Genomic DNA, 143169 nt, shown 5'->3' on the forward strand with positions numbered 1-143169 from the left:
TTTCTGAGCTTGCCACTAACTCCCAAGTTTAACGAACTCGTTAGTTTTAGGATGCCACATGACTTTGTATTACCTATTTGGTTTCGGGCTAAATTTTGGATTCCACTTAAAATAGAAACTGGCTATCTGTAAAGGAAATGGCCCTAGTTTACTCATAACCCGATGAGCAAAACAAACCCAACACCACAAACCTTCGCGGGCAAAACAAAACAATGGAAAGCACGTGGGGCAGTTCCTAGGCGTGAATTGAGGCGGGGCGGGTCGGCGCCCAACGTGGGCTGGCTACGCAGTGGAGGAGGATCCGGCGCGAGCGCACGCTCGCCCCTCCTCCATGACGCCACAGGCAGGCCCCGCCCCCCAGCTGCCCTGGTCTCCTGTTATCTCTGCGGCTAGCAAGCGCCCCGGAAGCTGCCCCATCTCGGGGTCATGATGGGCAGCAAGATGGCGTCTGCCAGCAGGGTCGTTCAGGTAAGGAAATTTGGTCACTTTTCCGCACCGTGGGCGGTAGGGATGGTGCTGATTATAGCAAAGGCGCTGGGAAGAAAAGGCGGTGGCGGAGGCTGCGCGGTGACCGCGGCCCTGGGTAGGGCCAGCGGCACCGCCCGAGGATATGTGTGAAAATTGGACCTAGAACCCAATGAGTCGGGCAATGAGCCGGAGACCAAAGCCGAGGGTTCGAGTCAGGCCGCGGGAGTGCTGTGTATGAGCACGTAGGCAAAGAGCTGCTGCGCGGTCCCCAGACTGTATCCTGCCAGGACCTCAGTAGCCCTCTTAGAGGAGTCTGTGGGCTAGGCTGCCCTGGCAATAGTCTCGGCCAATCGGCGTCTAGTATTGTCTGCGGTGTCCCGCATCAACCAATTGGAAGGAAGGCGGTAACGGCGCGTGGAAGGAAGCGAACCGTGCATCTGACCCGGTGTCCCTTCAAGGTCTTGGGAATGGCCAGAGAACTGGCCCCGCGGGCGGAGTCCTCACCCCAGGCGTATACTCCCTCACCAATCCGAGCGTCTGGTTACAGGCTGGATGGGGACAATTGGAGGGGGGGAAATATATATTATTTGTTTGTAATACATGTTTTGTTGTTACCCAAGTTTTTTGTTTTTATTTTTGTTTTGCCCTGAGTTTGTATTGGTAGCTAGAGGAACTTTGTTAATCCACACATCAATAATTAACTCCTGGTAGCTTTTGTATTTGCTTCTTCAGTTGTGATCGCTAACTTAAATAGGACAGGTAAAGTTGGTATATAAAGGGACACAACCTCCACTTTTGTGGCTGTTTTACACAATCTCTTTTAAATTCTGGAAGTGTACTGTATGGTTTTTAACTTCGATATAAGAAATGCATTTCCCTTTGTACAAATACATGTCTTAAAAAGACCTTTTCTTAAAGTTGTTTCAGTCAGAAAGATAATCTTAGATTCTAGCCTTTGGTCCCATTGCATAATGATTCTATTACTCATTCAGTAGGTAGATATTAAGAATTAACTAATTAAAGATAATATGAGGATTAGGAGAACATTGGGCAAAGAACTGGTTGGTATCCGTAATGTATAACCATACATGTTCATAATACATAGCTCAATTTTAAAATGGGTTAAAAAGTTGAAATGGCACAAAAGAAGATACACGAGTCTGTGAAAAGATGTGGAACTTCATTGCTTACCAGGAAAATACCAATTAAAACCAGGAAGTACTACTACATCTACCAAAATTATTCAGAGTTTAAAAACTGTCAGTACCAAAAGTACTGATGACAGTGTGAAGCATCTGAAACCCTCATCCATTGTTGTTAGGGGTATAAATGGAATAGCCACTCTGGAAAACTTCTGTTAGTCTCCAGTAATTAAATATAGCTTCCCTATGATGCAGTTTTACTTATAGGTTTAACCCAAGAGAAATGAGTGCGTATACCTACAAAGAGACTTAGATAAAAATGTCTGTAGCCACTTTATGCCATAATGACCCCCAAACCAGAAAAAATCCAAATGTCCATTAGGAGGATAAACAGATTGCGGTAGATTTATTAAAATGGAATAGTACACAGTAATGAGCTACTAACTACTGATAAGGAAGAAAAAAAGATACTGTGAGATGCGCAGTAAGGAATGGTCTGTTTTCCTCTGACAGAGCTGCAAAGACTTGTACTCATATTCATAATACAAAGTGGTTTTTGCTAACATTATGCAATCATTACATATAACCTTAGCAAAATTTATTGAGTACTTCTGTGTCACGTCTGTACTCAGTGCTGAGACTATAGCACCAACAAGCCAGACATGGTGCCTCCATAGAACTTAGAATTTGGCTCTTAATTCATACCTTAAAGAAAGAGTAGTATTTCAGCAAACTGGCACAAACTGATGGGAATTCATAAGGCATGGTGTCAATATTAAGTAGAGAAATTTGGCTTGACTATAAGGTATTCAGAAATAATTTTAGTAGAATAAGTTATAGGGGCGCCTGGGTGGCTCAAACTTTCTCTCACAGGCAAATCCCTGGTTCCTCCAAACATCGCTGTAACTATATGTACTCATTTGCTGAGTCCTACAATGGATTCAAAATGGTTTCAAAATTGCTATATTTATACAGCTACCAACACCAACATATTAAGTAAAAAGTTCAAGTTTTCTTAGTACTGTATTTATTATTATCATTGCCTTTAGATGACAGTACAGAGTATAAGTACTATGAAAGTTATTTGGATTAGTTCCTTTTTCCCCCCTTAGTTATGTTACCCAACTGATACACTGGTAGAATTGCTTCTTTGGGGGTGCCTGGATGGTCCAGTTGGTTAAGTGCCGACTTTGGCTCAGGTCGTGGTCTCAAGGTTCGTGAGTCTGAGCCTCATTTCAGACTCACTGACAGTGTAGAACCTGCTTTGGATCCTTTATCTCCCTCTCTCTCCGCCTGTCTTCTGCACGCACACCTGTGCAAGCACCTGCACACACACTGTCTCTCTCCCTCAAACATTTAAAAAAAAGGAATTGCTTCTTTGTGTTTACATTTAGAGTCTAAAAATTTTTTAATGTTTGTTTATTTTTGAGAGAGAGAGGAAAAGTGAGTGGGGCAGGGGCAGAGAGAGGGAGACAGGATCTTAAGTGGTTCTGTGCTGACAGCAGAGAGCCTGATGTGGGGCTCGAACTCTCAAAGCATGAGATCATGACTGGAGCCAAAGTCAGACACTTAACCAATTGAGCCATCCACATAACCCTACGTTTAGAATTCAAAAGCATATTTTGGGGCGCCTCCATGGCTCAGTCATTTGAACGTCCAGCTTTGGCTCAGGTCATGATCTCATGGTTCATGAGTTTGAACCCCACGTCTCTGTGCTGACAGCTGAGCCTGGAGCCTGCTTCAGATTCTGTGTCTCCCTTTCTCCCTCTCCAATTCATGCTCTGTCTCTGTCTCTCTCTCTTTCACAAATGAATAAACATTTAAAAAAAAATTTTTTTTAAGTAAATATTGAGGTGTCTGGGTGGCTCAGTCAGTTAAACGTCCAGTTCTTTATCTCAGCTCAAGTGTTGATCTCAGGGTCGTGGGTTCAGGCTCTGCACTGAGCCTGAAGCCTACTTTAAAAAAAAATTTTTTTTTAATTTAAAATAAATAAAAAGCAGATTCTGAGAGAGGAAAATTTGAGCATAAGTTAAGTATTAGATGATATTAAAGAATTATTTTTAATTTATTGTGGTAAAATGTGTAGAGATTATGGTTTGACAAAAATCTTTTTATGTTAGTGATACATATGGAAGGTATTAACAGGTTAGAGGAGAGGGTTGGGATTTGTTTAATGGAGGAAGGGGTGATGAATTAAGATTGTCTCTATTGCTGTTGAAATTGTGTAATGTGTTTATCAGGGTTTATTTCATTTTTTGTTTATTAGGGTTTATTACAGTATATTACAGTTTATTACTGGCTCTACTCATATATTTAGGAAGATGCCTTTTAAAAAAGGGGACACCAGGGGCACCTAGCAGCTCAGTCAGTTAAGCATCCAGTTCTTGACTTCAGTTTAGGTTGTGATCTTGCAGTTCATGGGTTTGAGCCCCAAGTCTGGCTCTGTGTCCACATTGAGTAGATTGCTTGGGATTCTCTCTCTCCCTCCCTCTCCTGCTCCCCTGCTTTCTCATATGCATGTGCTCTGTCTCAAAATTAATAAATAAACTTAAAAAAAAAAAAACCAAAGAGGACACCAGTCTGGAAATTTAATCTATAAGGGCATATTATGTCATATTTTTAAGTGTGCGTAAGCATTGTTGAAATGGATTTTTCTCTCGTGTACGTATCATTGTTTAAGTGTGTGTATACATACTCACATACCTATACAGTTAGTCCTGTCTTACAAATGGTCTCTGTTCACACTTGGCAAATGTTTCCTCAACATTTACTGCATACCTGGCAGTACTGCAGAAGTGCTAGTTCTCTGACTCTGCCTTTTGCAGGAGATTAGCTGTCCTCTAATCATTGGCTTATTGATCTAGGAACAGAAAAGTACTTCAGAATACCTGGAGTAAAAGATGCAGAAGACAGAGGTGAGAAGTGAGGCTGGAGAGGGAGGGAGAGGCAGATCAGGATGGGCCTAGTGAATGCCAAATATGAGCTTGAAGTTTATCCTGAAAGCTGTTGAACATTTTTAAAGCTTTTAAATGGGGTGTTGATAGCGTATGGATAGAACATTCTTTGAAGAAGATTGGCTGTGAAAAGGAAGAAATAGTTACTAGAGGGAGAATTGGGTTTCATTTTTGTTTTGTTTTGAGAGAGAGAATGTGTATGAGCAGAGAAGAGAGAGAGGGAGAATCCTAAGCAGTCTTCTTGCCCAGCATGGAGCCGGACATGGGGCTCAGTTTCACAGATTGACACACAGTGTGACATTAGAGTTTTGTTTTTTACCATTAGACTGGACCGTGAACTTATGCTGAGGGAGACAACTCTATTCCAGCATTTTCTCACAGGAGCACAATTATAGTGGGGTTTTCAGGCCAGTCCCAACAAGCCTATTTATTTCCGTATTCATATGAAATGTATATTATGTAGTGGGGTGCCTGGGTGGCTCAGTTGGTTGGGTGTCCTACTTTGGCTCAGGTCATGATCTCACAGTTCGTGAGTTCAACCCCCGCGTCAGGCTCTGTGCTGACAGCTCAGAGCCTGGAGCCTGCTTCAGCTTCTTTGTCTCCCTCTCTCTCTGCCCCTCCCCTGCTCTCACTCTGTCTCTCTCTAAAAAATAAACAAACATTAAAAAAAAATTTTAATGTATTATATAGTACATATATACAAATATTTTGGAGATAAACATACAGCTCAATATCACTAGTTACAGAGCAACTTCTAGATTACTTTAGTTGAAAATAGTACTGTTCATTAGAGTCTTAGCATTGTATATTCAGAAAATTTCATGCTGAAAGGTCCATTTAAGTTTCTCTCTAGCAGGGGTGCCTAGGTGGCTCAGTTAAGCATCTGACTTTGATTTCAGCTCAGATCATGATCTCTTGGTTTGTGAGATTGAGCCCCACGTCGGGCTGTGCACTGATAGCACAGGAGGGCCTGCTTGGGATTCTCTCTGTCCCTCCCATGCTCGTGCACTCTCTCTTTCTCAAAATAAACAAACTTAAAACAGGAAGTTCCTCTACAGCATTATCTAGAATTCTAGGGGTAAAACAGCAATACCCTGCAAGTATCTGGGTTTTTTTATTAATTTAATTTAATTTAATTTTTTAAATTTACACCCAAGTTAGTTAGCATATAGTGCAACAATGATCTCAGGGGTAGATTCTTTAATGCTCCTTACCCATTTAGCCCATCCCCCCTCCCACAACCCTTCCAGTAACCCTCTGTTTGTTCTCCATATTTAAGAGTATCTTATGTTTCGTTCCCCTCCCTGTTTTTATATTATTTTTGCTTCCCTTCCCTTGTGTTCATCTGTTTTGTATCATAAATTCCTCATGTTAATGAAGTCATATGGTACTTGTCTTTCTCTGACTAATTTCGCTTAGCATAATGCCCTCTAGTTTCATCCGTGTAGTTGCAAATGGCAAGATCTCATTCTTTTTGATTGCCGAGTAATAGTCTGTTGTATATATATGTACCACATCTTCTTTACCCATTCATCGATGGACATTTGGGCTCTTTCCATACTTTGGCTATTGTTGATAGTGCCGCTACAAACATTGGGATACATGTGCCCCTTTGAAACAGCATACCTGTATCCCTTGGATAAATGCTTACTAGTGCAGTTGCTGGATCATAGGGTAGTTCTATTTTTAATTTTTTGAGGAACTTCCATACTGTTTTTTCTTTTTTTTAGATGGGATTTTCTTTAAAAAATTTTTTTTAATGTTTATTTATTTTTGACACACAGAGAGAGACAGCATGAGTGGGGAAGGGGCAGAGAGGGAGGGAGACACAGAATCCGAAGCAGACTCCAGGCTCTGAGCTGTAAGCACAGAGCCCGACACGGGGCTCAAACTCACACACCGAGAGATCATGACCTGAGTCGAAGTCAGACGCTCAACTGACTGAGCCACCCAGGAGCCCCAAGGAATCTCCAAACTGTTTTCCAGAGTGGCTGCACCAGTTTGCATTCCCACCAGCAGTGCAAAAGAGATCCTCTCTCCACATCCTCGCCAACATCTGTTGTTGCCTGAGTTGTTAACGTTAGCCCTTCTGACGGGTGTGAGGTGGTATCTCATTGTTGTTTTGATTTATATTTCCCTGATGATGAGTGATGTTGAGCATTTTTTCATGTGTCAGTTGGCCATCTGGGTGTCTTCTCTGGTGAAGTGTCTGTTCATGTCTTTTGCGCATTTCTTCACTGGATGATTTGTTTTTTGGGTGTTGAGTTTGATAAGTTCTTTATAGATTTTGGATACTAACCCTTTATCTGATATATCATTTGCAAATATCTTCTTCCATTCTGTCATTTGCCTTTTAGTTTTGCTGATTGTTTCCTTCTCTGTGCAGAAGCTTTTTATTTTGATGAGGTCCCAGAAGTTCATTTTTGCTTTTGTTTCCCTTGCCTCCGGTGACATGGTGAGTAAGAAGTTGCTGAGGCCAACATCAAAGAGGTTTTTGCCTGCTTTCTCCTTGAGGATTTTGATGGCTTCCTGTCTTACATTGAGGTCTTTCATCCATTTTGAATTTATTTTTGTGTGTGGTGTAAGAAAGTGGTCCAGGTTCATTCTTCTGCATGTCGCTGTCCAGCTTTCCCAGCACCACTTGCTGAAGAGACTGTTTTTATTCCATTGGATATTCTTTCCTGCTTTGTCAAAGATTAGCTGCCCATACGTTTGTGGGTCTATTTCTGGGTTCTTTATTCTGTTCCAGTGATCTGAGTGTCTGTTCTTGTGCCAGTACCATACTGTCTTGATGATTACAGCTTTGTAATACAGCTTGAAGTCCGTGCAAATATCTGTTTTAAAATCAAGGGGTGCCTTGGTGGCTCAGTGTGACTTTGTCTCGGGTCATGATCTCGTAGTTTGTGAGTTCTAGCCCCACGTAGAGCTCTGTGCTGACAGCTCAGTGGGTGGACCCTGCTTCATATTCTGTCTCCCTCTCTCTCTGCCCCTCCCCCACTCACACTCTATGTGTCTCTCTCTCTCAAAAAATAAACATTCATTTCAATAAATGAATGAATAAATAAAAATATTCGCAAATACGTGTTTCCATGGGTTTAGAAAAAAGACTAAAAGGGCCAACAAATGTTTAATCTGGTGAGCATGTGTTACTTTATAGTTGGAAAAAGCTTTTTTTTAATTACCTAATTTTCTTTCTTTTTCTTTCTTTCTTCCTTCCTTCCTTTCTTCCTTTCTTCCTTTCTTCCTTTCTTTTTTTTAAGTTTATTTATTTACTTAGCTCATGAGCAGGGGAGGGGTAGAGAGAGAGGGAGAGAGGGAATCCCAAGCAAGCTCTAGGCTGTCTGCACACGATCCCGCACACGATCCCATGAACTGTGAGATCATGACCTGAGCCAAAATCAAGAGTCGGACACTCAACTGACTGAGCCACCTAGTCACCCTAAATTAGCTAATTTTCAATATGCTTTTTATCCTGTTCTGCACTGCTAGATAATTGGCCGTGGTAGGAAAACAACATTCAATATAAGTCAGGACACTTCTAATTCTTACCCAGCAGCATATAACATAAATTATATGTCATACAACATAAAATCTGTGTCATCTTTTTTCATAGGGTTGTTTTGAGGTCAGTTGGTAGTATAGTAAAATGTCTTCTAATGTGTAAAGTCCAAAGGTATTATGAAGAGTAGATAAGATAAATTAAAAGTTCATAGACCAGCTTTCCTAGTTGGGGAAGAGTAAAATAGTAATATTCAAGTTGCTGTCAAATATTAAGTTATTTTGTTTTAACAAAGGTATCTATGAAGTTCAGTACATTGTTTTTTTATAGAGTTAATGAGTTTAGTGCTTCATCTTTTTTTTTTTTTTTCCATATATTTTATTTTTCCTTTAGGTAGTCAAGCCACATACTCCATTAATAAGGTTCCCTGACAGAAGAGACAATCCTAAACCCAATGGTAAGTTGTGTTTTAGACTTTTTAAAAATTAGGTACAGATATATTTATACGTGAATATTCTATTATAGGCATTATTTCACATTTTAAAATCAGGGAGACCATTATAGCTTAGATCAAAACAGTTTATTAAGTTGCACATGCAGAAATTAACTTCTTATTTTTTTTTTTTTTTAATTTTTTTTTTCAACGTTTATTTATTTTTGGGACAGAGAGAGACAGAGCATGAACGGGGGAGGGGCAGAGAGAGAGGGAGACATAGAATCGGAAACAGGCTCCAGGCTCTGAGCCATCAGCCCAGAGCCTGACGCGGGGCTCGAACCCACGGACCGCGAGATCGTGACCTGGCTGAAGTCGGAGGCTTAACCGACTGCGCCACCCAGGCGCCCCAGAAATTAACTTCTTATTACCTCCATTTAAAAAGGTAGTGACTCAATAGAACATGTCTTTGAACTTTTTTTAAGAGTTTATTTTGAAGTAATCTCTACACCCACTGTGGGGCTTGAACTCACAACCCTGAGATCAAGAGTCGCGTGCTACACCAACTGAACCAGCCAGGCACCCCTGTCTCTGAATTTTTTTGTTTTTAATGTTTTTTTATTTTTGAGACAGAGAGAGACAGAGCATGAACAGGGGAGGGGCAGAAAGAGAGGGAGACACAGAATCCAAAGCGGGCTCCAAGCTCTGAGCTGTCAGCACAGATCCCGACGCGGGGCTCGAACTCACAGACCGTGAGATCATGACCTGAGCCAAAGTCGGACACTTAACCGATGGAGCCACCCAGGCACCCCGTCTCTGAATTTTGAATGATATTGTGATTATACAGGGAAATTTTTGTTCTTTGTTTTCTTCTGTCCTTTATTTAAAAGATTCTCTCATGCTTACATTGGAGAGGTTGTGAGGCACAGTAGCCATTCTTATATTTTTCTCCCAGCTAACCTTTTCTTTCATTGACTGATATATTCATTCAGTCAGTAGATACAGACTGCCTTAGACCTGAGTAATCATTGATTATAAAGTAATTGAAGATTCTGAACAAGTCCTGTTTTCCCCTTATCCCTCACTTTTAGCAAATCCTTTGTCTCTGTTGTTTTTAATTAATTCCAGTATAGTTAACTTACAATGTACAATATATTCAACAATTCTATACATTACTCATTGATCATTATGATTGTCCCTGTTTTTATTATAAGATATTTAATCTTTAATTCAGGGAGGAGTGGAAGAAGTTTTATAGGGATATTTTTAATTTAACTTATTGTAACTTTTTTTTTTAATGTTTATTCATTTTTGAGAGAGAGAGAGACAGTGTGAGTGGGGGAGGGGCAGAGTGAGAAGGAGACAAAGAATCAAAGTAGGCTCCAGGCTCCTAGCTGTCAGCACAGAGCTCAACGCAGGGCTCGAACCCATGAACCGTAGGATCATGACCTGAGCCGATTTTGTAGGTTTAACCGACTGAGCCACCCAGATGCCCCTAACTTATTGTAACTCTTAAAGAATTAAGATATAGGTGATAAAGGGGGCACCTGAGTGGCTCAGGCAGTTACATATCTGACTTCAGCTCAGGTCATGATCTCATAGTTCATGATCTCAAGCCCCACATCGGGCTCTCTGCTATCAGCTCAGACCCCACTTCAGATCCTCTGTCCCCTCTCTCTCTGCCCCTCCCCTGCTCATGCACACCCCCCCCAAAATATATAAACATTAAAAAATACATAGGTGAATAAAGAAGTATAAAGGTATTGAGAAAAATTCTCTTCATATACCAACTTTCTTATTCCCTATTATATTACCTGTAAACACCACCATATGACAAAACTTAAGTGTGTAGATTATTCATATGGGTTATACTCTACTCCCTAGAAATTTAATATTTTATAAACTTGTTCAGTTTAGTAATTCATTAACTTAAAGCTTCTTCCTTATTTGTTTTAAAAAGAACTTTTTGAAATTATTTATAGCTACCCAATTTATAGCTACTCAATAATACATTTTAGAATTATACCCAGCATTTGAAGAATGACTTGATTACTCAATAATAGATCATTCAAAATAGTATTTTAAGACACCTGAGCAATTTATTTCTCTAATTACATTTTTTTTCAGTATCAGAAGTTTTGAGATCAGCAGGACTACCATCTCACTCTTCTTCAATTTCACAGCATTCTAAGGGAAGTAAATCACCAGATTTGCTGATGCATCAGGGTCCTCCAGACACTGCAGAAATAATAAAAACATTACCTCAGAAATACAGAAGGAAGCTTGTGTCTCAAGAAGAAATGGAATTTATCCAAGTATGTCACCGCTCTTTATCATAGTACTGTGCAAAACACCTGAACATTTTTGGCTTTTGGAATTTCATATGCTTGTTCTTTCCATTCCTTGTCACAGTGGGTCCATAGCTAAGACCAAGATAGTCAGGTAGGACAGGGTTATGAGAAATAAACCATGTACAAGCGCTCAGTAAAAGTACCTGAAGGAATATATATGTAGAAGTATAATATGTTAAGTAGCAATAGCTATAACCACATGAAAAAAAAGCTCAGTAGAGTCCTTGGTAATTTTTCAATGTGAAAGGCTTATGAGGCCAAGAAATTTGAGCATCACCAATCAAGGTCAACCTTGAGTTCCTTCCTGATCAGAAATTGTTTACAACATTGATACAAGTGCCTAAGAGCAATGAAAAACCGAAATTGTTATTGAACACCTGATGATCATTTGCTTAAAATGGTGTCAATTTATATAATGTCCATGAAAAGATTTCTTCTGTAAATTTAAACCTAATCTTTTTGCTTTATTTTTTCCTTTTCAGCGTGGAGGTCCGGAATAATCACTGACAGTGTGGCTGCTGTTTGCCTGTTTGCCATCAAAGGAATAGTCTTTACAATAAAGGACTTCCAAAGTGGCACATGAGAAGCTACATTAAACAACTTGAATAAATATTCTGTTAAAAAAATGAAATAGAAAATTTAGATGGACACTTGTATCTCCTAATATATGTATGTTGGTCAGCTTCTCCACAAGCTTACCTAACTGTTTATATACTTATTAAAGTATACATTTTTAAATGTAGCCTATTAATTTACTCTTGATTATCAAGTATTATCAGTGTTGAGCTATTAAAAGCACACAAAATATAGTAAACTGTCATAGGTTTCCCATAATTTCACTTTTGTTTCAGTTTCCTTCCTTCCTTCCTTCCTCCCTCCCTCCCTCCCTCCCCTCCCCTCCCCTCCCTCCCCTCCCCTCCCCTCCCCAGCACATACGTAACTGGGGGAGTGGCAGAGGGAGAGAATCTTCAGCAGGCTCCAAGCTCTGTGGAGCCTGATGTGGGGCTCAGTCTCATGACCATGAAATCATGACCTGAGCCGAAATCAAGAGTCAGAAGTTTAACCTACTGAGCCACCCAGGCGCCCCTCAGTTTCTTTTTAAGACATGGAAAGATTTATCAGATAGAATTGCTGCTTTGGGGAAGTGATTTTCCTGAAGTTGGATGAGGATCAGTGAAAGAATGACTCCATTATTTGTTGTTAATTTTCTTTATATTTTTCCATTCACAAAATTACTGGAGTATAACTAGTTTAAAAAACCATACCCTACACTAAATAATAAAAATACAGCCAAGGTAAAACAGGTGACTTTGTGGTAGTAAAACTGGGAGTTAATACAAAAGATTATTTGTAACCTACATTCAGAAGAAAATGAATATAACATAGAAACATATAACATTGAGTAGAAACTGCAACTTACTATGTTATTAGGGCTGTTAAGAAAGTCTTATTCTTTGATTTATTTTACTGTTTTGTCATCATGTGTGCAAATTCTGATAACCACTAACTTTCTCAAACTTAATGTCTGAAAGCCTCTTAAAATCGACCTAGATATTTACCTTATTAAGGCAATTTATGAAACTTTAATAAGGTCTTAAAATGCCAAGGGTATGTATTATTGTGAAACTAAAGCCTCACAAAGCTAAATAAATTTTCTTCCATACCTTGAATGATTTCTAGAATATGCTTTAAAGAAGTCATCCTTAATAGTAAGGGTAGCTAGTGGGCAATAGACCGAGTCAAATTGTTGAGTATCGCTCAGTTGCCTGCCAATTAAGCTTTACTTTTTCTTTCTTTCTTCTTTTTTTTTTTTTTCTTTTTATATTCCAGGGTTGTGGCCTAATATAAATATTGCCCATCTCAATTATCAAATATGAGACTGGTATTTGGTGGTAGCAATAAGCTATTCTGGTGATTCATAACATGATTCATGATTTTTTTTTTAATTTTTTTTTTTTTAACATTTTTATTTATTTTTGAGACAGAGAGAGACAGAGCATGAACGGGGGGAGGGCCAGAGAGAGAGGGAGACACAGAATCTGAAGCAGGCTCCAGGCTCTGAGCTGTCAGCACAGAGCCTGATGCGGGGCTCGAACTCACGGACCGTGAGATCGTGACCTGAGCGAAGTCGGACGCTCAATCGACTGAGCCACCCAGGCGCCCCCATGATTTTTTTTTTTTTAAACCTGTTTGGAAAGTTTTGTTAAAAAATATCACCATTCTCTTTTTTCTCTCTGTAATTTTTTCATTTCAGTAAAAGGAAGCCAAGGACAATTTTTTTTTTTTTGCTTTCAGAAACAGAGTGGGTTCAAGTAATGAAGAGTGATTTGTGTACTACTGTGGGCTAGCAGTCAGGAACCCCATACTAGAACTGTCTGAAGTTCACCTTACTACAGATCCTACCATGAAAGTTGCAGTGAAAAAATAGATCACTTTTATAGAATCTGTGAACACAAGTATGGCAAAAAGGCATATTCAGTGGGAGTTGGTGTCACAGGATGAGTTCCCAACAAGGATAGTACAGAAAGAATTCTGGCTTAGCTTTAAATAGCCTGTATTTTCATTTCAGAGTGAAGCACTTAAAATGTGTAACCATCAGCAAATTGCTGAATTTGTTCAAGTTTTTCAGTTTTCCTCTCCAATACTATACAGTGGGATAATACACAGTGTATTATGTATTACTTTGTAGCAACTGAAAACTTAATGACTAAAAAAAAGAAGAAACAAAAACAAAAAAATAAAAAAATAAAAAAAAAAAACAAAAAAAAAACTTAATGACTAAACACCCAAAATGTAGTGGCTAAAAACAACAATAATCACTTAATAGCTCATGGTTCCTCTGGGTCTGGAATTCTGGACTGTTTGGTTTGGCAGTTGTGCTCGGTGTCTCTCATGAGGCTGCAATCAGATGCCAGCGAGGACTGCGGTTATCTGGAAGCTTGACTGGAGCTAGATTATCTACCTCCAGTGGCTCATTCACGTGGCTGGCAAGTTGATGCTGGCTGTTGGTGGGAGGCCCCAGTTCTTCCCCACATAGGCCTCTTCACAGGGCTACCTGATTGAATTCATGATATGGTGGCTGACTTACCCCAGAGCAAATGATCTATGCTTACAAGGCAGGCAGAGCAATGCCTTTTATGATCCAGACTGAAAAGTTACAACACTCACTTCTGTCATATTCTACAGGTCACACAGAACAGCCTGTTTCACTGTCAGAGGAGACTGCACAAGCACATTCATACAGAATGGAAGATTCATTGGGGCCATCATGAAAGCTGGCTATTGCTAATGGGTGCAAGTGCTTTCTAAACTGTATAATGCTATACAGATGACAAAAGGTATTTTATGCATACAGTGACCTAATGAACCCAGAATATGACCTAAACAACTGCCTTTTTACCCTACTTAAAATGTCCCCAGATAGGAATTAACTTGTCAACAGCATAGTATAATGTGATCATCAATTCATATGCCATGATATACTTCGGAGCCTCTAGCCTCACAGGTGTATCATCACATTTAGCTCACTACTTAGCTTATTGCTACTACAAGTGAGGTTAAATTACTATTAAAGTGAGGGAACTTTGAGGGAACTTTAAATTCTGTGATTCCCATATATTATTAGGTATGACTTGACACAATTAAGAGACAATGGTAAAGATGGTGTGTTTGTGTAATGTATGAGAAGTTTGCCTATGAACATATCAGAGCTCAATAAAAACCCAAGTGACAAAGAGCTGGAAGGAGACCAGTAATAGTTACGCAATGACAAACAGCACTGTCAGACCCTATTCTAAGGGTTTTGGAAATGTGAAGTCATTTAAGACTTGCAGCAACCCAATGAATAGTTGGAAACTAGGAACCAAAAGGTAAATACTTTGCCCAAGTAATAAATCTAGTGATTGAATATTTGTGGGGCCAGTACTCAAATGCGGGCCGTCTAGATTCAGAGCAAGAACTCAACCTTTACATTACCTTGACTAAATTATGAGTGTTGGTATTCTGCTGCCTTTTTCAACTCTGAATATTCGCAACTCTTGGAAACAACAAATGCTCCAGCTCAAAACCTTGGAATTACTGTTTTGTTTTTCCTCCCCCCACAACCCATATCCAGTCTGTCAGTAAATCTTATTGGGTAGAAGCCAAAATGATACCACCTTACATAGCTTACTGCAATAATTCTTTCACAGGCCTTGATTTTTTTCTTGCCCCCTTAAGTCTATACTGCTGTCAATGTAAAGGACCATAGTGAACTTTAAAACAATCAGATCACATTACTTTGCTGAAAACTCTACAGTGGCTTTTTTTTTTTTTTTTTGGCTGTGTCTTTTCAGTGATGTCTTTTATTTTTTATTTTTTATTTTTTTTAAATTTATTTTTGAGACAGAGAGAGACAGAGCATGAATGGGGGAGGGGCAGAGAGAGCGGGAGACACAGAATTGGAAGCAGGCTCCAGGCTCTGAGCCATCAGCCCAGAGCCCGACGTGGAGCTCAAACTCACGGACTGAGAGATCACGACCTGAGCCAAAGTCGGACGCTTAACCCACTGAGCCACCCAGGCGCCCCTTTTAACACCTATTTAAAACTGCAAGCCCTACTATATCCCTTTTCCTGCTTTATTATCTCTATAGCACTGAATTCTGTGTACCGTATTTTATCCCCTTCCATTGGAAAGCATGGTTCCTTGTCTTTTTCCCTCCTGATTTCTCAGAGCCTGGCACATAGTCAGCACTCAATATACATTCGCTGAATAGTGAATTAATGTGTTGAAAACTTATGTGAATCAAGGTTGAGTACTGCTCACAGTTAACAAGCACCTACTATGTCTAAACTTTCTGGATATCTGATTTACTCTTCAAAAACACTTATGATGTAGCCTATTTCCATTCTACAAAGTAGAAAACCGATGATCAGATGTCTGTTCCACAGTACAAAATTCTTCAGCTGACTTGGAATTTTTTCTCCCGGTAGTGCTTCTTTACAAAGGACTGAACTAAGAACGCCACTTGGCCAGCCCTAAGGAACTGGGTTCTCTTCTAAGTAACCTGAGATTGCGACGCTAGGCGTCCATAGCAACCGTGGCGCCCTGACGCCCTTGCGCAATTACCAGAAAGCGAGATTCGGGATAAAGAGGTCAAGCCTTCCACACTCATACATTAAGCCCATCGTAGCAGATTAAGAAACATCGTAGCAGAACGCTGACCTGTCTCCGGTAGTGAAGGAAATATCTAACTGAAAACCGTACAGGGTTACAGGGTTACAGTCACCACCTAAAACATTCCGCTTCTGGGACCAGCAGGCTATAGCGAGACGCGGCGCGGACCAAGCAGAAACGCCAACAGGCCTGACTCGCGCCGCTTCCGTCGGGGAAGCTCTGGCCGGACTTAGCATCCCCCTCAAACCGGAAGTAGGGGCGGAGCTAGTAAAGCGTCGGCTCTCCGTCAACGGAAGTGGTTGTTGGAGGCTCTAAGGTAGCTTTAAATTCCTGCTGTCTCGGGAGCTCGCCCTTTACAGTTGGAGTCGCGTTTCGTGCGACGGATGGCGGTGGACGTGAAGTCGCGAGCAAAGCGTTATGAAAAACTGGACTTCCTCGGGAGGGACAGGTGAGGTTCCCGGGCGGGATTCGGGGGGGCCTGAGCCGAGAGCGCGGAGGCGCCTGACACACTCGCACGTTTTCTGGTGAAAGTCAGAGGACTGGCCTGGCTTCTCCTTCTTTTTGGGCGAGTCTGCCCGTGTGTGTACCCTAGAGGAGAGCTCCCGAGTGGTTCTCCCGTTCTGAAGAATAGACTGGAACGGGCAGTTTATCGCCTCACCACGTTTCAAGCAGCCGCGCATCTTCAACAGCCGTGGGGTGTTTGCTTCTCCGGATCTGAAATAGTGAAAAGGCAAACACAAAAGAGCTCCCACGAACTTAGATTGTTTCTGCTTTTCTCTCTAGTTTGCCACGGTTTACAAGGCCAGAGACAAGAACACCAACCAAATTGTCGCCATTAAGAAAGTGAGTTACCGTCTGTTATTTTTCCTGGAGTCTCCGAGCATATCTGTGTGTGTGAACTCTTGCATGGGCTTTTTACTACTCTTGACCGTACTCTGCTCATGAGGAGTTATTTATGTCATTTTTGGGGAAGGTAGAATTTATTAGTATTTTGTGTTCCAAGATGGAACTCGGGTGAACTAGTTTTTTTGTTGTTGTTCCATTAGTTGAAATAAAGAGAAAGCTGTATGTTACGTTTGCTTTTTAAACTCAGACGTGGGCAAGGGGGACAAGGACTCATCTGTTGGGTCCTTAGAACTATTTTAATATCCTTATCTTCCCAGGTCACCGTTTCTGCCACACCTGCATCCATTTTGTGCATCGTCTGTATTTTCTTTTTTTTTTTTTATTAAGTTTATTTTGAGAGGGGGAGGAGGGGCAGAGAGAGGGAGAAAAAGAATCTCAAGTAGACTCTGTACTGTCAGCAGATTCGAACTCACAAAGCGTGTGATCATGACCTGAGCCACAATCAAGTCCTGCAGCTTAATGGTCTGAACCGCACCCCACCGCCCCCCCTCCGCCGCCAGGCGCCCCTCATCTGTATTTTCTGTGTACAGATTTTCCATGTAAGGCTTTTACGAGCATTATCATTATCATTTTAAAAAATTATTTTTGTAGCTTTTTGACTTGGATTGATTCAAGAAACTTCAGTCATATTTAGCTTATTTTCTACATGTCAGGCACTTTCACTTACATTTTTTCTTTTAGTCTTCAAAATAGCCATGTGAAATAAAGTATCCCTATATAATACTTGAGATACCTGAGCTAAGAAAGATTAAGTAACTCGTCAAGCTGACACAGATCCTAACTGATAAAACTAGAATTTCAGTCCAGGTGTTTTGATGCCAGGTTGCATGTTCTTTCCTGTGCTACTGAAATCAGTAACCCTCTGAAAGAGAGGCTGTTGTCACATTTCAGGGCCTGTTGGGGGAGGTGATCTCCACCTTCTTATTGTTCCTGTTGCTGTTTGAATCTGTTTCTCCTTCAAAATTCCTAACTCCTTTGAGGCATATCCCCCTGATTGATTTAATACCTGACTTCCTATCTCCCTTTGCACAGTTATTTTTGCTATTTTTGTCTTTTCACTTTTTCTGGGTTCTCTCCGCTTCATTTCCCAATTTATGTTCTGTAATCCAGCACTGTAGCTACTCCTGTGTAAAAGCCTAATCTATTCTGACCCTTTCTAAAGTTATGTTTTTATTTCTACCTGTGGTTCGCTATATTCTAGCCCCACTGACCTTTCTGTCCCTTGAACACATTAAATTCAGTTCGTTCCCAGGATCATTGCAGCATCATATGCTGCCTTCTGGTTAGCATATTTTTCCTCTAAAACTTGGCATGACTGATTCCTAATCTTGAAAACTCACTCACATATCTGTTCCACATAGAGGCCTTCACTGGTCACCCTTGTCGTCTTTGCCATATTTCTCCGTTATCTTCATAACATTTATCAAAATCTGAAGTCCTCTTATCTATCAACTTATTGTGTGTCTACTTCCACTCAAATAATACTTTGGTCTGTGGCCAGTAGTTTTGTAGACATTTATTAAAAATGTATTAACCTGGGGTGCCTGGGTGGCTCAGTCAGTTAAGCGTCCAACTTCAGCTCAGGTCATGATCTTGCAGTTTGTGAGTTTGAGCCTGGCATTGGGCTCTGTGCTGTCAGTGCAGAGCCTGCTTTGGATCGTCTCTCTCTCTCTCTCTCTCTCTGTCTCTCTCTCTCTCTGATGCTCCCGTGCTCACGCATACATGCTCTCTCTCAAAAATAAGACATTAAAAACTATAAATAAAAAATAAAAATGATTAACCAGACTGATATAATTCCTTCAGTGTTAGTATATTGAGTTCTGTAGTTGTCTGAAAATCCTAGTGGGGTTTGTTTCGTTTGGGGTTTTTTTTGCTTGTTTTTAACATAAGTTAGGATTTAAAATCCATCCTGTTTCTCTTCGATAGACTTTTACCCCTTGACGGTGACTCACAGTGGAATCTTCTTTTATTTATTTATTATTATTTCTTTAATTTTGAGAGAGAGAGAGCAAGGGAGAGGGGCAGTGGGAGAGAGAGAGAGAAAATGTCTTATGCAGGCTCCACTCTCAGTGTGGAGCCTGATGCAGGACTCGATTCCACTACATCGGGATAAAGACCTGAGCCAAAATCAAGAGTCAGATGCTCAACCGACTGGGCCACCCAGGTGCCCCGTACATTTATTTTTTTAATATTATGTTTAAGTAATTTCTGCCACCCAGTAAGTATAAGGCTTGACTCACCATCCCAGGATCAGGAGTTACATGCGTTTCCTACTGAACCAGCCAGGTGCTCCTTTACATTTAATTTTTATTTCCAATAATACATCTTTGTGGTTTTAAAATAAAAGGCCAAGGCTTTTTTAAGGTGCTTGACTCTTCTAGCCCTGTTTTTCACTCCTTGGAGCAATCACTTTCAACTCCTATAATTTGCCTCTGGTATTTACTTTTTTTTTTTTTTTTAATGTTTATTTATTTTTGATAAAAGAGAGTGAGAGAGACAGAGTGCAAGTAGGGGAGGGGCAGAGAGACAGTGAGACACAGAATCCGAATCAGGCTCCAGGCTCTGAGCTGTCAGCCCAGAGTCTGACGCGGGGCTCAAACCCACAAACCACGAGATCATGACCTGAGCCAAAGTTGGATGCTTAACCAACTGAGCCACCCCGGGGGCCCCAAAATTTGCTTCTTTTTAAGCAATCTCTACACCCAACTTGGGGCTTGAACTCACAACCCTGAGATCAAGAGTCACATGTTCCACCTATTGAGCCAGCCAGGCACCCCTTTCTGGTATTTACTTATTTCTGTTTCATTAAATAATTTGCTTACATTGTTATTTCTTGAGACCCCCCCCCCCCCCCCCCCCGCCCCAAACCTCGTTTTAGGCATTCTTTCTGCTATAGATTTGATGTTTTGGACCTTCCCCTCCCAACACTCAAAATTTTTACTCGTTCATTTACTAACATTTGTGCTTAATTTTACAAAAAATGAATATTCTGTATTCTTTCACCTATTGTATCTTGGACTTTTAAGATGTCATAGAGGTAAGTGAAATATTTAATTTCTACTGAAATTTGTAAAATAGCATTGGTCTCTACCTCATCTTTTTAAACAGATCATACTGAATTTATATTTCCCAATTTATTTAACCAATCCTGTATTAGTGGCCTTTTGGAGTATTTTGTTTACTTGCTGGCTGGCTGCCTGCCTGCCTAAACCCCCATATATAAATTTTCTTTTGCAGTTTGTTTTTCTGATTCAGCATTATTTCTGAAATCTTCTACATGGATACTGTAGATCTGGTTTATTTATGATCATTAGTGATTAGATTTCATCATATGACTACAGTAAAATTTGCCCATCCAAATTCTTGTTGATAAACATTTAGGCTGTTTTGTTGTCTTTATGTTTTCCCTTAAAATAGCCCTATAGACATTCCTATTCATGTGAGTTTCTTTAGAGAATATATCCTTATTTGAAGCCACTATGAATTATTATTATTTTAGGGAATATATAGCATCAGCCTCACCACATATTGTTAGATTGCTTTTCAAAGTGGTTGGACTAGTTTGACTTCCTCCCCACATTCTTATCATATTTGTATTGTCAGATTTTACATTTGTCAATTACCTGCATCAGAAATAGTATATTATTATTTAAATTAATTGTTTAAAATAATTGTTTCAATTTCTCTGATTACCAGTTAGATTGATCATCCTTTCTTAGATTTATTAACTTTTTAGACTTTCTCCTATGAGTTTTTCTGTTAGCTTGCTTGCATTTTTTCCTTCCTGTTGATTTGGTGGAATTCTTTATGTATTCTGGGCATTGACCCTTTGTCAAAAATACAAACTACAGATATCATCTCCCAGTCTTTGACTAGACTTTTAGTTTATATATGGTATCTTCTGAAGTACAGAAATTTAGAATTCTGTTCTGGTTGAATTTGTCCATTTTTTTCCTTCATGGGTTTCCATCTTGTATGCTTTCCAACCTCCAGTTTGTAAAGGATTCTATTTACTAAATATTTTAAAATACTGCTTTTCACACTTAGGTCTTTGTTCCATCTGGAGTTAATTTTTCTATTTTGTGTAATATGAGGATCCAGTATTTTTTTCCTTGCTGACCCAGCATAATTGATAGTCTGTCCTTTTCCTGGTGAGTTGTAACACGAAGTTCTGCATTTAGTTGTAATGCCATGTTCCATTATATACTTGGATCTGTTTCCAGGCACCGTACTTTTTTTCCATTGATTGATTTTTTTCCATCCTTGCTCAAGTACTATAGTGTCTTTAATTATTACTGCCTTATAAAAAGGCTTGAAATCTGGTAAGTTGCACATACCTGTTTTTCTTCAAAATTACCTTGTCTACTTTATCTGCCATTTGGGAAATTTCTGACAATCAGAATTTGATATGAATTAGATATTACATGGTGCTGAGGCATTATTAATAATTTTGTAGGTATGAAATAGCATTTTGCATATGTAAGAAAATGTCCGTATTTTAGAGGTGCCTACTTAAGTACATGGGGATGAAATGACATGAAATGTGTGAGGTTTGTTATAAAACATTTTAGCCAACAGAAAGGGGGCAGAGATTAATGATGTAGTAAGTGAGGGTCACCTGAGTGGCTCAGTAGGTTAAGCATCCAACTTGGTTGAGATCATGATCTCATGGTTGGCGAGTTCGAGCCTCATGGTGGGCTCCCTGCTGTCAGCATGGAGCCTGCTTGGAATCCGCTGTTTCCCTCTCTCTGCCCTTCTGCCACCTGCATGCGCTAGCATACTCTCTCTCTCTTTCTCACAAATAAACATTGAGGCACCTGGGTGGCTCAGTTGGTTAAGTCCCTGACTTTGGCTTCAAGTCGTGATGTTGAGGTTCTTGAGTTTGAGCCTGGCATTGGGCTCTGTGCTGAATGCTCGGAGCCTGGAGCCTGCTTCGGATTCTTTCTCCCTCTATCTGTGCCCTTCTACCACTCGTGCTTTGTCTCTCTCTCAAACATTAAAAAAAGTAAGTAAACATTTTAAAAATAAAAATAATGAAATAAGTGTGGCAAAATACTGATAATTGTTTAATCTGGGTGATGAAGTAGATGACTACATGAAACTAATATATTTTTACTGTGGTTGGAAAATGTAATAATTTTGGGGGCACCTTCCTGGCTCAGTCGGTTAAATGTCAGACTTTGGCTCAGGTTGTGATCTCGTGGTTCATGAGTTCAAGCCCCATGTCCACCTCTGTGCTGACACCTCAGAGCCTGGAGCCTGTTTCAGATTCTGTGTCTCCCTCTCTCTCTGTCCCTCCCTTGCTTGCTCTGTCTCTTTCTCCCAAAAATAAATTAAAGAAATTTTTTTTTAATTCAGAAAATTAATAATTTTTAAAATTGTTCTTAGCTCCTTAATATTCCATGTAGAATTTAGAATCAATTTGTCACCTTCCTTTCTTTCTTTCTTTCTTTCTTTCTTTCTTTCTTTCTTTCTTTCTTTCTTTCTTTCTTAAATATTTGTAATCTTTATTTATTTTGGGGAGAGAGAGAGAGAGAAGCAGAGCTCCAGCGGAGGTGGAACAGAGAGAGAGGGAGACAGAATCCGAAGCAGGCTCCAGGCTCTGAGGTGTCAGCACAGAGCCCGATGTGGGGCTTGAACTCATGAGCTGTGAGTTCATGACCTGAGCTGAAGTCAGACACTTAAACGACTGAGACACCCAGGTGCCCCTGTCACTGTTCTTTAAAAAATGCTGTTGAGATTTGCATTTGGTTGCATTGAACTTAAAGAAAATTTATGTATTTGGTATATTTATGATAGTACTGAGTTTTGCTGTCCATGAATGTGGCATTTGTTTATTTTGGTCTCATTTTTAAGCATGTTTTAATATTCTTTTATAATTTAGTTTTGGAAGGCTTAGCACATCTGTTGTTAGATTTATTCCTAAAGTGCCTTATATATATATATATATTTTTTTTTTTTTATTTTATTTTTGGGACAGAGAGAGACAGAGCATGAATGGGGGAGGGGCAGAGAGAGGGAGACACAGAATCGGAAACAGGCTCCAGGCGCTGAGCCATCAGCCCAGAGCCCGATGCGGGGCTCGAACCCACGGACCGCGAGATCGTGACCTGGCTGAAGTCGGCCGCTTAACCGACTGTGCCACCCAGGCGCCCCAAGTGCCTTATATTTTTTGATGCTATACTAGTCTATCTTTACGTAAAAAGTTGTGTCTGTAGTATTATAGGGAGATGTCTTTTTATGTCTTTTAATCTATATTTTTTATCGTTATCAAGAATCTTATTTTTTTAATTCCAGTATAGCTAACATACAGTGTTGCATTAGTTTCTGATGTACAATATAGAGAGTCAACAATTCTATACGTAACTCAGGGTTTATCATAAGTGTACTCTTAATCCCCTTAACCTATTTCACCCATTCTCCCTACCTTCCCTCTTTGTTCTCTGTAGTTAAGAGTCTCTTTCTTGGTTTGTCTCCTTTTTTATTTGAGTTTGTTTTGCTTCTTAAATTCCACGTATGAGAGGGGCGCCTGGGTGGCGCAGTCGGTTAAGCGTCCGACTTCAGCCAGGTCACGATCTCGCGGTCCGTGAGTTCGAGCCCCGCGTCAGGCTCTGGGCTGATGGCTCAGAGCCTGGAGCCTGTTTCCGATTCTGTGTGTCCCTCTCTCTCTGCCCCTCCCCCGTTCATGCTCTGTCTCTCTCTGTCCCAAAAATAAATAAACGTTGAAAAAAAAAATATTTTTTTTTAAATTCCACGTATGAGAGAAATCATACGGTATTTGTCTTTCTGTTACTTATTTCACTTAGTGTTATAGCCTCTAGATCCATCCATGTTGTTGTAAATGGCAAGATTTCATTCTTTTCTTTTTTGTGGCTAAGTAATAGTCTATTGTGAATATATGTACCACATCTCTATCTATTATTCATCTATAGATGGACACTTGGGCACTTGAGTTGCTTCTGTAGTTGGGCTTTTGTAAATAATGTTGCAGTTAACACAGGAGTGCATATATCTTTTTGAATTAGTGTTTTCGTATTCTTTAGATAGGTAAATACCCAGTAGTGAAATTACTGGATCCTGTGGTCACTGTATTTTTAATTTTTTGAGGAACTTCTGTACTGTTTTCCACAGTGGCCGCAATCAGTTTGTATTTAGTTTTTTAGGTACAATAGCTTTTTCAGAAGTAGTTGTTCTTTTTTATTTTGTTTCGTTTTTTTTAGTATTCTTGATTGCATTTAGTCATTGTATAAAGCAGTGAGTAAGAGACTGGTGTAAGCCTGAACCTATTAATGCAATTTGTCATACTTATTTCTTTATTGTTACACTTACTAATGGTAACAACAGTTAAACCATTTTTTGTATTCCTAATTTGTAATTTTGCTTTTTAGAAACTGTGTTCCCTAAGAGCATATTATTGGGCATATTAATAAACATGTTATTTTAGAGGCGCCAGGGTTGCTTATTTGGTTGGTTGAGCATCCGACTTTGGCGCAGGTCATGGTCTCGTGCATCTTGAGTTTGCGCCCTATATTGGGCTCACTGCTGTCAGCACGTAGCAGCCTTTGAATCCTTTGTCTTCCTCTCTCTGCCCCTCTCCCACTTGCGTGCGCCCTCTGTCTCAAAAAAATACATAAACATTTTTTTAAAACATGTTATTTTATGTTTATATGTTATGTATTTCCTCCCAAATAGGCTACCTTGAAGTGCTATTTTTGTTTGTTAATCAGAATGCCCTCAGTTACTTTTCCACATTTAATCTTGCAAAGATACAGGAGACATTTATTTTCTTAAGTCCATTATTTGAATGTATAACTTAAAAACTTAAAGAGTGAGGAATGGTAGGTACTTGATCGTTTCTTTTTAAAAATTTTTTTTTTCAACGTTTTTTATCTATTTTGGGGACAGAGAGAGACAGAGCATGAACGGGGGAGGGGCAGAGAGAGAGGGAGACGCAGAATCGGAAACAGGCTCCAGGCTCCGAGCCATCAGCCCAGAGCCTGACACGGGGCTCGAACTCACGGACCGCGAGATCGTGACCTGGCTGAAGTTGGACGCTTAACCGACTGCGCCACCCAGGCGCCCCCTTGATCCTTTCTTATATTGTTAATTTTGCTTTTCAAATTCGTGATTTCGACTCTGTTCTTGCTTACTAGCTACATGTAAGTTGCTACATGTTTTTACTGTGGCTATGTATTTGAAGTGTTTGTATTTTATGCATGAAGTCTAAAATAATTTAACACATTTTTAGTGTTTGTTTTTTTTTCCCCCTCTACCAGATTAAACTTGGACATAGATCAGAAGCTAAAGATGGTGAGTATTTAATGTAATCTGACCAAACAGGATAAGTTTTTCTTCTCACTGAGGAAGTTCAAGTATTAGCATTCTAAGTGGCTCTGGGTAGAGTTTTTGCAGGGTGCTAGAAGAGTAGACTCAGCATAGAGACAGGATATCGGTGATATCCACCATTTGGTTGTTAAGAGTCAGGTAAGTCACTCAAGTCATCTGAGTAAATGGGACATAGCAAAGTTATTTATCAGTGGCTTGTCTTGCAGTCTTCATTACTGTTTAACGTGTTGTTGTAAGCAGTTTATTCTTTATCTTAGCTTTTAATTACTTTAAAAATTCAGGATATAGCGTCATAGAAGTACAGAAAACTCACTCTGGAATAAATGTATGGAGAAAAATATCTTTATCCCTTCCACACCCTTGTGTGCTATAGTGTTAAGTCTTATTTAGTCATCAAGAACTAGTTTTTATAAAACGGATCCATCATCTATTTAACATCTAGTACCAGATCTTATTTTAAATTGGGAATTCTATCTTTTGTTTTGGGAAAGATACTGTCTTACCACTGTTTTGCTGTTACCATCAAGAATCTGTTGCTAATATTCGTAATGTAAAAAGGAGGAAGCTCTTGACATATTGCCTTCATGTTACAAGCCGACACCTGTTATTCCAGCAGTCTTCTAAAGTGATATGCTGCAAAGTGAATACTTTTTGTCATCATTTATCATAGTCTGTGTGAAGCTAGTTTCAAAATAAAGCAGTATAAAAGAAAACCAGATGTCATAAAAATTGGCAAAGTAGCCCTTATTTTTCTGTAGAATATGCATATCTATTCCCTGAAAGACTAACTTTTCCCCAAAAAATATGTTTGGAAGAAGATATGAGGCTTCAGAATTGCTTTTCACATTTTGCTCTGCTTTTTTATATAGGTATAAATAGAACAGCCTTAAGAGAGATAAAATTATTACAGGAGCTAAGTCATCCAAATATAATTGGTGTGAGTATGATCTACATTGTTTCTGGGATATGGGACCCTGCCATTTCTGAATGTGGTAGTTGTTGATTGAAGGCTCAGCAAGGTGAGTTGTTTTAGGTGAGCCTTGTAAAAAAAGCTTAAAAGTTTATCATGCCGAAATGTATTTTTTGTTCTAATTGAACTGGAGGCAGTGTCTTTAAAACCGTACAACTGATGAAATAAATTTAATTTTGTCAAAAATTATTTTGAAGCCTAGAGAGCTCTAACATGCATAAGCTTGAGTAAGCTCCCTACGACTCTGTGCCATAATTTCTACCTCATAGGGTTGTTGCGAGACTAGTTAATTTATTGAATGTGTGCAGAGTACCTGGAAAATAGCGCCTGGCATAGAGATGGCATATAATGAATGATAACTGCCACTGCTATTTATAGGATTTTCTTAAATGCTGAGCATGGTAATTTTTCTGAATTAGAGACTGAGGTGAGATTTTCATTAATGATTTCTTAATTATAACTGAAAATTTTGGAGGAGAATTTAAGTAGTTAGTGACTTTTTAAAAAATGTCTGTTTATTTGAGAGAGAGAGAGAGCACGTGAGCAGGAGAGGGGTAGATAGACATTCTCAAGCTCCATGCTCAGCACAGAACCTGATGCGAGGCTGGATCTCATGACCCTGAAATCATGATCTGAGCTGAAATCAAGAATCAGACTCTTAACCAACTGAGCCACGCAGGGACTCCTAGTGACTTTTTAAAAATATTAAAGTTTAGTATTTTTGTGCTTCAAAGTACTAATTCCTAGGGGGGAAAAAAGGATAAATGTCAAATTTAATAAAATAATTCAAATTTAACAGGGAAATATCAGCAGTCCAGTGCTAGTTTAAATTTTTTGAAATTACTTTGGTTGGTATAATTTTCAAGTATTTAATAGAGAATCAGATTTTGATCTTTTTTTTTTTAATACTGCTTTGCAGCTCCTTGATGCGTTTGGACATAAATCTAATATTAGCCTTGTCTTTGATTTTATGGAAACTGATCTGGAGGTAAGATTAAGAATCGTAGAGAAATTTTTTTCTCTCTAAATCAAAAGAGAACCTAAATGTTTATTTCCTATGTTTAAAGATACTGTTAGTCAAAGGAATGCTTAATTTTGTTGAAATGTGAATGTACTCCCCCGCCCCCACCAGAATGACAGAGAGAAAGAGAGCTTTTGTGTTTGAGCACAAAGGGTAGAGTCAGATGGAGAAGGAGATAGAGAATCTCAAGTGGGCTCCAGAGCCAGCTGAAAGCTCTACTCGGGGCTCAGTCTCACAACTGTGAGATCATGACCTAAGTCACAGTCAGAAATCAGACGCTTAATTGACTAAGCCACCCAGGCACCCCTAAATGTGAATGTACTCTTTTTTTTTTTTCTTTTAATGTTTATTTATTTTTGAGACACAGAGAGACAGAGACAGAGCATGAGTGGGGGAGGGGCAGAGAGAAGGATACACAGAATCCAAAGCAGGCTCCAGGCTCTACACTATCAGTGCAGAATCCGACACAGGGCTCAAACTTACAGACCTCGAGATCATGACCTGAGCCGAAGTTGGATGCTTAATTGGCCACGCCACCCGGGTGCCCCAGTATTCTTAAGTGAAAGATCTTTGGAGTCATTTAGCCATATTCCCAGTGTTAGATACAGAGATTTGGATTTCAAAGCATTTTTGTTGACCAAAGTTCCCTATACTTTATTGACATTATTTTTAGATAAATGAGTATCAGGTCTTTCAGAATTTCCATATTATTACAGAATATCATCTTTTTGAAAGCCAAATTTTTGTTTTTGAGAAATTAAAATGTTACGGTTTTTCTTAATATTAATTGAATCTCAGAAATTGACAATCCAGGGATGTTGAACAACTGAAAGTCTCATATGCTGCTGATGAGAATGCAAAATGGTACAGCCAGTTTGGAAAATAGTTGGCAGTTTCTTAAACAGTTAAATACACACATAAAGTACGATCTCGCAATACCACTGCTAGGCATTCAAGAGAAACAAAAACTTGTCTACACAGAAATCAGTTGGTACACAGATGTTTAGCTTTATTCATTATTGCCCAAATTGGAAACAATCCAGTACTCACTTTTGTCTAGTGAATATATAAACAAACTGTGGTATATCTATATAATGGAATACTGTTCGGGAATAAAAAGAAATTAACTACTCAATTAAGCAACAGTATAGAGAAATCTCAAATGCATTGTACTAAATGAAAGGACCCAGGTTCAAAAGGCTATGTATTATATGATTCTATTTATGTGATATTATGGCAAAGGCAAAACTAAAGGAATAGAAATTGGATCAGTTGTGGCCAGGATTGGAGTGGAGGGAAGTACTGGGTACAGTGGGGCCTGAGGCAGTTGGGGGTGGGAGTGAGGGTTATAGAACTCTTATCTTGATCATGGTAGTGATTACACAACTGGATATGTTTGTTAAAACTCATGGAACTATGCACCAAAAAGGGCATATTTTACCTGAATCTGATTTCTTTTTTTGTTTTTGCAAATGGGATTTTTCTCTTAATTTTTCTTTCTGCTACTTCCATATTAGTGTTTAGATATGCAACAGATTTCTCTATATTGATTTTGTATCCTGCCACTTTCCCAAATTCACTTATCAGTTCTAGTAGTTCTTTATTTTTATTTTTTTCAATATATGAAATTTATTGTCAAATTGGTTTCCGTACAACACCCATCCCAAAAGGTGCCCTCCTCAATACCCATCACCCACCCGCCTCTCCCTCCCACCCCCCATCAACCCTCAGTTTGTTCTCAGTTTTTAAGAGTCTCTCATGCTTTGGCTCTCTCCCACTCTAACCTCTTTTTTTTTTTTTTCCTTCCCCTCCCCCATGGGTTTCTGTTAAGTTTCTCAGGATCCACATAAGAGTGAAAACATATGGTATCTGTCTTTCTCTGTATGGCTTATTTCACTTAGCATCACACTCTCCAGTTCCATCCACGTTGCTACAAAGGGCCATATTTCGTTCTTTCTCATTGCCATGTATATAAACCACAATTTCTTTATCCATTCATCAGTTGATGGACATTTAGGCTCTCTAGTAGTTCTTTAAAGACTATGTGAATCTTTAGGGTTTTCTATATATAGTATTATGTCATCTGCAAACAATGAAAGTTATTTCTTCTTGCCAGTTTGGATACCTTTTATCCAAATCTGATTTCTCAAAAAATAAAATGGGAATTTTTAGCTAGTATAACTTAAAAATCTAGGAATAAACTGTCTTTAAGTACAGTTCACAAATAATGCCATCAGAACTCAGTCTTGGGCTTTAACTTAGCTCTATTTTCTACTTTGTTGCCTTCCTTCTCAATATAGTGCCTAATTTCTCAATATAGTGGCTCAGGCACTTCAGGCTCAGATCCTTAGAGTTTATTAATCTCTAAAGAAAGAGAAGGTACTTTGTCCTTTTTCATTCTAGCAGAAGTACTTGGCCTCTTTAATTAGCTTGGCTAGGATCACGTGTCCATCCCTAAACCAGTGTCCTGGATAACAGGCTTCAGTTTGGTGGTTGCCTGTGCCTGGGTCTTGTATCTAACTCTAGAGGCCACAGGTAGTGGTCAGTCCTGTTTTACATTCAAACAAATGATGAATGCTGTTATCAGAAGGGGCTGTACATCCTGGGGCAAGCAAAACAACAGATGTTCACTATTAGTGCCTTTTAAACAGAACAGGGAGAGAGAAAGCACCAGAAGAGATATTTTTCCTAACCATGTAACTTGAAATTCTGACAGTGCTTCCTAAGGAGAGTTAGGCAGTCTTTCTTGAGATTGTTCTGTAGAATGGATAAATTGATTTTATGTCTGTAAATGATTTTATGTGATACAATTTATTTGGAATAATTGTGTATTATATACCGGCTTTGCAGGTGATAATAAAGGATAATAGTCTAGTGCTGACACCATCACACATCAAAGCCTACATGTTAATGACTCTTCAAGGGTTAGAATATTTACATCAACATTGGATTCTACATAGGGTAAGGTTTTTAACCAAGTATGATTGATTCTTTATATTTTAGTCAAGGTTTATGTAGCCAATTATTACATAAATGGTCTGAATATGTAAATTGTTAAAAATATAGCTGGACCCCATTTTATCCCACCTTCTTCCTCTGTGTTCCCTTCAGTTGTTCCAGGAGGTGGTGCTATGAGGATTCTAAAATACTATGTGAAATTTAAAAATGGAAGAGGCCCAGTTCATTTTTTTCATAGATGAAGAGCTAAGTTGCTAAGTCACCTGACCAAGGTTATATGTATTTTTTTCAAGGTCAGTAGCTGGTAACTGACAGAGTATAAGAATCTAGATATTTGGGTTAACTCCAGTGTTCTTTGTGCTGTATTGTTGTGACAGAAAAAAAAAATACAGTGAGAATCTGGATTAAATTATACAATCCTAAAATTTTTTTAGAAAAACAAAATTTCTAAGAACTCTAAAAATCTATGAAGTAATAAAATTTCTGAAATAGTTGAGTCATTGTTAGAAACATCCAACTATTGAAACAAGACTGATAATCTAATAGGTAGATGTTCTTAGATAGTCTGTTTAGATAAATAGCTGAGAATATATAATTTGTAGTCAGTAATCCTCATATCCTAAACTTGGGATCCCTTTGAGGTTATTGCTAATATCCTTATAGTATAGATTTTGAAGGATATATTCCCCATCCTCTCTAAATGCATAATGTTTTTATTTACCAAAGTTCAGATGGCGGCGACTCTTTGTTGAGTTCATCGTCATTACACTAGGCTGTTCACAGCAACCTTGTAGGTAAATTGAAGCTCAGTGATCCAAGGTCTCACCAAAGTAATATAACCAATCTTAATTTTTCTTTGGTAGGATTTTATATCAGTGAGAAAAGTATTGATTATTATTTAAATTTGGGGTTTACCCTGTTATTGCAAAGTTTAAAGTTAAGCCAACTAAGTGTATTGTTATAATATTCTCTTGTGCCCTGCTTATGTATTTATTTAAAACCTCCATGTACAGGATCTAAAACCAAATAACTTGTTGCTGGATGAAAATGGAGTTCTAAAACTGGCAGATTTTGGCCTGGCCAAATCATTTGGGAGCCCCAATAGAGCATATACACATCAGGTTGTAACCAGGTAAGAATTTTTTAAAACACTGAAAACTTACGTTGTGTGGGATTTTTTTTTTTTTTTTTTTAAACAAGTTCTCCATGGGCCCAACGTGGGCTTGAACTCATGACCCTGAGATTGAGAACCCTATCTCTACCGACTGAGCCAGCCAGGTGCCCCTTGTTGTGTAGGATATTAATCACAAATGAGCATCATTTGGCTTCTTTGAAATATCTCGGCAGAGTTCAGGAATTATTGTTGGTGTTTTGCTAAAAACATGGACCTCTTTACGTTTAACCACAATGAAAAAAATACAGCCATTTTTTCAAATGGAGTTCGATTAAGTCCATTTTCAGACATTTACCTAACAAGTTTTGGGACTAATTTATACCACTTCTACATTTTAGTTAGGTTGGCTGGAACTGTAGTGGCTATTTGTTTACATATTTACCTGATTTGGGGGGGGGGGTTGTGTTTATTTTATAGGTCATTAAGTGATTTCATGTTTTAAATCGTTCAGTATGAATAAAAATTCTCTAAAGCAGTACATTGATAACTGCAGTTTTCATGTTTTTAGTAGTCATGTTTTATACTTTTTATGTATAAAAACTAAAAAAAATCAAATGAAATAGATAGGGACAGATTTTATAATTCTAGTCAGGATGTCATTTGTTAATTTCCAAGTCTATTTTAAGGATCTGAAATTTCCTCCGTGAAAGGGTTTAAAAGGATAAGAAAATATGGGGCAGCCTGGGTGTGAGTGGCTCAGTTGGTTAAGTGTCCGGCTTCGGCTCAGGTCATGATCTCATTGTTTGTGGATTTGAGCCCCACGTTGGGCTCTGTGCTGACAGCTTGGAGCCTGGAGCCTGCTTTGTGGATTCTGTGTGTCTCTCTCTCTCTGCCTCTCCCCCTCTTGTACTCTCTCTTTTAAAAATAAATAAAACATTAAAAAAAAAAAAAGAAAGGATAAGAGAGTAGGAATTGGAGACCATAAGAACAGACAGCTTTTCAGAATAACTAGAGAATGTGGAGACAGCTATTGGAGGAGGTAGGGCCCAGAGAATTTTTTGTTGTTACTTTGTTTTTTAGTTTATTTCTTCAGGCTGAAGAAATAATGTTGTTTGTACATTATTGGTAAAAGTCTAGTGAAGAAGAAAACGTTGATGTGGGAGAAAATGGAGAGAATTTCAGTATTCTTTAAAATAAGCAAGAGAGGGGCGCCTGGGTGGCTCAGTCAGCTGAGCGGCTGACTTCGGCTCAGGTCATGATCTCACGGTTTGTGAGTTCGAGCCCTGCATCGGGCTCTGTGCTGACAGCTTGGAGCCTGGAGCCTGCTTCAGATTCTGCGTCTCCCTCTCTCTCTGCCCCTCCGCACTCATGTTCTCTCTCTCTCAAAAATAAATAAATGTTAAAAAAAAGAAGAAAAAAAAATAAGCAAGAGAGCAAGGTCTCTAGTACCCACAGTTGAGATACTGGTTTTAAAATAGTCCAGAATAGGGGCATCTGGGTGGCTCATTCGGTTGAGCATCCAGTTTTGGCTCAGGTCATGATCTCACAGCTCTTGAGTTCAAGCCTCTCGTCGGGGGCTCTGTGCTGACAGCTCAGATCCTGGAGCCTGCTTCAGATTCTGTGTCTCCCTCCCTCTCTCTGCCCCTCCCCTGATCATGCTCTGCCTCTCTCTCTCTCTCTCTCTCTCTCTCTTCTCTCTCTTCTCTCTCTCAAAAATGAACATTAAAAAAAAAGAATAAATAAACATTTCAAAACAAAACAAAAAAAAACAGTCCGGGATGATTTAGCTGTAGTTACAGATGGAAAGGCAGGTTGTGTGAATACAAATGACTATAGGTGAATCTGTAGAAAATTATTTTTTCTTTTGAAAAAATAATTCTTTTTTTTCCCATTACTTGAATTTTTTTCAGTGACGTTGGAAGTAGGATTATAGGCTTAGGGGAAAGATGGTATTGAAAGTTTCAGGAGAGGGGCGCCTGGGTGGTGCAGTCGGTTGAGCGTCCGACTTTAGCCAGGTCACGATCCCACAGTCCGTGAGTTCGAGCCCCGCGTCGGGCTCTGGGCTGATGGCTCAGAGCCTGGAGCCTGTTTCCGATTCTGTGTCTCCCTCTCTCTCTGCCCCTCCCCCGTTCATGCTCTGTCTCTCTCTGTCCCAAAAATAAATAAACGTTGAAAAAAAAAAATTAAAAAAAAAAAAAAAGTTTCAGGAGAAAGAAGGTGTCAGTCATCTAAGAGTGGAAGAGTGAATGGACCAAGGATGTGTTTAATCTCCAGTATGGAACTGATTGGTTTTACAGCCAGTTTTTCTTGAGTTATATCTGTGAACATGAATTTCATCAGTGGGATGATGTTTCGCTGAGGAGTTTTCTCCAAGAAATACTTTAATAATTTCATTTTAAATTATTTTAAAATTCATTTTAAAATTAAAATATTTCTGGGGTACCTGGGCGGTTCAGTTGGTTAAACGTCTGACTTGGCTCAGGTCATGATCTCGTGCTCTGTGGGTTCAAGCCCTGTGTCAGGCTCTGTGCTGACAGCTCAGGGCCTAGAGCCTGCTTTAGATTCTGTGTCTTCCTCTGTCTCTGTCCCTCCCCTGTTCATGCTCTCTCTTTGTCTCATTCATAAATAAATAAACAAACAAACAAAACTTACAATATTTCTTTCTGTTCTTCAGGTGGTATCGGGCCCCCGAGTTACTATTTGGAGCTAGAATGTATGGTGTAGGTGTGGACATGTGGGCTGTCGGCTGTATATTGGCAGAGTTGCTTCTAAGGGTAAGTCTAGGATTGATGTATACACTACAGTAATTCAGTATTGTAATCAGTATTCTTATAACTTGGGTAAGATTATCTTCCCATCGATAATTCTCAAAGAGGAGCACCATTCTTATAATAAAAAGCCTACAAGCCGACCAGTTAAAAAAAAAAGCCATCTTCCCCAGTGTACCTTTTGTTAATGTTGATGTGAGATGAGAGGATCTCTCATTTAAGACAATGAAGGTTTTATTATAGGTCATTTCTATGTTCTGAAATACAACTATAATAAAATCTTCGTTAGGCCATAATATGGTAATATCTCTGCAGTAACTAAATGTGTTAGGATGAACTTTTGTAGTCCTGGGACATTTTTAGTTTGGGGCTGTTTAAAATTACACTTTAAGAGATGTGTAAAACCAGCCACTGCAGCTGCACTATATAACTAAACCTTGTGTGAGAAGATTATTTTAGTTCTCTTCAAACAAAGCAGACATGTTGGTCCTATAGCATTCCTCTCAACTGAGACCATCTTAAAACAAGACATCATCTCCTACCCTGGTGGCGACAAAGATGGTGCATGAGAAACTTTTCTTTAGCTATAAAGTTGGGTTTAGCCTTTCTGAATGATGACGGCAAAGGAATATTGGGGAGTCCTTCTGAAGCTGAGAGTTTTTTCCTCCTTATATTCCAGATATTCCAACCCCAGCTGTTTTCAAGTGATACATATTTAAAGAAATGTAAACCCAAGGCACAAAAATATAGCTTTTTAGTTTCTTGAACACAGAAAATAGCTTTTATACACCAGTTACTGTTTTGTTGTTTATTTGTTTTTGAGAGAGAGGGGGCGCAAGAGAGCAAGGGACAGAGAGAGGAGAGAAAGAGACATTCCTACGAGGGGCAGAGAAAGAGAGAGAAAGGGGGTCACCTGAAGCGGGGTGAGAGAGAGAGAAATAGAAGCAGAGCTCACCTGAAGCAGAGCTCGTGTTTTTACCTGAAGCTGGACTCGAGCTCACCCGATGCAAAACTTGAATTCACGAACCATGAGATCATGACCTGAGATGAAGTCAGACATTTAACCAACTAATCCACCCAAATGCCCTGCAAAGTTGCCTTCTTAAATATCTTTCTTAGTTTAGTGTGAGTTATATGCATCATTTTGAGAAGCTCATTCCTCTGGGTGCTTGCAGAAGAAACCCTCACACATTTAGATTTAAAGATGAATAGTAATCCGTGTGCTAGTAATGGGTCTTGTGGATCAGCTCTGCTACCCACAAAAACAAAGAATTTACCAGAAATTTACATTTGAGGATCATTTAGTTCCCCCAAACAGTTCATTCATTACCAAGATAAAGCCAGAATTCTTTGGCCCCTAATATTATGATTTATCATTCCATTGAGAAAGTAAGTAGAGAGAGAGAGCAGTTAAGAGTGAACAGGTTAACAAGAGACTCTTAATGATAGAGAACAAACTGAGGATTGATGGAGGAAGATGGGTGGGGAATGGGCTAGATAGGAGATAGGTATTAAGGAGGGCACTTGTGATGTGCACTGGGTGTTGTAAGTGATGAATTCTACTCCTGAAACCAGTATTACACTGTCTGTTAACTAATTGAAATTAAAATAAATAGGTGCGCATGGGTAACTCAGTTGATTAAGCATCCGACTTTTGGTTTTGGCTTAGCTCATGATCTCACGGTTTAGGGATTGAGCCTTGCATTGGGCTCTGCACTGACAGTGCTGAGCCTGCTTGGGGTTCTCTAGCTCCCTCTCTCTCTCTCTCTCTCTCTACCCCTCCTGTGCTCTCTCTCTGTCTCTGTCTCTTTCTCTCTCTCTCAAAATAAATAAATACTAAAAAAATAAATACAAAAATAGTTTAAATAAATAAATAGATTAGAAATTGTGGACCTGGTTGGAATCACAGTTGGAGTCTTATTAGCCATTGGCCTTGTTGCTTGAAGGTTATGAAGAAATTAATGGTTCCATTTGGTGAAGAACTGTACCATTTTGCCATACTTTAGTCCTGCACAATTGAAGAAAAATGTTTCCTATTTTGCTATTTTTGAAATGTTTTCTATTTTAAGTTCTTCTGTGCTCATTTAAAAATATTCATGGAATTGGGGCGCGTGAGTGGCTCAGTCGGTTAAGCATTCTACTTTGGCTCAGGTCATGATCTCACAGTTTGTGAGTTTGAGCCCCGCGTCGGGCTCTGTGCTGACAGCTCAGAGCCTGGAGCCTACTTCGGATTCTGTGTCTCCCTCTCTCTTTGCCCCTCCCCCGCTTACACTCTTTCTGTCTCAAAAATAAGTAAACATTAAAAAAATTAAAAAAATATATTCATGGAATTGCTGTCCACACAGTTCTGAATCTGTGGTGAGATCCTGCCATCCAAACAATTGAATGCAGTTTAGTTCAAAAGATTTGCTGTTATCAGCATTCAGCCTTTTTTAAAGTGTTGTTTTCTTTATATTATATTTTATAAACAATAAATAAGCTTATGTCCAACCAAAGTAGTCAATATTGTTTAAATCATTTTATTTATTGTTTTTAACTGTATTTTTGAGAGAGAGAGAAAGAGTGCATGTGGGGGAAGGGCAGAGAGAGAGAGGGCGACATAGAATCCAAAGCAGGCTCCAAGCTCTGAGCTGTCAACACAGGGCCCAGTGTGGGGTTCAAACTCAAAAACCATGAGATCATGACCTGAGCCCAAGTCAGAGACTTAACCGGCTGAGGCACCCAGGCACTCCTGTTTAAATCATTTTAGAAGCAAATTGATCTGCGGTCTTAACATCCTCTGTGATTATTAAATGAAAAAGAACACATTTAATTTATGATCTTATGTTCTTTTTCATAATCATATTTTGAGACAATGATTAATAGAAAATCTAAGCTGGGATATTAACTAGTGAGCAACTGTCTTATTATCTGATCTAGATAGTTTCAAGGATATCATTTTAGTTTATAAAGAAGTCTAGTTTGGGAAGAACATTTTATGCCTTACATAAGGACACTGAGCATCTTTCAGGCCTGTATTAAAGCCTTCTCTAGGGATAATATGGTGATACAAAGGTTGATCAACCAATTACTGCCTGCTCTTCTTTCGTTTCATTTAAATGATCAGGATCCAGACCTGTTGGCTTCACTCTGTCATTCTAATACTTCATTTGAGCTGTATTAGCTCAGACCACAGTTTTCATTAGTTGGTTTTGCATAGACTCATTGGTATACAAGGTGCTAGAGGCTAAAGTGTGCTAGTTATTCAAGAACTATATTGTTGATTATGCCTATTGCATTAAAACATTGCCAGTCTTCTAATATTTGGTTTATGAACCCTGCCTCCCTATAAAGACATGAGAAAGAAAAAATAAATTTCTCTATTATAATTTTTTTTTTTTTTAATGAATATGAACTCCGTTTAAGAAGAGATTTCATGGGGCACCTGGGTGGCTCAGTTGGTTAAGCATCCAACTTTGGCTCAGGTCATGATCTCATGGTTTGTGGGTTAGAGCCCCACATCAGGCTCTGGGCTGACAGCTCAGAGCCTGGACCCTACTTCAGATTCTGTGTCTCCCACACTCTCTCTGTTGCTCTCCCACTCACGCTCTGTCTCTCTCTGTCTCTCTCTCTGTCTCTCTCTCACAAATAAACATTTAAAAAAATAAAATGAATAAAAGATTTCATGAATGGCATCAAATTGAAAAGAACCAGAGGGATGTCCCTCTTGGTTTCCTTAATCTTAGTACTCTTGGAGTCAGCATCTCTCTTCTTTTTAGGATTAATTTGATTCTTTTTCCTAAAACTAAAAAGATTTCATTCACATGCTTAGTCACAATTGTGTGTTGGTGAAATTTTGGTATCCTCTAAGGTGTTTTAGAACAGGAAAAAACAATAAGAAGCACAGGCTTAATGTTTGTGTTTGTAATATGTAGATGTATTATCTGAACATTATACAGTTGTGTTAACTAAATATGGATGACTCACTAGCCCAAATTCCATATTGAGCAAATGAAAATTGGTTAAGACTATTAGCTATTAAGAATGAGATTGGAAAAGAGCCCTGATATGGACTTATATGTATTATGCATAGTATTAAATATAGCCATTGAAATTACTAAATGAAAACCAGAAGTAGTTATTCATGACTAGAAAAAAAAACACATTGATTTGTTGTGGGTTACATACTGGACCCACTACCTGCTCAGACATGACAGTGCATTTCTTTTTTTTTTTTTAACATGTTTATTTTTTTAATGTTTTCTTTTTTTATTTTTATTTTTGAGAGAGAGCAAGCCAAAGTGTAAGCGGGAAAGAGGCAGAGAGAGAGGAAGACAGAATCAGAAGCAGGTTCCAGGCTTTGAGCCATAAGCACAGAGCACGACTCGGGGCTTGAACTCACAAACTGTGAGATCATGACCCAAGTTGCAGTAAGGCACTCATCTGACTGAGCCACCCAGGCACCCCTGTTTATCTTTGAGAGAGACAGAGTGCAAGTGGGGGAGGTAGAGAGAGGGAAACACAGAATCCGAAGCAGATTCCAGGTTCTAATCTGTCAGCACAGAGCGCAACATGGGACTTGAACCCACAACCGTGAAATCATGACCTGAGCCGAAGTTGGACGCTTAACCAACTGAGCCACCCAGGTGCTCCATGACGGTGCATTTCTTAGTCAAATTGCTTTGATGTTTAATATAGGGAAGACATTTTCAAAATAAAGTGGTAATTATATCTTAAAGATTTTTGAGAGGGCAGGGCAACACCCCCGCTTATAAATTATCTCTAAAAATATATTTAAATGCCATGTTTGAAACTAGATGCCCATAACACTATGGCAGAAGATGTGAAAACAGAAATGAAGAAAGGCTAGAAATTATCAGAAAAAGATGCCAGCTGGAGGCAGTATGCGCTTAACACACAGAATCCTGAAGTGGCTTAGTTAGTGAGAAGCACTTGTGATCATTGATGGCACTAATGAAGTGTCAGACTAAAAACTGAGGTTGGTTGAGAAACTTACATATGGAACAATTAATACCAAGGTCTCCAACACAGCCAGGTCACTTCCCTTCCTCCATCCAGACTTACACCTAACTCATCCCTCCACTAGAGATAGGTTTGTCTAAAGAAATTTAAACACAAGTCTCCACACGTAGCTGTCCTTAGACATAGTGGAGGATGTGGGTGAGTTGCTAGGGTGAAAACATACAAATTACATGAAAGTCATATACTGAACAGTTAAACCTTCAATTTAGTCCCCTGCTTAGCTCCCAGAACCCTCATAGCTTTTGTAATAACCTGTAGTAACTCTTTAACCCAGGCAAAAGATCAGAAGATCCTTTATTGGAAGAACCGAATGGTCCCAGAAGATAGACCCACAGATAACTGGCATTAAACATCCCCCCGATTCTTTTTAGAGAAAGCCCAGGAGTTTTTATTACCTTACCTTTAAATATGAATGATTAGCCAATGACTACCACATAGTTACCAAGGATTTCCAGATATTTGATGAAAACATCCAGCTAGAAAGACAGACTAACCAAAAAGAAACTTGGGAAAAAGGTACCAGAAGAAAATTAACCCTCCACCCCCACATCATCAGAGAACTAAGAGAATAGTACTATATCTGTAAAACAAGAACATGATACTCTTCCTAAGGGAACAATGTTAGAATAGGGATACTTGAACCTTTTCAAATAAGGTAAAAGCAAACAATAACAGTGGAAAGACTGGAAAAGTAAGCTCAAGAATTCTTTCCTCATGTAAAACCAAAAGAGAAAATTAGCAGAGTGATCCAGGATTGATCCTAGAATATAGCAAAAAAGAACAAAGTAAATGTAGGATAGGAAATTCACAAGAAAACAATCCAGCATTGATAGGTGTGAATTGACTCAAAGTGCCAAAAAGACCCTGCACAGTGAATGAAAAAAGACCCGGTTGCCTGGCTGGCTCAGTCGGTTAAGCATCTGACTTTGGCTCAGGTCATGATCTCGAAGTTCCTGAATTCAGGTCACACTTTGGGGGAGCTCGATCCCACTTGTCTCTCTCTCTGTCTCTCTCTCTCTCTGCCCCTCGTAGGATTCTCTTTCTCTCCCTCTTTTTGTACCCTCACTCACTTGTTACCTCTCTCAGAAAACAAAACAAAAAACAGTATTTAAGACCCATGCCAAGGCACATTATGAAATTTATGAGTGCCAGAGTAGAAGACAAAGATTTTATTTCCATAGAGAGGGAAAACAAAGGTTACACAGAAACCATAATGAAGGATTAGGGAAGAGAGTGACAGAAAAGAGTGTCTGATTTCTCAACAGCAACGTTGAAATCTGGAAGACTATAGAACACATTGTGAAAGAAAATGATTTTCTTTTTTTGTGTGTGTTTATTTTGAGAGGGAGTGCGAGCAGGGTGGAGGGTGTGGGTGGGGCGGGAGAGAGAGAGAATGCTAAGCAGGCTCAGCACAGAACCTAACAAGGGGCTCGACACTAAGTGTGAGATCATGACCTGAACTGAAATCAAAAGTTGGACACTTAACTGACTGAACCACTAATGCATTCTGGAAAATGATTTTCAGCATAGAATTCTGTTACCGTTTGTATTTTGAGTTTGCTCTGAGAATAAATACAATTTATTACACTAAAAATTTTATATCTACTTCCTTTCTTGGGAATTTATTGGTAGATATGCTCTACTGTTACATGAGTAAATCAAGAAAAAGAAGTGGGATCCGGGGAGCATGAGGTTGAACAGAAAAGGGATGAATTGAATTCCCCATTTAATAGTGAAAAGAAGTTCTGAGGAAACAGATGTGTATCAGGCCCAGTGAGCAACTAGTCCAGATTGTAGCAGGTGGGATGAGAGATTCAGCAGGGCAGTCCCTGGGGAAAAAAATGGAACTAATGGATTTTGATAGATTTGATCATATAGAAATTTTATTGAATAACTGGAATCTTATCCTTCGGTACAAACTAAGTTGCCATAGGAAAACTGGGAAAAGTTGAAGTGAGGGGGGATAAGAAATCCTTACTTCTAGAAAAATTAAGTTACTATTTTTTTCAACCTTAGTTATTTTCAGAGAGAGCATGTGTGCGCACGAGCAGGGAATGGTCAGAGATAGAGGGGGAGAGAGAGAATCCCAAGCAGGCTCCATGCTCAGCGAGAAGCTTGACTCGGGGCTTGATCCTATGACTGTGAAATTATGAACTGAGCTAAAAAATCCAGAGTCGGTTGCCTAACCCACTGAGCCAGCCAGGCGCCCCTAGGGAAACCAAATTATTGTACAAGAAGGGAAATTTAATACAAAGTTGGCACTGAACAAGTTATATAGTAATAAGTTGGGGTGATGGGTCAAAGACTCATAATTTTTATTCTGAGTCTATTAATAATATTTGAACACAGTGTATGTATTAATAATACAAAAGAAAATGTTTCCAGTTCTAGTTCCAAAGCAACTCTTCCCTTTAGGAGAAAAATGCCTTTTTAGTATTTGTATTGTTAAACATGCAAAATCAGAGAACATAGTAAAATGAGCGTCAGTGTACCCACCAGCCAGCTTAACCAGCTTTGAACACATGACCAGCTTTATTTTATTATTCTCTGACACCATACTTTTTATGCCACAAATCCCAGAAATCTGGGAGAAAAAAGGATAAATTAGTACCCTGTGTTCAGATTTCCCACTTTTTATCATAAATGTCTTTTATGGTTTATTCAAATTGACATCCAAAGTTCACACATCAGGTAGCCCATTATGATTTAAAATTTTCACATCATGGGGTATCTGGCTGGACCTATTTGAGGAGCTTGCGATGACTCTTGATCTCAAGGTCATGAGTTTGAGCCCCACATTGGGTGTAGAGATTACATTTAAAAAAAATTTGGGGGGCGCCTGGGTGGCGCAGTCGGTTAAGCGTCCGACTTCAGCCAGGTCACAATCTCGCGGTCCGTGAGTTCGAGCCCCGCGTCGGGCTCTGGGCTGATGGCTCAGAGCCTGGAGCCTGTTTGCGATTCTGTCTCCCTCTCTCTCTGCCCTTCCCCCGTTCATGCTCTGTCTCTCTCTGTCCCAAAAATAAATAAACGTTGAAAAAAAAAAATTTTTTTTTTAAGTTTATTTTTGAAGGAAAAGGAGAGCATGAGTGGGGGAGGGGCAGAGAGAGAGAGGGAGACACAGAATCAGAAATGGGCTCCAGGCTCTGAGCTGTCAGCGCAGAGCCTGACTCAGGGCTCCAACTCACAAACTGCGAGATCATGACCTGAGCTGAAGTTGGTTGCTTAACCAACTGAGCCCCCCAGGCGCCCTGAGATTACCTTAAATAAATACTTAAAAAAATTTAAGGGCACCTAGGTGGCTCATTCAGTTAAGCCCTCTCTCCCTCTCTCCCTCACTTCCTCTCTCCCTCTCTCCCTCACTTCCTCTCTCCCTCTCTCCCTGCCCTTCCCCTGCTGTCTTTTGCACATGCACATACATGCCCATGCACTCTATATCTCTCAAAAATAAACTTGAAAAAAATACTTTACATCATACCTAAACACTCATTCTTAAAAAATATAATTAAAGTGCCAGCTTGCCCATGAAACTAAGGCTATCATGACGAGTGTCCCTTGAGTACAGTTTTTACATCATTAGTCTGCAAAGTAGGAGATAGTATTTTGAGGTATGAGAAGAAAATGTTAGCATGCCTAAAAATACTTGCAAAATGTTATTTAATATAAGTTCAAGTTTCTTTTTCTGGGTACACATTTCATATATATAATAGTGCAGTCAGTGTTATACATAGGAGTTATATTAAATCTGGATCCAGTCAGAAAAAAGAAACCACCCATTAATTTAAAGAGGGAAGTTTAATATAAAGAATTAGTTATAAGAAATTGGAATAATGAAGGTTGACTAATAGAAAGTTACTCTGAATTCTGAAGAATGTAGGAATAGCACACAGAAGGAGCAACCACCCTAGGACTGAGATAGAGCACCCAAGGAAGAGGACGCAAGGACTGAGATCTAGACCTTGTTGAAAAGGGCACACACTAGGGGCGCCTTGGTGGCTCAGTCGGTTGAGCATCTGGCTTCAGCTCAGGTCATGATCTCATAGTTTGTGGGTTCGAGCCCCACATCGGGCTCTGTGCTGACAGCTTAGAGCCTGGAGCCTGCTTCGAATTCTGTCTCCCTCTCTCTCTGCTCCTCCCCCGCTCATGCTCTGTCTCCCTCTCTCCTTCAAAAATAAAGCATTAAAAAAAAAATGAAAAGGGCACACACTGTGTCTCACTGGATGACATAGAAGTTGCCGTGGAGCTGTGTTGGCAGAACTTGTTGGAAATCTTTTCTTTTGCATGTGGAGGAAAGCTGTTCAGGGGAGGTTTTCTGGAGGCACTCTGCTACTCAACCCTCTCTAGAGGGAAGCTGCTCTGTGCATTGGGCAATGAAGAAACTGCCCACAGTGGCAGGAACCTGTTGCTAGAGAAGCTCAGAGTACTGCAGGGGGTGTACTGGGCCAGCGAGCTAGAACTGGGAAGCAAAAGTCGTCTTCCTATAATATTCCTCCCGCAGCCTCCATTGTCAGAGCTTCAGCTGGCAAAAGAAAAATACGTTTTTGTTTTTTGTGGTTTTTTTTGAGAGAGAGAGGGCACAAATGGGTGAGGGGCAGAGAGAGGGAGAGAGAGAGAATCCCATGAGGGTCAGAGAGAAGGAGGGAGAGAAAGAAGCAGGGCTCACTTGAAGCGGGGCTTGAGCTCATGAACTGTGAATCAGGACCTGAGCCAGAGTCAGATGCTTAACTGACTGAGCCACCCAGGAGCCCCCAAAAGGACAGTCGTTAAAGACCTACATCTATTTTCTCAGAGAAGGCAAAAAGGGTGAGCTCGAGTAAATTGATAACTGGCAGAGTTAAATGCTTTTTTGGCAGTATTGGGGGCAATTGGTAGTGGTCCACGGTAGTAGAAGTGTTGGAGACCTGGTACTTAATCTGGTCTTTTCAATGCGTTTATAAACTTTTGAAGGCGTTTAACTGTGAAAGGCCTGTTATTCACAGTAAATGCTTTTTTACTTTTCTGTATATTTACACAGATGTTTGAGAACGAATTGGAAAGTAGTGTCTATATATAGCAAGGATTTTAATTATTTATTAGCTTCTAATTTTTAACTTGTAATCACTTACCTTTTAAAGTTCATCATTATACCTCTTCAGAGAATTAGCATGCCAAGATATTATTTAAATTAGATTGTAATGTAAATATGTTCTGCCTACCTGCCAGCCTTTGCTCTCCTTCACTTTAGCTAGAATAGTTTTCCTCCATTTTAGACTTTTCCTCTGACTCTTTCATCTTTCAGCTTTCACTGCTGCTTCCTCTAGGATGCCTTCCTTGACATAGCTAAATTGGGTTAGGTGCTATTCTGTGTGGGCTAGAATCCTGTACTCTGACTGAAAACATCATCTTGTAAAGACCCCCTTATTTGTATTACCAGCATTCCCCACATCTACCCCATAGGAGAGTGAGGACTGTCTTGTTCCCTTCTTTAAATACCTAGGGCTTAGTTAATTAGCACAGTGCCTATTACATGGTGGTTTTTTTTTTTTTTTAATGTTTATTTATTTATTGAGAGAGGGACAGAGATAGGGAGAGTGCACATGAGCGAGGGAGTAGCAAAAAGAGAGAATCCCAAGCAGGCTCTGAGCTGCCAGCGCAGAGCTCGAAGTGGGGCTCGGTCCCATGAACTGTGAGATCATGTACATGGTGATTATTAAAGAGTGAATAAAATGAGCAGGATGGTACTGTTTACTTGGTTGGCAGCGTAGGACATAATGCCATATCCAGTACACCTCAAACTACATTTTGATTTTTGTTACAGTTTAGGTTTTCTTATTAAGTTTACAGTATTACTTGTGTAACTATTACAAAACACCTTGAAATACCTGTGTCTTGCTCTCTTTCAGGTTCCTTTTTTGCCAGGAGATTCAGATCTTGATCAACTAACAAGAATATTTGAAACTTTGGGCACACCAACTGAGGAACAGTGGCCTGTAAGCCTTCATACATGTTCTTTAATGTAGTTAGGATTCTATATGTTGTTGTCGTGTAGGTATTTCTTAAAGAAATGTATTCACGTCTTAATTTACTAGTAATATATACTCTGCAAAATTTATACCAAGTAGAAAGTTAAAATTGTGGTATGGTATCCAGCCTCCCATGTACATGTTGCCCTTCCTCCATCCCAGGGTTAATCACTGTCAGTTTGGTGGAACGTCTTGCTGTGAAGATACATACATAAACATATACTTACACAATTACATATTTTATCTTTTCTTTAATAAAAATAGGATCATGCCATGTAAACTTTTTGCCACCAACTTGATCTTTTTACCTGACGTTTGTAACTGACCTTTTTCTTTTTTATTCTGACGTTTTTCTTTTTAATAGCTGCATATTTTATTTTAATGGGTATTCATGTTTGTTCATCAACATCTTGGTGGATTTAGGGGGTATTTGTAGAATTTTCACTAACAGTTAAGATGTCTCAGTATTGTGCATATTTTTAATCCATTATATTGTCTACAAAAAAGAAATCTTAAGTCGTGAGTAAAATTTACACCAATTTAAGTTGCTAAATTGTATATATCATAGTTTAGTAAGATAATCTAACTTGACTATTCTTAAATTAAAACTGTAAACCTTTAGATTTTCCTTCCTGTTATAGCCCCATCTCCTGGAGAATAAATAACTACTACAAAAGATAAATTTTAATCAGACTCTGCCTTCTGGTTAAAACTGATAAAATTATCTGAAACTGAAATTTAGTGTAAGGAGTTTTTTTTGTGCTGTTACTTCCTCAACTTTCTAATTGAAAGTTTGCTATATGTACTCATTGTAAAACATGCTTTAGTAGCTATCATTTATTAAACACATTATATGCCATCATGACAGGCTTTTCATAAATTATATGTCATTTTCCCAACAATCCTATGAAGTAGGTACTGTTAGTCCCAGTTTATTTGAGACAAGTGAGGTTTACTGAGGATAAATAACTTATTTACCCAAGGCCACACATTATCAGAGCTAGGAGTGCAGTGTGGATCTGTGTACAGTACTTTTCTCTTAGACATGATTTTCTTTTTTCCCCTCTTAGACATGATTTTTTGTCTTTTTTTTTTTTTTAATTGTTTTAATGTTTATTTATTTTTGAGAGCAAGACAGAGACAGAATGCAAGTAGGGGAGGGACAGAGAGGAAGACGCAGAAGCAGGCTCCAGGCTCTGAGCTGACAGCACAGAGCCCAGCGTGGGGCTCGAACTCATGAGCTGTGAGATCAAGACCTCACCTGAAGTGGTTAACACCTGAGCCACCCAGGCACCCCAGGCATGATTTGCTAAACAGTAACTGCTTTACTGATATTTTCCTTAGATTTTTGAAAATTATACTTATTTTGAGATGATTGTAGATTTTAGTTGTAAGAGATAATTGAGATATTCCTTGAACTCCTTACCCAGGTTCGTACAAAGTTAGTACAATATCATGACCAGCATGCTGACGTTGATAGGATTAACATACAGGGGCGTCACCACAAAGATCCTTTATGTTGCCCTTTTTTTAGCCATACCTACTTTCCTTCCATTCCCACTCCCTCTTTAATCCCTGGCAATCACTAATCTGTTCTCCCTTCTGTAACTTTGTCATTTCCAGAATAGAACTAGAATCGCATACTATGTAACTTCTTAGGTTTGCCTTTTTTCACATTCAGCATAATTCTTTGGAGATTCATCCAGGTTGTATATATCAGTAATTTGTTCATTTTTATTGCTGAATGGTATGTATGTACCACAGTGTGTTTAACCATTCACTCCTTCGTCGTTTCCAGTTGGAGCTGTTAAAAATAAAGCTCCTATAAACATTATGTGTAGGGTTTTGTTTGTTTTTTGTGGGTTTTTTTGTATAAAAATAAGCCTTTATTTCTCTAGACTAAATGCTCAGGAGAGCAGTTGCTGAGCTCTATGGTAGCTGTGTAGTTAATTTAAAAAACTGCTAATTTGTTTTTCAGACTGGCTGTACCATTTTATATTCTTACCAGCCATAAATGAGTGACCCATTTTCTCTGCATCCTCTCCAGCATTTGGTGTTGTCACTTTTTTATTTCAAGTGTTCTGATGGTTGTGTAGTGACAGTTCATTGTGATTTTAATTATTTCGCTAATAACTGATGGTGTTGGATATGTTTTCATGTGCTTATTGGCCATCTGTATATCTTTAGTTAAATGTCTCTTCATGTTTTTTTCCCATTTTTTCAATGAATTGTATTTTATGGTTTTTTTAAGTAATCTTTGTACCTAACATGGGGCTCGAACTCACCATCCTGAAGTCAAGAGTCACATGCTCTACCCACTGAGCCAGCCAGGTCCCCATTTTGTGATTGGATTGTTTGGTTTTTAATTCTGATGAAGTCTATTTTATCAGTTTGTCCTTTTACAAATCCTTGTTTTGATGTCAAGTTAAAGAACTCTTTGCCTATCTCAAAGATTTTTCGACAAAACTATAAAAAAAGTTAAAACTGTAAATAGTTTTATAGTTTTACATTTGTCATTTCAGTATGTGATCCTTTTTGAGTTAATTTTTGTGTGAGGTGTGAGACTTTGATCAAAGGTCTTTTTTTTTTTTTTGGCCTGTGTATGGTCCAGTTGCTTTAGCACCATTTGTTGAAAAGACTATCTTTCCATCGGATTGCTTTGCATTGTTGTCAAAAATCAGTTGGCGCCTGGATAGCTCAGTCGGTTCACAGTCCGACTTTGGCTCAGGTCATGATCTCCCACTTCATGGGTTCAAGTCAGGCTCTGTGCTGACAGCTCAGAGCCTGGAGCCTGCTTCGGATTCTGTGTCTCCCTCTCTCTCTCTGTCCCTCCCCTGCTTACATTGTTTCTCTCTCAAAAATAAACATTAAAAAAAAAAAGTCAGTTGGGTAGACTCAGCAGCTGTCTGGGGCAGTGGACTTTCCATCCTGGGACCATGGCCTAATTTGTTGGTAACCTGGAGAAGGCCCAGGTGCTGGTGGACACTTAAAGCTTGATTGGCCACATTTTGGCAGTATGCCAAGATTGAGCTGGTTCCTCTTCTCCCTGCTTAGATTCCTGGAGTTACTCAGAGCTTGGAAAAAATAGTCAAAAGAGTTCTCAAACAGCCTCACAGTTACGGACCCTCTGCTGAATGTTTTGGTGACCACTGATGTGTGGATATAGTTTTATGTCTTTGAGATCATAGGGAAGCATGGCATTGTTGACTAGAATGTTTAAAGACCAGTCTTTAACATCTGTTTATATTTGGTTTATTATTTGAATAAAATAAGACAATATATCAAAACAATGAGTTGGGCATATTTGTGGGGATCTGTTTCTGGGTTCTGTCTTGTGTTCCTTTGATCTATACCTGTCCTTCTGCTTAATGCCACAGTCTTAATTAAAGTAGCTATGCATTAAGTGTTGAAATCAGGTAGATTGATTCCTCCACTTTTGTTGTTTTTCAAACTTGTTATAGCTATTACAGTTCTTTTGCCTTCCCACATACATTTTAGAATAATCTAAAGTGATTTTGTCAGAATTTTGGTAAGAATTCCCTTCAACTCCATATATCATTTTGAGGAGAATTCTCATCCTTACAAAATTGAATCTCCAAATCCATGAATAGGACAGGCCTCATCATTTTTTTTTTTTTAAGATTTTATTTTTGATTAGTTTCTACACCCAACTTGCATCTTGAACTTACAACTCTGTTGTAAGATCAAGAGTTGAGCACTCCACCAACTAAACCAGGCAGGCACCTCAGTTATGTAGCTTTTAATATAAGTGTCCTGTGTGTTTTGTTAGATTTTCATGTATTTGATTATTCTTTTTGAATTATTCTAAATGGCATTTTAAATTTCAGTATCCACGTTTGTTACCAGTATATAGAACCACAATCAATTTTTGTGTCTTTATCCTGTATCCTCTAATCTTGCTTTACTCAGTAATTTTAGGAGTTTTTAAATAGATTTCTTGGAATTTTCTAGATAGATCATTTGACAGTTTTAGTTCTTCATTTGAGATGTATATGACTTTCAGTCCTTAAGTTTGAATTATAAATATTTTTACAGGACATGTGTAGTCTTCCAGATTTCGTGACATTTAAGAGTTTTCCTGGAATCCCGTTACAACACATCTTCATTGCAGCAGGAGACGACTTGTTAGATCTCATACAAGGCTTATTTTTATTTAACCCATGTACTCGAATTACAGCCACACAGGTATTTTAGCATATCTTTCTTATATTAGGAAATATGAGGATAATCTTAACTCTGACACTGATAAAATAGAGTATCGTAAGATTTTCTAACATTCTTTAAATACAGTAAAGATGTGTTTTTGTTTTAAGGAGTTATAAGTTTTATCTTGTACCTAAGCTACAAGCCCCATTCAGACTGGTAGTAAACTACATCATGCATACGCAACAAGAGGGTTTACTTTTGCTTAGGAACGTATAAATATGTATTTATTTCATAATTAATTGGCTTTCAAGTAGCCTACCTACAGAAGAAAAAATAAGAATGGTTTTGTACTTGTTAAAATAATGATATTTCAATTAATGCCAAGCCTAATGCCAAAAGTGTTCTGGTTTTCTTCCCCCATGAAATGCAGTCTCGGTATGCATGCTGATCATTGTCATAGTCAGAAAATGATAATGGGGAGAAAATGGTATAGTTCCTTCTTTTTCTTTCTTAAAGATTTTATTTAATTTTATTTATTTATTTCAATGTTTATTTATTTATTTTTGAGAGACAGAGCTCGAGCAGGGGAAGGGTAGAGAGGGGGACATAGAGAATCCAAAGCAGGTTCCAGGCTCCAAGCTTTCAGCACAGAGCCCAGTGTGGGCCTTGAACTCACAGACTGTGAGATTATGACCTGAGCCAAGTTAGATGCTTAGCCAACTGAGCCACCCAGGCACCCCAGATTTTATTTTATTTTAAAGTTGCTTTATTTTAGAGAGGGAGCAATCAGAATCAGGGGAGGGACAGAGAGAGAGCGGGGAGAGAGAGAATCCTAAGCAGGCTTGGTGCTGCCGGTGCGGAGCCCAATGCGGGGCTTGATCCCACAAACTGTGAGATCCTGAGTTGGACGCTTAACTGACTGAGCCACCCAGTCACCCCTAAAGATTTTAAGTAATCTCTGCACCCAGTGTGGGGCTTGAACTAAAAATCCTGAGATCCAAGAGTCACATGCTCTTCTGACTGAGCGAGCCAGGTGCCCTGAAAATAGAAAAAACTGTATGCTTACAAGAGACAGAAAGATAATCTGAATAGAACAGACATCGATACTGACCCTAACTTAAGGGAAATAAGACTCAAACTCAAAAAAACTAGAAGACCAAGAATATCTGCTTTTCCAAAAGAAGGAAGAAATACTGTCCAACACAAAAACAAAAGAACATTAGATTTGAAAGAAAAAAATCCATTGTCTTTGTTTTAAAAACAAGCACAAAACAAAAAAAGGTTAGTGTCCCAAACACTTAAAATTGGGGCAGGGAGGGGTGCCTGGGTGGCTCAGTGGGTTGAGCATCTGATTTCAGCTCAGGTCATGATCTCACAGTTCATGGGTTTGAGCCCCGAGTTGGGCTCTGTGCTGACAGCTCCAGAGTCTGGAGCCTACTTCGGATTCTGTGTCTCCTTTCCGTGCTCCTCCCCTGCTTGGGCTCTGTCTCTCTTTCTCAAAAATAATTAAACACTAAAAAAAAATTTTTTTTTTTAAATTGTGTCAGGGAAGTGTAGAAATGCAACACAGTACAATGATTTGGCTTCATAAAGTAAGACCCTGATTAAAATGAAATGTCATAAGTCTTCATATCTATGCACAATATACCAAGAATATAAAATAGATATTTTTTCACTTAAGCTTATTACAGACTACCAGATCATTGTTTAATGCATTTACTTCTATAGGCCTTCTCTTTTTGGCAGTACACGTTACCTTCATACATACATGCTAGATATTTTACGATTAGAAGCACTCTTCTCATTTCAAATAAGTACCTTATCGTTAACCTTTCCATACACACACACACACACACACACACACACACACACACACACACTGCCTTCATCATAAGAAATTTGAGATAAGGTCCGATTATCTAGAAAGTTGTTTTCATTAATAGTAAAAATCAAAATATAAAACATGTAAATAAAAATTTATAGAAAAATACTAGTTGTACAACTTATTTGGGTTATATTTTGATAGAATTTTTTACTTAAAAATTCTTTAATGTTTATTTTTTAATTTTTTAAATATTTGTTTTTGAGAGAGAAAGCGCACGCAAGTGGGAGAGAGAACCTGAGGCAGGCTTCAGGCTCTGAGCTGTTAGCATAGAGCCCAATGGTGGGCTCAAACCCACAAACTGTGAGATCATGACTTGAGCTGAAGTCGGATGCTTAACTGACTGAGCCACCCAGGTGCCCCATAATGAATTTTTTAAAATGGGTTTTGACTCATGAATATCTGTCTTAAAGTTGTAATGAGATAGTCTCCCTTTCTTAAATCTCTGATAGCTCAGGGGTGCCTGGGTGGCGCAGTCGGTTAAGCGTCCGACTTCAGCCAGGTCACGATCTCGCGGTCCGTGAGTTCGAGCCCCGCGTCAGGCTCTGGGCTGATGGCTCGGAGCCTGTTTCCGATTCTGTGTCTCCCTCTCTCTCTGCCCCTCCCCCGTTCATGCTCTGTCTCTCTCTGTCCCAAAAATAAATAAATGTTGAAAAAAAAAATTTAAAAAAAAAAAAAAAAAAAATCTCTGATAGCTCAGGATTAGCTTAATTTACTTAGGGAACTGCTGATTTGGAAGCATACTTTAGAAATGCAACTCTCTTCAAGTAAGGAATCTCTAAATTGTCACTGCAAATAATGTAAAATAATGTTGTGAGAGGAAATGCTTGAAAAGTTTGTATGAATTTCTTTATATTCCTGAAAGGATTATTGAAAAGGAATTTTTGTGCCTATTGAACTGTACTATGCAAATAATGTATGAACTTGACAAATTTGTCATTTAGAATAAAACTATTTTTACTGGAATTCAGGACCAAAGTAAAGAAAGTATCATGTCATAGAACATTGAACAGGTATTATGTAGAAATAACCTTGCTCATTTCATTCCCAGTAAAATTTTTAATTGTGGTAAATTGTTGGATTTTAATACATTTTAATACATTGTTACCGTCTTTTAAAAAACTTTTAAAAAATCTGTATTTACAGGCTTTGGAATTTGAATATACATACATGTTGTGACAGACTTTGAAGTTCTTTTTAAGCAAGTTGCTGTCTTCACATGTTGAACTATAGAGCCCCTTATGTATAGAGAGCTGAATTATACATGTCTTAACTAGGGATATTTCATATTTAATATAGGCTGTTCACTGTAGAAAAATTACAAGGTAGTCTCTTTTTCTTAAGGTAATGAAATTTTCAACCAATCTTAAACCGTTATATGTTTCTTTGTAGTAATTTGCTCATGCAAATTCTTGAGATTAATTTCATGTTGGAAGTGGGGCATTCACATAGTGTTTTTAATGTTCTCAATAATTCTGGTGTTTTGATTTTCATAAACAGTTCAGATAACTCACTTAAAACCCTACTTTCTTTGGTATCTTTTCTTTAAAGGCATTGAAAACTAAGTATTTCAGTAATCGGCCAGGGCCAACACCTGGATGTCAGCTGCCAAGACCAAACTGTCCACTGGAAACTTTAAAGGAACAGTCAAATCCAGCTGTAGCAACAAAACGGAAGCGAACACAGGCCTTGGAACAAGGTAAAACTTTCATTTTCATAAGAAATGAAGTGAATTCAGAAAACTCCAAGTAAGTAATGTATAGCTAGTGACAGAGGGGCAGCTAAGAAATGTAGATTGTGAGCTGTTTGCTTTTTTCTAAGTGTATGGTAGAGAATGTGGTATTTTAGCCATATTTGTTTCCATTGAAAATAATTTAATTAAACCAAACATTTTAAAAGGATGTGGGCACTTCTGAGTATACCTCAGCGTTGCACAAACTATCAATGTGTGCCTTATTTTCTTTATAAATTTTTATCGGTATACTACATGCTTAATGTTTAACAAGTGCTATTAGCAAATCAAAGCAAGTAAAATATATTGGATGTAGTTGGATGCAATGACTGGTTAGAATTGCCATAAGATTAAATGTGAACAACCTCATTTTTTTTTCACCTAGGAGGATTACCCAAGAAGCTAATTTTTTAGTTACAAAGATCACTGGACAGTATTTTACTACTGAAGGAATTAGTCCAAAAGGCAATTAATGGAAAAATAGTAAACGTTAAATGAATGCTGTAGAAGGAATTTGTAAATATTCTACACATGTAAAATATGTAAAACTGGATTATTTTTATTAAATGTATTTTAAAACAAACTTAATTCTGATTTTTCTGATGAGAGTGCAAAAGTAAGATTAAATTCAATTCTCTGAAATGTAGAATTGAAAATTCATTAAGGAAACCTTAATAAAAATAATCATCAGTTATTTTGATGACCTGGCCCATCTAGCTTCACAGATTTATAGTAGTATTTAAAAATGGGGTAGTAGGGGTAGAGGTAGTATTTAAAAATGGAAGCAGTAGTAGTAATGTAGCATATACCTACGACCTAGAGTTAACAAATGTTAATATACTAAATAGGAAAAAAAAGATAAAACTACAAATGAAATTGAGGTCCCTTTAATACGCCATTCCATTCTTTTCCTTTTTGGCTTCCTAAAAGGGAAGCGACTCTCAGGAAATGAGTGTCTTTCCGTGATTTTATACTGCTATTTTATAAAAATGCATGTAGTATTATACAGTATTGTTTTGAGTCTCCAAGTTTTATATGAATGGTAGGCTATCTCATACTATAATTTATTTTTACTCAAAGCTTTTTTATTTCTTCCATGTTAATACATATATATCTAATTTATTTAACAGCCATCTAATATATAAAAATACATCTATCTTACGTATACAACACTACATTCTTATGCTTTATTTATGGACTGTTATTTTTCTTTCCTGTATAAAAATTACTGTAAGTGTATCAGCATAAAGTAACACAAATTTACTAGCTCACAGTTCTATAAGCCAGATATCTGACCTGGCTCAACAGTGGTTTTCACATAGGTCAAAATCAAGGTGTCAGTTGAACTGGACTCTTATCTGAGTTTCTAGAGGAGAATCTGCTTCTATGCTTATTCAGTTTGTGTGATTTTAATGCACATGCTTCCTGTCCTTGTTAGCTGTCAGCCAAGGCTTTTCCCAGCTTCCTAAGACAGTCCACATGCCTTATCACATGGCATTCTCCATCTGTAAGCCAGCAGCCGTGCTTAGAATCTTTTTGGTTTTCTTGTCTGCTACCAAAAAGGGAAGTCTGTCTAAAAAAAAAAAAAAAAAAAGGTCACCTGATTGGATTATCCATATATTAAGGTCAATTTACTTGGGATTTTAATCTCTTTATAGCAGTACCTAGATTAGTACTTAAATAATCAGGATGGGAATCGTAAAGTATGCATTTTCAATAATGTTGATATTGCCATATTTCCACTGTGCTCCCAATAGCTATTTAGTTCTTAAAAATGAAGAACTCTCCACACCCCACCCCACCCCATCCCAGGTGCCTGGGTGGATCAGTCAGTTAAGCATCTGACTCTTGATTTCAGCTTTTGATCTCAAAGTGGTGAATTCAAGCCCCACACTGGGCTCCTTGCTGGGTACGAAGTATACTTCCCCTTATCTTACTCCATATATAAAAACTAACTCAAATTGGATCAAAGACCTAAACTCAAGACCTAAAACTGTAACAACTCTTAGAAGAAAATATAGAGGAAAAGCTTCATGACATTAGATTTGGCAAGGACTTCCTGGATAGGACCCCAAAACACAGGCAAGAAAAGTGGGGGGAAAAAAGACATAGGGCATCTGAGTGGCTTAGTGGGTTAAGTGTCTGTCTCTTGATTTTGGCTCAGGTCATGATGGGTCCTGAGATGGAGCTCTGTGTTGGGTTCTGCACTGTGTGTGGAGCCTGCTTGAAATTCTCTCTCCCCGTCCCTGTCTCCCTGCCCCTTGCTCACGTGCTCTCTCTCTCTCTCTCTCTGAAAAAAGAAAAAAAAAAAAGACACTGGACTACGTCAGCATTTAAAACTTGTATGTATCACAGGAGTGTTAAGCAACACAGTGAAAAGAACAGAAGAATATATTTGTAAATCATATATCTGATAAAAGATAGCTCAACAATAAAATATTTTAAAAAATGGGCAAAGGACTTGAATAGACATTTCACCAAAGATGATCTAGAAATGGCCAATAAGCATGTAAAAGATGCTCAACATCACTAATCATTAGGGAAATGCAAGTCAAAACCATGGTGACATACCCCTTCATACACTTTGGGATCACTACTATATATATATAAAAAAACAAAATCATAGAAAGTAATAAGTGTTGGTGAGGATGTGGAGAAATTAGGACCCTTGTGTTCTACTGGTTGGAATGTAAAGTGGTGTAGCTGCTATGACAAACTGTAGTCTTTGCTTAAAAAAATTTTAAAGGCATTTTCATATGATCTAGCAATTTCACTTCTGAGTTATATGCCCCCAAAATTGTATGCAGGTTCTCAAATATACACGGTCATCAACACTGTATGAATGTATTTGTTTCCCCTCATCATCTCTAGCACTCACAGAATCTTTGTGATTTTTCCTAATTTGGTATCTCATTATCATTTACTTTTTTTAAAAGTCTACTGTTGAATAGTTCCTCACATTTGCTTACCATATATAATCCCTCTTTGTGAACTGTTGATTTAGATTCTTTGTCATTTGGGGAGTATTCCAAATGTTAGCAGTTTAAGCATCTGCGTTTTATATAATACACATACACACACATTAAAAAAGAACATTTCTAGCTTTTATTGTTTTTTACACTTAGATATTATTGAACATGCCCAAATCTTTGCTTTCCTTACCTTTTATTTCATATTCAGTTATTATATGTATTAGTTCTGTGTATACTCTTTATCATATTCCATTGACCTGTTGGTACCACACTATTTTAAATAATGTAGCTTTATATTACTACCAGGACAATGCAATTTAATGTCTAGTAACAGTAGTTCCTCATCATTACTCCTTTTTTCAAAATTTATTTGCCAAAGTTCATCTTTTATTAATATTAAAGGCAACTAAATGTTCTTGCTTTAACACAACTATAAATGGTTTCTATTTTATATTGTTACTTCATTTTACCTGTTGTTACCTCATCTATAAGTAGTATTCAATGTAGCCATATATCTTTTTTTTTTTTTTTTTTACTAGAGATCATAACTAAAGTTTTATAAAACTTCTAAAACTTCTGACAATGTAATGCATTTCCTTTGGCATAATTGTGATATTACTAATATAGCAACATTCCCAGAAGGTATTAAAGATTTTACGCAATACCTTAAAATTCAGCATCAAAACCAAAGAATGGTATAAGTGCTAGAATTCTGCACAGTTCTGGCTCCAATGTGTCATCACACCAACAAAAAAAGAAGCTATAAAGGTAACTAGCAATGCTTTGAATATACTTCTGCCAAAGTCCCACCATGATAACTTTTTTATTGAAGTTAACTTAAGGAAATTATTAGTTGTAATCTTTCTCTGGCAAATGAAAATCCTGAAAAATAGCAATAAAACAAGATACATGTATTTCAAAAATTACCATGCAGCCACTCCTAGGCATTGTTATTTCTTAGAGCATTAATTTATATTGTTGCTTAAGCCAAAGATCCCTTTAGTCAATCAAAATAGTTTAATAACTTTTTTTTCTCAGAAATCACTTTCTTGTTTTTAAGATATTGGCAAATACTGAAAATTTAATAAAGCATACTAATGTAATTTATAAAATCCATCAACACAGAATATTAATAAATTTCTTGTAGAAAACATTTGAGTATTTAAGCTACCTTCTAAAACTTAGAAATACCCATAAAACATACAACTTCTGAAGATGTAGCAACATTTGTACAGTCCTTTTTTTTAAAGTATCATAATATAAACAGCTCTCAGGTCTGATTTCAACTGATCTATCTTCAAAACATGATATTTGATGGCAAAGAACAGGATCTTTTGAGAGTTCTTGTGTAGTGCTGATCTCTGTGAGGGTGCTGGATTGAACAAAGACAGCCCGCAGAACTTAAAATGTGAACACTTGAAAACACAGGATCATGCAGTACAGGGAATTCTGAAACTTTCCCCCATGCATTTTTTAATGGAAAATTGTCTTTCACAAGATTTTTTTCCTTATTGTCATTTGAGGTGGTGTCTTTCTCTTCTAATGCCCGAGCAAGCATGTAACTAACTTTTCTTTGATGAGCCAGAGCTTCTTCTTTGTCATTCAACTACTTGGACAAAAAATAAAAATATGCCAATTAATCAAAAAATCACAGCATATAGAGCTATAATCAGACTTTTTCTCAGAATGTTCTGTCTTCAATCTGTTAAGTCAGTCAATGTGAATACATTAATTAAATAAGTTAATCTAGCGATACCCAAGTATTATGCTACACATTACTGAGGACTTTTTTTTTTTTTTTTAAGGAGGAACAGAAGTTTCCTTCTGCTGAAACTTTTGTAGGTCATCTGAAGAGAGAGGAAAAACATACACGTGGTGTGTGTGTGTGTGTGTGTGTGTGTGTGTGTGTGTGTAATATCAACATGTAATTACCCCTGCAAGAGAAGGCTGAAGTTCTTTATATGTGAAATTTTTAAAATATATTTATACGTGAATAAATGACTTTAACCCTCTTGTATAGATAAGTATGTTCATATAGCATGAGTCTTTTAGTTTAGTCATATGAAATAGGGATAATGATTCAAGATATAATGTGTGAGAAAGCTGCCTTGTACATTTTAAAAATTCCTGAATTAAGTAAAAGGTCTTGTCATGGACTGTATGTGTAAATGCAGATGACAGAGGTACCTGCAGTTAATTACAGGGAGCCCCCTCTTTTCAGAGGTGAAGCTTTAAACTTGTACAGGAAGAACATGGATGGGAGAAGTGGGAAGAGCATGCAGGGAATTTAAGGAGATGAAGATCAAAACTGGAGGATGGTACCTCAGCTGAGAAAAGGGCATAAAAGGCAAGTACAGAGTACTGAAGAACGGAATTTTTAAAAAAAGAGTTGAATTAATAGGAAACAAAAAGATTAGCTTAACCACAACTTCTAACAAGAGAAAACAAAAACACTGACCAACTCTGTTAGCATCTTAAAGACTTCCTGAGGATTATCCTGGTCTTCAGTCTTCTTAGAACTGTTTTCTGAAGGGAGCATACCCAACAGTTTCTGCCCTAAGGTCTTCTTACTTCCTTGTGATGGTAATCCTAAAACTGAACATGCAAATCAACTGAAACATAAAAACCCTCACTCATATACTTCCAGGAAAAGAGGTAAGTCTGAACCAAGGATAATTCATTTGTAAATCAGTCAAGAGGTGGTTCTCTTCTGGAGAAGTCTGGTGAGTCAGGCATCAGTGTAGTGGGAAGAGAACACAGACTTGAGAGGCAGGATGGCAAACGGAGGTTGAGTTGGTCACAGCGTAAGGACCCAGAGCAGTGCCCTGCCTGCCGCTCTACTCCTTGGCTCCCAGCGATAGCTTCCCTCAAGAGAGCATGCAGCCCACATTACCAGATCATCTCAGTCTTCCAGAGGAAGCAGCAATCCAGATGTGTGTGTGAAGTCTTCCAGTGTTAAATGTCAGCCACTTACCAACATTATTTGACAACACTATGTAGACCCAACAAAACATGTCTGCAGGCCACAAGTGGTCTCTAAACCATGCAAATCCTGCGTTAGAGGAGAAAGACCTGGACTTGAATCCTCATTTAGCCCCGTACTCAGTGACCTTGAGTCTCTGTGCTTTTTTTCTTGAATGAGAATAATAGCCTCCATGCTTCAGGATTGCTGTGTCATTAAATAATAGAGCATAGGGGCTGGGAGAAGGGAGTGGACAGTTAGTGTTTAATGGGTAGTTTCTGTTTGGAAAGATGAAAAAGTTCTGAAGATGGATGGTCTTGATGGGTACACAACAATGTGAATGAAGTCAATGTTATTTAAATATGGTTAAAATGGGGGATGCCTGGGTGCCTTGGTCTCAGCTCAGGTCTTGATCTCATAGCCATGAGTTCAAGTCCTATGCTGGGCATGAAGTCTACTTAAAGTTAAAAATGGTTAAAATGGTAAATTTATGTATATTTTAGCACAATTAAAAAAAAACAAACAAACATGTAGCCCAGGTACTGACCTAATGTTTAAAAGTCCACATCTTGAAATGTGTACACTGATGATGTTCTTTATAGAAAGGATGCAGTTTTATAGCAGAAGGTACCAAAATTGTGGATTTATACAAAGAAAACATCAAGAATGCCTTTGGAATGCTCTGCAAATGGTCTAATGGAAAACTGAGAACAGATAAAAGACAGTTCCCTTTCCACCCAATCCTGATAAACCACAGCCACCGGGGCTCACTCACTGACCTCTTCCTCAAGCAACTTCGACAAAAGGAGAAAAGCCAGACAAGTTGATGTGCTCATTAGCTTTGATGAGTGAATGAATCTGCATCTCTATTTGTAGTCTTAAAAAAAAGAAATATGCTATAACCTATCTCTCAGAACTCGTCTAAGCTGCCATATCAACAAGAAAAGTTAATGTCTTCTAAGATGTTAACCACATACAAGAAACTGACCTATGGCAACATCCTGTCCCTCTTCAGATTACTGAAATCCGTGAATAAAATGAATCAGTCTTGTCACTAAGAAACTGACAAAGAGTAGGGGCACCTGAGTGGCTCAGTCGGTTGAGCTTCCAACTTCGGCTCAGGTCATGATCTCACAGTCCGTGAGTTCAAGCCCCACGTCGGGTTCTGCACTGACAGCTCAGAGCCTGGAGCCTGCTTCAGATTCTGTGTCTCCCTTTCTCTCTCTCTGCCCCTCCCCCACTCATGCTCTGTCTCTGTCTCAGAAATAAATAAACATTAAAAAAAAGAAACTGACAAAGAGCTACTGACACTTGTATGGACTTGTAAAGGCCTTTCGGAGATGAATCAGTTATTTTAAATTCTGCTTCCAGTCTCTTCAGGGCCTTAATGGAAAACAAAGATCAGGAGCTATATCTATCAAATATTTTTAATGGAAAACTTTTTCGAGTTTGTCATTAGCTAAGAAAGGCAGTCGTTCAAGAATATAAAATGAGTATGTATTCAAGTGCTGAAATGAATATTAATCTACCTCTTAGGAAAAACCCATTTTGTCTGTCTAGCACTACCTTTTTGGCCAACTTCCATGCACACAGTGGGTGGTCTTCTGTGCAGATGACAGAATGTGGCAGGCTTTCATAAGATTGTTCTAACCATGCCTTCCCCTTCGTTTTCTTTCTCCCATAACTCTTCTCCTCATCTTCCATCAAAACAAACAAGCAATTAAATTACATTTCCAAAGGGATTTGCCTTCAGTTCACATCACAGAACACCAAGGTTGTGCTTAAAGAGAACACCTTTGAAAATTCGGCAGTCCAGCTCCTATAAAGGGCTTAGCTTAGGACCTACACATTTGTGGTCCTTGAAAGAACTAGATATTAACATTTTCCATCAATTCCTAAAAGACTAAGTATATGGACTATGTTTGCATATTTGCCTGGCAGAATCAACTACATTGAGTTGGACACTAAGGTTATACCTTTGGCCTTTATCAAGGGATTATTATAGATAACAGCCATATAAATGATTTTATATTTATCATAAATGATTATTGGGGATTTAGACATTACATTAGCCAGCTCAGGGATTTTTGTTGTAAGTCTCATGTCAGAAAACCATTTTAGAAATTAATTTCAGGATAGTGTGGAATGCCTCCTTAAGAGTCAGTGTTGAGAGTTAGGGTTTCCTGTGTTGCCCTGACTTCTACCTGATAAACAGTCTAAATACAGAAGTCTTATGATCTGCTTCTATCTACTTTCATAGTTCTTGTTTATCGCTTCCTTTTTTATTTCCCTATATTTTATTTTCCCTCTATTTATATTTTCCCTATATTTTATTTTCACATCACTTGACCTGTCTATTATTAGGAATATGCACTACTTGAGAAAAAATTAAAAATAGGTATCTTATTAAAAGTTTCATTTTTAATATTCTAAGACTCATATTTCCAAAATTCATCTGAACATAAGAAAGATTGGAATTAGGATTATTGGTTTTGACATATTAGAAAATATTTAGAAATACAGTCATCTCAGAATTTCAATATTAAAACATCTAAACCTACAAATTATATAATCGTGACTAATAAAAGATTACAAGTTGGAATTTTAAATTGAAGCAATATGAGTTGCACTGAATAATACTGATGAATAAAAACTGATACTGAACATTTAGAGAAACTAAAATTTCTAAAAAATAACAGCTACTTTGATTTTATTGGATGATCTACTTCCAACTGTCATTTTTATTCTGTTATTCCATTTTTATATATTTTGTTCACACCAGTACAATACTGAAAAATGGCCATGAACTTTTGATAGGTTTGTGAAAAAAACCTAACCCTTGTTTCATTTTTATAAAAGCATTTTATTAATATTTCCAACTTAAGATTTTTCCTCTACTCCTCCATCTCCTTTTAGAATCCTACATTTCAGCAAAGTTTAATTAGACATACTTAATGTTTGGGTTTCACTTTTTTTTTTTAATTTTTTTAAATTAAAAAATCTGAGAGACAGATGGAACATGAACAGGGGAGGGGCAGGGAGGGAGAGAGACACAGAATCCGAAGCAGGCTCCAGGCTCCAAACTGTCAGCACAGAGCTAGATGCTGGTCTCAAACTCACAAGCTGTGAGCTCATGACCTGAGGTGAAGTTAGACGCTTAACTGACTGAGCTACCCAGACACCCGAGTTTCACTATTTTCATTATGACGTCTAGGCAGTTTCCCTTTAATCACCTAGCACTCATAAACTTTCCCCACTAAACACGTTCTTATTTAAATGAGATAGTTGAGGGGCACCTGGGTGGCTCAGTCAGTTAAAGGTCTTTTTTTTTTTTTTTTTTTTTTTTTAATTATCTTTGAGAGAGAGACAGAACACGAGCAGGGGAGGGGCTGAGAGAGAGGGAGACACAGAATCTGAGGCAGGCTCCAGCCTTCGAGCTGTCAGCACAGAGCCCAACACAGGGCTCAAACCCATGAACAGTGAGGTCATGACCAAAGTCAGCACTTAACAGACTGAACCACCCAGGCACCCCATGGCATCTGACTCATGATTTCAGCTCAGGTCATGATCTCACTATTCTTGAGATTGAGCCTTGTGTCCGGCTCTGTGCTGACAGCTTGGAGCCTGCTGGGGATTATCCCTCTCCCTCTTTCTCTGTGCCTCCCTCCCTAACTAGTGTGCACACACACTCTCAAAATAAGTGAACAATTTTTTTTTAAGTAGCTTAAATAAGATAGTTGAGTAGTAGAAAAGATTCTACTGTTTTATGGTTTTGGTGATCCCAATATTTCTTCTGCATATGTAACGTCCAGTGACCCCCTTTCTTCCCATAGTTGCTAAATTTTGTAATAAATCACAACTGTGATACTTTAATTATATTCTCCTTTCATTTAACGGTGCATAGTCAACTTTGATTATAATCAAAAACAACTAAAATTGTACCTGATTATTGCCATTATAATTCATATTTACCATCCTCCTTAAGGTGCTTCCAATTTATCCATTTTGTTGCTTTTTTACACATTTTATCCATTTGTGTCAATCTTAGTGCCTGGTCATTTTTCCTCATTAATTGTTGCTCAAATGCAATTCTGAATGCATCTGCCATTATGTAAGCTTCTTCTTTACTCTTCTGCAAAAGTCCCAACTAGTTTTGAAAGAAAGTTTGACAGGTGTCATATGCAAAACTAGAACAATTCTTGCCTGAATGCTGAGTAACATTAGCAAATGTAGTCTCCTGCCTAGCATGTATCTGTCAGTCTGATCTATTTCATGTGCTTAAACTAATTAGTACTTGCTGATTCCCCTCTACAGTAGCTGCCCACTCTGAACTAGATTACCAGAAATTTCCTTCCTGGTGCCCGATCATTCCTTGTTAATCCACTTCTTGGACCTTACCTCATTACCACAGAAAGGCCTTGTGTGTGTCCTGCCCAACAAGTAAGAAGGGAGGATGCCAAAGGCTGCATTTCCATTCTGCCTTGGGCCAGTCTAGACAGTATCACTGAAAATAATTATGAGTGTCACCTTTTAGATACGTGCCATAACTGACCCTAACTGATCTTTGTAATCTTATGCTTGTCTTAATGAACTGCTAATTTTTAGCTGTTATTTTTCCTATGTCTGAAGACTTGAAATTCCATACCTTCAATAAAGGTAAAATATTTTTTTAATTATGGTCCATGTTTGTATTTGTTATTATAATTAACTATAATGGCAGCTGTCATTTAAGTGCCAGCACCTGCATGGTGCAGTGCTAAACATTAAATGTCTGCCTCTTCTATTTCCGCAAAACAGCCCAATAACTAGTTATTATTCTCTGTTTTAACATATGTGTCCAAACCCACACACGTAGAAAATACTAGAGCTATGACTCAAACCTAGGTCTGGCTGGTACAAAGGTCCCTTCAGTGTACCTTGCTGTTTTTCTGCTAAGCTTCATGTTAATCTCCCCATTTATCAGTGTTGTGGATCCTAGTGATTTTAAGCATGAGCTTTTTCCTCTAATTATAAATAGAGTAATTTGGAGACCATTTATAGAGAAAAGAAACATAAACTTAGGAAATATTAACTATAAACTTAGGCAAACAACTTTATGTTGCCATAGTATCATGCCAAGTACTATTTGTATTTTGGAACCATGTAAATAAAATCGAGTTTGTATGTTAATTCTATCACATAAAAGTAAGCCTAAGTTCCACAGCCAGTGACTACTAAAAGGAAGCTAATTATTGCAGATATTTCCCTTCTATTAATAGAGAAAAAAAAAGCTTTTAGTGTTTTGATAATATGGTACTTACCTCCTGTTTGAGCTTAAGAAGCATTTTCCGAGCCGATGCCGCCATTTTGGCACAAGCACAGGGACTCCCTCCGGGACCATGGCAAAGGCAGGCTCCGAGGACAGCAAGCTTTAAACCCGAAAACATTACTCCCATTACTGAGGGTCGCACTACCTAGCTGCACACAAACGCAAGGGCACTTACACACATGCACATTTATATTCGAGCATGCAATTCAAAGAAATTGGAAAGAGAAACAAAAATAGAAGAAAATTGACAGGCAGATTTCAGGATCCAACCACAAATGAAGAAAGAATGTTACTACTTGGAACAAATCCATAAAGGAGTTCTACCTTCTTTTCTTTTTCCAAAACTTCTAAATTGGCACCAGTTTCTATGATCTGAATCCCTGCCAGGAACTTGAAGTAATATTAAAATCTACCTTGTCGATTTGTGAATGAGCTTAGCCTGGCTGCCCAGCATTTACTCCTGCCAGCTCCCGCCAGGGAGAGGTGCATGCTTAAAAATGATGAATGAATTTTAATATGTCAGGAAAATAATCATCCCTCCATTTCTAAAAAAATACTTGTGATTGTGTCATGTGAGACACAGCTAACACAGCTTATGCTAAAACTATAAAAATAAGAAATGGGGCAGGAAGTGGCCAGCACATGTCCTAGTGTACCAGAATGTAATGCATGGTACCAGTAAGGTTGAGGAACTGTCCTGGGGAAACCAATGGGCCTCTCTTACCCTCAGCCTCAAATTGCTAAGTATAGTGCTATTCTAGAACATGTCGCAGACGGTGACGGGGAAAAGGAAAGTAGAAAATCTCCCTCTTGTTCATCTTTCATACCTGCCTACCTACCTCAAAACCTGAAACCTCTGTAAAACCACATTTATCACGGCACTTGTGTTCCTGAGCTGCCATCTGCTGTTTGATCTCCAGCATGGCGAGGGCCTCCAAATACTGTCGATTTAAAACTAGGAAGGGCCAAAGAAGAGAGTGTTAGTTATGCAGTCTGACTCCGGCCTCACCTAAGCTACTGGTTACACCAACATCATACACTCACTTCTTACAAGCAGTGCATATGTAGACATTGCCTACCAGAACTGCACAGCCAGAAAATCTGATAAAATAGTGGGTATCAAACGAGATAACAGATACTTAACATTGCATGAAATGTTACTGTATTTAATGTGGAAGTGTCCAAAGTCTGGTCTTCATTTGCTCAAAGAAAATTTGTAGGATTTTCAAAGAACATACAAATGCAAATTATTTGCACTTGCTAGATCTTGAGACCACCAGATAGTGAGATCTCATGCATTAATGTCAAATGGACCAGCTATCCAAACTCTATTAGACTTCTATTATGAGTTTTCACAAGTTCTCAACCATTTTTAACAAGAGCGGTCCTACTATATCCTGGAACAGAAAATCGTGACTTCTCCCCGACTTCTTGCAGAGTGAGGTGGTAGAGAGGGAGTGGATGTGGTTATAGGCTGCTGCTTTCCTGAACTAACCTAACACAGGTGAAATCTCCCATCTGCTCTAATCACAGGTATGGAGAAGCACCATTTTCTCTGTGCAGTTCCCACCCAGGAGCTCTGCCACTATTCACTTACTAGACTACAGAAAGTGCCCCTCTCAGGCCCATGACCTGATTTAGAACTTTGTCTCCTTCAAGCCACTACTTTAAAACAGTTTCTGCTAAGAAGGAAAAAACAACACATCTCTTAAAAATTATATAAAAAGTTGATGCCATCTTAATATTCTTAAAACATCTTGGAGGCGCCTGGGTGGCTCACTCGGTTAAGCGTACGACTTCAGCTCAGGTCATGATCTCATGGTTCGTGGGATCAAGTCCCACCTTGGGGTGTGCACTGACATTGCAGAGCCTGCCTGGGATTCTCTCTCTCTCTCTCTCTCTCTCTCAAAATAAATCAATAAACTTAAGAAATATATTCTTAAGATACCTTAATATTCTTTTATTAACTTTTGTCATAAGGTGACTTATTACATAAGGGGTGTGTGTGTACACACATATAGGTAAAAACTTTCAAGTCTGTAGTCAGTATCTTGAAAAAGCAAGAGTGCTAGTATTAGCCTTAATACGATTAGAATACATTCCTACTAATGTCCCCCCCCAAAAACATGTACTTAGGTTTCTCAAATATGAGGTGCTCTGCCATTTTGTTTTACACTGAGTAGAAAAACAAAAGGGTAACCATAATGATGCATTTCTTGGAAGTACGTTACTTCTAAATAATAGCACTTTGTCTATTGATACGTATGTTCTTAACATAGGACACTAAAACTGATATTTTAACATATTCTTAAGCAATCATCAAAATAATGCTCTTCACTTACGTGCATTTTCCGACTTCAGCATTTTAATTTCTTCTGTTTTCACATTCAGAGTTTCCTTGAGGACTGCATTTTCACAGTTTAGCCTGGAAAAAAAGTACCCTCCAAATAACTAAAACATTAACATTTCATTGTTTTTGTTGTTTTAAATTTTTTGATGTTTTTATTTATTTTTGAGACAGGGAGAGACAGAGCATGAGCAGGGGAGGGGCAGAGAGAGAGGGAGACACAGAATCCGAAGCAGGCTCCAGGCTCTGAGCTGTCAGCACAGAGCCCGACGCAGGGCTCGAACTCATGGACTGAGATCATGACCTGAGCTGAAGTCGGACGCTCAACCGACTGAGCCACCCAGGCACCCCTAACATTTCATTGTTGAATGAGAATATTTGTATCCCATAATCAGAAAACAAAAACCCAGATAAAATTTTTCCTACTTCAAAACAAGCTAGAACTTATATGTGTCACAAAACAAAAACAATTTAGAGCGTGGTAAAATTCTGGACATACTCTTAACCCTTATGTATACTCATCTGAGAAAGAATCAGAAGTATCTCAAATTAAAAAATAAAAAATAATAAGGAGGGGGGCTGCTGGCTCAGTAGAGCATGCGACTCTTGATCTCAGGGTCATGAGTTCAAGCCTCACATTTGGTGTGGAACCTACTTAAAATAAAAATTTAGGGGCGCCTAGGTGGTTCAGTTGAGTGTCTGACTCGTGATTTCGGCTCAGGTCATGATCTCACAGTTCTTGAGATTGGGCCCTGCATCAGGTTCTGCGCAGGCAGTGCTGAGCCTGCTTGGGATTCTCTCCCTCTCTCTCTGCCCCTCTCTTGCTCATGCTTTGCTGTCTGGTTCACTCTCTTTTTGTGCAGACTTCATAATAAAACCTCTTTTGCTAGTTCTGCTTAATTGAAGAATATCCTAAAAGGCAGTCTACTGACAGGTGCAAATCTGGGTGTTTGAATCAGAATTTTCTGGATTCTGTGCCACGAAAACAAAATACAAAAACTAAGACAACACTATTAAATTGGCATAAATTAAGATTTGTGACTTTCTCTTGAGGAGGCACTTTTATGCATTGCTAGTAGGAATGCAAAGTGGTACAAACCTTACAGACAAGAATTTGATAACATCTAATAAATCTACATATGAATTGAACTTTTGACCCAGCAATTCTAAGAATTTACATCAGAAGTACATCTCCCAACAACACAAAAATATATATTTCAAAGCTGTTTACTGAAGCACTGTTTACAACCGCAAGATACTGGAAACAATCTAAGTGCCTATATATGGGAGAATAGTTGAGTACACTATGGCACATCCACACAATGGAGTGGTTTCCTGGATGTATTGTTAAAAAGGAAAAACAGTGCAAAAGAATATGTACAGTCAGCTGTTCTTTGGTGTAAGAAAGAAGGAGAAATAAGAAAACAAACATATCTGCCAATTTGTGCAAACAGAAACAGAGGAATGATAAATCAGAAAACAGTAACTGGTTATCTATATAGATAGTGAGGGGAAGGAAAGATGGCAGGTTGGGAATGGGGTAGGGGCCCTGGGGGGAGAATGACATTTCTGAGTATACCTCAGAATAGTTCTGACTTTTGGAAGCATGTCAGTGTTTTATAAGATCAAAAATAGATCAGACGAGTAAATAAATCAACAAGGATGACGAAACAACTCTAAAACAGAATATAGATAAAAACAAATGAACTTAAATGAATTGTATAACCACAGAAAGAGAAAAAAAACTAAAGTCAGTTTTGAACACTTGTTTTGACTGGATCCCCTCAGGCGAGAAACAAAACTGCAAACAAATATTGAACTCTAGTTAGTAGGTTTGATTTTGCAATGGTGTGTATTAGCAATTCTAAAGCTACTTTCTGCATATTCTGTCACAACAAATAAGTAAACATTGGGTGAAAAGAGCCAGGTTTCTCACTGGAAGTTACAAATATGGAAATGAGCAAGGCTCAAATGCACCCTGGGGTGGTGGGTTGCAGTTGAAGATATGGGTGTGAACTCAAGGGTTCTGAACAGAGAGCGATGAAGAGGTAGATGTATATGTCAGTGTGTGCGTGTGCATTTCCAGTCGTCCTCTCAGAGGACCTCTTAGCAATGACTTCCAGTAGCCATAAGCACACCTAGCACTAAGATCTTGATTTCTAAACACCATTCCCCGCTAAAAGGAACCAGGAATCCTTGGAAAGATGCCAATATTGTAAGCATAGTGGCCTATTACCTCTTGTACCAGAAAGCAAGAAAGTGCTCCAACAATAACAGGGAGGTGTCATAAAGCCACAGGAGCCAGCTTGAAGGGGCTCCCATTGACTGAAGTTGGAAAACTGTATGCAAAAAAGAAATTATGATAGTAACCCATTGAATAATGCAAGAATTCATGAATCCATTTTGGTATAAACAAATGGGGGAGGAAAAAAGCTCTTAAAATGCCAGCAAATGAATATAGAAGGAATAACAGAAACCGTCATAGTAATGACTGCTTCAGGCAGACTAAGCAGTGGATGTAAAACTAGTGGGTGAAAATCCGATAAATCACATAATCTCACAGCATCTCCCCACAAGATGCTTACTAACCAGAAGGGGGAAAATAATGGCTTTATAGTGGAAAATGAGGGCAGATACCACCCCTTAACCAAATAGTCAATATTCACATGCGAGGAACGGGACAAATCCACATTGCAGGCTCCCTGATATGATGCACTAATAACACATTGTTTCAGTAGTAATAGTGCTCCAAATGCATAACCTGAATCGAATTCAGAAACATCAGACATCTCCAATGTAGTATATTCTATAACCACCCTGTCCTCTTCAAAAAATGTCAAGGACAAAGAAGCACTGATAAATGTTCCAGATGTTTTCCCCTTCCTTCGCCCTCCCTTACTCCTCATAGCTGTTTCAGATTAAAGGGGACGGAAGTTTAGATATGACAACCAAATGCAATGCGTGATTCTGGACTGGATCCTAGAACACAGGAATTTTTTTTCTTTTGATATAAGGGTATGTATTACTAGGATAATTAGCAAATCTAAATAAGGGCTGTAGGTTAAACAAGAATATTAGGAGGCACCTGAGTGGCTCAGTCAGTTGAACCTGGTTCAACTCAGCTCAGCTTGGTTTCAGCTCAGGTCATGATCTCAGGGCTTCGTGGATTCAGACCCCTCCATCAGGCTCTGTGCTGGCGGCACAGAACCTACTTGGGATTCTCTCTCTCTCTCTCTCTCTCTCTCTCTCTCTCTCTGTCCCTCCCTCACTCTGTCTCTCTCAAATAAACTTTAAAAAAATAGAGTATTAGGTTAATGTCTTAATTTTGATCATTTTACTATGGTTATGACAGAGTTATGTCCCTTTTAATTTTTATTTATTTCTTTAAGTTATTTTGAGAGAGAGAACATGGGCAGGGAAAGGGCAGAGAGAGATGGAGAGAGAGGATATCAAGCAGGCTCCTAGCAATCAGCACAGAGCCCGACAAAGGACTCAAACTCACGAACTGGGAGGTCATGACCCCACCTGACAACAAGAGTCAGACGCTTAAACGACTGAGCTACCCAAGCGCCCGAGTATGTCCCTTTTTAAAAAACACAAACTGAAGTATTTAGAATAATGAGGCCTTATATGCAGCTTACTCTTAAATGGCTCAGATATCTATCTGTATCCACATATGTAACTATAAAGAAGACAGAATGTTAAAGCAAATGTGGTAAAGAGTTCTACTTTGGAGAATCTTGAAGATATACAGGATTTCTTTGTACTATTCTTGCAACTTTTCTATACATGTTCAGTTATCTCAGACTGAAAGTTAATAATAAATTAAAAATTAGGTATTAAAGCCATCTATAATCCCAGATACCAAATCAGTTTATCAGTGACTGACTTTATAATATGTGTATGTTATAATTTAAAGTTACTAAATAGAGGCGCCTGTGGCTCAGTCAGTTAAGCGTCTGACTTCGGCTCGGGTTGTGATCTTGCAGCTCGTGGGTTCGAGCCCTGCGTCGGGCTCTGTGCTACCAGCTCAGAGCCTGGGGCCTATTTATGATTCTGTGTCTCCTTCTCTCTCTGTTCCTCCCCTGCTCATGCTCTGTTGCTCTCTCTCTCAAAAATAAAGATTTAAAAAAATTAAAAAATAAAGTTACTAAATAAATTCATACTAATAAAAATTGCTTAAAAGATATATGAAAAACAAATGCCAATGATAAAATAACTTGGAAAACATGGCTCTTACATTGCTTTTTATTTTTTTATGTTTATTTTTTGAGAGAGAAAGAGAGAGCAAGCTGGGGAGGGGCAGATATAAAGGGAGAGAGAGATCCCAAGCAGGCTCCATGCTATCAGGAGAGGGCCTGACACAGGCAGGGCTCGAACCCATGAACAGTGAGATTATGACCTTAGCCAAATCCAAGAGTCAGACGCTTAACCAACTGAGCCACCCAGCACCCCTAAAATTTGTTGTTGTTGTTGTTTTTGTTTTTTTTAAGAGGGAGAGAGAGAGAGGGAGCAAATAAGTGAGGGGCACAAGGAAAGACAGAGACAGAGAGGTAGAACTCACCTAATGTGGGACTCAAACCCACCAACCAGGAGATCATGACCTGAGCCAAAGTCAGATGCTTAACAACCGAGCCATCCAGGTGCCCTAGAGTTTTTTTATTTTTTAATTTATTTTTAAATTTTTTTTAACATTTATTCATTTTTTTTGAGAGACAGAGACAGAATGTGAGCAGTAGAGGGACAGAGAGAGGGGGAGACAGAATCTGAAGCAGGCTCCAGGCACAGAGCCCAACATGGGGCTCAAATTCACAAACCATGAGATCATGAGCTGAGCTGAAGTTGGTCACTTAACCGACACCCAGGCACCCCAAGTTTTTTTTATATTTTATTTTATTTATTTTATTTTTTATTTTATTGCCTAGCATTTTTTTTAATTTTATTTTTTTTTAATTTATACCCAAATTAGTTAGCATATAGTGCAACAATGATTTCAGGAGTAGATTCCTTAATGCCCCTTACCCATTTAGCCCATCCCCCCTCCAGTAACCCTCTGTTTGTTCTCTATATTTATGAGTCTCTTCTGTTTTGTCCCCCTCCCTGTTTTTATATTATTTTTGTTTCCCTTCCCTTAGGTTCATCTGTTTTGTCTCTAAAAGTCCTCATATGAGTGAAGTCATATGATATTTGTCTTTGACTAATTTCACTTAGCTTAATACCCTCCAGTTCCATCCACGTAGTTGCAAATGGAAATTTTTTTTTTTTTATTTTTAACATTTATTTTTGAGAGAGAGAGACAGAGTATGAGTGGGGGAGGAACAGAGAGAGAGGGAGACACAGAATCCAAACCAGGCTCCAGGCCCTGAGCTGTCAGCATAGAGCCTGATGTGGGGCTTGAACCCACAAACTGCAAGATCATGACCTGAGCAGAAGTTGTGCACCTAACTAACTGGCTGAGCCACCCAGGTGCCCCTTTTTATTTTTAATGTTTATTTAATTTTGAGAGGGAGAGCACGCCCGTGCAAGCGGAAGAGGGGTAGAGAGAGGCGGACAAAGGATCCAAAGTGGACTCTGGGCTGACAGTAGAAAGCCCAATGCGGGGCTTGAACTCATGAAATGTGAGATCGTGACCTGAGTCGAAGTCAGATGCTTAACTGACTGAGCCACACAGGCGCCCCTAAAGTTTTTTTTTTCTTTAAGTTTATTTTGTGAGAGAGAACGCGTGCAAGCTTGAGCAGAATAGCAGAGCAGGGGTGGATGTGGGAGGCGGGGAGGGGAGGAATTCCAAGCAGCGGGATCTCCAGTCTCACAGTGTAGAGCCTGATGTGGGGCTCGAACTCCCAAACAGTGAGATCATGACCTAAGCCACAATCGAGGGTTGGACGCTTAACAGAATGAGCCACCGAGGTGCCCCTTATATTGCTTTTTAAAATACAGTTTATAGGGGAACCCGGCTGGCTGGCTCAGTTGGTAGTGAGTGCATGCAACTCTTGACCTCAGGGTTGTGAGTTCAAACCCTACTGTGGGCATTAAGCCCAATAAAATATAGTTTATTTATATTATATAAAAAGATAATACTAACAGAAAAATATGGAACAGTGAAGTGGATAAGCAGTAAGAATTTTATAATATTCACAGTTAGCTCAGAGAAGGAGAAAAGAAAGCCTAAGCTACATTTAAATTATACACACTTTATGGGGTGCCTGGCTGGCTCCGTCGAAAGAGCATGTAACTCTTGATCTTGTGGTCATGAGTTCAAGCTCCACATGGGGATTAGAGATTATTTAAATATTAAAACAATAAAAATGTAAGTAAATAAATTATACACACTTTAGAAATTTCCAAAGAAAAAGTACAGAATAAAAATATACAAACCTGTCATATTTTTGGGCCCATGATTCTTCTATATTTTTAAATCTATTCTGATCAAATTCTATTTCCCATTGCAAGGCATTTATTTCCTATAGAAAGAAAATAGGACTTTTCTTGGAAAATTACTACAAATAAATCATTTCAGGACATTGTAAATAGCTGAAATAAATCATTTAATCATTTAACAAATAGGTTAAAGAGAAACTAATTATTCAAAAAGAGTTTATGACATTTAAAAACACGTACAACATGCCTCTTTAGCACTCAAGAAGAGCTTTGCCAAAGCTTACTTACTATGAGAAAAATTTCACATTGTTTAGCTTCAAAATTTGCTTCTCAGAACCTAGATTCCTCATCACCCCTACCCCCAACCTATACAGACCCAGCAACAAAATCCATTCCTGGGAGTGTGAGCCCAGGACACTCCCATTGAGGGAGGGTTCAGGAGAAACAGAACAAGACCTTCCAAGATGACTCCTTACTACTATTTTCATGACAATGAGGTGGTCAGAAAGAGGCAGGCTCTGCCAAGCAAGCAGAGAAGGAGCAAAAGAAAAGAAAATTTATAGTAAGTGTCAAGCTTCCTACTACCTTAAAATGAGGAAATAAAAGAAATCTTAATTGTTTGCCCATGTAACAATATGTTTTGGATTGTAAGTTCCAAAAGGGACGGGACTGTATAAAAAAGCACAACAAACAGACATCCATTAGTCTTGTGGTTTTTAAAGGAAATGCTATTTGAAAGCTTGGTAGTTTGAACAAGTCTACACTAAAAGTGGCAAATACCTTCTCCAAGGATCTCTTTTGTTCCATAGTTTTTTGAAGCATCACTTGAGTATGACTTGTGGCTTTGCCAAATATTGCCTAAGAAAAATAAAAATCATACCAGTATACATTAAATTTTTCATCACTCCTTTATGCACAGTAAGGTTCACATTTTTATTCTAAGACAGTAGAAAACCAGAGAATTTCCACAGAGACCACCTTTTATGGAGAATTTGATAGTTCAAAAGTCAGCAGATCTTCGCTCGGCTATCCTGATGAATAGAGTGAATGAATGAATGAACTTTCCACACAAAGACTGGTACGTGAACAAATAGAGCAATGTTACTCATAACAGCCCCAAAGAGGAAACAATGTAAGTGCCCATTAACTGGTGAATGGATACACAAAATGTGGTATATCTACACAATGGAATATTATTAGGCAATAAAAAGGAAGAAAATACTGACACGTGCTACACCATGCAGGAGCCTCAAAAACATGTTAACTAAAAGAATCCAGACACATGTCGTATCGTTCCATTCATATGAAATAGAAAAGACAAATCCAAAAGACAGTAAGATGACTGGTTGTCTAAGGTTGGGGATGGGAATGGGGAGGGACTGCTAATGGATTAGAGGTTCCTTCTGGGGAATACTGGGGAAATGTTCTAGAATTAGACTGGTTAGTCTAATTAGAGATGGTTATCCAACTCCAGTAAGGATAAATTGTATGCTGAAAACAAGTGAAATTTATGGTATATAAATTTTACCTCAGTAAAAGTTTTAAAAAAATCTACGCCTTCAAAAAAGCTATTTTAAGCACAGATGCTTTTGTTTTAAAAGATAAAATCATACTACCTAAAAATTTAAAAATAACTTCTTACCATGCTTTGAAGAATTTTCAGTGCTTCTTCTTTACCCTCAAGTTGTCTCTGAGACGCCTCAAGTTCAGTTTTTAAAATTTCTACCTCCTAAAGAGAGAAGTAAGATTAGTCTACCCATCTGCAAGATGTGCAACCCCAAATGTGGATAGTTTACATGTAAGCTCAGTGTGCACTGACTCTAAGCACTTTGACCTTATAAAAGAGGTTTGAAATTCCTCCACTGTTCATAAGTGGCCCAGGCAGGCTTTACACTGAGACTCTTACTATCCAGTTGTAAGTAAAAGTCCAAATCTTTTGCTTTTATCCTTCTAGACCACACAGCTAATAATCTGAAAAAAATCTTTAGAGCACAAAAATAAGCACATGATCATCCACAAAGCTATAGTAGCTATTATCGGTTGAACTGTCCTCCCCACCAAGTAAAGATATGCCCAAATCCTAACTCCTGGTACTATGAATGTGACCTTATTTGGACACAGGGTTTTTGCAGATATAATCAGGTTAAAATGAGGTTATACTGGATTATATAGGCCTCAATCCAATGACTGGTGTCTTAAGACGAGGGAAATGTGGGCACAGACACAAAGGGGAGAAGGCCACGTGACAGTAGAGGCAGAGACTGGAGTGAAGTGGCTATGAGCCATGGAATGCCAAGACTGACAGGGGCAACCTCCAGAAGCTAGGAAGAGGCAAAGAAGATTCTCCTCTAGACCTTCCAGAGGGAACATGGCCAGCTGACATCTTGATTTCAGATTGCTAGCCTCTAGATCTGAGAACAAATCTCTGTTGTTTTAGCCACCTATTTATGGTGCTTTGTTACAGCAGCCCTAGAAAACGAAAATGGTAGCTTTCACCAGAAGTCACACACACACACACACACACACACACACACACACACACACACACACTAAGATGGGCTTCCTCCTTCCCAAAAGACAGGCACCCTGCATAGAAATTCCTACTGCCAGCAGGGCCTCAGAGCACCAAGAATACTTTCTGGTCTTCTGATTTCAAAGAGGTTAAAATAAGTCAGCTTATTTCAAGCCTCACGCACAGGGAAGACAGATGGAAGCAAGTTTATAACTGTTCTCTCCAGGAGCAGATTAGAGAAGTCATGAAAGATTAGGGGTGAGAAGTGAATTGGAGGGCATGTTTACGTAAAAAGCTTTCTTGAGAGATGAGGATAAGAAACAGGAGGCCAGTTGAAAGTTACGAGCTTTACACTGTGGCTCATGCAGAATATGTGGAAAGCCAACATTGCCTTCCATACAATTTTAGCATTACTTAAAATATCCATCAGTGGGCTATATTCTCATGAGAATTTTTTTTTAATGTTTATTTAGTTTTGAGAGAGTGTGTGAGAGGGGCAGAGAGAGAAGGAGACACAGAATCCAAACAGGCTCCAGGCTCTGAGCTGTCAGCACAGAGCCTGACGCAGGGCTTGAACTCATGAACTGTGAGATGATGACCTGAGCTGAAGTCAGACACTGAACCGACTGAGCCACCCAAGTGCCTCATGAGAATTTTTATAGAAGCCACAGACTTTATAGAAGTCCTATAGAGGACTTACCTCTAAAGTATCATGAAGACGTTGCTTTAATTCGACATTTGACAATTCTGAATTAGAATCTATTAAGGGAGAAAAAAAACACTTCAATATATTCTTTAACTAGAATACAGCACATCTGTTTATAAAATATCAAATGCAGCTTTGTGCCAAGAGGAAAGAACTGTAACAAACCAAATAATGGTAAAAATAGGTAGCTTAAAACATTTCACAAATGAAAAGACACATACTTTTGAATAAAAAGACTTTAAAAAAAGGAGTCTCTACTAAACTGTTGTTAACTAATTGGTTAATTATTACATGCAAAACAGTACTTAAAAACATGAATGTTGGTGAGTGAAATAAATTTTGGTGTTTGGCTTAAGTTTGATCAATACAGTGATATGAATATCTAAGAAATAACCTGAATTTAATTTCTTTCCAAGGAGAATGACTAGAAGTCTCCTGTAACTTCAATTATTCTCTCCTTAATGTGATCAATTGACACATTAAACTGAGCTTCCCAGGAGCTTCATTTTCATTGTGGTCTCACTGGCAATAGAAAAACATTAAAGTGGTAAATTACAAGCAAGAAGATTAAGAAGAAGTAAAAGGAAGAAAAGATTTTTTAGAAAGAGTATTTTGAGGGACATTAAAAACTTCTCGAAACAATTTTTTTCTTTGCTGTTCTGAACTTTCACTATGGTGGTTTCCAACGCAAAACCTAAATCTTGGTTTTACTCTGATGACAGGGGCTCCAAGAAGGGACCAGTGACACTGGTTTGGCAATGACATGTTGCGTTGTAGTAATCCTTGTGGTAGGCAGAGCAAGGGCCCTAAAGATGCCCACATCTTAATCCCCAGAACCTGGACAGACATGGCAAAAGGGACTTTTCGGTGTAATTAAATTAAGGACTGGATTAAATTAATTACCTGGATTATCCAGGTGACCCACTGTACTCACAAGGGTCCTTATAAGTGAAACAGGGAGGCAGGAGAGTCAGTGTCAGGGTGAAGCAGTATGAGAAAGACTTGAACAGCCATTGCTGCCTTTGAAGATGGAGGATGGCGGCCATGGGCCAAGGAATGCAGGCGAGCTCTAGAAGCTGGAAAAGGCACAGGAATGGATTCTCCCCTAGAGTCTCCAGAAGGAATGCAGCCTTGCCAACAACTTGGTTTTAGCCCAGTAAAACCCATTTTGGACTTCTGACCTATGGAACTGTAAGATAATAAATTTGTGTTAAAAATTTTAAGGCATTAAATTTGTGGTGACTTGGAAATGACCTATTAGCAATAAGAAACCAATACAATATCCTTACCTAGGACCAGGCTAATTTGAGATAAAAGTCTGTAACCCAACAACACAGGAGCTCATAGTTTTACTGTTACATATTTATATCCCAGTGGTTTCCTCATATTTTTATAAAGGTATTTTAGCATCATGTACTGTTTTCAACATCTTGCTTGCAAAGCAGAACCCATCCTCTATACGTGATGAGGAATTAAAAGAATAATATATAAATAATCCCATGCTAATTTCAAGAAGGATTCTGAAAGATGGTGATAAAATCCCCATCTGCTACATGCTTTTGGCAAATCTAAAACCATGTTTCTTACATTATTTTCATGTTGTTCTAATTTGTGTCTGTTCCACTCTAGTGGGGGAAGTTTTACAACATGGATTACAAAAGATTCAGCCAGATAAAAGCTGTGCCACCATGTAGGCATGGAGTCACCCCTGGACTCCCAGCCATTTTGGAGTTGTAACATTCTATCACAATGTGATTCTGAATTTTGTTCTTTCCTTAATAAATGGCATAATTGATTTTGGGTTATGATAAATTATGATTCATTTTTTGAGGGGCACCTGGCTGGCTCAGTCAATGGAGTATGCAACGCTTGATCTCAGGGTTAGGAGTTCAAGCCCCACATTGGGTATAAAAGTTACTTTTAAAAAAGATTAATTTTTAGAGGGAGGATTTCATGACATTCCTAAAATAACCAGAAGCATACATGTTCTGCCTGGAATACTCCTTCCCCAGATAAGTACCAGGCTTGGGCATCAGTTCACTCCAGTGTTCAAAAGCCACCTCCTTAGAGAGGTGACCCTGGCCTGACCCTTGCCTGAAATAGCATGCTGCGGCCCCTCCAGATACTCACCATGCCTGCATTTAACTACTGGGAGATTTATTTTTTCTCTCCTCTACTAGAATGTGAACTGTAACATGGAGACTATTTTGTTCACTAATGTTGTTCCCAGAGCCTAGAACTGCCCCTGGCACCTAACAGGTGCCAAATAAATACTTGAATAAGAAAAAAATACTTGAATAAGAAAAAAAAAAAAAAAAGATAACACACACCACTAAATCACACACCCACAAAAGCAAGGTAGGTAATCACTGATAGCACTAACATATCTGTATTAATGCAGAATAACTACTGTAGTTCACAATTTGTGCAATACTTGGAAATGAAAACATGAGTTACTTTTGTACTATCACCAATCCCAAGAGGTGAATAAAGATGAATTCTCAAAATCCACTACAGTGACCTATTGTCATGTGTTGAAATCCACAGGGGAGAAGAAGGAGGGAGAGGGATCGAGGCATTTTTACCAGTGCTACTTTGTCGTCTGTGGTGGGAAGTGCTGGACTCTTCAGGGTGTGTATCCTGGGAGCTCTTATGCCTGGAATACTGAAAAATGGCACCACTTCTTTCTTCCCTCGTTCCTGGAAAGGGGGGAGGGCTAAAGTTCTTTCCATCCGATCTTTTTCTAGATGTAGACAGATGTGAAACTTGCACTTCATAAATACTGCTGGGCCTTCTCCCGAGGCCATACCCTAAGTCGCCTTCTGCCATGTCATCGTCCTCAGTTTCCCAGGTCGGCACCTCTGCCTCACTCGGCGGCCTCACCACCCTGCTCATCAGCCAGATGCCGTATTTAACATAAGGAAAAACAGGGTATCTGTGGTTAAGAGAAACAATTTAAAAACCATCAGTATAATAAAGTTGGGGTTTCGAGGGGAGAAAAGTTTCTTTCTCTATTATACAGGCACGACTATCCCAGCGATGCATCAGCACACAAACATCTCTTGCAATCCGGTTCAAGATGTTTAACATTTAAGGACTTTTTAGGTAGGAAATGATCAGCCTCTTATTTCAAAGACTGCAGTGAATTGTAAGGAAGCAGGAAAACCTTTTACTGAATCCAGTAATCTACTGATCAGGATAAAGCAAATCAGACTTTGCCAAGGAAAGAGAAAGGGTTTGTTTTTCACCAGCCTAGGAGCTACGTGAAATTCAGGGAATCCCTGCAAAACGGAACTTGCAGGGAGTACATAGAGCACCCTGCCCCTGTCCCTTCATGGCCTTGCGTGCACTTCAGGTGCTCATGGCTCTTACAGCCTGTCCTGTAGCCCTCTGTACTATGGGAACATCTTCTGTTTTTCTGCAGACACAGCAGGGTTTTTGTACCTGAGACGATGATAGGTGGGAAGGAAGTACCCCCTCTCTTTCTTTATCAGACTGTGTGTTCAAGGCCCTCCACTGTTTTCACAACACAGCATAGAAGTCAAAGTCCTTTCGATGGCTCGCCTCTGACTGCATGCCCTCCTAGGCTGGCCACCCTGGCTGGCTTCCCCAGCGTTCCTGGCACAGAGCTGGGGTTCCCTCTGGCTGGAACACTCTTCCCCAGACAGTTGCTCAACTGGTTCCTCACCTCCTATGGGTCTTTCCTTCAGTGACACCTCAGTGACTGACACCAGATCTAAAATTGCAAACTCCTCCTCCTCCTCCTTCCCTAATTTATTTTTCCCCTAGCACTTAGGGCCTTCTAACATACCCCTCCATATTTTAGTCATTTTTCAAGTCACACCATGAAAGGCAGGAGGTAGTACAAAAGTGGGAGCCTAGCAAAGCCAAAGGTGATTCTGCCCTGCCTATGATGCCTCTCAAAAGGCCGAGCGACCTAAAACTTTTCCTCTGCCAGAGCCCAAACCTGCTTAAGATGGCCCAAAGTGGAAAGTAAGGTCCATCACTGGGATCATCACTGCATTCCCAATGCTGAAAACAGTATCTGAGACGTAATCAGAGCTCAATAAATACTTTTTAAATAAGGTGAATGAAGGAATAAACAAATTCCCTTCCTGTAGGGCAGAAAAATAGTCACCTCGGCAAGACTCCAACCTAAATACTGGGAAGCTAACTGCCTGCCCTTCTTCCCAAAGGAAAACATTCCAGATAAAAATGCCTTACAGAGAAATTACCACCACTGAGCCCTCCCCATGTGGAGACGAAGGACCACTGTAGGCACCTACCTGTTGGCTGCAGAGCACCTTAAATGCTCAGCCTTGTTCTCTTGTACACAGTAGTACAGGAAGAACTTTCACCACCAGGCATTTCAGAATAGCTGTTTTGCTGTAGTTGTTTAGAAATATCTCATCCTTTTCTCAAGATTCATTTTTTATTGTTTTTTTTTTTTCACCTTTATTTTTGAGAGAGAGACAGAGCATGAGTTGGGAAGGGACAGAGAGAGAGGGAGACAAAGAATCTGAAGCAGGCTCCAGGTTCTGAGCTGTCAGCACAGAGCCCTGACACAGGTCTCGAACTCACGAATTGTGAGATCATGACCTGAGCCGAAGTCAGACAGTTAACAGACTCAGCCACCCAGGTGCCCCAAGATTCATTAAAAAAAATAAATAAATACATAAATACATACATACATACATCTGACATCTCTTCTAAATATATCCTGCTATTTACATAATTGCTTACCAGGACTTTAAAAAATAATTAAATCTTAAACTTGCATTTTTTAGTGAGATGTTTCTCTTATTCTTCCACTATTAAAACCACACAAATGGGGCACCTTGGTGGCTCAGTCGTTTAAGCCTCCAACTCTTGATTTTGGCTCACAGTTTGTGAGATTGAGCCCTGCATCAGGCTCTGTGCTGACAGTGTGGAGCCTGCTTGGGATTCTTTCTCCCTCTCTCTCTGCCCCTTCCATGTGCTCTCATGAGCTCTCTCTCAAAACAAACAAATAAACAAACTTAACCACCCCCCTCCCCCTACACACACATAGTTGAAGAGGTTTCTGTTGTTTTTAGGGTTTAAAGTACCATATTCTTTCAGTATTTGAAAGCCAAGGCCCTTAAAGATTCGAAGACATAACATCATAAAAGAAGGTAAATGGACAGAAAGACATTCAACATCAGTAGCTGTCAGGGGATTGTAGATTTAAACTACAATGACAGTCTGTTACATACCACTGTCAATTCTAAGTATTGCTGCGGATATAGACATACATAGTAGGCAGGAGTATAAAATGGTACAGCCACTGTGGAAAATTTTGGTAGTTTCTTTTAAACAAGTGATCCAGGGAAATGAAAACATATGTTCACACAAAGATGTATGGATGACTGTTCACAGCATTACTCAAACGGGCTCCAAACTGGAAACAACCCAGATGTACAACAGAAAAACAAATTGTTAAGTCCATACAACAGAATATATTCAGAAATAATGAATTTCTAATACATGTAACAACGTGGATGAGTCTGAGAGACATTATGCTAACACAGGAAGCCCATCCTCTGTGAAATCCTGGCGAAACTAATGTATAACGGACAACAGATCAGTGGTTGCCTAGGGTGGAAGGCTGACTGCAGAGTGCAGGAGGGAACTTTTGGGAGGTGGTAGAAATGTTTTGGTTTTGACTTGTTTTTTTGTGTGTTTAAACACAAAAAACAAGGGACCTTTAACTGCATTAGGGGACAAGATGAGAAATGTGTTGATCAATTGTATCCTCCTAGATAAGCAAATTATTAAACTGGATGCTCTAAATCAGCAAGAATTTCTTTTTCAATGATATAATAATAGCACTTGTTGCTTCTTTTCTGTGTGCTAGGCACTATTTTAATGTTTTTCTTAGATTATTCCATTTAATCTTCACCTTTCAAGACAATAGGGTTATTAAATATAGACAATTAGCTAACGAGAGGTTGAACCAGATTCTGAATCCTGACTCCTAATGTCAGAGACACTGTGACACTCTTAGCTACTGCTTTCTGTCACTGGAAGAATATGAATGAGCGTTACATCAGAATAAACCATGTTTCTATCATTTATGACATCAAACAGTACTAAAAGTAAAAATATTTTTCCCCCAAATTTTTATAAAATCATCTTTGTTCCTTTACAAGTTTATTTCCTAAATAAGTTTTTCTATTTTTATTCATCAAGATAGACAGAAAATAATCCCTAAGGAGCTATGTTTTACCTCTAATGCAAACTCCTGCTTATAAATGCACTCTCACACCTTTGTTAAGGAGGGTATGCTCAGGGCTAGGCAGCCAGCAGTGGAGAAAATGGAATTGGTCAACACAAAGGAAAAAAGTAGTAAGAGGAAAGAGTAAGCAATCACAGGATTAGCTAAGAATATATATGTAATTTTTTGGAAAGGTCATCTGAGCTTTATTGTACATCAATGGTCCACCCTGGAGCCTGCGTCTTAGCATTCCTGGGGATGGTGGTCCTGGGGCCAGCCCCAACCCCAAACCCAAATGCCCCAGCCCTGCCCAGCTCCCAATCCAGTGCTGGGTTAGCATGCTTTGGGAGTAGGGAGGGGTGGGGTGACCAGAATTCTTGTCCACAAAGCCCAGGTGGGGCTTGGTCCTGGGACCCTGGGCTCCTAGGAGGTGGGACAGGGTGGGCTCTTGGGATAGGAGAGCCCCCAATCCTCTGGAGCCCAGATCCTGGCCTACACAGGGGCCCAGCCTGCTGAGTGGGGCCTGGCCTGGCAGATTCTACAGGGTGTCTGTTGGAGCAGCCATGGATGAGAGCATGGCACTCACTCCAGCTCATTCTCCGGTGCAGGCCTGTCTCATCTACTTGCCTGGGGTCACAGCCCCCATGGCTGTCTCTGCCCAGCAGCATGTGTTGCAGGCATCACCTGGGCCTTGGGTAGCAGCAGGCTCTGGTGGCTGGGCTGCGTGGCTAAGAATATTTTTTAATGTGCCACATAAATTCAGGTATCATGGTCTGGTCTTCCTAGCCTTTCTGCTATTCACAGTTAACATAATGAGCTTTCCCATGATCCAATACTCTTACTGTTTTAAAAAATGTAACTTTGGGAACTGGTGGCTGTATACTCTCCCCTTTTTTATATACTTAACATTAATAAACCAAACGACTTTCAGAACACATTTCTTCTAAGAAAAGGAAAATGTTAGAAGTTACTAATGTTCCACTCAGCCAGTTTTAAATATATTCAATGTTGACAACCAGGGAGGCCCAGCAGGATGTGTGACAGAGAAGGCTCTGACTCAGGAGGTCTAAGTTCAAATTTCACTCCACCACGTGCTGCTCTGTGATCTCAGGCAAGTCATTTAACTTCTCAGAGCGCGTTTTCCAATCTCCAAAATGAGTTTAAGCATTACTACTTTATAGGGTCATTTTGGGAACCACTGATATGATATATTTCAAGTCCATGTTTATTGAATTAGAGTTTGGGAGTATTAGTCCCATTGTTAAATGGGAGGATTGGACAAGATGTTTTGGTTCTTTAGGACTCTAAAATTATGGTTCTGGATCATCTTTTCCCAGTGTGTGCCCCATGGGACACTAGTTCTTTGGACTATTAAGTGTTGCTAGGAATAAAAGGGTCCTTCTGGTTTTATTTTTCTATGCTAGTAAAAGCTATGCATGACTGGCCCAAAATTACACAGGTAGTGGAAGAGCCAGAACTAGAAGCCATATCTCTGGCTCCTGGCCCGGTGTTCTGGTCGCTTGGGAAAGGCCACAGGATGAACCAATTACAGACAGTGAGCAATCTTCCTACTTCTGCACTAAAACAACTCTCTGAAAAGGGACCACTGACTTCCTAATTGCTAAATCCAAGATCTAGTCTTGCTCCTCGGTCTCCTCCACCTGTGCAGAAGCTGTGGCACTACTGATCTGCCACACCCAGGCCCCTGGTTGACCTTAGCCCCTCAAACCCTACAGGAATGAGGAACCACCCCATGTCTGCCTGCTCAGGCTCCTTTTCCTCTTTCTGTCCTGCTCTGTATGTTTGGCTTCCACTATTAAACACACTTACACATTTCCAGCTGGATATCCTGCCAGCAATTCAAACACAGCTGTTCAGGGGCGCCTGGGTGGCTCAGTCGATTAAGCGTCTGACTTCAGCTCAGGTCATGATCTCGCAGTCTGTGAGTTCGAGCCCGCGTCGGGCTCTGTGCTGACCGCTCTGAGCCTGGAGCCTGTTTCAGATTCTGTGTCTCCCTCTCTCTCTGACCCTCCCCCATTCATGCTCTGTCTCTCTCTGTCTCAAAAATAAATAAACATTAAAAAAAATTTTTTTTAATAAAAATAAATAAATAAAAAACACAGCTGTTCAAAAACAAACTTACTGCCCTCCCACTCCCACCCTAGATCTATCTCATCCTGAGTCCTCTATTTCTGCAAACGTTTCAACCATGCTCCAAAACACCCAGGTCCAAAACTTTGGGATTTCTCTTTTCCTTGATCCCTTCAGATGCCAAGATGTCTAGGCGCACAAAATCTCCTGAAACCATATCCTTTGGATATTAACTTCACAGCCCTGGCTGGATTTCTTATTACCTCTTCCAGGTGAAACCAATAGTCCCCAAGCCATCCTATACACTGCTGCTCCAAGCACAGATCCAGAGATGCCCCCCTCTTGCCCTAAAACATTCCATGGTTCCCATGCCATAAAGTGTCACCCTGTTATCTACGAGACTCATTTTTACTTCACATGTCAGCTGTCACTGCTTCCTGGACATGTTCTGTGCTTCCATTAAGAAGGACTGCACCGGGGTGCCTGGGTGGCTCAGTTAGTCAAGCGTCCGACTTCAGCTTGGGTCATGATCTCTCTGTGGGTTTGGGCCCCACATTGGGTTCTGTGTTGACAGCTTAGAACCTGGAGCCTGCTTCAGATTCTGTATCTCCTTCTCTCTCTGCCCCTTCCCAGCTTGCACTCTGTCTCTCTCTCAAAAACAAGTAAACATTAAAAAAAAAAAGGACTGCACCTGTGCCCAGTCCTCCTCAGGGCAATCAGTCACCTTCAAGTCTGCTGGTGCTCATCTCCATGCCAGGAACGCTGACTCCTCTGTAGTCCCCCGCAGCTCATGACAGCCACTCCCCCCAGAAGCCCTCCTGACACCCCTGAGCCAGACGTGATCTCTGAGCTTTCCTAGCTCTGTGTTGTACCTTTTAATTTTTTTTTAAGTTTTTATTTATTTAAGTAATCTACACACACAACGCGGGGCTTGAACTCATGACCGCTCTCACAGAAGACCCAGGCAGGCATCCCTGTACCTTTTTAATAGTCCTTTTTCCTGACATGTGTATTGCACACGCCCCTACAGTAGCTCGATGTATCCTTAACTCACTGACCTGTTCAAAGAACGGTGACAGACCAAAATGAAGAAACAGACTCCTGCCCAGAAATCTTGGACTAGAAGCATCCACACCCACTAGCCTGACACTTGCCCTAGCAAACACAATGGTCAAACAGACACCCAATTCCTGTCAGGCTTGGCAAAGAGGAACTAACTTGAGCCCTCCCTGGTGAACAGTGGCCTGCTACACAACACTGCAGCATTATGTTTTTAAACTTTTTATGAAAATAATTTTAGATTTACAGTAAGTTGCAAAGATAGTGCAGAGCTCCTGTATACCCTTTGCTCACACTCCTCTAATGTTAACATTTACCAAAATTAATAAGTTAATATTGACACATGGAATTAACTAAACCACAGACTTTATTGGGATTTCCGCAGTCATTTCTACTGATGTCCTTTTTCTGGTGCAGGACACGTATTTTTAAGGCTCAATACTAATAGGAAAAAATAATGAAGGAGGAGAGGGAAAAGGCAGAAACAGATTCTTTCAAACCTATTCCTTTTTTTTTTTTTTTTTTTTTTTTTTTAACGAGACGAGACCATTAAACTAGCGTTTAGGGGAAAAAAGGCAGCCAGTGGGCCAACTTGTACACAACCTGCCGGGTTTGCACGAATCTGCGCAGCCCGGGTCCCGGGTCCTCCCCACCCGCCGTTCCCACCAGCCCTGCCTGACCAGGCGCCCCCACAACGCCCGTCGCGGCGACCCGACCAGGGGACCGGACCAGGGAATCCCGCCCGGCGCCCAGGACCCCCACCGCCCTCGCGCCCCACCTGGCGCGCTCACCTGGCGCCGAGCCTCCCCGCCGCGCGCGTCGCCGCCCTCCAGCCACGTGACCACGCGCGCCGCCGGGACCGGAAGGAGGGGCGAGGCCGGGCCCGCTGGTTTGGTCAGCTGCCTGCGTGAGCAGGTCGGTTGGCGCGGGAGATGTTAGCTCCCTCCGGCTGCAGAGCCTGGGGTTTGCCCCCTACGAGGCACCGAATTAGAAATGTTAGCGCGGAGACCGAGAGACACAACAAGACCGCGGGCTCTCAGGAAAGGTGAAAATGAGATGGTGCAAACATGAAGTGTGTAGGGGGTAAGCGACCGAGGGATCCGAGCTGAGTCAGTTCAGCGGCGCAGGCGGACCGGGAAAGTAGGCTTTCCGTACTAAGAACGGAGGAGAGCTTTACCGGCGAGAGGAACTTCTGGGGCAGAGGCGTGGCTGTGGGAGGGAACAAGACCAGGGCGGAAAGAGCTGCCACTGGAACTGATTCCGTGGATTTCTAGAGGCGGGCCCTGCCCTCCCCCCCATCCCCCACCCTCCAGAACGTTCAGAGTCTGTAGTGATGAGGGAGCGTGTGGCAAGCTGAGGGCTATAACAGCGCGCACACACATACCCTCACACACCCTCCAAGGTGGGATATGTGTGATACTCCTCAGATGCCCATGGCAGGACAGGAACCTCCTTCATTTTACAGATAACTTAGTAAACTGCAAGGAAAACACAATCTTATCCATAGTCTAATCTCCAGAAACCTATAGACTCCGTTTCCTGGAGCCTTAATATCACCCTCATCAAGATGAAGGGGTTTCAAGTGCTTGCCATGGTGATGTGGGAAACAAAGGCAAATGAAAAATTCTGGTATTGCTTACGGCCCACTGACAAATCCTTGAAGCGGGCAGAGTGACCTTCTTTTAGGAGCTCAGCTGCCTCAATGATGGTACTTTGCTGGGGATAAAAGGGAATCTTGCTTAACATTATCCTGCCCCCTGCCCCTAGGATCCTGTGAGTTTTCTTAAACACATAGAAATTCCTTTGCAAACCTCTTTTATCTTCCCCCCAAGTGTATGTTGGCAATTATACTCCAAGCATATGGCTCCTTATATATATTTGAAGGGTCTCATGTCTGAGGTTTTACTTAACAGTAATAAATGTTTTTCTAACAACAGCTAGCCCCTCAAGGTCCTGGAAACCTTGCTTCCAAAACACTGTCCCTAACCCCATCCCAACCTGAAGGTATATAATCAGTCACTCCTTACAACCCCAGTGCAGCTCTTTCTGCCCACGGGTACTGTCCCCGTGCTTTAATAAAATCACATTTTTTGCACCAAAAACATCTTCAAGAATTCTTTCTTGGCTGTCACCTCCAAACCCTGCCATCACTTGAAACCCCATCAAATAGCTTCAGTGCCTGGGTGAAATGATTTTGATAGTATTTCCTAATATCAACATAATCAAAATAACTTTGGCTGGATTTAAAGATTATTCTGGATTAGAAACAAACAAGTGAACCCTTCTTTGCCTTAGTAGACTTCTTTTATTCTTCCTCTTCTCCAGATTCAGCCCATACTTCCCTTAACCACCCACTTCCCCCAAGTAAACATACCATACTTATATGGAAAACCAGACTTAGAACAAGATCAGTTATAGAACAAGATCAGTGCTCTGTGGATATTAGATGCTCAGAGATTTAAGATTATCTTAAGAGATTTAATGTATTTATTTTATTTTTAATTTTTATTTATCTTTTTAATTTACATCCAAGTTAGCATATAGTGCAACATTGATTTCAGGAGTAGATTCCTTAATGTCCCTTACCCATTTAGCTGATCCCCCCTCCCACAACCCCTCCAACAACCCTGTTTGTTCTCCATATTTAAGAGTCTCTTATGTTTTGTCCCCCTCCCTGTTTTTATATTATTTTTATTTCCCTTCCCTTATTGTCATCTGTTTTGTATCTTAAAGTCCTCATAAGAGTGAATTCATATTATATTTATCTTTCTCTAATTTTGCTTAGCATAATACACTCTAGTTCCATCCACGTAGTTGCATATGGTAAGATATCATTCTTTTTGATTGCTGACTAATACTCCATTGTGTGTGTGTGTGTGTGTGTGTGTGTATGTATATATACATCACCCACATATATATATACATACATGTGTGTATGTATGTGTGTGTGTATATGTATATATACATCACCCACATATATATATACATATATGTATATACATATATGTATATATATATGTATATGTATATATATATGTGGGTGATGTATATATACACCGCATCTTTTTATCCATCCATTGATGGACATTTGAGCTCTTTCCATACTTTGGCTATTGTTGATAGAACTGCTATAAACATTGGGGTGCATGTGCCCCTTTGAAACAGCATACCTGTATCCCTTGGATAAATACCTAGTAGTGTAATTGCTGAGTCGTAGGGTAGTTCTGTTTTTAATTTTTTGAGGACCCTCCATACTGTTTTCCAGAGTGGCTGCATCAGTTTGCATTCCCATCAGCAGTGCAAAAGAGATCTTTTCTCTGCATCATTGCCAACATCTGTTGTTGCCTAAGTTGTTAATGTTGGCCATTCTGACAGGTGAGGTTGTATCTCATTGTGGTGTTGATTTGTATTTCCCTGATGATGAATGATATTGAGCATTTTTTCATGTGTTGGTTGGCCATCTGGATGTCCTCTTTGGAGAAGTGTCTATTCATGTCTTTTGCCCATTTCTTCACTGAATGGTTTGTTTTTTGGGTGTTGAGTTTGAGAAGTTCTTTATAGATTTTGGATACTAACCTTTTATCTGGTATGTCATTTGCAAATATCTTCTCCCATTCTGTCAGTTGCCGTTTAGTTTTGCTGATTGTTTCCTTCGCTGTGCAGAAGCTTTTTATTTTGATGAGGTCCCAGTAGTTCATCTTTGCTTTTGTTTCCCTTGCCTCTGGAGACATATTGAGTAAGAAGTTGCTGCGGCCAAGATCAGAGAGGTTTTTGCCTGCTTTCTGCTCGAGGATTTTGATGGCTTCCTGTCTTACATTGAGGTCTTTCATCCATTTTATTTTTGTGTATGGTGTAAGAAAGTGGTCCAGGTTCATTCTTCTACATGTTGCTGTCCAGTTTTCCCAGTACCACTTGCTGAAGAGACTGTCTTTATTCCACTGAATATTCTTTCCTGCTTTGTCAAAGATTAGTTGGCCATATGTTTGTGGGTCCATTTCTGGGTTCTCTGTTCTGTTCCATTGATCTGAGTGTCTGTTCTTGTGCCATTAGAGATTAATATATTTATAATTTTAAAGTCAATTTTTCTACTATTCTAGCATATTCAATAGCTTTGCAAACCAAAAATAGTTTTTCTTCACTTAAAACTTTGACCGAGGGGCTCCTGGGTGGCGCAGTCGGTTGGGCGTCCGACTTCAGCCAGGTCACGATCTCGCGGTCCAGGAGTTCGAGCCCCGCGTCAGGCTCTGGGCTGATGGCTCAGAGCCTGGAGCCTGTTTCCGATTCTGTGTCTCCCTCTCTCTCTGCCCCTCCCCCGTTCATGCTCTGTCTCTCTCTGTCGCAGAAATGAATAAACGTTGAAAAAAAGAAATTTTAAAAAAAAAAAACTTTGACCGATTTAAAATAGACTTCTTTAACCTTAAAAATATTTCAGAACTTTCCCACTAAAAATATTTTAACTCTGTTTTCTTTATCAGACTTCTCCAGAAAGCATAGATTTGAATGCATGCATATTAAATTTTTATTTAAAAAATGCATGAGTTTATTTTTTAAATATTTTTATTTATTTTTGAGACAGAGACAGAGCATGAGCAGGGGAGAGGCAGGGAAAGAGAGGGAGACACAGAATCTGAAGCCAGCTCCAGGCTCTGAGCTGTCAGGACAGAGCCCGATGCGGGGCTCGAACTCACTGAGTGTGAGATCATGACCTGAGCCGAAGTCGGACGCTCAACCAACTGAGCCACCCAGGTGCCCCTGAAAAAATGCATGAGTTTAAAGTTGGCTTTCATCACCCTTTATGTGCAATGCTGCTAAACTATTGCATAATAAATATGCGGTGAATCTCTTTAAAAAAACTTCTATCTACCAATTTGAGTACATTTCATTATTTTCAAGTTTATTTATTTTGAGAGAGAGAGAGAAAAAACACATGTGCACAAGTGGGGGAGCGGCAGAGAGAGAGAATGAGAGAGAATCCCAACCAAGTGCTGTCAGCCCAGAGCCCACTACGGGGCTCAGTCTCAATCTCAAAAACCAAACCGTGAGATCATGAATGGAGCTGAAACAAGTCAGATAGTTAACTGACTGAGCCACCCAGGTGCCCCAAGAGTATCATGTATATTTTATATACAAATCTGTTTCATATGTGTGTTTACATTTCTCCTAATCTGTGGCTGCTGCTGTTCTTAAGTCTTTTTTTTAAGCAGGCTCCATGGCCAACCTGGGGCTAGAACTCATGACCCTGAGATCCAGTTATGTGCTCTCCTGACTGAGCTAGTCAGGCCCCCCCAATATTAGGTGTCTTTTGAGAGGAAGAGTTTTAAATTTTGAAGTCAAATTTATTGATTCTTTTTTCTTTGGTTTGTGTTTTTTGTGTTCTATCAGATAAATCTTGGCCTAATCAAAGACCACTAAAATTTCTTAGTATGTTTTCATCTAGAAGTTTTGTATATTTTAGGTTTTACACATAGGTCTCTGAGGCATTTTGAATTAATACGGTATGTGGTTAAGTTTGAAGTTCACTTTTTTTTTAATTTTATTTTTAAGTAATCTCTACTTCCAATGTGGGGACTGGAACTCGCAACCCCAAAATCAAGAGTCTTCTGCTCTACCAACCGAGCCAGCCAGGTGCCCCGAGGTTCACTTTTTTGATATGTATACCTATTATTTGTCAAAAAGTTAGTTTCCCCATTGATTTTCCTTTTGCACCTCCATCAAAAATCGCCTGTATAGGCATGGATTTCTTTCTGGACTCTCTTTTCTGTTACAAGATCTGATCTATGTGTCCATCATTGTAGTATGCCACATTGTCTTGCTTTAGTCTTTATAGCAAATCTTGAAATCACGTACACCAGGGTTGTTTTTAACTTTGTTCTCCTGCTTCAGCATTGTTTGGTTACTCTAGCTCCTACATGTTTCCATATAAATTCTAGAATCAGCTTAGCAGTTTTTCTTTTTATTATGGAACACTTCACAAATTTGCGTGGCATCTTTGTTCAGAGGCCATGCTAAAGTTCACTATTGTTCCAATTTTAGTGTATGTGCTGCCAAAATGGGCACTCAGCAACTTTTACTTTAAAATTTTTTTTTAACGTTTATTTATTTTTAAGACAGAGAGAGATAGAGCATGAACGGGGGAGGGTCAGAGAGAGAGGGAGACACAGAATCTGAAACAGGCTCTAGGCTCTGAGTGGTCAGCACAGAGCCTGATGCGGGGCTCGAACCCACGAACTGTGAGATTGTGACCTGAGCTGAAGTCGGATACTTAGCCGACTGAGCCACCCAGGCGCCCAGCAACTTTTACTTTAGAAGAGTATGCTGGCATTTTGATTGGGGCTGGATTAACAGATCAATTTGGGGAAAATTGTCATGTTAATAATATTGAATATTCGATTTCATGAACATGGTTTATACATCTTTTTTGGATCTTTGATTTCTTTCATTTGAATTTTCAGTATGCAGATCTTGCAAATATTTTGTTAGATTTAACCTAAGTAGGTCATGTTTTTGGTACTATTGTAAATGGTATTGTTCTAATCTTAATTTCCAATTGTTTGTCACTGCTATATGGAAATGCAGTAGTTTTTGTGTATTGGTCTTATATCCTGTGACTTTGTTAACGTCACTTATTAGTTCAAGTAGTTTTTGTATGGATTCTCTTTGGAATTTCTACATAGATTATCATGTTACCTGAGAATACCTTATTTTTTTCCTTACAGCTCTGTATGTCTTTTATTTATTTTCTGCTTAATGCACTGGTGAGGATCCCCAGGATGAGCAAATGATCACTTGGCTTTTTATTCGCTAGCCTCGTGTAACAAATTATATTTTTTTGAATCCTCCCTTCCATAATAATAAATTCCTTAAACAACAAACCTCTGAATGGATTTCAAGGGTCTTTGAGTCTTTGAAAAACATAAATATGTATATCTGTATTACTTAGAGGAAGTGGGTTCATAGCTTATATCAGACTGTCAAAGGGATTTATGTCATCAAAAGTGTTAAGGAACTAAATTTTAAATAAAAGCCGATTTATACATATAAATACGTATATATAAATGATTTTCAGGATGTTGTTTTTCACTACTAAGAACTGGGATGCCTGGGTGACAGAGTCGGTTAAGCATCCGACTCTTGATTTTGGTGCAGATCATGCTCTCACAGTTTATGAGTTTGAGCCTTGCGTTGGGCTCTCAGCTGACAGCGTGGAGTCTGCTTGGGATTCTCTGTCTCTCTCTCTCACTGCTCCTCCCCTGCTTGTCCTCTGTCTCTCTCTCTCTCTCAAAATAAATAAACATTTAAAAAAAAAGTTACTAAGAACCGTGATTCTTTTTTTACCTTGGACTCTCCCCACTCCATAGGAAAGGATAAATGCTTCTTGGCAGTTTTTACCCCTATGACTTTTTTTTCTTAAGATTTTTAAAAAAATGTTTATTTTTGAGAGAGATAAAGAGCAAGCAGGGAAGTGGCAGAGAAAGAGGGAGACAGAGGATCAGAAACAGGCTCTGTGTTGACAGCCGAGAGCTGATGTAGGGCTCAAACTCATGAACCCCGAGATCATGACCTCAGCTAAAGTCAGACACTTAACTGACTGAGCCACCCAGGGACCCCTGACCCCTATGACTTTTTGTTAGAAACTAACAAATTTAAATGTTGGTAGGGATTGGTGGTAGAACATTCAAAAGAAATACAGATGAAGTGAGGCAAAATCCCTTTTAAACGCCCACAAAAATAAAAAATATACCAACAAGAGTGGGCATAAGGAAAACAATCAGTGGTTATACACACTTCAAAGCTTGTTAAGGTACTCACAAGGAACAAAATATATCTTATTAAGAAGTCTTATTTACAGAAACATAAAATGATTTAAAATTTAGAATACTTTTTATCTCCTTAGGTTTGTTTTATTATTTTTTTTATTAAAAAAATTTTTTTAATGTTTTTTATTTTTGAGACAGAGCATGAGCAGGGGAGGGGCAGAGAGAGGGAGACATAGAATCTGAAGCAGGCTCCAGGCTCTGAGCTGTCAGCACAGAGCCCAACGTGGGGCTTGAACTCATGAACCGTGGGATCATGACCTGAGCTGAAGTCTGACGTTTAACGGAGCCACCCAGGTGCCCCTCCTTAGGTTTATTTTAAACCAATCTACTTAAGTTAAAAACCAAACAAGTAGGTTGAATAAAACCAGTAAAGACAAACAGTAAATGGGGTTATTCCTACAACCTTCAAATAATTGTAACAACATGTTAAAGCACTATCACTAGTTTCAAATAAAAACCTAGAGCTGAAATGAGTATATTAATATTTAATTTAATTATATTAATATTTAATTAATATTTAATTAAAATTCCCGAAAGGTGTATAGCTCTGTATTAGATTCCCTTTTAGATAATAATCTCCCTTCTGTTGAAGGAAAATCTTTGAGTCAGTTTTACTGTTAAGCTAATTAGCAACCACTTGATAATTTAGTGAATTCTAGTAATGAAAAAAACATTGTCTTCTCAAAACAGCCATTAATATTACTAAAAATAATAACAGTATGTGCCAAACACTGTTTATTTAATCCTTACAATAGCCCTATGATGTAATTATCCTCATTTTATATGTGATTTGACTGGATAGCACCTATGTGCTATTATCTTAGTCTGAGTAATTCTCTTCTCTATCTCTATACTCATTCTTCAAAGCCCTGCATCCTATAGCATTTATCCTTTTCTGATATTCATAGTAGGAAACAGTTATCTCTTTTATTCTCTATGTTAGAATCTCCAGTAGGGCATTTGCTACAGTCTACCTGATTTGTCTAAAGGGTCCATTTGTATGTATATCTTCCTTGTATACTAGGTTATGATCATCTGAAGGTCAAGAACTTGAGGCTTTCCCCACCAGTTATTTGGTTGGAGTCTTGCATGTATATAATAGGCAATATGATTATTAAAATGAATGTACTAAATGTTATCTTTGCTTACAATTTACTCAGGAATTTACTGGACAGATAAACTTACTCATGTGCCAAGTTCCATGTACATTAAGCAGTATAACTTAATGGGTAAGAGCCTGCTAAGATAGACTCCTGACTCTGATACTTCCTAGCTGTGATCTTGACTGTGTCACTTCATTCTGTGCCCTGTTTCCATCACCTGTAATGGAAATAATAATACCTACCTCAGATGGTATCATGTGGATTAATAGAGCTCACTTTTGAAATGTATTTAAGAGTGCTTGGCATGTAAGATACATGTAATATATACATGTAATATACATGTTATTCTTTCTTACCCCCCTTTTTTTTTAAGTTTATTTATTTTGAGAGAGAGCGTGTGAGCAGGAGAGGGGCAGAGAGGGAAAGAGAATCCCAAGCAGGCTCCTTGCTGTCAGTGCAGAGCCTGACGTGGGGCTTGATCCGATGAACCATGAGATCATGACCTGATCTGAGATCAAAAGTCAGAGGCTTAACCAACTGAGTCTCTCAGGTACCCTTCTTTCTTACCATTCTTGGTAATATTGTAATAGTAAAAAGCTGGAAACAACCTAAAAGTCTATCAGTAAGGGACAGATTAAACCAATCATAGCACTCCTATATGGACTTATGTGCAAACTTTAAAAAGATTAGGGATCCAGGGGTGCCTGGCTGGCTCAGTTGGAAGAGCATGTGACTTAATCTCAGGATCGTGAGCTCAAGCCCACATTGGATGTAAAGATTACTTAAATAAAACTTAAAAAAAAAAAAAATTAGGGATCCAAAGAAGATGTATGAATGACTAGTAGGTACATCAATAGTCATCAGGGAAATATAAATCAAGACTAATATGAAATATCACTATACATGCACAGGATGGCTATTAGATGAACAAGTGTTCATCTAGCAGGTACTGGCATGGATGTGGAGAAATTAGATCCCTACTACATAGACAGGGGGAGGGGAATATAAAGTAATGCAACCATTTTGCAAAACAGTTTGGTCTTTTCGCAAAAAGTTAAACTCAGTTGCGAAAGGACCCAGAAATTTCCCTCTATACACAAGAATTGAAAACCTACATCTACACAAAAACCTGTATACAAATGTTCATAACATAATTCATAAGACCCAGAAAGGATACAACCCAATTGTGCAAATGATGGAATGGATAAACAAGAAGTGGTACGTACAGTGGAATATTACTTGATAAAAAGGAACCAGGTACCTACCAGTAGAGGCTGCAATATGGATGACCTTGGAAACAATATGCTAAGTCAAAGAAGCCAGACATAAAAGGCTACATATTGTATGATTCCATTTATATGAAATGCCCAGAATATGCAAAAACCATACAGACAAAGTAAACTAGTGATTCCAAGGGGCTAGGAGATGGGAAAAATGGAAAGTGACTGCTAACAGTACTGGACTTTTTCTAGGTGGGGTAATAAAAATGTTACGTATGGAATTAGATAGTGATGGTTGAAGTATGATGATTACACAATCTTGTGAGTATAATAAAAGCCAGCTAGTTGTGCACTTTTTTTTAAAGTTTATTTTTTGGGTGAGAGTGCAAGTGAGCAGGGGAGGGGCAGAGAGAGAGGAAGAGAAAGAATCCCAAATAGGCTCTGTGCTATTTAGTGTGGAGCCCGATGTGGGGCTCGAACCCACAAAATGTGAGATTGTGACCTGAGCTGAAACCTAGAGTTAGACACTTAACTGAGCCACCCACGCACCCAATTATGCACTTTAAAGTGACAAATTTGGGGGCACCTGTGTGGCTCAGTCAGTTAAGCGTCCAACCCTTGATTTTGGCTCAGGTCATGATCTCATTGGCATGAGATCGAGCCCCACCCCATGTTGGGCTCTGCACTGGGTGTAGATCCTGCTTGAGATTCTTTCTCTCCCTCTCTGCCCCTCCCCCATGCTCTCTCTTTTTTTTTTGTTTTGTTTTGTTTTGTTTTAAAGGTTTATTTATTTATTTCTTTAGGGGGGGCAGGGGCAGAGAGAGGGAGACACAGAATCCAAAGCAGGCTCTAGGCTCTGAGCTGTGAGCACAGAACCCAACACGGGACTTGAACTCACAAACCGCGAGACCATGACCTGAGCCAAAGTCGGACACTTAACCGACTGAGCCACCCAGGGCCCCCACGCTCTCTCTCTTAATAAATAAACAAACAAGTAAATAAATAAAAATTTAAAAAGACTATGTGTAAAATTTTATCTTAATTTGAAAGAATAGGGAGGTCTGTATGTTATGAGATGATATACTCTCCAAAATATATTAAATGAAAATAAGAAGATACAGAAGAGTGTATATAATATGCTACCACATGCTTAAAGCAACTAAAGTACACAAACATACATACTTTGCAGGCATAAAATCTCTCCAAAAGAGACTTAGGAAACCAGAAACATTACTTCTTAAAGGGAGGGGATGGCTGAAGAATAAGGGGTGGCATGGAAGGGAAACCTACCTTTCCAGTATACCCTTTTGTACCTTCCAGTTTTTGTAGAGTGTAAGTATTACCATTTCTTTGTGTGTGTGTGTGTGTGTGTGTGTGTGTGTGTGTGTGTGTGTTTGAGATCGGGGGAGGGGGGAGGGTGAGCGGGGGAGAGGGGCAGAGAGAGAGAGAGAGAGAGAATCTTCAGCAGACTGCACACTCAGCATGGAGCCCTACACGGGGCTCAATCCCATGACCCTGTGATCCATGACCTGAGCTGAAATCAAGAGTCAGAAGCTCAAATGACTGAGCCGCCCAAGAGCCCCTGTGTGTTTGTTTTTTAAGCAAAGAAATAAAAATGAAAAACTCTGATGTTTTATCTTCAGTCTTAACTTTTACTTTAAGGGATCACTTTTACTTTATTCTGCAATGAACTTAAAAGATAGCCACCCATGTGGTCAGATTTATTTATTCTTTAGCTGTTGAAGCATTTAAAATGAACAGTTTTTACTATCAATCCTTAATGATATTATATATACTATACTTGAGACTTTTGCTTTCTCATGGAGAAAGAAAGCCCACACATAAACCTTTAGGCCATCCATCTATTAGTCTTGCAGCTCAATTTTAATAAAAAAGCTTTACCGACAATTGGACAATTTATTCAATACGGCAGAGATATAACAAGAGTGGTTGTAAAGTGGCTAGTAGTCTTGTAAATCAGGAGCTATGATCCTTAATCCACTGCTCAATCCACTTCAATATCTGATTGATGTTATCCTCTAGATCTTCTGGTTTATTGCTGGGCAGCTGATGTACTATTTCTTCCTTGTAGGATGCTAATGCTTCTTCATAAAGAACTTGAAAAATTTCACACTGAATATTATCTTTTAGTTTCTTCTCATTATAACCCCTGGAAGGCAATGAACAGATAAAAAAACAGCAAAATGAATGGCGTTAACTGGAGTTTTAGGAACACAAGAGAAACCGGACATTTTTAAATACATGAAATATCATGCAAAAATACTTCTTGTAGTCTATTTATTTAAATAAAATAGACTGGCACCTGTAAATATGAGACTTTTTTTAGTTATTTATTTTTTTGATGTTTATTTATTTTTGAGCAAGAGACAGAGAGTGAGCAGGGGAGGGGAAGAGAGAGAAGGAGACAAAGAATCCGAAGCAGACTCCAGGCTCTGAGCTGTCAGCAGAGAGCCTGACATTGGGCTCGAACCCATGAACCATGAGATCATGACCTGAGCCAAAGTCGACTGAGCCACCCAGGCACCCCAATATGAGACTTTTTTAAATATATAAGGTTTATTGAGAGACAGAGAGAGAGAGCATGAGCAGGGGAGGGGCAGAGAGAGAGGGAGAGAGAGAAAATCCTAAACAGGCTCTGCACTGTCAGCAAAGAGCCCAAATGCAGGGCTTGATCCCATGAACTGTAAGCTCATGACCTGAGCCCAAGTCCTATGCTTAACCAACTGAACCACCCAGGTGCCCTGAGAGGCTTTTTTGACAAGAAGTTAAAACTAATATCCAATGTTTAGGTTTGTCTTAATTTCGGCCCCCAAAATTTGTCATCCATTCCATTAGCAAACATATCTACCTACCTCAAGCCAGATATTGAGCTATGAGATAAATAAGAAGTGTAGAGCTTTGGTCCTAGATTTCAAAAGAAATTAGAGGAATTAAGATATAGACAGATAAAACAACGAGGTAGTGGGGCGCTTGGGTGGCGCAGTTGGTTAAGCGTCCGACTTCAGCCAGGTCACGATCTCGCGGTCCGTGAGTTCGAGCCCCGCGTCGGGCTCTGGGCTGATGGCTCAGAGCCTGGAGCCTGTTTCCGATTCTGTGTCTCCCTCTCTCTCTGCCCCTCGCCCGTTCATGCTCTGTCTCTCTCTGTCCCAAAAATAAATAAACGTTGAAAAAAAAATTAAAAAAAAAAAACAAAAAACAACGAGGTAGTGTATAAAAATGAAATACTTATGGGGGGTCCCTGGCTGGCTCAGTGGGTGGAGCATGCAACTCCTGATCTTGGGGTTGTAAGTTCCAGCCCAGTGTTGGGTGTAGAGATTAGTTAAAAAATAAAATCTTAGGGGTGCCTGGGTGGCTCAGTCAGTTAAGTGTCTGACTCATTGTTTCAGCTCAGATCATGGTCTCACAATTCATGAGATCGAGCCCCACGTTTGGCTGTGTGCCAACAGTGCAGAGCCTGCTTGGGATTCTCTGTCTCCCTTTCTTTCTGCTCTTTCCCAGCTCACACTTGCCCTGTCTCTCTCAAAATAAATAAACTTTACAAAAAATAAAAAATATTAAAAAAAATTAAATACTTATGATAGGAACACTATATACTAATTGGGTACTTGATCATACAGATAGATGTATCTGTGCTTTACCAATTCCAAAGATGTAAAAAAAAATTAACTTACATTATCTTTAGGCAGATATGTAAATTAGCCAACTAATTAATTAGCTAATGAAAAAGATTTTTAAAAATTCATATTAGTTCAACCTTGTAACAATCAAGAGTAAATTGAATTACTTATGGGGTGCCTAGATGGCTCAGTCAGTTAAGCATCTGACTTCAGCTCGGTCATGATCTCACGGTTCGTAGGTTTGAGCCCTGCATCTGGTCCTGTGCTGACAGCATGGAGCCTAAAGCCTGCTTCAAGTTTTGTGTCTCCCTCTCTCTTTGTCCCTCCCCCACTCACACTCTGTCTGTCTCTCTCTCAAAAATAAACATTAAAAAAAAAAAAGTAAATCGAACTACTGAAGGATGATTAACTGTATGAAAACATAACCAACAGAATGAGAGAAAATTTTTGCAAATCATATATCTGATAAGGGATTTGCATCTAAAATACACAAAGAACTCATAACTTAATTAAGAAGGAAGCATAACCCAATAAAAAACTGGGCAAAGTGTCTGAAGAGCTATTTCTCCCAAGAAGACAGACAAATGGGCAATAAGTACATGAAAAGATGCTCAATATCATTAGCGATCAAGGAAATGCAAATCAAAACCACAATGAGATACTACTTCATACCCAATGGGATGGCTACAATGAAAAGACATAACAAGTGTCCATGAGGATGTGGAAATACTAGAACCTTCAAACGCTGCTCTTAGGAAGGCAAATTGGTACAGCCACTTTGGCTAACGGTTCCTCAAAAGGTTAAACATGGAGTTTATTTTATTACCCAGCAATGCCATTCTTAAACTTCATATCCAAGATAATTGAACACAATGTCCACATAAAATCACAGGCACAAATATTCACAGCAGTATTATTTACAATAGCCAAAAAATGGAAAAGTCCCAAATGTCTATATTCTGGTAAGTGGATAAAAACGAAGTATTGATACATGCTGCAACATAGATGAACTCTGAAAACATTATGTTAAATAAAAGAAGCCAGACACAGAAGATCATGTACTGTAAGATTTCTTTTACATAAAATGTCCAGAATAGGCAAATCCAAAGAGACAGAAGGTCAATTACTGGTTGCCTAGGGCCAGGGGACTGAGAGGAAAAATGGGGAGTGACTGCTAATCGGCACAGGTTTTTGGGGAGGAGGGAGACAATGAACATTTTCTAAAATTGGCTCTAGTAACGGATGCATAATTCTGTGAATATACTAAAAACAAACGTGTATACCTCTAATGGGTGAATTGTATGTATGTGAATTTAGCTCAGTAAAGCTGTTATTTTTTTTAAGGTGATTGATTACTTTGTAACTTTTTCAATGGCTAAAAACAAGACAAGCTCTCTCAAATTTTTTCATATCTTAGTCTTTGGCTATTTATATAAAACAGAAATCTTTTTTTTTAAGATTTTATTTTTAAGTAATCTCTATACCAAAGGTGGGGCTTGAATTTACAACCCCAAGATCGAGCACAGCATGCTCCACTGACTGAGCCGGCCAGGTGCTCCAAAACAGTAAATTTCTTCTTTTACAGATTTTAAGTAATCTCAACACCCAATATGGGGCTTGAACTTAAAACCCTGAAATCAGGAGTTGCATGGTCTACCAACTGAGCCAGCCAGGTGCCCCAAAACAATCATTTTTAATAAAAAATTTAAATTGTTTGGTTTGCAGAAAGGAATGTGTACCATATGGTCTCCATTACTTCTCTGTTAAAACACTGTTAATGTCATTTCTCTGCCTAAAAAAGACGATTACGGTTTTAGGTCTAGCTCCAACTTTCCCCATATATTTGCTACTATACTCCTTGGTATAAGGATTTTACAAGTATCCTATGCAGTGATGGTTAGTCAGAGCTGACTACTGTCATTGAGAACTACGAATTCTAAACCTGAACTCAGGGAGACTTTTGAAGTGTTCCTTCTGAGATTGCCCCATAAATCCTCTAGAACCTCCATCTTCCTACAGCTTGACTCAAAAGACAGTGGAAAAATGTTTCCCATAAAAATTCCTCTTTTTTGTTTATTCTGGATTAAGTCTGATGCTCTCTTGGAGGGACCAACTCAAAATATATTTTAAAGGTTGGAAATGTTGATTTATCTTGTCAGTTTTTCATAAACTTTCCCATTCATGTTGTGCGGATATTTTGAGTGGGTAACGTACATTCAGCAGTCAGAGTGTTATTGGCTTGGTTGTTTTCCCAGGAAGGTTTTACATTAAGGAAACATCATGACTAAATAGAGTTGCTGTGACAGTATATTTTATTTAATGAAACTGTCAGTTGCAGTATTCATTTACTCAGTTATAAACTATTACCTGTGTTTTACAAATACATCTTTTTCTCTTAGCTTCAGAGCATTGGTACCATACAGACTTGGTTTATAATGAGAGACCAATAGTCACATATTCGAAAGGAATCCTTTATCATGGTTGTACTGGCTAATTTCAGGAATCTGAATAAAGGGTTATATCATACTTTAAGAATTCAGTGTTTTTCCTTTCTTACCTTGTTTCAAGTCTTTTGTACAATACACTGTTATCTGCTTGCAGCACAAAAACTATATGAAACCAGCGTTCAGGGAAGAAATCACAACCATGGTAATCAACAATAACTCCACCTTCACTCATTTGGTTTTCTAATTCATCAACTACCTGTAAGAAAGGGACAAAAAGAATGCTCCTTTTAAAAAAAAATGAGGTCAACTTTCCTATTAAATTTTTAGAAGTATACTTTATAAAAAACTTGTACTTACTCTATCTTCATCTAAAATGGGGCAATCATACTCTTCATCATAGCCATCATATAACTGCCCTAAAAGAGATTTACACTGGCTTATTAAACTAGTATTTTATACATAACTGTCAGTAACTTTCAATTAATTTTAGACTTTAGGAAAGGAAATATACCATCAATTACTCTTTGAGAGACTAGAGAGGGCACTAACACAGAGCAGATGTCACACGGACACCAAATGTAAAGAGCAATGCTGATTAAATCAGAATTTTACCTAGAGGGAAACTTGGATAGCAATATATCTGATACAATTTTAGCTATCAAAATTGAAACCAACTAAAAAAAATGAATGATTTCAGAATTTGTGGGACTAATAGAAGAGGACTGCATTATTTTTGTTGAGCTATTTGGTGGGAAGAGGGAACACAGGGATACAGACACTTGCACACATTAACAATAGATTATCAAATATTTTAGGCTAAGGAGATGGAACTTAGTAGAAGCAACAGCAGTTTCTCAATTCTAAAAATGAGCCCTCAGTCACACAGGTCCCATCTTCGTGGGGTCTGGGAAAGGAGAGTCAGTTTGACCCAAGTGCTCCTGAACAGTATTTTTACTTCCAGATTTCCAGGATCCTCAAAACCCATGAGTTGAATAAACATTTCAGAAGGCAAAACAAGAATGATGGGCAGTTATAAAGAAGGCAGATTTAAATCTCATGTAAGAATTTTCCAACAAATCAAAGCTGGCTTTCAAAGGAAGTCTTGCTTTAGAAGGTGAGACATAATCCTATGCTCACCTAAATCTCTAAGAAATATGTAATAAGGCTTAGACCATCCTTTGAACCATCTCTAAGAGCATGCTATAGTCCTCCCACATCTTTCCCTCCAATATTTTGGCCCAGGTTGAAATTAGGTTAAAATGAGCATGAGTTCTGAAGTAATAAAAGGGTAGTTCTGAGGGTCAGTGGGAGGCACTGAGACAGTTGCAACTTTTTGTCCTGCCAGGACAGTGTATGGACTCATTCTGGCCATGTGAACACCTCTCAAGCACCTCCCTGTGCCATCTGCTTCCCTGGATTACTGCGCAATTACCAGATACTGTAGTTAAAAAAATTAAACTGTCTTGGTATTGGGAAAACTGGATAATGATTTACAAATAATCTAAATCCTGTATACTATAAACTGGATTAAAGAGCCAATTGTTTAATTCAAAGACAATTAGTGGAAAATTTAATCTGTAAAGGAATGATTCATTTGAGTTTGTTCATTTTAAAACACATAAAATGCTAAATCTCTGTTCAGTGAAAAATAATGTAGCAATAAAAACAACTACTGGGAGAAATTTTTGTAGTAGGACAAAGGCCTGAAATGTAGATTACATAATGACCTTCAAAATCAAGATTAAAAATACGTACCTTAACAAAAAAGAATTCACACACAATGAAAATAATAAACATATGATGAAAAAATGTTGGACTTTCCCAGCTATTAAAGAGATACAAACTAAAATTACCCTTTTTATGCCTGTTGTATTAATCATATATGTATATAATAAATTGGAAATGTATTTCAAAAATAATTTTAGGGGTGTCTGGGTGACTCAGTTGAGTGTCCAACTTCGGCTCAGGTCATGATCTGATCATCAGTTCATGGGTTTGAGCAGTGCGTCCTGCTCTATGCTGTCATCATGGAGCTGGCTTCAGATCCTCTGTCTCCCCCTCCCTCTGTACCTCCCCACTCACACTCTCTTAAAAATAAAGAAGACATTTAAAAAATAATTTTAAAAATAAAAATGTCATACCCATTCATAGATTTCCTCTACCATTTAATTTCTAGCCAGAAAAAATTTTAAGTGATAAACATTCAACAATAGGAAAAACTTAAATCTCGGTTTACTAGTTTGATGAAATATTATGTAATTAAAGTCAAGAAAATAAATATTAGGTAGTATTATGTAGTATGGACTAGGTCACACATGATAAATGCTTATGACACAAAGGGTAAAACATAAAAAGCAGAATTCAAAGTTGTAATAGGGCCAAAGATCAGAAATACAAAAGATGGAAATAAATTAGGATTTGAAGTACTTTTTTGGTGTATTATTTTTACAATGCCACAAAATCTAATACCTACTGTTGATTCCATACTATGTAGGAATCTGCAGTAGATAAATACTGAGGTTCCTTCATATTTTAAATCCTTAACTCTCAAGACTAGTGAAATCGTTAAAAAATATGCTATCTAAAATAGAGACAACCACTGCAATATTGAGTCAGAATTAAAGTCTTTATACCGCAATGCTGAAATGCAGGATTTCTTAAATCATGTTAATGTAGTTGAATAGTGTAATCCAACCTTTAAAACATTCATTTCAAAAAACACCTATCAAATACCTACCATGTACAAGTGCCTGTAGGGATAATAAGGATTTAATAATGAGCACAATGACCAAGAAGGCAAACGTAGTCTTTCCGTTAAAGAGTTTACAATAAAATTAGAGAGGACAAAGTAACCTGGAAATTATAATAGGATAATACTTTAAAAGTGGAACATTAGGGAAGGCTTCCTGGAGAAAGTGACTTTTAAGTGGAGACTTGAAGCAGGTACCTAGGGAAAAAAGGTAGGGATGACTATTTTCAACAGAGAAAAACAATATTCAAAGGCAGAGAGAATTAAGAGGGCAAGACTCAAGGGAGGGAAAGTTTCTTAGACTATGTATAAAATAGGTGATAAAGGGTCAGGTAAATTGAGGCCAGATCAAAAAGGGTTGCAGAGTTAGACTTAACCTAAGGCAAAGTAAAATCATTAAAACATTTTAAGCCTGAAATGACAGGATCAATTACAAATTTTTAAAAATTATTTTGGTTTCTCCATAGACAGTAAGTTAGAAGGAAGCAAATCCAGAAACAGGGATACCAGATCAAGGCTACTGCAGAATTTTAGGTGAGTGATAATTATAACCCGTACCATAGGGAATGGAGAAATGGATTCTAAAGTTCATTTTAGGGGCGGCTGGGTGGCTCAGTCAGGTAAGCGTACAGCTCTAGATTTCACCTCAGGTCATGATCTCATGGTTTGTGAGATCAAGTCCTGCATTGGACTCTGCACGGGCAGAGCAAAGCCTATTTGGGATTCTCTCTCTCCCTCTCTCTCTCTGCCCCTCCCCGGCTTGTGCTTGCTCTCAAAAAAAAAAAAAAAAAAAAAAAAAAAAATCCTTTAAAGTTCATTTCAAATTTCATGGGGTCCCTGGTGACTCAGTCAGTTGAGTGTCCAACTTTGGATCAGATCATGGTCTCTGAGTTCGGAAGTTCGAGTACCGCATCAGGCTCTCTGCTGTCGGTGCAGAGCCCACTTGGCATCCTCTGTCCCCCTCTCTCTGCTTCTCCCCTACTTGTGCCCTCTAGCTCTTAAAAATAAACATTAAAGGGTGCCTGGGTGGCTCAGTCAGTTGAGTATCCGACTTCAGCTCCAGTTATGATCTCACGATTCGTGGGTTCAGGCCCCGTGTCATGCTCTGTGCTGACAGCTCAGAGTCTGGAGCCTGCTTCGGATTCTTTGTCTCTCTCTCTCTCTCTCTCTAGCCCCTCCCCTGCTCATGCTCTGTCTGTCTCTGTCTCTCAACAATAAATGTTAAAAAAAAAAAAAAAAAGTTTAAAAAAAACATTTAAAAAAAGTTCATTTCAAATTTCTGAAAAAAACGGAAAAACGTATGCTACTTTATTATTTTTTTATGTATGCCACTTTACAAAGTTTCAGTTGGAAGTCAAATTTAGAGCTAAGTACAGGATCCTAATCTAGAAACGATAAAAAGGCTTGAATTGATTAACCTACCAAAAGCTTAGAAAATTCAATTTTGTCAACAAAGTTTTATGATTTAAAGTTAGTTGCAGAAAACAAATTGTGGGGCCAAAGTTAAATGGCTTAAGTTCTTACCTCAAAAGATCTTCCTACCTGTTGTTAGTCAAGCAATAAAATCATTACATTTTAACTGCCCTCCTAGAGTTTATACTCACATGAAAGCTGTTCTTTAATGATGTTGGATGCTAACTATTTCGTTGCTATTGCCAATATTTAAAACATTTTCAGATTTCTTACTTTATACTTTTTTTTTTTTTTTTTTTTTTTAAGTAAGCTCCATGCCCAATGTAGGGCTTGAACTCACAACCCTGTGATCTTGAGTCCCATGCTCTACAGACTCAGCCAGCCAGGCACCCCCTCCCCAACCCCGATTTCTTGCTTTGAAAAATTTACATTTACCTCAATCCAACAAGCAGCTTATAACTGTGATGCAATTAGTACAAGAAGCTAATTGGTTTAGAAAGATATAGTGCTTTGATACCTGACCTTTTATGTAGAGAAAAGCACAATAAATCCTAAGTAGGTTTTAGGATCCTAACTTAGAGGTTAGTGAGCACCAAAGATGTGACATTTGAGTTGGGTCTTCCTCTCTTTTTTTAAGAATCTCAAGCACGATCCACGCTTAGTGCAGAGCCTGGCGCAGGACTCCATCCCACGACCCTGGGATCATGACCTGAGCAGAAATCAAGAGTCAGCCACTCAGCTGAGTCACCCAGGCGCCCCCCTTGAGTTGGGTCTTTTAAAGAGTTGTTTAAAAGGCAGATAAAAAAAAAAAAAAAAGGCAGATAAGGGCATCTCCAGGTAAAGGGAACAGCACTTGTAAAGACCTGGAGGTCAATTCCCAGTGAGGAACAAGCGCACTGTGCGCAGAATGAAGGGAACCTAGGGGAGTGGCTGCAAGTAAGGCTAAAGGTAAACTCAAACCAGTTCATAATCCATACATTACAGATGATGGACTTTATCAGAAAAAGTTCAAGTCTTGTTTATTCCCTCTCCCTCTTCTTTATAAAGGACATAATAATGGCATAGAAGAGGAAAAGATACTAAAGAGTAGGAGATTTAGGAGAAATGGGCTTGAAAATAGGATAGGGATACCATAGGGATTTTTCAGGCAAACCACCAAGATTTACGGGGCAAGTGGATCTGTGTTAGCATGTTTGTGTTTCTACGCGAGGGGAACAAGAATCAAGCATGAGCAAGTAGGATTTCAGAGCATGTGCTTCTTAAATGTTTTAGTTTGTGAAAAGGTCTGGCAACTGTCAAGAAGGTGATTACCTTTAGTAGGATCTTGAAAAAAAAATTTTTTTAATGTTTATTATTGAGAGACAGAGACAGAGCATGAGCATGGGAGGGGCAGAGAGAGAAGAGGAGACACAGAATCCGAAGCAGGCTCCAGGCTCTGAGCTATCAGCAGAGCCCGAAACGGGGCTCAAACTCACGGACTGTGAGATCATGACTGGAGTCGAAGTTGGACACTTAACCGACTGAGCCATCCAGGTGCCCCGAAACTGGGCTCTTTTAAAAGGGAGTAACTAGTTCAGAGTGAATGAGATTACTAAAGGGAGGGGCAAAACTACAATACAGCTGCAGTGAAATTATGGGGGAAGACGTGTATGTAGGAGGATCACATGCAGACTGGGAGACAGCAGTGCTGGAGGGGCCACCAGGGAGGTTAGCTTCAGAGCATTCCAGGGGTAGCTTCCAGTGGAGGAAAAAAAATGGGATAAAGAGGTTAGAGCGGGGATAGCAAGCATTTTCTGTAAAAGGCCAGATAGCAAACACTTCATGCTTTGTGCGCTAGTCTTCAGCTAATGTGGTTTCTATAAAAAACAGCAGTTTGTCAACTCCTGGATTAGAAAGAGATCAAGATTTTAAGTGCTGAGGGCTCAGCTATGCATAACAATGTTCCAAATGGACCCAACGTTAATAGAATTATATCACTTTGTCTAGACATATGGGGATCCTGGGGTTTATGACCAGAGGCTGAAGACTGATAAACTTGTGGCAGGAAAATTAAGGACGCTGTTAAGTAATTAAGTGATTGCATAAGGGAAAGTAAGAATCTGAGACTGGAGTAACAGGGTAAAAAAGCATTCTTAGCCATACCATATTTAGGACTCCCTATTTTATTAAGCTTAATTCCTTACCAAATTTTTCCTACCTTGGTTCCACATGGCATAAGTCTCTTACAAATGATATAGCAACTCAACAGGTTACTAGAATGGCAATAAATTCTATTTAGACAGATTTATTTAAAACAAGTGGGTTGTTTTTGGTCTTATTGCTTTATAGCAGGGTTCTCAATCTCAAATACTGACGTTTTGAGCTTGATAATTCCTTTATGGGAATGGAGAGTTATTCTGTGAATTGTGGGATGTTCAACAGAATCCCTGGCTTCCACTCCAGTCCTGACTACTGAAAGTATTCAGAAATTGCCAAAAGTCCCCTGAAAGGCAAAAATCACACCTAGTTGGGAACCACTCCTTTACAGATGATTACATGGTTTCTCTTAAAATATATCACTATTTGAGAAAAATGAACAGGTAGTGGTCTCAGTATATTTTCTAGTTAAGATTTTCAGATATATTCAAATAGCATCTGGAGAAAAGAACAATCTGGTACATTACGAAAAACCCTATAGAGTACTTTATCTAACACCATGTTAAGAGAGACCAGAAATCCTTTATCCGGCGTTATGGGAGAAGTGGGGGAACCCAAGGCTTAGATTCTATCTTATGAAACAATCTCATCAATAAAATACAGAGGACATTTGGGACTATATACTCCATTAGGTGTACATACACTGGCTAAAAGTGTTGAGTACAAGTACACCAGGAACCAATTGTCTAGTGTTATTATTCCTCTCATACTATTCGTGATAAATTATATAGCAACTTCATTACATTTAGAAATGTTAAAGTCAGTGGGTAAGAGAAACTGGAAGACTGAAACTGACAACTGTATGGGACTGTGAAATCACTTGTCAAATTCAACAGGCAAAGAAGAAAACCAGATTTTATATAGGTATAAAATGGGGAGACTGACTAGCCTTGTACAACAGCAAATAAATACCTAAATTTTATGAACTGTAAATACCTGGATTAAAATATCACCATGAGTGACATCTGGATGGCTCAGCAGTTAAGCATCTGATTCTTGGTTTAGGCTCAGGTCATGATCTCATGGTCATGGGATGGAGCCCCACATCAGGCTCCAGGTTGAGTGTGGAGCCTCTTTGGGATTCTCTCTCTCCCTCTTTCTCTCTGCCTCTTAGTTGAGTGTGTGCGCATGCACTCTCTCAAAACACTGAAAAAAAATATGAGCATGATACTTATAGCATCAAGAATATGACAAAGCTAAGATGTGCAAAACTGACCTGCAAAAAAGGATACTGGGGAAAAAAAGATATTGCGGGGGAGGCAAGTGAGCAAGGGGCAGAGAATCCCAGGAGCAGCAGGAGCGGGGGGGGGGGGGGCAGGAAGGGGGAGAGAGACAGAGAGAAGGAGAACGTGGGGCTCACCTGAAACAGGGCTCATGCGACATGGGGCTCAAGCTCACCAACCATGAGATCATGAGCTGAGCCGAAGTCAGATGCTTAAGGACTGAGCCACTCAGGTGCCCTACTGGAAAAAATTTTTTTGCAATTTTAAAGTTGAACGATAATGGGAGACCCATCAAAGGTCCTTAAATACAACCAAAGAGATAAAAAAATAGGACCTAGGAAGAAGTTAATAATTGACAGATTATTCATCAAAACAGATGAAGTGGTCTCTCCAAAAAAGACATAGTTCTATGAGAGTGACTTATACACTAGGGATCATACTGTGGTCTAAACATCTGAACACACCAGAAGTAACACTCTAGTGGTAATGAATAGGCCACAACAACTTCAAGTTGTTTTAAGGGTTATTCCTGTTGGTGACACAAAGAAAACTGCTTCTAAAAACATAATTGCCAAAGTACCAACAAAGTAATGAACAACTTTATTTTTTATACTTGAAGGCTGATGAAAAACCATTACTAATCCTATTAAAGAAAATCCAACAACTCAGAGAGGGTAACTATATTTACTCATTAAATACAATTTACATGTTCTACAACACAACATGAAAACACCCAGCATGCATGTTTAATCTCAGTACAATGGATTCAAGACCAAGTACACATGTTACAAGCATCAAAGCTAGATTACAAATTATCATAGTCATCATCATCGTCGTCATCATCATCATCATCATCTTCTCGTTTTCTTTTCAATGCATTTGCTGATTCATTGGCAGTATTTTGTGATGACACCATGTTAGTGGTTATAAGAATGTTCTTGGACCCAATTAATGATGGATTAATTAGAACATTCTGAACTGCAGATGTTGCAGGAATTGATGCTTTTACAGTTGGGGACTGTGAAGTGGGCATCTGTACTGTAAACCTTTGCCCCGTGAGGGACATTGGAGTCCCTACTTTAGTTGACACAGACATGGTTTGTGGGGTTGGCGTGCCAAGCGTGGGAGTACTTGGTCTGCTAGTAACTGAACCAACACTTAACCGCGGAACTGTTATTCTTCCCGCAGAAGTAGATGCCTTTTTTTGTAAAGACTTAAGTCTATAGTTTGGAGCAGTCAAGCAATATCTATCAGGTGGCAACCTGGGGCCTGAATATGGCTTGATTAAGGGCAAAGGAGTTTGATTTCTTTGCCTTGCAATATCTAATAAAAAATCTCTTGGGGGAGGAGAGGTAAAAGACTGATCAGCACGACACTGGATTGCCAATCGCACATCATCTGCATCAACAGTAGCTTTCTTAGCATGGCTTGAATAAATTTTTGCATCATCTAGAATTGTGGTCACATATCGGAAGGCAAACTCCAACATCTGATTTATAACTCTTGGCTCATATTCTGTAATCCCCATATCCTTCAGGATTTGTGCCATCATCTGTGCATCTTTCGGCATGCTCTTGGGAGAAGCCATCTTGCCAGAATCCATGATATCCGTTGATCAGACTTTAGATCATTTGAAAAAAATATGTACATTAGATCAAACCTGAAGTAGTTACTTTAGTAGCAACTGTCAGGAACTTTCTAAATTTTAAATACTGTTAAAATTGTGAAAATATATTTAAAATTTTTAAATATTAAATCTTTTTAATTTTAATGAGGCACACTTAAAAGTCCCCTTTACTTAAATTTATGGAGTTTCCACCCTATCCAAATCATTACAGGATATACAAAAATGAAGACACAAATAAGGGAGTGATAAAAGACTGGGGGGAAACAGTAAAATAAATAAAAACATTTATCACTTCAGAATAATGTTCAGTTGTGTGCAGGCATGCAACTATCAAATGAATCTAAGAAAAAAAAGAACAGTCATGTCCTACTGACTGAGTTCAAAATAATGTGTCCTTCCAGTGAGAGCAATATACTATCTCCACAGATACGCTTAGCAGTACCCACACTTTTATGTGTTTGTCCATCTCAAAAACATTCTCCCCAAATCCCATCTCTTCATGGAAACATTCCCAATTATTACCACTCAAAAAAAAAAAAAAAAACAAACCCAAAACAAAACACAACAACAAAAAACTATTGGCCAAGAGGGCAGGGGAGGATGGGATGTAACAGTCAAAACAACCAGAACACAGTATTATACACTTATCTTCTCTTTCTATGGGTCCTCAACAGAGCATCAATTCCTTAAAAGCACTGTCTCTGCTTTTTGTACCTCTCACAAATATAGTACTAACTCCATTATCTACTCTCTTTAAAAAAACCAAAAAACCAAAAAAACAAAAACTAGCACCAAAGTATCCCTTACCTTCTCGAGCTAAATCACCCACATTAATGTATTTCAGTCCTGATCTTGATGCAAGTTCTTTGCCTAGGGTGGTTTTTCCAACCCCTGGTGTACCTGTAAGACAAGCCACAGAAGAATACTGTTCATAAAATACTTGTTAGACTTCAGCCACCTATATACCCTTCTTAAAGTGCTTAACAACTGAAATGAAAAATTTCCTAATTAGCAATCCTCTGTGAATTACTATACACTATGACCTAATCAAAGTTACTCAAAGCCTGCTGGATAGCAGAATCTTGCCAAGTATATCTGATCTATCAGGATTAAGGCTTGGGTGATTCTGATACCAATGCAGACTGCCTGCCACCATAACAGATACTCCAATAATAACACTAGTGATCTCAAATTACCATCATTTATTTGCTTTCATTTTTAAAAAATGAAGAAATTATTCATGGAAAAAATTTAACCAGTATGAGGGACAAATCTCATTTCCACTACTGGCTCCACTACCTCTTCCTTAGAGGTAACCACTGAAAAGCAGTTTCTTTGATCTTTCTCAAGAAATCCTAATGCATATGTGTTTGTGTATACACATGTGTATTTATATATATGGCAACCCATATATATACACATATGTGCATATGTATATATATATTACATATGTATTACACGCATTTTTATATAATAAACACACCATACGTTCATTGCCTTTCAGAGAAATAGCAGTACTAGGCATTGTTCTTCACTTTTCCTTTTTTTACATCTATTTTATTTCAAAATAATCAAATGTGTAATTTTCAGCTCAGAACAGGTTAGAGCCAGTGGAGTTATAAAACTTGGTCATTATAATAATTAAAGATAACAGAGACAAATCATGCCTCCGTTTACAGGACAAGAACTTTTACAAGTCCACTGTAATACACCAAGTTTGAACCCTGGACTATCCTGTGTTTGTTTTTTCCTGGACTACTGTGTTTTCCATAAAATGTTCACCTTTAGGTTTTTGACAGTACGGCTGGATACTAAAATACCAGGACCCTGGCTGACCCCAACAGTTCAGAAGTTGTAGTATCTTCCCCTAAGGAATCATAATAGGTAAACAGATTACTATCTGTAGCTTTCAAAAACTGAAAAGACGTGGGCGCTGTCAACAAGATTATGTTTTGTTAAATAATAAACTTCTACTGCTTTGTTGCCAGGAAGAGCGTCTCAATTTTTGTGTTCCAACACCATCTACACCCATTTGACTTTTGCATGAATGCCCCATGATGCTATTAACTACAATTTAATAAACATTTAAACAGCTAACAATAGTCTTTAAAATCATAATGCGAAAGTTCAGAAGGCCTCCCGTATAACAAGCACCCTGCATACGGGTACAAAGACCGAGAAGGGACGAAACTATCATCCCAGGAACTTTAGTGCATCTAAACAAGAGAAACGATCAGGGATGCTCAGGAGGTGCCTTTTCTTTTTGAAAGGAAAAAACAAAAAACAAAACAAAACAAACAGAAAAGAGCTTCTGACACTAACTCAACGTACACAGCAAGTTAACCAAACTACGTCACAAATATCCGAACCCTTTTACCCAAAAGTGATTATCAGACACCAAGGAAAATGAAACATGGCCAAGAAAGGCCTAAGGACGAGGCATCCAGCATTATATACAAAATGACTGCCTTACATTATCTCGCTTAAAACTCTAAACACAACCCTAGCAAAGAAAAAAATCAACACCATTTTACAAACAAAAACCAGATTACCAAAGATTCGGCAGAATCAGATTTCTGGCCAGAAAAGGGACTCTCTCTCTCTCCCTACCTCACCGAGTGACCTCAGGCCAAAAGAATAACGTTCCCCGCCCCCACCCCGCCTCCCGCAACGGTCGGAGGACCAGGTCTAGAGGCCGGGACCACAGCCACGCCGCGCCGCCCTCCACTAGCCTCGAAACACCGAACGGCACGGCACCCTTTCTGGCGCCCGACGCCCCACAGCACTCAGGTCCGTAGCCTGCCCGCAGCCCAGCGCCTCCCCGCCGCGCGCCTGACCGGTGAGCAGGATGTTCGGAAGCAACATGGTCCTCACCGCGCTGGCTCTCGGCGCCTTGGCTCACGCACTCTACGCACGACAGGGAGGAGCTGAAAGGGGCGAGCTGCGGCAAGCGCCAGCGGCCTCGGGGTTCTCGAGGCCCTCCGCGGCGCTCGCGGCCCATCTCTACCGCCTAGTCACTGAACATTGGTTACCTGGCCTTCTATAGCACGTTTTCAGTGCAGTGTCCCAGGATGGGGCACAGGTCAGGTCCGCGTTCCGGGTCAGGCAATGCGGTAGATGCCTAAGTCACAGGCGCCGTTGGCGGCCGCCCTTCTGCCTGTGTCGCGGAAGCGCCGACGGGTCTAAAAGGTCCCCGGTAGGCGGGACCTCTGAGAGGCTCGGCGCTGAGCCCGGGTAGGGCCAGGTGGTTGCCCTTCCGCTGGTGGAGAGCTTGGGCTCCTCCGCTCCTCTCCGCCCACGAGGGGGATGCAGCTCCCGGAAAGTAAGGCCGCCGCGGCTGCGGCTGTAGTATATATATGTTCTAGAGACGCGAACCCATCTCTGCCTTAACGCCTCCCCGAGCTCTCTTCGCTCCTCCTCCCGACCTGCCCATCCCATTTGGAGATGAGAGGGTGGGGGTGCAGAACTCTGGCCTGGGGTCGGGGCACGCGAACGCATCTCGGCTGATTAGTAGCTTTGACGTTTGACGAATGTCTGGTCTTAGTATCTCCCCGCAGTGTGTGTGGCGCGGGGTGGGAGGGTGAGTAGGCCAGAAATATTCTTGAAGGTCTTTTCTACCTCTGACGTCTCATTTCAGGAAACTGGCATCCATCATCTGGGACAGTTACTTTTCTTTTTTAAAGGAGGTAATTGTCAGTCTTGTTTCCAAAGAGCGACCAGAGTCCTGACCGTAAAAACAGTCTGCATCTTTTATTTCGACCTGCCAGCTATATTTATCCAACAGGTGTTTTTTTCCACCTATGTATCTCTGAAACTCCAAAGCAAAAACCTCTCTAATCATGAACAATTTGTGTGTGTTGGGGGGGGGAGGGGGAGGTGTACAGTTTGTTTTATCGTGTATGGAAGCTTTTACACATATAAACTGTGTACATCCAAACCATAAAGCCCAATACAGTTTCCAATTTATAAGTTTGCAGACCTTAAACTTTGCTTCTAGCTAATTTAAAATTGGTGAATTCACTAGTTTATATAAACATTAAAGAATTATTAAAGTCAGAAAATACAGTGTTACCTGCAAATTTCCTACTATGTTCAATTAAGGAAAACAGTTACAGTTATTATACAGTTAGATTTAAACTCTTTTTCCAAAATAAGTGGAAGTATGAATTTGTTATGTGGTCAGTTTGTTTTTTTTTTAATTTTGTGGGGAAAAAAAAACCTGCAGTGGTAATTTAAAATGAAGGAAATTTTAATTTTCAGCATAAGAACACAAATAGAATTGTCTGATTTTTTTTTTTACTGACAAAATGTGAAGTATGTGTTTTTTCTGTTTTCTCTAATATATTGAGTACATGTGAAAGACAACGCTTAACACAAGTAGTTTATTTGACATTGTTGTAGTAATTGAAAGTACACTTTGTTGTAGCATTTTGACTTCGTTGTATATATTTGCTATGTTGTCTTTCACTAGTTTTTGAACTTCTCTTATCCTGTTGATTACAATGGTATATGTCACCGTACCTCTATTTTACAGTTTCTCCTATTTTGAAATTTTTTTCTTTTTTTCTCTAGGTGAAGTATACTTTAATGTACTACAGGTTGTATACTACGGATGGGAACTATTAAAGTTTATAATGTCAAAAACTTTTCTTAGACCAAAGGTATCTTCCACAAAGGTATGACACACTAAAATGGCCATGTAATAATTGTCCAAAAAGAATGGTAAATTTTGTGTATGTTCTTAATGACTTATTATTGCCATCCAAGTAACAATGCCCAGTATGTGATGTAATTAATCTAAAAATTGTGATAGTAAGTTGTGAAGTGACTAAAACCACAATTTTAAAAAAGTGATTATAATCTCAGTTGCAAAGAAAAGCCTGAAAACTCTTAAATGAAAGGTCAGTAGAAGAAAAAGAAATATATGAGTCTTAGTTGGTGTTAAAGCGTAACAACAAGCCGTGCCTCTTAGAAACCTTAGTTCTCACTAAGGCTAGTGGGCAGAGTAGGATGGGGGTCAGGTGGTATCATACTCATTTGCAGGGTACCTATTTTCTAGTGGTGGGTCTTATTTTTCTTTGATCTTAAATAAGTGACTAAACTTTGCTCTTTCTCAGTCTTTTTTTTTTTTTCCAGTGGATGGGAGTCCACATTTATATAAGAAATAAAACTGTAAAATGTATAAGTAACATGCAGATCAGAACTATGAGATCGGGGATGTGAGGGCGATCTGGCTGCGACATCTGTCACCCCATTGATCGCCAGGGTTGATTCGGCTGATCTGGCTGGCTAGGCGGGTGTTCCCTTCCTCCCTCACCGCTCCATGTGCGTCCCTCCTGAAGCTGCGCGCTCGGTCGAAGAGGACGACCTTCCCCGATAGAGGAGGACCGTTCTTCGGTCAAGGGTATACGAGTAGCTGCGCTCCCCTGCTAGAACCTCCAAACAAGCTCTCAAGGTCCATTTGTAGGAGAACGTAGGGTAGTCAAGCTTCCAAGACTCCAGACACATCCAAATGAGGCGCTGCACGTGGCAGTCTGCCTTTCTTTAAAAAAAAAAAAAAAAAAAGAACTATGAGATCGGGGTGCCTGGATGGCTCAGTTATTTAAGGCTCTGATTTTGATTTCGGCTCAGGTCATAATTTCATGATTTGTGAGTTTGAGCCCTTGAGTGAGGTTCTCAGTGGCAGTGTAGAGCCTGCTTGGGATTCTCTTTCTGCCTCTCTCTCTCTGCCCCTCCCTTCCTCCTGTGCTCTCGCACAGTCATTCTTTCTCTCTCTGTCTCTCTCTGTCCCTCTCTCTCAAAAATAAATATACATATAAGAAAATTGAATTAGGGCGCCTGGGTGGCTCAGTCAGTTAAGCACCTGACTTCAGCTCACATCGTGATATCATGTGGTTTGTGAGTGCGAGCCTGCATTTGGGCTGTCTGCTGTGAGCGCAGAGCCCATTTTGGATCCTTTGTCTCCCTCTCTCTCTGCCTCTCCCCTGATCTCAAAAATACATAAACATTAAAAAAAAAAAAAAGAATTGCGAGATCAGATTTGCTATCAAAAGGTTTACTATAGCAAATGATATTTTTACATACTCCTAAAATACAAGAAAAGAGCCAAAATTGTAGTGCCACTAACAGTCTTGAGGAAGAGGAAATGAATTAGGTGGCTATGACTGAATTTTTTTCCCACAGGTCTTCATTCCTTTACCCACTGGTGATAATATTCCTAACTTTTTGTCCTTAACGTGGGAGTGAAGTGTGACTTTCATTCCTAAAATACTTCTAAATCTCAACTTGCATTTCCTTAGCATTGTCTAATATGTGGTACACAACTATGGCTGAGTATTCAATGAAAATGTACCCTAGGTTTCCCCTTGTTAGCCAGCCAGGGAATTTCAAAAGCCAGTACTAAGCTAGGTTTTTCTAGATTAACACTGTAGGAATGTTAAGAAAATTCATCTTAAAAATTTTAGTTACTAAAAAGAGCTTTTTAATACTCCCAAGTACTTTTAGGTTTTGTTTTTTTTTTTTTAATGTTTGCTTATGTTTGAGAGAGCGCAAGAGCACACAAGCCAGGGAAGGGTGGAGAGAGAGGGACACAGGATCTGAAGCAGGCTCTGCGTTGTCCGCATAGAGCCCTTCGTGGGGCTCGGTCTCAATGAGTGTGAGATGATGACCTGAGCCGAAATCAAGAGTTGGACGCTTAACCAACTGAGCCACCCAGACACCCCTAAATATTTTTAGGTTTAAATTGCTTGATTCGTCATTTTTCTCTGTGTATCCTTACAAAGGATTCTAAAGAAAAGTTAATGATAAAGGGAACTGTAGAGAGACCAACAGTTTCTAGAGACCAGAAGCACATGAAATAGAACTCACTGATTTTCCTGTTCTGTTATCCCAATTCTGTTTTCCTAGACAAATCTAAGCAGATCATCCTCCTTGGAAAGCCTGCCTCCCTTTATTGAAAATAGTATTTGCTTTACAGGCTAAAGAGAAATATAATCAAGTCATAATTAGAAATTATTCATAGCGGGGTGCCTGTGTGGCTCATTCAGTTGAGCATACGCCTTCATCGCAGGTCCTGATCTCACGGCTCATGAGTTGGAGCCCCACATCGGGCTCTGTGCCGGCAATGCTGCGTCTGCTTGGGGTTCTCTCTCTTACCTCTCTCTCTCTGAACCTCCCCAACTGGTGCTTTCTTTCTCTTTGACAATAAATAAACTTTAAAAAAGAACAAATTATTCATAGCATCAGGATTCTTAGACTGTACCTTCATAAAAGTTAAAGCTGATAAGGATTATTTGGATCAGTATGCAGTGGTTCTCAGTTTGTGAGTGTATTAACCTGGTCAAGGCAGAAGTATCACTCTTCTTATGGTTAAAATATATATATTTTAACATTCTATTTCCTTATTTAGTTTTGCTTCTTTTTTGGTACTTAATTTTAATATTCTTGTTTTAGTCTACCAATAAGTTTAAGAATAATCAGTCTATTCTATACTGGGAATATTGTAATTAGTAAAAAGAATTGCGTTTGTATTCTATATTCCTTTAGATGGCATTCATCATTATCCTGGTTAAGTGGACAAGTATGCATTTGTACCTAGCATGAAGTAAAAAAATAACTAATAGATATAAAGCCAGATTTACTTAAAGAATTAAGGTGTGAGATTTTTGTTTGAGATAGCTTACTTACATAGGGAATAGAAGCAGAAAATATAATATTTACATTTCTTTTTTTCAGGTAACAGATTGGGTAGACCCATCTTTTGATGATTTTTCAGAGAATACAGGCATCTCTATTACTGCCCCATCATTACATGTGAATAACGCAAGTCACAGAAGAAAAAATGTGCCTTCCAGATTAGAAAGTAGCAGATTTCCAGCTAGAAAAAGAGAAAAGCCACGGTCTTCAGAACAGATTTATGGTCCAGAAAATTCAAAAGACTATTTATCTGAAAACGAACCATGGGTGGATAAATACAAACCAGAAACTCAGGTACTAAGTGGGATACAAACAAGTGTACGTAATTTAATTTCAGGAAGGAGAGGAATGTGCATTTTCAGATGATTACTCATAAAAATCTGAATGAATGAATTAGAAAAAAACAATAGTTCCTAGGTTTTTTTTTTTAATGTTCCGTTGTTTAGCATTTCTCAAGTTCTTCTGAAGTTGAACCATTGCTTATTTGTCTTAGATTTAATTTAACCCAACATAGAATTGATCTGTTTATTTTTTTCTTAAGTATAACACCTCCCTCTGTTTATTCCCTTCCCAAAATGTATTTGAGGATTTAAAAAAAATTATAAAATTCCAGACCTGCTCCAAATTTTCATAAAAAGGTATCAGCGTAAGAACGGAATTTTTCCATAACAAAATAAAAAATTAAGTGTAATAACAAAGACTTTTAGTTACCTCATGTTACTTGTTTGCTGGTTTTTTCATTACAAATGCTTAATTTAGATTAATGTGTACTAATGTACCAAAAATCCTTGGGTTAAAATTGTTTATTTTAAACTTGAAATTTTTAGCATGAACTTGCTGTGCATAAAAAGAAAATTGAAGAAGTTGAAACCTGGTTAAAAGCTAAAGTCTTAGAAAGGCAACCAAAACAGGTAATTTGATAAGAAATGTGTTTTAAAATATATTAACATCAAATGTTTCTCCGATTTATGGTTGGTTGCAAGAAGTTAAACTTTTAGGATGACATTATTCATTAAGTCCAGATCACATACAATAAGTCTTTGGTTTACTGCTTCAGGCTTTACTAAAAGACTCAGACTTTGAGTTTTCTCCTTTACTTATACCTCTTTCTCCCACTTATGTCCTCGTAAGTTATCATAAAGCATAATAAACCGGTTAGGGTGCTAGCATTTTTAGCATATCTGATCATCTCATGCTGAAGCAAGAGGCAAATTACTTACTAGTTTTTATACTAAATATAGCCTGAAACAGTCATTCATTTTAAGGCTAATTTTTTTGTTTCACTTCCTAATTCTGTAATTACTCTTGGCTTCCAAGCTAGAATATTCTTTCTCTCTCTCCTTTTTTTTTTTTTTTTTAATGTTTGTTTATTTCATGAGAGAGACAGAGTGTGAAGAGGGGAGGGGCAGAGAGAGAGGGAGACACAGAATCCGAAGCAGACTCCAGGCTCTGAGTTGTCAGCACAGAGCCTGGTGTGGGGCTCGAACTCACAAGCCGCGAGATCATGACCTGAGCCAACCGACTGAGCCACCCAGGTGCCTCTCTTTCTCTCTTTTTTTAAACTTACTTTTTCTGAGATTTTTTCAAATATAAGGGAAAGTAGAATAATAAATGACTACTCATACGCCCATAAAGTACCCATCATTTTCACTCTCAAGTATTTTAAAGTAAATTATAGATAAGTGACATTTCAGTCAGATTTTTAGAAACATCAGTATGCCTCTTTTTTTTAAATAAACATTTTCTTGGGGCGCCTGGGTGGCTCAGTCAGTTAAGCGGCCGACTTCGGCTCAGGTCATGATCTTGCGGTCCGTGAGTTCGAGCCCCGCGTCGGGCTCTGTGCTGACAGCTCAGAGCCTGGAGCCTGTTTCAGATTCTGTGTCTCCCTCTCTCTCTCTGACCCTCCCCCATTCATGCTCTGCCTCTCTCTGTCTCAAAAATAAATAAAAGTTAAAAAAAAAAATTAAAAAATAAATAATAAATAAATAAATAAATAAATAAACATTTTCTTAATTAACTATATGTACCATTACTCTAACAAAATTAGTTATAATTCCCTAATGTTATCTAATGCTCATTTCACATGCACATTTATCCATTTGTCTCCAAAATGTCATTTACAGCTGATCTGTTACAACGAGGATCTAATCAGGGAACACCCATTGCATTGGATTGTTACACCTCTTAGGTCTTTTAAAATCTAGAACAGTACACTTCACTCTCTCATTTTCTCTAAGACATTGTGAAGAGACCAGGCCTGGTGATACGCAGAACTCTCACATTCTAAATTTGTAAGATTGTTTCCTCTTCATGATGTCTAACTTGTTCTTCTATCCTGCATTTCCTGTAATCTGGAAGTTTGAATTAAGGGCTTGATTAGACTCAAGTTGAACATTTTTGTAAGAATATTCTGTGTTGTATGGTGTATGTTTTATGTTGTACCATATGAGAAAATATGTTTGGTTTTCCTACTGTCTTTGATGTTAAGTTTGATCACTAAATTAAGGAAATGATAGTAAAAAAATCTTCATTGTGAGAAAAGTTTCCCTTGCAACTGCCATATAATCTATGGGGAGAAAATTTGACAATGTTATATGTCCAGTTCCCCAGCAGCCTTTCACCAAAATGCTTTAGCATCCATTTGCAGTCTTTGCCTGAATCAGTTTACTTTGTTAAGATTGCAAAATGGTGATTTTTAAATTCTACTTTTCTATAATTGTTAGCTGGCAGTTTTCTGTACAGAAGTTTGCCAACGTTAATTGGGGCTATGTAACTACGTTTAAATACAAGTCCAATTGGAAACACAGGATAGATTTTAATGGATTGCCTTTAATTTTCAACTTTGAGATGAAAGGGTTTGTGTTTTAGTTGCCTCCAGTGGTAACAGGTCTTTCTCTTTTGAATTGAGGTTTTTTTCTGTCTGGTCTGTGGATCTAACCATTTGGTTTAGTGTTGAGATAATGTATTTAAAGTGGATTTGCAGTGTCAGCATTGGTATTCCTCTGCTGGCTCAAAAAATCTCCCCTCTTTCTTTTGTGAGTACAGATTCTTGGGCAGTTTCCCTGACACACTTCTTACATCCAGTCATTTTCTTAGCTGGGCTAATATTTATATCTTTTTAGTGTTCACTATGTTGTCTCACTTACCAATACTTTGATAATGTAAACATTATCATGTGCTAAACCTACTTGTGTTACTGTCAATACTCTAATGAACTTAGGTATGTGTGTGCATATGTTGGTATTTTGGAAAATATTTCCTCTACAATTTTAAAAGCTTCTTCCCTCTAAGAAGTTAGAGTGTTACCAATCATACACTCTTTATTATACAAAAGTCCAATGATGTCAGTAATTACAAGACATTTTTATTCAAAAAAAAAATTTGGTGACTTCTAGATTTTTCTGTGGGCAAGCTAAAATTATTTTTTCTTGAATTTATTGTAAGTACTTCAAATATCTGCTGAATATAATTTTTCAGGGCAGCATCTTTCCTTCAAAATATGGTAAAACTATTACAAGGTGATGAAAATGTACATAAGGGGATATAGTCAATAATTAATAACTTTGTATGGTGAAATGATAAGTAGACTTATAGTCATCATTTTATAGTGTATAAAAACATCAAATCATTATGTGTACACTTGAAACTAATAGGTTATGTCATTTATACTTCAATAAAAAAAAGAAAAAACTCTATTTTAGGCGATGGGAACATTAACACACAAGTCTTTATGCTTTAGTGTTCTACCTACCTCCCACTTCTCTTACTGGAAGCAAAGCTTTTGCTATGTGGCTGTGCTCACTGTGTCAAAAAACAAGACACTTAACTTTATTACATAAGAAAAATACATGGGTGCCCATGTTGATCTTCCTCTTCTTTTTTTAAAAGTAATCTGCTTGGTGGTAGTCAGTTCTCATTACTTACATTAGGCATGTCCTGTAAAGTTAGTAGAAACAGTTAGCGAATACTGAACCATAGTTCCTGAGAGAAATAAGTAGTCAGGTTCCTGCAGAATCTTCCTCTGGCCATATTTACTTCAAGTCATCAATATATAACCTTGTTTTATATTTGTTTTGGTTTAAAGACACCATATTTAACATTCATATATACATATATATATATATATATACACATATATATATACATTTTTTTTTTTTTAATGCTTATTCATTGTTGAGAGACAGAGAAAGATAGAGCTCCAGCACGGGAGGGGCAGAGAGAGGGGGAGACAAAGAATCCAAAGCAGACTCCAGGCTCTGAGCTGTCAGCACAGAGCCTGATGCAGGGCTTGAACTCAAAAACCATGAGATCATGACCTGAGCTGAAGTCAGATGCTTAACCGACTGAGCCACCTACGTGCCCCATATTTTTCAATCATTAAAATCATGGCCGATAGATAGCACTGTAATTCATGCACTTATTTGTTTTAAAAAATGGGACTGGTTCTCTTCTGGGGCCAAGTACAAGAGTCCTTTTTATACTAGTTAGTAAAGGTAAACAGTTGAGTAAGGATTACAGTCCACCAGGGGATTAGGAAATCTTCCCCTGATATTTTTTTAGGTTTAACTTTTTTATCAGATTGATAATATGAGGAGATATTACTGTGACCTACAACCTCTAGTCTGTCTTTAGAGTTCTAATTCTGGAAAAGATGTTTCTTAATACACATTTCTGAAAAAATTTGATATCCAAACAAAGATCTTCCCATAAGAATATTATACTTATTTAATACTAAAGTGTATAATTGAAAGAGAGGTTTGTATTAAGATTGGGTTTTTGAATTCAGGTAACCTCTAAAAATATTTGTTTCAGACATTACCTGCTCAATCTAATTGACATTTAGTTGTTTTAATTTAGCTGCTAAGTAGACCTTAGTAGGGACATAATGCAAGAATGGAAGAATTATCAGAAGCTCTACTTAAATTTTAGGAAAAAGACTATCTTATTTTATAGTCATAAAATACTTATGACTTATTTTATACAGTTGGTATAATCCAGATAGCATCATTGTAAAATTTAGTCACTTTATACCAGAAATTTAGTAAATATTTATAGAAGTAATTAATATTTAGAAAATTCAAACAAAATACTCTAGCATTCCAGGTGATTTTGATTTTTTATTAATGTTTGTATTTGGTTTTAGGGTGGATCTGTTTTATTAATAACAGGTCCTCCTGGATGTGGGAAAACAACAACTCTAAAAATATTATCAAAGGAGCATGGTATTCAAGTACAAGAGTGGATCAATCCAATTTTACCAGACTTCCAAAAAGATGATTTCAAGGAGATCTTTAATTCTGGTAAGATTTGCTCTGAAGGTAGTGGAAATAGTGGGAAAAGTCTATGTTTAAAGGAGGTTTGAAACTCTCCATCTGGGGTGCCTGGGTGGCTCAGTCGGTTAAGTGTCCAACTTCGGCACAGGTCATGATCTGACGGTTTATAAGTTCGAGCCCCGTGTCAGGCTCTGTGCTGACAGCTCAGAGCCTGGAGCCTGTTTCGGATTCTGTGTCTCTCTCTTTGCTTCTCCCCTGCTCATGCTCTGTCTCTGTCTCTCAAAATAAATAAATAAACATTAAAAAAAATTAAAAAAAAAAAAAAAAAAAGAAAGAAAGAAAGAAACTCCCCATCTATATTCTTGAGATTCCCAAGATTTTTGGGTATATGTTTTTAGAAGAAATTATGTGTTGTCACTTGTATGCTAGATTGACATCTGACCACTATTAATAACTTCATAAAATAAGAATAGCAATCAATGAAACCATATGAGAGCATTTTCTTTGATACTTCCCAGTTTTAGAGAGTAGTAATTTCAAGAGAAGAGGGGAAAGTTGCCTCCAGTAGAGGAGAATGGGATTCTTTGAGGATTAAGTCTGATCAATTGATTCATAGCACACTCATTTGGAGTGTCTTCATTTTACAGGCAAAGACATAAATGTTTTTACCAGTTGGGTGACTATTATACTGACAGCTGTATTCTGAAGTTATTTAATTCCATATTACATTCATTGGTATAGAAAATTCACTGTGGTCCATGATGACTCTTGTCTTTTGAAATGTATATCTTATTTTGAATTTGAACAGTTTTGCCTAATTAGAAAAAAATCTACAATTTTGTGAGCTTCTTCAGGTATATGTGAATGTATTCAGTAACATATATATGTATATTAAGTACATATGTGTGATGCTGATGTGTGCATAATTTGTTGAGAGTAAAAATGTTGAATGTGTTTTCTTTCAGAATCAAGCTTCCAAGTATTTCCCTATCAATCTCAGATAATAGTTTTTAAAGAGTTTCTGCTAAGAGCAACAAAATATAACAAACTACAGATGCTTGGAGATGATCTGAGAACTGATAAGAGGATAATTCTGGTTGAAGTACGGACAAATTTTGAGATCCTACTAACTATTGAGTAAATAATTACAAGATATATCTTACTGATAATGGCGTTAACTCTCTCCATAGTATTAATCGTGGTAAAATATAATGTAAAGGCTCTGTGATAGCAGAGACCTCAGGTCTTTTCCAGTAAACTTGAATAGAGTAGCTATCAGTTGATGAACTTTAGAATTTTAATGATGTAAGTGTGGAAAAAGCAAAAGAAATAATTTGAAGGGTGCCTGGGTGGCTCAGTCATTTGAGCATCTGACTCTTGATTTCGGCTCAGGTCATGATCTAGCAGTTCGTAAGTTCGAGCTCGGTATCAAGTCTGCACTGACAGTGAAAAGCCTGCTTGGGATTCATTCTCTCTCTCCCTCCCTCCCTCCCTCTCTCCGTCTCTTCCCCTCCCTCCCTCCCTCTCCCTACCCCTCCCGTTTTCACTTTCTTTCTTGCAAAATAAATAAACTTAAAAAAAAAAAGGAAGGATTTTAGAAAGTGGTGTCTTAGTGAAAATACTGTAACTAGTAGTGACCTTAAGAAATTTGAACTGAAACTTGGGTTTCCCATTGATGCATTTCACTGGATAGGACATCAGCTTTTTCATGTTTTCCTTAATTTCTATAAAAGTTCTAGTTACAGTACGTTGAATAGGTGACATTTTTTCCTAATTTGGTAAATATAAATCTGAAAATAAATTTACACAAGAATAAAACTAAACTAGTATTTATCATTTTTCAATAGGATTTACCTAACCAGTTTTATCGAGATTCTCATACTTTACATGAAATTCTCAGGTGAGTTTCAGTGAAGTTTTCTCAAACTTTGAATTAAATGGCAATAGCTTAAATTTCAACATTGCTATACTTTATTTTAGGAAATATGTGCATACTGGTCGGTGTCCTCTAATATTTATAATCTCTGACAGTCTCGGTGGAGATAATAATCAAAGGTTACTGTTTCCCAAAGAAATTCAGGAAGAGTGTGCTATATCAAACATTAGGTAAGAATGAAATTCTTGTTATGCTCACATTCACAAGTTATATTTTTAGGCAATCATCTAACCCTTATCTTTCTTTATAAAACTTTTGACAGTTTTAACCCTGTGGCACCAACAATTATGATGAAATTTCTTAATCGAATAGTGACCATGGAAGCTAATAAGGTAAATCTCTTAAGAACTGATTAATCTGAATCTTACATTTTATTTATAGAAAGTGAAACTTGCAGAGTTAGAAACACATATTATTTCAGTTTTTAGAATTAAAATATTTTATTACATTTGTAAGGCCTGTCATTTTAGGAAAGGCAGGAAATAGTTTTAGAAATCCGGGGGTGCCTGGGTGGTTCATTCAGTTAAGCGTTTGACTCTTGATGTTGGTTCAGGTCTTGGTCTCAAGGTCATGAGTTCAAGCCCTTTGTTGGCCTCCACAGTGGGCGTGGAGCCTACTTAAAAAAAAGAATCTTTAACCTTTTTCTACTATTAAACCTCACTTTCTCTTTCATATTGAAGTAAATAGTTCTTTCCTTGGCTTAGTATTCTAAATTGTGTAGATTATCAAGAGACTGTTTCCTGGCATTTAGATACTTCGTCATCAACAGTCCAACTCTACATTTGTCCTGTTGTCAGTTTTTTTTTTAATCTAACATTTTTATTGTGGTAAGAAACATAAAATTTACCATCTTAACCATTTATTTTCTGACATTATGGAATATACTTGACATACAACATTCATAAGTTTAAGGTATACAACACACTGATTTGATACACTTAACATATTGCAAAATGCTTACCACTGTGGCATTACACAATACCACCAAGTCATGTCATTACCACTTCTTTTTTGTGGTGAGAACATTTCAGACCTACTCTCTCAGTACCTTTAAAATATTTAATACGGTGTTATTAACTATACCGTCTTAACCATTTTTAAGTGTACAGTTCAGTAGTATTAGATATATTAACGTTGTGGTGAAATGGCTGTTGTCATTTTTTTTTTTAATTACAATTCTGTTTTTATTTGTGGAGTCACAGTTACTTTTTTTATTGTGTATACAGTTGCAATGTTAACTTGAATTATTCAATTCGTTAAAAGTGAGAGTTTCAGAACCAAGGAATTTCTGTGATTTAATGTTTTTCAATGACAAATAATGATGTTTTAACTGTAATTATAGTTTTATATTATTTGTATACCTTATCAAATAAAAACAGATGGGTTTTCATAGGAGCCAGTACCATGGTGGTTATTATTTAAATGGTAAATTGTTTTTTCCTTTTTAAAAAAAAATTTTTTTTTTAACGTTTATTTATTTTTGAGACAGAGAAAGACAGAGCATGAATGGGGGAGGGTCAGAGAGAGAGGGTGACACAGAATCTGAAACAGGCTCCAGGCTCTGAGTTGTCAGCACAGAGCCCGACGCGGGGCTTGAACTCACAGACTGCAAGATCATGACCTGAGCCGAAGTCGGACACTTAACCGACTGAGCCCACCCCTGTTTTTTCCTTTAAGGTACCAAATCAGTCAAATTAGTTTCATCAGCCAAACGATTGGTCTAGTGTGTAAAACTAAGTTCAAATTTGTCCTTTGACCTTATTGATGAATTAATCATCAGTTGATTTTTTTGACCTTTGAAGTTGACATTTGTAGTTCTGTGTGGTCTTAAAATCTCTATTTCTGGCACAATCCAGTGATTAAAATATTATGAAATCCTTGGGTATAGAACATTCAGCTCTTTTGAGCTATTATATTAAGAAGAAAATGTAAAATGTTAATAATATAATATGTGTTAATTTAGTGGTATGATTAGTAGACTTTAAGGTATTATTTAATGTTAACATTACTATCACTGCCATTATAAAAATAGTATGTATTAACTATTCCCAAACTTTATTACCATGCTTGTATCTATACAAACTATTTTAAACAGATTTATATTTCTTCCCTGTGGTTTTTGTGGCTTTTAAACCAAAACCAGTGTTATTGACCAAAAGGACAATCTAAAATATTTGAAACTATTGATTTGGCAGAATGAGCTTTGTTGGTGTGCAAATAAATATAAATGGAAAAAGAAAAACCTCCAGAAAAAAATTGGTGTAGACTTTTTTTTCTGTAAAATAAACTAACTTTCTGATGAGTTTGGGAACAAAAAATCAAATAAATCATTGGTTCCATCTAAGAAACATCCAAAGTAGTTAGCATATAGTGCAACAATGATTTCAGGAGTAGATTCCTTAATGCCCCTTACCCATTTAGCCCATCCCCCCTCCCACAACCCCTCCAGTAACCCTCAGTTTGTTCTCCGTATTTATGAGTCTCTTCTGTTTTGTCCCCCCCACCGTTTTTATATTATTTTTGTTTCCCTTCCCTTATGTTCATCTGTTTTGTCTCTTAAAGTCCTCATATGAGTGAAGTCATATGATATTTGTCTTTCTCTAATTTCGCTTAGCATAATACCCTAAGTTCCATCCACGTAGTTGCAAATGGCAAGATTTCATTCTTTTTGATTGCCGAGTAATACTCCATTGTGTATATATTTCACATCTTCTTTATCCATTTATCCATCGATGGACATTTGGGCTCTTTCCATACTTTGGCTATTGTGGATAGTGCTGCTACAAACATGGGGGTGCATGTGTCCCTTTGAAACAGTACACCTGTATCTCTTGGATAAATGCCTACTAGTGCAATTGCTGGGTCTTAGGGTAGTTCTATTTTTAGTTTTTTGAGAAACCTCCATGCTGTTTTCCAGAGTGGCCACACCAGCTTGCATTCCCATGTTGTCATTTTTAATGCATCATTTTTTCTATCTTTGACATCAACATTATGTTAAAATAAATTGATGGAACTTCTCCCAGCAGCATGGTTCTAGGGGGAGCCTACTACTACAAATCAACTAGATCTTAAATGAAACATAATAAATTTTTTTGCACCACTTGGATCATAGAAACTGAGGGAAATCTTCAAGAGAGAGGTTGCTTTGAGGATCAAAAAAAAATGTATGTATGAAAAGCACTTAACTGAATAAGTAAAAACTATTAATAGTGAAAAATTATAGGCAGACTCCAATAATAGAGGGAGCAGTTATTATGATGAGGTGTCATGTCATTAATTAGTGTTTTGAGAATATTTAGTGATATGGGAAAATACGAATTAATGTATTTTAACTTAATGGCAAGTTAAAAATAATAAGGTGCAAGGGGCACCTGGGTGGCTCAGTCAGTTAAGTGTCTGACTTTGGGTCAGGTCATGATCTCACGGTTCATGGATTCGAGTCCCACATCAGGGTTTGTGCTGACAGCTCACAGCCTGTAGCCTCTTTTGGATTCTGTGTGTGTGTCTCTCTCTCTGCCCCTCCCCTGCTCATACTCTGTTTCTCTCAAAAGTAAACATTAAAATAATAATAACAATAATAAGGTACAAAGTTATAATGCTAACAATAGAAATTATATATTTAGGGGCACCTGGGTGGCTCAGTTGGTTAAGTGTCCAACTTTGGCTCAGGTCATGATCTTACACTCCATGAGTTCGAGCCCCACATCGGGCTCTGTGCTGACAGCTCAGAGCCTGAAGCCTGCTTCAGATTCTGTGTCTCCCTCTCTTTCTGCCCCTAACCACTCATGCTCTGTCTCTCTGTTTTAAAAATAAAATAAAACATTTTAAAAAAATGAAAAAAAAATTACATCTTCAGCTCTTAATATGCATCAGGCACTAAGCAAAGTATTGTTATATACCTGATCTTATTAAACCTCATCACAACTGTACAAAATTGGTACATAATCCCCATTTTATGGATGAAGAGACAGCTTTTGGGGGGAAATGACTTGCATAATATCTCACAACTATTAAGTATCAGATAGGTTTGAAGTTTTGTTCTCACTCCAGTTCACTGTGCTAAAAGAAAATAATTTTCAATAACAGCAGAATGCATGTTATACTTACACCCATACATACTAGAAGAAACGACATAAAAATGCTGAGTGTGGTTAGTTCTGGATGGTAGGATTACTTGTGGTTTTTTTTATGTCTTTTTGAAAATAAATCTACATTCTCTACTAGGAGCATAACTACAAATTATTATTTTTAAATACTTTATTTACTAAACATCAAGAACTAATAAAAATAGTCAACATATAGCACCTTACCACGTTAACTCAAAAAAATTTTTAAGACTAAATCATCAGGGGTACCTAGGTAGTTCAGTTGGTTAAGCATCCTACTTTGGCTCAGATCATGATCTCACGGTTTGTGAGTTCGAGCCCCACATCGGACTCTGTGCTGACACCTCAGAGCCTGGAGCCTGCTTTTGGATTCTGTCTCTCTCTCTCTCTCTCTCTCTCTCTCTCTCTCTCTCTCTCTCCCCCTCCCCTGCTTGCACTCTGACTTTCTCTCTCTCAAAAATAAACATTAAAAAAAAAAAAAGACCAAATCATTAAATTGCAAATGGCATTCACTTTAATAAGTTGTGTTGGAATAGTAAAAAATATACCATGGGGGCGCCTAGGTGGCTCAGTTGGTTAAGCGTCCAGCTCTTGGTTTGGGCTCAGGTCGTGATCTCACAGTTTGTGAATTTGGCCCTCGCATGGAGCTCTGTGCTGACGGTGTGGAGCCTGCTTGGGATTGTGTCTCTCCTTCTGTCTCCACTCCTCCCCCGTTTACTCATTCTCTCTCTCAAAAGTAAATAAACTTTTTAAAAAAGAGAGAGAGATGGGGCGCCTGGGTGGCTCAGTCGGTTAGCGTTTGACTTTGACTCAGGTCAGGATCTTGCAGTTTGTGAGTTCGAGCCCCATGTCAGGCTCTGTGCTGACAGCTCAGAGCCTGGAGCCCGTTTCAGATTCTGTGTCACCCTCTCTCTGCCCCTTCCCCGCTCATGCTCTGTCAAAAATGAAGAAACGTTAAAAAATTAAAAAAAAAAGATAACATGACTTTTTTGTTGTGTAGTTAACATGTTGTACTTTAAATAGTTGACCTGCAAGAATGTTAGAACTAGTATACTTGGGGCACCTGGGTGGCTCAGTTGGTTAAGTGTCTGACTTTGGCTCATGTCATGATCTCATAGCTCATGAATTTGAGCCCCACATCAGGTTCTGTGCTAACAGCTCAGAGCCTGGAGCCTTATTCAGATTCTGTGTTTCCTTCTCTCTCTGCCCTTCTCCCACTCGTGTTCTGTCTCTACCTCTTAAATATAAATAAAAAATTTTTTAAAAATTTCATTGTATTTAATATTTTTAAGTTTAGTTTTTATTTATTTAAGTTTACTCATTTATTTTTGAGACAGTGAGTGAGCACAAGTGAGTGGGGGAGAGACAGAGGAAGAGAGATACTCCCAAGCAGGCTCCCTGCTCAGGGTACAATCTCACAAATCTGTGACATTATGACCTGAGACAAAGTCAAGAGTTGGACGCTTGACCGACTGAGCCACCTAGGTGCCTCAAGATTTTTTAAGTTGTCTCTACACCCATTGTGGGGCTCGAACTTACAACCCTGAGATCAAGAGTCTCATGCTCTACTGACTGAGTCAACCAGGTGCACCTAAAACTAGTATACATTGAGTTTATTGTTGATACGTTACATCACAGGAGCAATAACCAGCACACTTCAAATCCTTCAAACTTTTATAAAATCAATTGTTAGGATGCTGTCTGGAGTCTCCAAAGATGATAATGATGTTATAGGAAGATTAAGAGTTTAATCTCTGGCATTCTGCACCTCAGTTAATTAAATTAAGAAAGAGTGTTGACATCTTTTTTATTAAATAATGTTTTATTTTTATTTTAGAGAGCTCGAGCAGGGGAGAGGCCCAGAGGGAAAGAAAGAATCCCAAATCCCAAGCAGGCTCCATGACCAGTGCCGAGCCTGACACGGGGCTTGATCCCAGAACTCTGGGATCATGACCTGAGCTGAAATCAAGAGTCAGATGCTCAACCGACTGAGCCACCCAGGTGCCCCTAGTTATAAGAAAGAATGTTGAATATCTTAGGTTTGTTTTTTTTTTTTAAGTTTAAATAGATGTTTCTCTGTTTTTATAAGAAAAAAGGTCTTTAGTCTTTTCTTTATTATTAAGTATGTAAATTGTGATCACACATTTCAACCACAGTTGTATATGCAGAGTAATTAACATCCATGGTATTTCCTTCAACTACCAAGGATCATGATTTTAAATTATATTTCCTTTTTGGCAACTAATCCATACTAGAATTTTTCAAAAAGAAATACTCTTAAAATAATTTTAAATAAAATAAATGTATTCACAATAAAAATGAAGTTAATCTGGAAGAGAAATTCACAGGCATGAGCAAGAAAATTTTATAAAGGAATAATGAAGAGAGACTTGGTCTGTAGGTATTGGAGCATAATATAAAATTATACATATCACACCTGCATAATATTGGCACAGTAATAGACAAAAAAGAATAAAATGAGAAGAAACACAGAAATAGATGAGTATGTGTAAATGGCAATTTTCTGTATAAGAAAGTAGTATTTTACGTTACTGGAGAAAGAGGAGACTATTAAAATTAAGTAGTATTTGCACAATTGGATATCCATATGGAAAGACATAAGGTTGCATCTTTATACTATGCACAAAAATAATTTTTAGGTAGACTGAAGTTCTGGGGTGCCTGGGTGGCTCAGTTGGTTGAGTGCCTGACTCTTGATTTTGGCTCAGGTCATGATCCCAAGGTTGTGGGATGGAGCCCCCCACATGGGGCTCTGGATTGAGTGTGGAGCCTACTTCAAATTCTCCCTCTCCCTTCTTCTCTCCTCCTCTCCTCCTCTCTCTCTCTCCTCCTCTCTCCCCCTCTCTCTCTCCCTCTCTCCCTCCCCTGCATGTGCATCCCTCTCTCCCCTGCATCTCTCTCTCTCTAAAATAAAAGAAAAAGAAAAAATACTGACTTTGGTTTGGAGGAAGGTATTCCTAAGAAAGAAACAGAAGTCCTAAAAACACTGCATTTACTTCAAAAAGCTTAGGAGAGGGGCTCCTGAGTGGCTCAATTGATTAAGCATCAGACTTCGGCTCTGGTCGTGATCTCATGGTCCGTGAGTTCGAGCCCCGTGTCGGGCTCTGTTCTGACAGCTCAGAGCCTGGAGCTTGCTTCAGATTCTGTGTCTCCCTCTCTCTCTCTGCGCCTCTCCTGCTCATGCTCTGTCTCTCTCAAAAATAAACATTAAAAAAAAAAAAAAAGCCCTTAGGAGATGACAGAAGGCATGATAAGCTAAGTTAAAATACAAGCCTTGGAATGGAAGAAAATATTTGCAATTTATGTAACAGATAAAGCATTAACACCTGAATATAGTATGTATTATATATGTAACATATGTACGTATAATGCAATATATATTGTATGAATATGTAAAATTTTATATATATATATATATATATATATATGCCTCCAAAAAAAGGTTAAGAACAGAAGCCAATACTCAGAGTACTACAAATAGCTAATAAACATGAGAGGTGTTTAGCCCTACTAGTAATCAAAGAAATTAATATTTAAATATATTTTTAAATGTTTATTAATTTATTTTGAGAGAAAAAGCATGAGTGTGTGAGGAGCAGAGAGAGAGAGGAAGAGAGACAATCCCAAGCAGACCCCACACTCTGCGCAGAGCCTGACACAGGATTTGATTCCACAGTTGTGAGATCATGACTTGAGCCAAAATCAAAATCAAGGGGCACCTAGGTGGCTCAGTCAGCTGAGTGTCTGACTTCAGGTCAGGTCATGACCTCATGGTTTGTGGGTTCGAGCCCCACGTTGGGCTCACTGCTGTTAGCCTATCAGTATAGAGCCCACTGTGGATCCTCTGTTTACCTCTCTTTCTTACCCTCCCCTGCTTATGCTTTCTCTCAAAAAGTAAAACATTTAAAAAATTTTAAAAATCAAAATCAAGAGTCGGATGCTTAACCGACCGAGCCACCCAGGTGCCCCCCAAAAATTCATATTTAAACCAGGTACCATTTTTCATGTATCAGTTTGCAAAACATTTAAGAAATCAACAAAAAGGATTGCCAAAGAAGCAGAAAATAGGCATTCTCATATACCATTGGTAGAAAAAATAAAATTGGTAACTGTTAGACTTTCGAAGGCACTCTCCAGGCAGAGCCTGACGCGGAGTGCAAGATCATGACCTAAGCTGAAGTCCCATGCTTAACCGACCGACTGAGCCACCCAGGCGCCCCAAAGGCACTCTCCTTTTACAGAAATATTTGTGCTGCTGACAAAGATAAATTTGTGGTGAAAAATGGGAAACAATGTAATGTCCCTTCATTGGAGAAACTGGTAAATTATAATATACTCATAATGTTTTTTTAAAGTGAAATATAGTTAAAGGTGCTATTATAGATCGCAGAGAATGGTATTAAGTAAAAAGTCATGTCATAGAATAATACATGTAGGGGCACCTGGGTGATTCAGTCAGTTCAGTATCTGACTCGTGATTTTGGCTCAGGTCATAATCACAGGGTTGTGGGATCGAGCCCTTTGTCAGGCGTGGAACCTGCTTAGATTCTCACTCTCCTTCTGCCCCTCTCCTGCACTTGAGCACTCTCTCTCTCAAAGATAATGATAATGATAATAATAATAATAATAATAATAGTAATACATGTAATATGACCCTACTTGTATTTAAAAGTTAACTATGTTGGGGTACCTGAGTGGCTCAGTCATACAAAGCGTACAACTTTTTATTTTGGCTCAGGTCATGATCTCATGGTTCATGGGATTGAGCCCCGCATTGGGTGCCATACTGCATGGAGCGTACTTGGGATTCTCCCTCTCCCTCTCTCTCATTGCCCCTCCCCTGCATGAGCTCGTTGCTCGCTCTCTGTCAAAAAAACAAAAAACTTTAAAAAGTTAACTATGTCTATACATACTTTTAGGTTCTCTATGTACTTAGAGATATTTTTACACAGAAAGTAGTGTGGAAAAATACTGACTAGAATATTAACAATTGTGACAAAGTTTAGGATATGGGGAGACTAACCTAGAACAGTAAATTTTTCATAAAGACTTCTGAAACAGCTTTGATTAATAAAAATATGTTCATGGGGCACCTGGGTGGCACAGTCGGTTAAGCGTCCGACTTCAGCCAGGTCACGATCTCGCGGTCCGTGAGTTCGAGCCCCACGTCGGGCTCTGGGCTGATGGCTCAGAGCCTGGAGCCTGTTTCAGATTCTGTGTCTCCCTCTCTCTCTGCCCCTTCCCCGTTCATGCTCTGTCTCTCTCTGTCCCAAAAAAATAAATAAAAACGTTGAAAAAAAAATTTAATAAAAATATGTTCAAAGACAATAGGAAAGTACTATTTTTTGTGTTTTAATCAGTTTTTACAAAATCTGAAATGGGTAATATATGAGCTGTCACATGAATTCGACTTAAGTCTTGTTATCAGTAAACCATTAGGGTTTCTTAAGGTGAGAAGGAAAGAGAAATTTTTCTGGTCTTATATTTGGCCTGACAAGGGAGTGATATTTGTACATATGTATGTACATATAGTTGGAGAGAGTCTCAAAATACAATCTAGCCCAAATAAACAAGTAAAATTATTTTATACTCTTGAAAATTTACCTTAATCTATGATAAGTCATTGACCTTCCTGAGCAGACTGGTGTTTAACAAGGAAGCTTTTTAGCCTCCAGCTTTGAAAGATTCTAATTTATTTTTATTTAGTTTAGAGAATGGGCGGCGGGGCGGGGGGGGGGGGGTTGTTTTAGAAAAGGGTTTTTTAAACTGTAATTTTTTCATTTTAGAATGGAAGAAATATTACTGTCCCCGACAAAACTTCCCTAGAGTTGCTCTGTCAAGGATGTTCTGGTGATATCAGAAGTGCAATAAACAGCCTCCAGTTTTCTTCAAAAGGTAACTATGAAAGAAAAATTCTTACAGTATTAGGTGACTTACTCTTAATTGTTCATGAGATGAAATCAAACTAAATATATTTTAATAACTGATACATATCTATCTCCATCTATTTTTTTTGAGATTGTTTCATAAAATCATGTATGTACATGTGCATACAATAAACACACCCCTGTGAATATGTCATTGTATGTATCCATATACCTGAGACAAAACCTGATTTATTTATGTGGTTTATTACTTTACTTTTTAATTGTTTTTTTTGTTTTGCTTTAATTTTAATGTTTATTTTTGAGAGCGAAAGACAATGTGAGCCAGGGAGGGGCAGAGAGAGAGGGAGACATAGAATCCGAAGCAGGCTCTAGGCTCTGAGCTGTCAGCACAGAGCCCGACACAGGGCTTGAACTCACAAACTGCAAAATCATGACCTGAGCTGAAGTTGGACGCTCAACCGACTGAGCCACCCAGGCGCCCCTTTAAAGTTAATTTGGATGAGACTTCCTTGTTCTGCCATTTACCAGTGACTTAGTCTTGCAAATGACAATCATTTTGTGCTTGCATATTCTTACCTTTTATATGAGAACCTCTCTTACAGAGTTGTGTGAAGAATAAGTGAGGTCGCACTTGTAGAGTGTTTATTCCAGTGCTTGATACATATTAAGGGATCAGTAAATGGTCAGCTGTTAATGAATTTAATAATATTGTGCTGATCACAAAAGTAATCAATTACTTTTGATTTTTAAATTACTTAAATTTTTTTTTTAATGTTTATTTTTAAGAGAGAAAGAGCGTGCACATAAGCAGGAGAGGGCTGAGAGAGGGAGACACAGAATCTGGACTAGGCTCCAGGCTCTGAGCTGTCCGCACAGAGCCCTATGTGGGGCTCGAACCCACAAACCATGAAATCATGACCTGAGTCAAAGTTGGACGCCTAACTGACCAAGCCACCCAGACACCCTTACTTTTGATTTTTAATTTATGTAAGATACATTTAATAAATTGATTTACTTCATTTTAAAAATGGTGCATAGTCATGCTACGTTAAAAGAGATAGCACATAGGGGCACCTGGTTGGCTCATTCAGTTGAGCATCTGACTCTTGAGTTTTGCTTAGGTCATGATCTCACGGTTTGGTTCGTGAGTTTGAGCCCTTTGCCAGGCTGTGCGGAGCCTGCTTTGGATTCTCTCTCCCTCTCTCTCTCTCTTTGCCCCTCCCTGGCTCAGTCTAAAGAAAAAAAAAGAGAGATAATATATGATTTATTGTGCATGGTCTTTCATCAGAAAACGTTTAATAAGTCACCACATTGAGGAATTGACCTTGAAAATTTAAAAGGCATCTTTGGAGCTCTCAATCCACCTGAAATCCTAGTATCTACCTACAAGTGTAGCCTGTTCATTAGTTTACATCTCTGTTTTTCTTTTCTTTTTAATTTCTTTTTTCAATGTTTTATTTATTTTTGAGAGTGAGAGTTGGAGCAGGGGAGGGACAGAGAGAGAGGGGAACAGAAGATCTGAAGCAGGCTCTTTGCTGACAGCGGCAAGCCTAATGCAGGGCTCGAACTCACAAACTGAGATCGTGACCTGAGCCGATGTCACTCAACCGACTCAAACAACTGAGCCACCCCGGCACCCCTACATCTTAGTTTTTCAAAATAACGATAGAGAAAAGTAAATAGGCAGCCTAATACAACTGAAAGTAGAATTCTGCTTATTCCTGTAGAAATGTAAATGTTGCTTAGGTTCACTTAGGTTCACTTAGGAATTACAGGTTGGGAAGGTTGAGGTAGGCCAGTTTGAGATCCTGACTACCATTTATACCATTATTATTCTGAGCTCAGAAGTTTTAAAGGGAAGAAAATAATATTTTTTGAATGGGTCAGGAACTGGATGAGCAATCATATATTTTTACATTTAATTTTTGACCAGCCTAATGAGATAAACAATAATAAATCAATTCCAGATCCTATGTTTTTTCTGCTCTTTCAGGCTACTTTTTTTTTTTTAAGTTTATTTATTTGTTTTGAGAGTGAGTGTACTGGTTGTGGGGTGCGGCAGAGAGAGAGGGAGAGAGAGAATCCAAGCAGGCTCTGTGCTGACAGGCTCTGAGCTGATGCAAGGCTCAATCTCACCACTGTGAAATCTTGACTTGAGCTGATATCAAGAGTTGGATGCTTAACTAACTGAGCCACCTACACACCCCTCAGGCTACTTTTCTTAAGTGATGCATTCTGAGTTTTGAACAGACTTACCAATGAAATTTCAACACAGGCATATTTGTAAATTGAAGACTGCCCAAATCAGTGTTAAGCATCCACTGCAGAACCATACTGCCTGGTTTCAAATCACTTACCAGATGATGACCTCGAGCTAGTAACTTAAACTCTTTATATGTCCTATCTTTTTTTTTCTTTTTTAACATTTATTTATTTTTGAGAGACTGAGCAAGACAGAGCATGAGCAGGGGAGGGACAGAGAGAGGGAGACACAGAATCCGAAGCAGGCTCCAAGCTCTGAGCTGTCATCACAGAGCCCGACGTGGGGCTAGAACCCATGGACCACAAGATCATGACCTGAGCTGAGATCGGAGGCTTAACCGACTGAGCCACCCAGGCGCCCCTATATGTCCTATCTTCAATGTGTATAATAGTCGTTCTCCCCTAATCTCAAGTGTTTTGAGGATTAAATTGGTTAGTACATATCATGAACCAAGAATAGGACCTTGCACAGGCAGTACTGTGAGAAATCAAGATGATAGGCCTGTATTAGTGTCATTTCAATGTGTGAAAATTTGAAATTTTTGTCATGAGATACTTTTAGATGACATTTTATTTCATTTTAATAGTTTAGTAACCCAAAGAGGACTGTTACTTAGTTCACAGATTTTACATTATTGTGTATTAGAAAAGTATATTTTAATTAGAATAGTTAGTGTAACTGTACCTAAAATGTTCTCAGTTTTGTTTTCCATATTTTAATTTTATTTCCAATATTGTCTCTTGGGTGTATATTATTTAGGAGAAAACAGTTCTTGGCCAAGGAAAAAAGGAACATCTTCATTAAAATCAGATGCTGCGCTGTCAAAATCAAAACGAAGAAAAAAAACAGATAGGGTTTTTGAAAACCAGGAGGTCCAAGCTATTGGTGGCAAAGATGTTTCACTCTTTCTCTTCAGAGCTTTGGGGAAAATACTATATTGTAAAAGTAAGAAAATCTTATGTTTTATTAAAAATCTGTTAGGTATTCGTCCTACAACGGAAATAAAATACCAGTTTTTGAAAATGTCATGTATTTGGCAGTTAGGGCCAGGTCTGACACTGTTTGGCAAGGCCTGAGACACAGTAGGTAAATGTATTTAGGTACAGTATTTTTGGACTGTGGATGGGATTAAATGTAAAAACTACTGTCTGTAAATCTTTAAAATTATAGTTTTCTGAAGGTAAACTATGTATCAGTTCCTCTAGAATTTTAGTGGCACATGTTGGTAGCCCAACACCAGAACCCTAGACAAGTTGTCAGGTAGCGTCAGGCTTCTTTGGATCTCCTTACATTTCTCTTCACTAGCTGCTCTCTCCACAACCAGAGATGTTCCATCGCCTTTTCTGTATTTGATGCCTGCTTCCCCTCCGACCCTCCATCTGCATCACCCATCACCCAGCTCCCAAATTGCCTCTCTTTTCATTAAAATCCCAAACTTCTATTTCTTATGTAGAAAATATCACTTCTTAGCTGATCCTGAAGGAAGAGAATTAGGATTGGGGGCTGGGGGGGTGGGATCTGACCTGCTTTTATGTAGATTAAAGTAATTCATACAAAATTTTGAGGGAAACTGTTGCCTTAGTTTATAAATTTTTTTTTAATGTTTATTTTCGAGAGAGAGATAGAGTACAAGCAGGGGTGGGGCAGAGAGAGGGAGACACAGAATCTGAAGCAGGCTCCAGGCTCTGACCTTTCAGCCCAGAGCCTGTCGCGGGGCTCGAACTCATGAACCATGAGATCATGACCTGAGCCAAAGTCGGACCCTCAACTGACTGAGACACCCAGGTGCCCCTGCCATAGTTTATAATAGTTTTATATGTTATACCACAAAGTAAATAATCATAATGGACTATTGAAAAAAGTCCTTTGTGTACAATGGCTTCAATTTTCTCTCAGATGTTCAAATCTCGTGTAAATTAACTGCTTCAGTGGGTCACAAGTAGTATGTGAACAGACATTCATTTAAGCTTTGTGTTTATCATGCCTGTTATTATCTGAGATTTTTTTCTGGTTGCCAAAGCCCAGTTGTTTTAAACCACTGTTTTTATCTTTCTATAACACTGAGTGCCTCTTATACCTGTTTTCCATCTTCTTACCTCCTTGCCTCTTTCTCTTCTGTTGTCTTTCTGTATTTCTGCTTCATTCTCTCCTCACTCCAGGCATCCTTCTTGTTTTAGGCTATTATCTCTCAGTTTCTTCTTTCCAGGTGGTTGAAAATTTGAGATTTCTAAATGGAAAATTTCATGCCACCTGAAGATGAACCTGGCATCACTTAGGTGGAAATGAAGACACCCTCTGTCCTTGGATCCTCTTACCTCTGAACCTCAGTGGCTATTCCCACTGATACTTTCCCTTCTACACTTTCTTTTCCTTCTCAACATTCATTTGCAGCTTCCTGCATCAGGGAACAGGGTCTGTGTTCTCTTGTGCAGAAAGCAACCTCATCCTACATCGTAAGTAAAACAGTAAAGATCTCTGTATTGAGAATGAGGATCAAAAGAAAGCAACTCAGAACTGAAATGGTGAAATGCAGAGTGCTTTGAGAACTGGAATATTTTAATACTAGAGAAGCCATAATTCAGGCATCAGAATTCTAATTTGAGTTCTTAAGAATAGTGACAGTGAGGCTACTAACTATATACATATAGTAGCAAGGCGCTGTAGTAGTGAGGCAACTTACATAGGTCTCCAGTTGCTTTGTTTTTATTTTTAATATCTTATTTAGTATGTTTGGTATCATGTGCCTAAAGTATTGGAAAAAATCTTCAAATGAGTGGTTCTGTATAACTTTAAAGTGATGTTATTTTTAATAATTCCAGAATTTTTTTTTTATAGGAGCATCTTTAACAGAATTAGATTCCCCCCGGTTGCCTTCACATTTATCAGAGTATGAAAGGGATACCTTACTTGTTCAACCTGAGGTAAAGTCTTTAATAACATATACTACTTTTTCCAGGATATATATTAGTTACATTTATGGAAATGTCCGTTTAACCACAGAATTTTCACCAAAATAATATGTGTATGCTTCTTTTTATAGGAAGTAGTAGAAATGTCACATATGCCAGGAGAGTTATTTAATTTATATCTTCACCAAAACTACTTAGATTTCTTCGTGGAAGTAGATGATGTTATGAGAGCCAGTGAATTTCTGAGTTTTGCAGATATCCTCAGCGGTGACTGGAATGTAAGACCATTTGACTTAACCATTTTTGTTTATGAATGTTTCCTCCAAATGGAGAAAGTTTCCTTTTATTCCTCATTATTGGACATCTTATGTGACTTCTTAATAACAATGATAAAATTATTTAATCCAACTCAATGTTTCTAATGACACCGGTTAATCTGATTTTTTTGGTGATAATATAACACTAATTTTTTCTGAAGTTATTTTCTGATTATAAAACTAATATATTCAGAAATTTTGACAACCATTGAAAAGTAGATAGGGAAGAAGTGTGTTTTTTATACTTTCTTTTACTTTTTTATACAATTTTTTTCATAACTTTCAAATTATTCAGTATAAAATTTATATTTTTTCTTAACATTTTAACACAGCTCTGATCAATGTAATAGCCACTAGCCACATATGGCTATTTACATTAGGTTAAATTTAACTTAATTTAAAATTCAGTTCCTCAGTCACACTGGCCACATTTCCAGCATTCCATAGCTGCATTTGGCTAGTACCACTGTGTTAAACAGCTAGATACAAAATGTTTTTGTTACAGAAAGTTCTTTTGGACAACATTGTTTTAATATGTTAATATTTCTGTTATAAATTTGAAATAGTATTAATTAAAATTGGAAAAGATACAGTGAAAAAACATGTATGGTATGGTTTCTGTATTTAGAGTTTCATTATTCAGCAGTTGTGTTTGCTTAATTTTTCTTATATTTTTTATTTTAAAATTTTCTAACCTGTAGACGAATGGAAGAATAGTATGATGAATGCCTATATACCCTTAGCTTTTGTTCACCAATTTTTCACATTTTGCTACATTTGCTTAATCTCTATGTGTTTATACACTTGTTTTGGCCCAATAATTGGAAAGTAATTGCGAACATCATGTCACTTAATACTTATCCATGTGTAAGGACCTTGCCCTATTATAACCATAATAGCATTTATCACACTTAAGAAAACTAACATTGGGGTCCCTGGGTGGCTCAGTTGGTTGAGCATCTGACTTCAGCTCAGGTCATGTTCTTACAGTTCGTGAATTTGAGCCCCACATCAGGCTCTGTGCTTACAAGCAGTTAAGAGTGTGGAGCCTGCTTCAGATTCTGTATGTCCCTCTCCCTCTCCCTACCTCTGCTCATGCTCTGTCTCCCCAAAATAAATAAATATTTTAAAAAAATTAAAAAAAAGAAAACTAACATTAATTCAGTAACATATTGTCATTATTTCGATTTCCTCAGTTGTCTCAAAATGTATTTTAAGTTATTTTCAACACCCATATCCAAGATCCATAGTTCACACATAGTGGTTGATTGTTATGTCTCAGTTGAATTTGATTTAGGTAATTTTGTAGCTTATTATTTTCAGGGTTGTGGTAATGTTGGAAAAAGTGAACATTAAATAAATATGGTTGGTGGTTTTTTGGCATCAGCAAGATGAATAGCACTACTTTATAAATCTCTCATTTTTGTTATTTTACATTTTGTCTCCTTTTTTAGATGCGCTCCTTACTCAGGCAATATACTACATCCATAGCTACGAGGGGTGTGATGCATTCCAATACAGCACGAGGATTTGCTCATTGCCAAGGAGGAGGATCAGGTTTTCGACCCTTGCACAAGCCCCAGTGGTTTTTCATAAATAAAAAGGTAAAGAAAAAAAAAAAAGAATTGTGTACTTTTAGTAGGTAAACTTTATGGCATGTGAATTATATCCCAATGAAGCTGTTACTTTTTTTTTTTTTTAGTTTTGAAAAAGTGTTTTATTAGTAGTAAAAAATAGTTGTTAATTCCCACAATTTTCTTCAAATTACATTAAGACATAAAAAGGACACTCTTCTTGAATACCCAGTTATTATTTTTAAGGAAAAAAGCACTCAAAATTTGAAAGCTTATATTTTATTTATTAGTTGACTA

General features: G+C 38.6%; 6 protein-coding genes and 1 non-coding gene across 15 annotated transcripts in view; 3 read left to right on the plus strand and 4 right to left on the minus strand.

The window, feature by feature from the left end:
- Window positions 1-332: 332 nt before the first annotated feature.
- Window positions 333-12517, plus strand: MRPS36 (mitochondrial ribosomal protein S36). Its single transcript, XM_043584834.1, has 4 exons — window positions 333-468; window positions 8457-8520; window positions 10624-10811; window positions 11330-12517. The coding sequence occupies exons 1-4, from the start codon at window positions 427-429 to the stop codon at window positions 11345-11347; spliced, it is 312 nt and encodes a 103-aa protein (XP_043440769.1). The 5' UTR covers window positions 333-426; the 3' UTR covers window positions 11348-12517.
- Window positions 12518-15978: 3461 nt separating this feature from the next.
- CDK7 (cyclin dependent kinase 7) lies at window positions 15979-76716 on the plus strand. Of its 6 annotated transcripts, none has more exons than XM_043585507.1 (12): window positions 16250-16450; window positions 16786-16845; window positions 25157-25218; window positions 26124-26191; window positions 27144-27212; window positions 30096-30206; window positions 31217-31335; window positions 33992-34091; window positions 44987-45073; window positions 49163-49312; window positions 52707-52854; window positions 76489-76716. In XM_043585507.1, the coding sequence occupies exons 1-12, from the start codon at window positions 16386-16388 to the stop codon at window positions 76494-76496; spliced, it is 1047 nt and encodes a 348-aa protein (XP_043441442.1). In that variant the 5' UTR covers window positions 16250-16385; the 3' UTR covers window positions 76497-76716. The 6 variants fall into 6 exon arrangements, with proteins under 6 accessions (XP_043441505.1, XP_043441442.1, XP_043441381.1 ...); XM_043585446.1 differs by lacking the exon at window positions 76489-76716 and adding an exon at window positions 58081-59376; XM_043585362.1 differs by lacking the exon at window positions 76489-76716 and adding an exon at window positions 57665-57887.
- On the minus strand, window positions 55970-86641 carry CCDC125 (coiled-coil domain containing 125). 2 transcript variants are annotated; one of them, XM_043585064.1, is made up of 12 exons: window positions 86249-86641; window positions 78658-79007; window positions 76067-76125; window positions 74497-74583; window positions 73635-73712; window positions 72852-72937; window positions 66472-66554; window positions 64969-65084; window positions 64122-64229; window positions 62794-62968; window positions 58318-58454; window positions 55970-57465 (listed from the first exon to the last, which is right to left on the minus strand). In XM_043585064.1, exons 2-12 carry the CDS (start codon window positions 78965-78967, stop codon window positions 57157-57159), a joined length of 1548 nt encoding a protein of 515 aa, XP_043440999.1. In that variant the 5' UTR covers window positions 78968-79007; window positions 86249-86641; the 3' UTR covers window positions 55970-57156. The 2 variants fall into 2 exon arrangements, with proteins under 2 accessions (XP_043440999.1, XP_043441075.1); XM_043585140.1 differs by lacking the exon at window positions 86249-86641 and adding an exon at window positions 80359-80537.
- Window positions 86642-91409: 4768 nt separating this feature from the next.
- LOC122496577 lies at window positions 91410-91514 on the minus strand. Its single transcript, XR_006300863.1, has one exon. It is a non-coding gene; the product is annotated as a U6 spliceosomal RNA (small nuclear RNA).
- Window positions 91515-97307: 5793 nt separating this feature from the next.
- On the minus strand, window positions 97308-113924 carry AK6 (adenylate kinase 6). Of its 3 annotated transcripts, XM_043586255.1 has the most exons (6): window positions 113765-113914; window positions 111698-111790; window positions 102040-102098; window positions 101793-101938; window positions 98471-98522; window positions 97707-97767 (listed from the first exon to the last, which is right to left on the minus strand). In XM_043586255.1, the coding sequence occupies exons 1-5, from the start codon at window positions 113889-113891 to the stop codon at window positions 98489-98491; spliced, it is 459 nt and encodes a 152-aa protein (XP_043442190.1). In that variant the 5' UTR covers window positions 113892-113914; the 3' UTR covers window positions 97707-97767; window positions 98471-98488. The 3 variants fall into 3 exon arrangements, with proteins under 3 accessions (XP_043442017.1, XP_043442105.1, XP_043442190.1); XM_043586082.1 differs by lacking the exon at window positions 98471-98522 and having other exon boundaries at window positions 97308-97767; window positions 113765-113924; XM_043586170.1 differs by lacking the exon at window positions 98471-98522 and having other exon boundaries at window positions 97308-97767; window positions 113728-113857.
- On the minus strand, window positions 109841-111790 carry TAF9 (TATA-box binding protein associated factor 9). The gene is made up of 2 exons (XM_043585952.1): window positions 111698-111790; window positions 109841-110883 (listed from the first exon to the last, which is right to left on the minus strand). The coding sequence occupies exon 2, from the start codon at window positions 110864-110866 to the stop codon at window positions 110069-110071; it is 798 nt and encodes a 265-aa protein (XP_043441887.1). The 5' UTR covers window positions 110867-110883; window positions 111698-111790; the 3' UTR covers window positions 109841-110068.
- Window positions 113925-114079: 155 nt separating the features above from the next.
- RAD17 (RAD17 checkpoint clamp loader component) overlaps window positions 114080-143169 on the plus strand; it is a 38149-nt gene continuing 9059 nt past the window's right edge. Inside the window, exons 1-14 of the mRNA XM_043585774.1 lie at window positions 114080-114212; window positions 115463-115566; window positions 118625-118879; window positions 119413-119496; window positions 123729-123885; window positions 124824-124960; window positions 125706-125758; window positions 125839-125964; window positions 126057-126126; window positions 135708-135816; window positions 138832-139017; window positions 140908-140993; window positions 141113-141259; window positions 142753-142902. Of these exons, the coding sequence (XP_043441709.1) occupies window positions 114197-114212; window positions 115463-115566; window positions 118625-118879; window positions 119413-119496; window positions 123729-123885; window positions 124824-124960; window positions 125706-125758; window positions 125839-125964; window positions 126057-126126; window positions 135708-135816; window positions 138832-139017; window positions 140908-140993; window positions 141113-141259; window positions 142753-142902 (1680 nt within the window). The 5' untranslated portion in view covers window positions 114080-114196. The remainder of the gene's footprint in view (window positions 114213-115462; window positions 115567-118624; window positions 118880-119412; window positions 119497-123728; window positions 123886-124823; window positions 124961-125705; window positions 125759-125838; window positions 125965-126056; window positions 126127-135707; window positions 135817-138831; window positions 139018-140907; window positions 140994-141112; window positions 141260-142752; window positions 142903-143169) is intronic.

Source organism: Prionailurus bengalensis, chromosome A1 (genome assembly GCF_016509475.1).
Source record: "Prionailurus bengalensis isolate Pbe53 chromosome A1, Fcat_Pben_1.1_paternal_pri, whole genome shotgun sequence".
Taxonomy (NCBI): domain Eukaryota; kingdom Metazoa; phylum Chordata; class Mammalia; order Carnivora; family Felidae; genus Prionailurus; species Prionailurus bengalensis.

What these genes read in the sequence shown, in the direction of transcription:
- TAF9 (XM_043585952.1), bottom strand. Translation starts at nt 110,866, where the DNA reads ATGGATTCTGGCAAGATGGCTTCTCCCAAGAGCATGCCGAAAGATGCA.
- AK6 (XM_043586082.1), bottom strand. Translation starts at nt 113,891, where the DNA reads ATGGGCCGCGAGCGCCGCGGAGGGCCTCGAGAACCCCGAGGCCGCTGG. An exon ending in AGGCGCCGAGAGCCAGCGCG is followed by an intron (nt 111,791 to 113,764) that starts GTGAGGACCATG and finishes CTTGTCTTACAG; the next exon opens with GTACACCAGGGGTTGGAAAA. An exon ending in TACAAAAGACTTGAAACAAG is followed by an intron (nt 97,768 to 101,792) that starts GTAAGAAAGGAA and finishes ATTGCCTTCCAG; the next exon opens with GGGTTATAATGAGAAGAAAC.
- CDK7 (XM_043585274.1), top strand. Translation starts at nt 16,386, where the DNA reads ATGGCGGTGGACGTGAAGTCGCGAGCAAAGCGTTATGAAAAACTGGAC. An exon ending in GACTTCCTCGGGAGGGACAG is followed by an intron (nt 16,451 to 16,785) that starts GTGAGGTTCCCG and finishes TTTTCTCTCTAG; the next exon opens with TTTGCCACGGTTTACAAGGC. An exon ending in AACATTGGATTCTACATAGG is followed by an intron (nt 30,207 to 31,216) that starts GTAAGGTTTTTA and finishes CTCCATGTACAG; the next exon opens with GATCTAAAACCAAATAACTT.
- CCDC125 (XM_043585064.1), bottom strand. Translation starts at nt 78,967, where the DNA reads ATGAGCAGGGTGGTGAGGCCGCCGAGTGAGGCAGAGGTGCCGACCTGG. An exon ending in AAAAGAGATCCTTGGAGAAG is followed by an intron (nt 72,938 to 73,634) that starts GTATTTGCCACT and finishes TTCTTTCTATAG; the next exon opens with GAAATAAATGCCTTGCAATG. An exon ending in TTCTTAAGCTCAAACAGGAG is followed by an intron (nt 62,969 to 64,121) that starts GTAAGTACCATA and finishes TTTCAAAACTAG; the next exon opens with TTGGGACTTTTGCAGAAGAG.
- MRPS36 (XM_043584834.1), top strand. Translation starts at nt 427, where the DNA reads ATGATGGGCAGCAAGATGGCGTCTGCCAGCAGGGTCGTTCAG. An exon ending in CTGCCAGCAGGGTCGTTCAG is followed by an intron (nt 469 to 8,456) that starts GTAAGGAAATTT and finishes TTTTTCCTTTAG; the next exon opens with GTAGTCAAGCCACATACTCC. An exon ending in AGACAATCCTAAACCCAATG is followed by an intron (nt 8,521 to 10,623) that starts GTAAGTTGTGTT and finishes ATTTTTTTTCAG; the next exon opens with TATCAGAAGTTTTGAGATCA.